At 46.3% G+C, this 143,477-nt stretch overlaps 1 protein-coding gene across 2 annotated transcripts; it reads right to left on the reverse strand.

Annotated features, from left to right (window-relative positions):
* Window positions 1–5,709: 5,709 nt before the first annotated feature.
* GLRA1 (glycine receptor alpha 1) lies at window positions 5,710–87,234 on the reverse strand. Of its 2 annotated transcripts, none has more exons than XM_066277413.1 (9): window positions 86,945–87,234; window positions 53,514–53,641; window positions 47,610–47,677; window positions 22,977–23,200; window positions 20,414–20,496; window positions 18,744–18,881; window positions 17,230–17,444; window positions 12,063–12,209; window positions 5,710–6,072 (listed from the first exon to the last, which is right to left on the reverse strand). In XM_066277413.1, the coding sequence occupies exons 1-9, from the start codon at window positions 86,998–87,000 to the stop codon at window positions 5,782–5,784; spliced, it is 1,350 nt and encodes a 449-aa protein (XP_066133510.1). In that variant the 5' UTR covers window positions 87,001–87,234; the 3' UTR covers window positions 5,710–5,781. The 2 variants fall into 2 exon arrangements, with proteins under 2 accessions (XP_066133510.1, XP_066133509.1); XM_066277412.1 differs by having other exon boundaries at window positions 5,710–6,096.
* Window positions 87,235–143,477: the final 56,243 nt, after the last annotated feature.

Genomic DNA, 143,477 nt, shown 5'->3' on the forward strand with positions numbered 1-143,477 from the left:
ACCTGAGATAGTGCCAGAACAGGGCCCAGCTTCCCACCGACCTCCATCCACTTCGGGAGGCAGGTGTGTGTGTTTCTGAGGTTGCGTGAGAAACACCGTTGAATCTGAAGAAAGCTGGGCCAGAAACGAGGCAAGGCAGGTAACGGGGAGCAGGGTAAGCGTGAGCATGGGAGAGCCTTCTGCTTGGAGTCTGTGCAGCCCACCGGTCCTCTTCCCCCCAGGCTCCTTAGCCGGCACTGCTCTGGAGCTGGAGCTGGTTCATAGCCTGATGTAAAACAGCCGGGCTCTCCAAAGGGTGCATTTTTGGCTTGCCTTTCTCTCTACTCTGACTTCCTGACCCAGTGTTCCAACGGCAATTTCCCAGAGCAGTGAAATGTCAGAACGCACAGGTGAGAGGAGGAATAGACCTCACAGCCTTAAATGAGACAGGAGCTCCCGGGCCCATTCTGGTCCCCTCATCTCTCGCGCCCCCTCAGAAATAAACCAGCATCTCCTGGCAGAGTTTAGCTTTAAAAAAAAAAAAAGGCACAAAAAGATGAAACAGGAAATGCAGGCTGAGGGGGGAGGGAGTGGGAGGAGTGAGCAAAGGAGGAAGAAGTAATGCCTTAATGATCCTAAAAATTATTGGGCAATAATTTCTACTTTGGAACTCATTTTGCTGTTCCAAAAAATGATAAAGCACCTTAATTATTGCTTTAAATAACCACGCAGCGCCATCAAAACAGCACGAAATAGCACCCACGTATGAGCAGACTTATCTCCCGCTGTTGCTGTCTTTGCTGCCTGAGAAATCCTTAAGGAAGCAACAGGGTAAAAAGCCAATGGAAGCATCATCTAGCCTGGGCCCTCCACAGTGTCGAGTACTTGGGCCTGGGAGAGATGTTTGCAGGACATCCTTGCTCTCCGTGGTAGCCTGAGATCTTCAGCTGAGACTGTCAGAAAAAAGTCACTGCTTTCATTCAGTTTATATAGGGCTGGGGTGGGGAGGGCAGCATGTCAGGATTTCTACAAGTTCTTTATAACCACAGGGATTGCAACCTATCCAAGGGCGTTCTTTCTTCCCGTGGGAACCTCAGGATACTGTGAGCCTTTCCAACATATGCTCCACCTTATACTGACTGATACGGGTAGTTACAAGCAAGCCAGCTCAGTCAGAACAAGGCATAGTTCCTTCATTCCCTCCTGTGGCCGGGATCAGCTCCTGTTTCTGGCTTCATAAGCTGCAGGAAAATGGAGCCCTGAATTCAAGTTTCTGGAGTGGGTTTCTGAGAGAAGGGGCTAAGTGGAGAGAAAAAGCTAAGCTATTTTAAAGGCATGTTTCCTGCTTGTCTGTTCAGGGAATATTTGGTCTGGTTGGCTCATGAATTAAAGATGTTTTATATCAGGGGTAGAGATTCACTCACTCTTTCTCAACAGACCTTACCAGCCCCAGAGTGCGAGCTCTCTAGTTAACCTGAGAAACAGCCCACGGAGAAAACCCGATCTTGCCGCCTCTTCAGAGTTGGGGTGGAGGGTGGGCAGAATGCACAAGGTGCACCTCGAATAAATCAGGTAGCTTCCAGCGAACGAGCTCTTGGCTTCCAGTCAGACTGGGGAATGGCTGCAAATCCCAGATTTCGACCCCAGTCCTAAAGCTGATCTACTACCAAGCCCTCTGCTCGCCAGCTTTTTCTACTAAGGCGACAGTTACTGCAGACACTGCCCACTCAATTCCCTCCAATTTCAGTGTGTTGAAATTAACTAAGGAATCAAGTTTCACAAAAGACTGCCCTTACCAGTCAGTGATGGAACCAGCTAAGCCGGGGCACCACTCTGCATCTAACATCACAGAGCCTCACAGAACCATCTCTTTTTAATGATGCTTGTAAAAATGGGTACTCCCCAGGATGAAAAATAATCTAGCCTACAAGAAATAGTGGTGAGCTTTTTAGAGGGATACAATTTTTATTTATTGATAGCTTAGAAGAAGAAATAATTTGGATCAAATGACCTTTGGTCTTTCTAGACTTGAATTAAGAATAGAGTTATGTTCCAGGTATCTCTCATGCATGCGTACATGCTGAATTTTTTTGTTTATCCACGGTTGTCCTTTGTCACTCCCTATAGCCTTGGCGAAGAGTAGACTTTGGAATGTCTGAAAGGATCACAGGGTGGCAGAGCTGAGCCATTTATTTTGGCTGCTCTTGAAATGAATGAGGTACATTATCAACCAGTAGGTGGGAAGTTATTGGTATTATCTGTCTGCTTAATTGCTATCTCCTGAATTTGGAATAGCCGCAGTTTTGGAGGTGGGTGAAATCTCCAGCTCCTCTATGCCAGTAGAAATTCTGCCTCTGTGCAGAAATACTGGTCTCTATTGGTTTGAAAACCAGTAAACAACTCATTACACCTAAATTATCCCCCCCCCACCACCAGAAGTGCTTGGCGTGTGTATTCCTAAGGCATGGTGTCCTCTGTGCACAAACTAAACAGGAGATTCAGAAAGTATTGTTCTATTTTCTGGAGCCACTTAAAAATTATTTGGCCTAAATTAGCTAGTTTGATTTTCTGTAATGATGAAGTTCATGTAAGTTATTGCTAAATTCGTAACGACATTATGCGTTGGTGATAATGTCTCCTTTCCTAATTCATGCTGGTGGTTTTTGGCTATGACGATGAATGTTTGCCCCTAGCACCCTCCCCCTCTGGTAAAGCAGAAGAGGAGGAGAAACGGATCTGCACGTGTTCCAAAGAAGAGCCACGAGAATTGTGTGAGCATGTGTCTCTATGTGCATGTCCACCTGGAAGGTTCAGAAATCAAAGTGACATTCAACTTTTTGTTGTGTGGACTCCCCCTAGACAAGTTCAAGCACACAGATCAGTGAGAGCTAGGAGGGCGTTGGAGGCCACCTCTTCCATTCTCCCCATTGCGTACTTCGGGAAATGAACGCGTGTCAGGGTCAGCCAGCATATCAGAGGCAGGACTGGTATTCAGACCCATTCACTGCGGTAGAGTCTCTGCTCATACTTGTTTTCCTTGAAGGACACCGAATTGGGGATAGTCCGAGAGAAGAGTTCAGTGACAGTCCCCCTCTGTGTCTTAAGAGATGATTCTAGTTTCTGTTGGACACTGTCAACTCGATGTGGCAGCTCCCAGGGGGCCCCCAAGTTGGGGATGATGGCAGAAGCCCAAGGGCCCAGCAGAGGCTGGGCAAGTGGCCCAGCGATCTCTCTGTCTCGGAGAGGTTCCAGACACCTCATTCGAGGAGCCCAGTTTGAAATCTGCAGATTCTGCTGCTGGAGTGCAGGCAGAATATTTAGAAACAACTGACACTGTCTCTGGTCCCCCGAGGCCTGGAGCCCTGGTGCCGGCTTCACCTGGACCTCGGACTTTCTGAGTTCAGACCAGTAATGAGTCAAGTAGAGAGAAGGGCTTTTTAAATTTTGTTTCATTAAAAATGAGTTTTCTTTTTAAATAAAGTGAATAAAGTGCTAGTGAAAGCGGCTAATAGCCTGTCCAAAGACTCATGCACCACTTCGGAATTGAGGGCTCCTTCCTCCCTTAAATAAAGTGACTATCGTGCTAATGAGAGGTGCTAATAGCAGCTCAAAGACTGATATTCTGGTCTTGAATGCGGAGTAGTTCAAATCCCTCCATTTAACTCTTTCTCCTTGGGACACACGTGTGGTGTGAGGAAAAGCATGGTCTTAGATGAGAGACGCCTTCCCACGTGGCTCCCACCCGTAAATGCTTCTTAGGAAAAGAGTCTCCAGGTCCTGCCCCACCTCATCCAGGGCCAGAAGACTGCAGCCTTCCGGTCTGCACAGGCCAAGGGCAGGGAAAGCGGTGACTCCCCGGCCTTGGAGGCTGAGTTAAACCGCTCTGGCCTTCAGGCCCCAGGCCAGCTCCTGTTTTGGCTGCACAGTGCATTTCCTTAACCTAACCCTCCCCGATCTTTGTCTTGGCCTGCTCTTTCAGGGCTCTGTAGGCATCGGCTGTCTCCCTTAGGGAATGGGAGAAACTGCCCTGTAGGAAGGAGCTTTAGGCTGGACTCAGGCTCCTAGTGTCTCATCTCTGTCCTGCCCCATGTTGGGGACATTCTAAAGACACAAGTGAACCCCCAGCTGCAGTACGAACTTATGGTCAGCTCTGTCGCACTACCTACCTGCTCTGACCCAAAGCCAAGATACTAAAGTGCAAAGAAAGAAGTGTGACCCCGGCTTACTGGTTACTGACCAGGGCCGAGGGATGCCACAGACGATGGTGCCAGGATTGCGGGCACAATGGTGTTGGCAGAGAATGGGCCGGGGCTGCTGGAGACAGCCCCTCCTGACTTCCAGGCCCACCGCGTAGACCTCCCATCTGTGGCCGGCTGGGTCCTCCAGCAGGACTTTCCTTATAACCCACTTCCTAGTCTCTCTCCTTTCTTCCTGGGTGCCCTCCATCCGGGGGTAAAGCTGGCACTTCAGAGATAGAAGGAAAGAGCAATAGTCGTCTAACTTTCCTAAGCGTTAAAGCCAAACAAAGCACCAAAAAGGAGGAAAAAAAAAAAGACAAAACTATAATGGGGTCATACCCACAAGTTTCCCACATTATATGCGGCACATGAAATGTCAAAATACAACGGACAGACTGTCGGCACATCCCCGTTCCTCTCCACCCGTATAGATCTAAGCTGCAGGCTCAGTACGACCCTTGGACCTGAAACACTTCCCTCGGCGGAACCGTGCTATAATAATAAGTGCATTTCCTCCCACAGACCCCACCTTCCCAAACACACAGCCACTTCCAAGTCCAAAGAGACTTTCCAGAAAAATAGACATTTGAAAAAAGTGCATCTGTTTACCCTTCAGTCTATGCATATTATTTCTTGAGATTATTATTATTATTTTTAACCGTAAAAAAGATTGCATATTGGCAATAGGATGAGAAAACCATGGTGGCCGTTTCTGGGTGGCGGCGATGGGCCGGGTGGGGGTGTCGCAGCAGAAGAGAGAGGAGGCTCAGAGGGGGGGTGTGATCCTTGGCCACCAGACATGAAGGCTGAGGTGGGTTGAGCTTGAGCCTCAATCCTCAAGCCTCTGAAATGTCCCATCTCTTTAGTCACTCCCTTCTCTCTCCTCCGCTGCCCACGCCTGGCCCGCAACCCTCTTGTAGCAGAGGCGGAGTAGCTTCTTTTTGGCATGTGTCCACCCAGGCCAGGTTTGGAGACAGGCATGACGTTTGGAGGGGCAGATGTGGGACACACACCAGAGCAAGCTTATTTGTGACTGTTTCCACTCTGGGAAAAATTGTCCATCACGTCTGTGACTTTAAACATTTAAGCAGTTACTAGGCTGATAGGTTAAGAAAAAATTGTTCTGGTGGTTTTGCATTAATATTAAGCATGAAGATATGTCATATATTACATTGCTTTCCTGCTGCTCTGGGGCAGACTGCACTCTCCTTCCAAACAGGAAATCTGCACAGCTCACGGACTCAAAATTTTTAGAAGGTGTTATCCCCACCCCACCCCCGCTCCCCGCCCCCACCCTTCACCCTTTCGGCCCTCCTGGGCCCTCCCCCCTCCCACCGCTCACCCGTGGTTAAATAGATAGTGCCACATTCTAAGACTCATGCATCGCCGCCTTCTGCTATTGCACGCAGTGCAGAGAGAGAGAGAGAGAGAGAGAGAGAGAGAGCGCGCGCGCGAGAGAGAGCTGTGTGTGCGTGCCCCTCCTCCTCCCTTCTCTTCCTCCGGCTCCCGGTCCCTGTGCTCGTCCGGCGCTGCCCTCTCCCAGCCAACCCCGGTCCCAAACCCGTCACTGGTTGTGGACGTCCTCCCTGCGGACAATCTTGTAGATGATCCAGTAGAACATGTTGAAGATGAGGAAGGCCATGGGGAAGCCGATGCGCGATATTTTGTCGATCTTCTTGGCCCTCTGGATGAAGAGTTTGCGCATCTCCTCCGGGGACTTGGATGGCGCGGGAGGCGGGTTGGTGGTGTTGTTGTTGTTGGCGCCTTTGACAGAGATGCCATCCTTGGCCTGCAGACAGGCTGGGCCCATCCCATAGGCAGAGAAGTTGAAGCGGCCCTCTCCGGCCTCATCCTCCTGGAATAGATTCAACATGGGGCTCTACTTAAAATAAGACAGGGGCTGGGCACCCTCCCTGCAAGGCGCTCCCCTGGGGGCCAGGCCACGCCCATCCGGCTCTCCTTGCCTCCCTCACCATTCCAGGTTTCTGAAGGCTTTCTGGCTGGCTGGGAGTCACGCCTTATAGAGGGGCGCCAGGTGTGCCCAAACAGATGCAAACCAGGGGATAGAGATGCGGGGAGTCTGAGACCTGTGCCCAAGGGTCGGTAGGCTCTGCTATCTTCTGGCCGCACACTCTTAGGCCAGTCAGTTTCTTCTGTGAGTCTCATTTTTATCTGTCAGTGGGGGTAAGAGTCATCCCACTACCTCAAAAGACTTGACCACCAGAGGTTAGAGGTAAGCACATGCTCTGAATGCTGCTCTGTGAGAAGCTCAGGGGTCAATTTGGAGGGATCCCCTGCTTTGCTTCTGTCGCCTCCTTGCCCTCCTCCCCTGCCCCTTCCCCAGTGAGCATCCTCCTGTGTGAGGGGTGGAGGGAGGGGGCCGATGGTCCGGGAGGGGGCAGGGGCCATGGGAGGCCACAGCTTCTTCCTACCTTCGTGTTCCCCTGTCCTTGGTGGTTGTGACCCGGGACACGTCTCTGGACTTGTGTCACATTATCATTCAAGGCCCTTCCTCATGGGGCTCCAACTTACCTTCACAGGCTTCTCTCTCTCCTGCACCGTAGGCTTTGCACACCTGCCGGTATGGTTGCCGGTCCCTGTGTCGCCCCGCCCCACCTCCCTGCCCTATGCCTGCTCCTGAGATACTGCGCCCTCATCCTACTCGTTTCTCCCTCCTCAGCCGTGGCTGTGCTGCCTTGCTCAGAGCCAGGGAGGCCCTACTGCCTGCTCTCTCCGTATGAGCGCCCAGGTGGCACGGGACTCTTGGCTGAGTTCTGGCTCCGTGTGGCTCTGGGGCTGTCTCAGCTCACGTTCCCCTTCCAGACAGCGGGAGCTTCCTGCGGCCACCATCTGGGCTTGTGCTGACTTCCAGCCTGGTCTCCCTACTGCCCCCAGCAGGCGCCTACCCCCAACCCATCTGGGCTCGTATAACACAGACCTTATTGGTCATCTTTTGCCTGGAACTTTTCAATAAGCTGGCACTGGCTTCAGGATAACTAAAAGCCTCACGTGGTGGACGAGGCCTTACAGAATCCTGTCTTCTCCAGTCTCACCCTGTGCTACTCCCGACCCGGCATTCTCTGCTCCAGTCACCCTGGGACATTGCCATGTATTTGAGAGTGCCGTGGTCCCTCTCTGTAACTCCGGGCCCCTGTTCCAGTTCCCGGTTGTCCTCTCTGCCTGAGCACACTCCTCACTCCAGCCCTGCTCCCCACGCCTCTGCCACTGAACTAGTGCTTCCTCAGAAGCCTTCCCTGAGCCCAAAGACAGGCTAGGTGCCCTGCTATGTGCTTCATAGGTCCCTGGACATCCCTGCTGCAACTTTATTTTTTTTAAATTAATATTTATTTTTATTTTTCTGAAGTGAGAAGCAGGGAGGCAGAGAGACAGACTCCCACATGAGCCCAACCGGATCCACCTAGCAAGCCCACCAGGGGGCGATGCTCTGCTCATCTGGGGCATTGCTCCATTGTAGCTGGAGCCATTCTAGAGCCTGAGGCAGAGGCCTGGAGCCATTATCAGCGCTTGGGCCAACTTGGCTCCAACGGAGCCTTGGCTGTGGGAAGGGAAGAGGGAGATAGAAAGAAAGGAGAGGGGGAGGGGTGGAGAAACAGATGGGCGCTTCTCCTGTGTGCCCTGACCGGGAATCAAACCTGGGACTTCCACACACCTGGCAATGCTCTACCACTGAGCTAACCGGTCAGGGCTTCCCACTGCAACTTTAAAGCTCTTATCACTTTGTATTTCTTGATTGATGTCTGCCTGTCTCATTAGACTGTAAGCTCCGTGAACACAGAGGTAAAAGTCTGTCCTGTCCTTTGACCTCTCAACACTGAGTGGACGTGTGAAGGGTGAGGGTGGCAGGCATTTTGGTAGCGAGCTTACGCAGGGGGGCAGGGCTGCACAGTGTGACAGAGAAAGGTCAACAGAAGTGGCAAGTGTGCCCAGCACATGGTGGGCGGAGGGAGCATGAGCATAGTCCTGGGCATAAGCTCAAACTTAGTGAACGTTTGGTGTTTACTTGTATATCTTTTTAAAATTTTTTTAAATTTATTTTTATTTATTCATTTTAGAGATAAGAGAGAGAGAGAGAGAGAGAGAGAGAGAGAAAGAGAGAGAAGAGGGAAGGAGCAGGAAGCATCAATTCCCATATGTGCCTCTGACCAGGCAAGCCAGGGTTTTGAACCAGCAATGTCAGCGTTCCAGGTTGATGCTTGATCCACTGCGCCACCACCAGTCAGGCTACTTGTATATCTTCACTAGTCCTAGCCTTTTTATTTATTTTTTAATAAATGGGTTGTAATCTTAGCACCAGCACCAGAAGGATTGGGACATACAAATAAATGCTCAAGAAATCTTTGGCAGGAGGTAGTAAGGTCAGAGGGGATAGAAGGCGACGGAAGGCGATGGGACTTGTCATGGTGAACACAGGACAAGATACAGAGGATGCATTATAGAATTGTACCCTGAAACCTATATAATTTTATTCACCAATGCCACCCCAATAAATTCAATTGAAAAAAAAGAAAGAAATCTTTGGCAAATGAATGAATGAATGAATGAATGAATGAATGAATGAATCCAGTCCTACGTCCTCATTGCAGAAGTGGGGGAAGAGGCTTGCGATAGTGACTGGCACACTAGTGCTCAATAAATGTTTGTCAACGAGTGCGGCAACAGTAGAGAGTTTGTGCCAGGGCCAAGGGCAGGAGTTGGAGAAGCTGGCCAAGTTGCTGGACCCTGTACCTGGAAGAAGGGCTGGGTCCGACTCTGTTACTTGTCATTGTAAACCTGCCCTTGCTGTATGTGGGGTGGGGTGTTGGAAGAGGTTTTCCCTGGCCTCTAGTTATGTAGGGGGAAGCACCTAATTAACTTCCTAGGCAATTTTGGGTGAATTACTCTCTGCCTCATCTGCTAAAGGTGGGAGTGGAAGGGGTGAAGGCCCCATCTGTTAGATGACTTATCAATTTTACCTTGTTTCGGGGAGAAGGGAAATTCTCTGGACACTGCTGAACTAAGGCTTGTTATTCCTGTTCTGCCCAGCAGATGGCAGGAAATGAATGCCGAGCTGTATTGGAGCCAGCTGGGCCCTCAGAAACTCAGGTGTAGTTAGTTAATTCCACTGGGTAGGGGCTGTAAAATCCCCTCTGCAAATTTCATGCTCAAGGGAGGTTTCTGCAGCCCCACCAAACGGGCTAACTCCAAAGGAGGCTCTTTATGGTAAGTCCAATCCTGCGTCCTTGGCGTTTCTGACCTTTGCGCCAAGTTCAGAACTCTTAGAAACAAGGTCAAACTAATCGAAACGCACGCAAGGGTCTGGGCAGGAGAAGTGTGAGTAATGACATGAGCTGGGCTGAAAAATCTCCCAAGTTAGAAGTGACTGTGGTAAACTGGAGAATGCTTTCTCTACCCCAAGGCATCCCCAGCGCACCATACTCGTGGGATGTGTGTGCAGTGGGCCTAGAGGCTGTGATTTTTTTGAGTGATGTTAGAAGTATGATTTTTTAAAAAATGCTGGCCCATTATTCCAGATTTTTAAGACAATGCTGGTGAAATTAAAGATATTTACATGTTGAATTTGACCTCTGGTTACTAGTTGTTGATCTCCGCCTTAGGGTAAATCTTAGTTCTTGTTTAAGAACCAGTAAATGCAGGACTATTTTTATCTGTGTCTAATGCTGTATGGCTGGTGTACGGCTGGCGTTGTGAGAAGAGCCCGAGCGCCTCCTCGCTGGGGAGGAGTGGACGGTGCTTTCTGAGAGCGTTTCCAGCACTCACATGCCGTGAGGGAGCACGCGGGAACCGCGCAGGTGAAGCTGATGGACTCTGGGTAGTAGCCTTAGCCACGCTCCAGCTGGCCAGACAGCGCGTCTGTTTTCCTCCAGTGTGTAAAACTGGCAGGGACTTGGCGAGGGTGGCGGCAGCCTTTGGATGGACTATAGGCCCACCATGTTACACATCTGCAGGGGGCTCCGTTCCTATTTTAGTCTATGCAAATAGCGCCCCCTGGAGTTGTGCAGTGCATACTCTAGTAGTCTTACCCAATAAGTGTCTGTCTCTTCAAAAAAAAAAAATGTAGTAACCACCTTTTAGCAGAAAGCCACTAGCCCACAGGGAAAGAAGCAAAAATAAAAAGTAAATCCCAGAGATAGTTGTATTTGGTCAGTTTCTTACTTGGATTATTTTAAGAGTCAGAGGCTGGGTATCCAATGGACTGTAATGAAGGACTAAAACCACAGGGCTTTGAACAAGCCTGTTCTGGCTTGCTGCACCCAAGATAGTTTTTTCTTTCAGTGCGGGTTATATCTTAACTCCCATGGACATCTTGTCTTGGAATATCTGCCTCCTGCCGATGGTAACGTGTGAGAAGTTGATCGAATCAGATGGCTCATGTTTAAGAAACGTACAGATGGAAATGTATGCCTATGCAATCACTCTCATCCCTGGCACTTAAGGGCGAAACTTAAAGCTATTTGGCACCTGATTTAATCCTCACCCCTACCCCGTGCCCCACCCCATTCCCGTTTTAGTCCGTGTTACAGAGGGAAACACTGGGCCCAGCGAGAGGCCACCTTGAAGTCCCACACCAAAGACAGCGAAAGGGGCAGAGTCCTTTGTCATAGCGCGCCCTTTGGCACAGCTCAGTTTTTAGCTATTTTTAATAGGTCGGTCGAACGCTTGTGGAGCCTTGGTGCGCAGCCGGTGTGTGGAGGGGCCTGATAGGTCACAGTGTTTGCGCTCTTGGTTGTCCTAATCTGTATCTGCAAAAACTTCCAGGCAGGCTCTCTGTCTTTGTTCGTTAGTGTGTTTCTTCCTTTGTCTATTTGCTCGACAAATGCCTATTACATGTTCACTATGTATCAGGCATTGTGTTAGGTACTAGGAATACACCGTTGGACAGGAGCAGGCATGGTCTCTGCCCTTACGGAGCTTATAATTCAGTGGAAGAGATGAGCATTAAACAGCCACGTCATTGACTGCGATTACAAACCATACAGAAGGAAAGAAACTGGGTTTAACCAGAACATGGCCTTTGCTAGCACACACAGCGTCCTTGTGCAGATCTGAGAAAGGCAAGACTCTCCCGGGTATGTGGACTGGAATCCTTTCCTCTGGCTGATTCAGTCCACACTGCGGCGTGACTTAGAGAAGAATGCCTCTTTGGGGAGGGCCCCTTGTGGCTACAACCCGCCCACCCGTACTGGAGAGCCTTGTGAAAGAGCTAGTTACAGACCAGGTGTGCGGCCAGTTTGCTCCCGCAGGCTGCACGCTCCCCAGTGGCATTGGCTGGTTGGAACACAGCCTCTGAGTTTGCTGTGGTTGGTGACTTTTCAGTGAGGTTCCTGCCAAATACTCCTTTTTGATCCCTCTGTGAGAGAATCACTCTGGGGAGGATTTTGTTTGATGCTGCTTTCTTGGAATGTGGACATTTTACTCTGAGATCTCAGCCCTGGTGGTGCAGTGCCCTCCGGAACCAACCCGTTGACGTCATGCAGCCTTGCAGACAACCCCAACAGCATCTCTCCGCCTGCTATGTGTTGGGAGTTTAGCTAGTTATGACCTTGGGCCTTTCAGCATTTGCTCTCCATTAGTTCTGTCTTCTCTTGTAACCTGATGATTTCGGCAGCCTTATTACGGTCGAAAGAGTGACCACCCACAGACCCGGTCCATGGACTATTTATGGGAGAGGGAGCTAGGGTGTCTACGACTTTAGTTCTTATGTCATGCCTGCCTTACCCACTGAGAAGGATGGTCCAGTGAAACAAGCGTTACAGGACAAGGCCGCCTGGGGCTCTCCCGTATCCCCCCAGCTGTCCCTCCTTAGGCAGGGACCCAGAGGCCTACCTTGTGATGTCTCCGCTTCCTCCTGAATCGGAGCAGCTCTTTGTGCTGCCGAGACACGAAGTTGACAGCGGCGTACTCGAGCAAGGCGGAGAACACGAAGAGCAGGCACACGGCCATCCAAATGTCGATGGCTTTCACATAGGACACCTGCGGGGGCGGGGGGAGGACACAGGGACGTGAGGGCCAAGGAGAGTGAAGTACCAGGTGTGGGGGAAGGTTCTCTGCTTCTCAGTCGCTCCCCTCGTCCCCCACTGCTGTCCCCTCCACCCAGGGATGTGAGGGGGGAGGGTGCAGAGGAAAACAGGAGAAATGCACGAAGAGGACTGGACAGAAGATTGGGGAAAACAGAATATGGGGCCCAGAGAGGAGGGCGGGGGACCCACACTGTCATTTGTGGGACAGAGGTTGTGTTTTGTCTAAAGGTGATCAGAACAGGATGCTGAGCCTAATGTCAAAGTGGAGCATGTCAGTGAAATCATGGCGTAAGATCTTCAGAAACACTCTCCATAAAAGCAGCAGGAGAACCAGCAAAAATGGTCAGGATCAACTTTTTTTTTTCAGAACTCTGGTAATTAGCCAAAGACCACCAGCAATCCTGTGAGCATTTATTTATGTAAGAAAGACAGCTGGATCTCAGTAAGAAGAGCAAGCTTTGTAGTATGTTAAAAAAACAGCTAATTGAGATGTGACTCACCTATCATACAATTCACATAGGGTGTACAACTCAGTGATTTTGTGCATTCACAGGAAGCGTGCAACCATCACCACAGTCAATACCACCTCAAAAAATCCTAGTAACTTTTAGCTGTCAGCCCCTTATGGCCCCAGTTTCCCTACCCCCAGTACTGAGCAACTAGTAATCTACTTCCCGTCTCTCTAGATGTCCCTGTTCTGGACATTTTATATAAATGGAATAATAAATATGTGGACATTTGTGAATGGTTTCTTTCACTTAGCACAGTATTTGCAAGGTTCATCCATACTGTAGCTTGCATCAGTATTTCATTTTCATTCTTTATTTTTTTAAGTACTTATTTTGTTGATTTGAGAGAGCGAGAGACAGGAACATCAATCTGTTTCTGTATGTTCCCTGACTGGGAATTGAACCAGCAACCTCTGTGCTTTCGGACAATGCTCTAACCAACCGAGCTATCCGGCCAGGGCAGAATTTTGGTTTTTTAATGGTCGAATACTATTTCGTTGTAGGGATATACCACATTTTGTTGATCCATTCATTGGTTGATGGGCATTTGGGTTGTTTCTACCTTTTTGCTTATATGCATAATACTGCTGTAAACATCTGTGTGCAAGTTTTTGCCTGAACATATGCTTTAACTTCCCTTGGGGCTTTGTGGTATTTTAAATCACCCTATTTCTGTCCACCCTCCCTGAGCTCGGCCTTGAAAACCAGTGGCTTGCAAGTACAGTGACAATCAGTCCCTTGGCAGCCACTGATGGGGCAGAAAAGAGCTGGAGCTTCAAAGCCCCCTTCCCAGAGAATTGTCATTATTTGACTGAACTTGCGATTCACCGAAAGACCCCACTCACAAGGCTGTCTTCACTTTATCTGACTTGTGGCTGGCACGGTGTCAACAGCCTTTTCCCAGGGGGCATTTTCTGAGAACAAAACAGTTGTTGCACATCAGGTCAGCCTGAGGCAGTTGGTAACAGTAGAGGCAAACAATACCTTGATCAAAAAACATAAAAGAAAAAGCTGGGGGGAGTGTCCATAGGGGGTTGACATATTTCTGGAGATCTGTGTGCATGTGTAGGCCTGTGCAGGCCCAGGGAAGACTGAGAAGGCCCTCAGCGCCCAGCTCTGGCTACCTTGATGTGCTCAGCAAGCAGGACGTGAAGGCCGAGGAAAGTTATAAACTGCCCAGCCGAGGGTTGAAGTTGTATCCTAACACAGCCTCTAAGCCAAGGCTGGGAGATTTATAGGTTCAAGACATTTAAGAAAACTTCTGTTTAATTTTTAACTAAGTGGCAAACGAACTGAGCAAAGACTTCAAGTGTCTCTGCTCACACAGCTAGCAATACAAATGTCCTGACACAACAAAGGATACACAGACATTCCAGAATGAGTTTAGAAAAGTTACTGGACAGACAAGAACAGCAACGACAAATCACAAGGGAAGAGAATCTGATTTGCAGAGATGCCACGTTAAGTTTTGTAAATTGTGCAATTTCATAAAAAAAAAAAATTTAGATATGCAAAGAAACAAGAAATTAATGGGCCTGTGATGGGTTGAATGTTTGTGCCTGCCTCCCATTCATATATTGAAATCCCAATTCCAATATGATGGTATTTGGAGGTGAGGCTTTCGGAGGTAATTTTGTCATGGAAATTGGAGCCCTCTTGAATGGAAGTTGTGCCCTTTGTAAGAATAGGCTGTAATGCTAGCTAGGTTTTTTCCCACATGTCAGGACACAATAATAAGTCAGCAGTTTGCAACTGGAGGAGGGTCCTCACTAGAACCTGCCCATGCTGGCTCCTGATCTCAGACTCCCGGCCTTCAGAACTGTGAGAAAGAACTTAGGACGTTTATGAGCCGCCTGGTCTGTGTCACTTTGTTATAGCAGCATGGACTCACTAAGACTGGCCCACTCATAGGAAGAAAATCAGTCCAAAGAAGCTGCCCCTGAGGAAACCCACATTTTCGGACTTAATAAAGACTTTAAATCAGTTATTTGAAATATATTTAAAGAACTAAAGGAAACCATGTCTAAACAACTAAAGAAAACATTGATTTGTTGCTCCACTTATTTATGCATTCATTGGTTAGTTCTTGTCTGTGCCCTGACCGGGATCAGGCCTGCAACCTTGGGGTATTGGAATGATGCTCTAACCACCTGAGCTACTGGGTCAGGGCTTCATTGTAATCCTTATTCTCTCTCTCTTTTTTTTTTAGTGACAGAGAAAGAGACAGGAGAGACAAAGAGAGGGACAGACAGAAAGGAAGAAAGATGAGAAACATCAATTCTTCATTGTGGCACCTTAGTTGTTCATTGACTGCTTTTTCATATGTACCTTGACTGGGGGGCTACAGCAGACTGAATGACACCTTGCTCAAGCCAGCGACCTTGGGCCCAAGCTAGTGGCCTTGGGCTTCAAGCCAGCAACCATAGGGTCATGTCTATGATCCCACGCTCAAGCCAGCGACCCCACGCTCAAACTGATGAGCCCGTGCTCAAGCCGGATGAACCCACACTCAAGCTGCTGACCTCAAAGTTTTAAACCTGGGTCCTCTGCCTCCCAGTCCGATGCTCTATCCACTGCGCCACCGCCTGGTCAGGCTGTAATCCTTATTCTTTATCGGCATTATGTCTTAGCTTTTAAATGCTTGAGCAAAAATTGCATCTCTATACCTACTTACTCACCTACTTGTCTGTCTATATAGAGAGAAAGTAAATGAGGCAAAATGATAACAACTGGAATTCACGTGAAGGGTATTATGATGTTCATTTTGTATTATTTCATTTTTTTAATTAGAATGTTAAATGTGGCATTAATTGGACATCGTGCAACATGTTGCATTTAGCAAAAAGGCTGGAGGGAACAGAGCATGGTGTCTGGCATTAATGGCAGAGTGGAAGGATGCATCCAGTGTTGAGTGGTTTAAATAGTGTGTCTCCAGGGACACAGGGGATGTAGGAGACAGCAGTGCCTAGCATTATTAGAAGAGAGCATGGCCGAAGGAGGCATTCAGCATTCACAGAGAAGGGAGCAGAATGATGGATCTTAAGTATGGTGAACGGAGGAGTACATGGTGTCTGGCATTCATAGTAAATGATGCAGAATGTTCTGTTTGACGTTGGAAGTGAATTGAGCAGAAGGTGAGGTCTTGTGCTAACCGTGAAAGGAGCAGAATGGTGCACTTATGGTGAGGGTGACTGGAGGAGGAGAGTCTGCTGTCAGTAAGGAGTGAAGTGGAAGGCTGTGACTGGTATTAGAAGAGTGGAACAGAATGTTGTGTCTAGCGTGGAATGAATGAAGCAGAATGTGTATCTGTTGTTACCAGTAAGCAGAGTGCAATGTGTCTGGGGTTCATAGTGAATGGAGCAGCATATGGTTCAGGAGTTAGTAGGGAGTGTAGCAGAATGTGGTGTTTAACTTTAGAAATATAAGAATCGGATTGCATCTGTGCAGAAAAGGGTTAACATAACAGGCACCAGGTCGCTATCTCATAAAGAACCTGCTTGCAAGGCTGGCCCTTGGAGGACATCTGGGCACTTGGATTTGGGGGGGGTGTTCCCACTTTCCCTAACTAATAAGGGTGTCTAGAGTGCTTGTACAAACAATATAGTTTATGCTAAACATCCGCTTTCCTTCTAGGAGTCTGGAATTTTGGTATTTGCTTAGCACCCAGTGCCCAGTGAAACCTTCGATACTGAGTCTCAAATGAACCGCAGAAAAATGTCTCTTCTTGTCTCTCTGGGCAGAGACATCTCACACTTGTGCTGCCTTCTGTGGCTGGGGTAAGAGGGCTCTATGTGATCCCTCATGGGAGAGAGGGAGAGAGGGAGAGAAAGAGGGAGGGAGGGAGAAACAGAGGGAGGGAGGGAGAGAGGGAGAAAAGGAGGGAGGGAGGGAGGGAGAGAGTAAGGGAGGCTGCCCCTGCGTTCCTGCAGACTCTCCATGTGTCTTTTCCCCTCACCATCTTGCTGTGTATCCTGACTACGTCACTGTAAGAAGCCTCAGCCTTGAGTACAACTGGATGCTGAGTCTGTGAGTCCTAGCAAATCTCTGAACACAGGGGTGGTCTTGGAGATCCCCAACAGCAAGTATCAACCATGAATGGTGAATGGAGTGCCGTGTACTCAGCACCAAAAGTGAATGAAGAAGTTGAATGTTAGTAGCATACGGAGCAGAGTGAATGTCTCATGTTGGTAGAGAATGGAGCAAACATGTCTGGCGACTGTGTTAAGCATAATGTTGCTTTCTCTTCTCTCTTTTTTATTTCTTTTTCTTTTTTTGTGCATTTGTATTGAACATAATGTTAAATCTGGAGGAAAGGTTTTGGCAGATCAGAATGCGGGCCCCGCCAAGCACGGTAGATGAGATAGTGACTAATTCCTTGCGCTCCCCTGGTCTCAGGCAGGGAGGGGAGGTGTGTGTCCCCCGTACCCGTCCGGGCACTCCGCACTCTTGGGCAGCAGGACTCACCTTGGGCAGGGATGCTCGGGAGCCAGAGCTCTGGGTGGTCATGGTGAGCACGGTGGTGATGCCCAGGCCCACGCGGGCCGGCGCGGCGTCCATGTTGATCCAGAAGGAGATCCACGAGAGGATGACGATGAGCAGGCTGGGGATGTACATCTGGATCAGGTAGTAGCCCATCTGTCGCTCCAGGTGGAACCGGGCCTCGATGCAGGTGAATTTACCTGCCGGGAGTTAGAGTGAGAAGGCAAAGTAGCCTTGTGGATGAGATCAAGACTTTGAGGTCCGAACAGTTCCGTCTACGGTAATTCGGGGACAGTGATGATGATGATGGTGATGAGGATGAGGATGGTGAGGATGGTACCCACCTCGCGTGTTTACTCATGGGGACGTGATGAGAGAATGAGATGGTGCCTACGAGGAACTTAGCGCAGTCCTCACGCATCATTATGAGCTCAGCAATGTCTGCTGCATCCTCCTCATCCTCACTATTTTGTTGCCAAGAGTGGGCCTAAGTGGACCCTTCTCTTTCCTGCTGCCAGTTTTCTTCCCAAAACATGGGACTTGATCCTGTTACTTCCCTCTGTAAAACCTCCGTTTCCTTCCTTCTCTGCTCATACAAGAAGGTCCCCATTACCTGCAGGGAAAGTTCACACTCTTTAGTCCGCCTGTTTTCCTACCCCACTTCCCTCCTTCCTTCACCTTAATCGTGACTGTGACTGTGACCGGATGCCCACACGCATCCCCTGCCTCAAGCATGTTTGCACAGCGGGTCCTGCTAATCCCTCTGCCGGGAGCATCCTTATTCCTCCTCGCAACCAGCCAAACCGACCCCCTGCTCCTCCACGGAGTCTCAGTGGGAGGTCTCCCCCAGCAGAACGCCTCTTTCTTCTGCATTCCTTCAGCCCTGCGGTAGAGCGCGAGCTCAGTCGTGGTGGTTCCCTACTCCTCTCTCGGAGCCATGGTGGTTCCCTACTCCTCTCTCGGAGCCATGGTGGTTCCCTACTCCTCTCTCGGAGCCATGGTGGTTCCCTACTCCTCTCTCGGAGCCATGGTGGTTCCCTACTCCTCTCTCGGAGCCGGCAGTCCAGTGGACCTTTTCCGACTTCGTTCTACACTGATCTCGGGTTCCGCCAGTCAGCTCCCTCCTGCTGAGGTCTGACGTGAGCATTCTCTGTGCCTTGGCTCTGGCAGGAATGCCAGGTCCCTCTGTGACAGAGACAGCTAGCTGTTCCCCCTTAGCAGCTCTTCCTTCTGCCTGGAATGAAGACTGTACCCCCAGCTTTCTTTGTGATGACATGTGGCCCAAGCTTAGTTATTTGCTCCGGGACTCACAGGAAGGAGGTGTTGGAGCCACTTCTTGGTATCAAAGGATATTCTCTTAAGCACTAGCAGTAAGTACAGAGCTATGTCCGTAGTGAGTACCTCAGCAGATCCGTTGAGGCGATGATGGAATGAATGGCTGGAATGACCGCTGGCCCTGCTCGAGGGCTGGGGTCGGAGGCTGTGGCCCGGGCTCCTACCTGTGTTGTAATGCTTGGTGCAGTATCTCAAATCCTTCTCCTCCTTCAGGATAAACTGGGGCAGCGTGAGCCCATCGGCCACCTGCACGGCTCCCTGCTCCTGCCACTCAAAGATGAGGTCATTCATGGTATATCCAACTGGGATGGGATCAGAAGAAGGGGCAGTCACCACCCAGAGACACGTATAACGAGGCATGTCAGGGTTGGTTAGGGTTAGAGACAGAGAGGCATCAGACACGTGAGGGAACTCGTGAGACCGTGTTGCTCCCCCTCCACCACAGAGGAGGTTAAAACTGGTTTCTTTGTTTACATGTACCTCACAGCCCTCTCCCTCTCTTCCTCCCGCTCCCAGCATCCTGCCCGAGCTCGTCCTGTGCCCCCTTCCCCTCACCTCCATGGTCAAGCTCAGCTGCCTCTGCTCTTCGTGCCCCTACCGGCCTGGCAGGCTCACTCTTTTGTTCTCAGCAGACTTGCCTTGTGGGCACGACTCTAGGGTAGGCTGTCGTGGTGGGCTACCACGTGGGGGCCAAAGTGGGATGTGGTGACTCAATAGACCAGTCAGATTCTCTGAGCAGGACTCTGACTCCTGAGGGAAGTCCCAAAGGTGCAGCCGAGTTGGCTGGTTTCCCGCAGACGAGGTGCGCCAAGGGGAAGGCCCATTGCTTCTTGCTGCCTGCATGCTCCACCCTGGGTTCTGTAGTTCAGATTTCTCCTGCTAGTCCACGAGGGACCTCCACATCCTTCCATTTGGTTATATTTTTAAAATTAGTCAGTTGGCTCAGTGGTAGAGTATCAACTGGAGTCCCAGGTTTGATTCCCGGTCAGGAGAAATGACCACCTGCTTCTCCTCCCCTCTCCCTCCCCCTTCTCTCCTCTCCTTTCTTCCCCTCCTACAGCCATGGCTCGATTGATTTGAGTGCATTGGCCCTGGGCACTAAGGATGGCTCTGTGGAGCCTTCACCCTAGGCGCTAAAAATAGTTCAGTTGTGAGCATCATCCCTAGATGGGTAGAGCATCAGCCCCAGATAGGTGTTGCAAGGAGGTTCCCAGTTGAGGCACATGCAGGAGTCTGTCTCTAACTCCCCTTCTCTCATTTAAATAAAAAAAAATTAAAAACATTTAAAAAAAATTAGATTGCTTGCTGGCTTTACAATCAAAGGATCCAGCTACCTACCCGATCTGTTAAAATCCTGGTTCTCTTGATCTCCATAAAGCCTTCTCCCAATATTGTCTCTCCTTCTCAATCAGAGAAAAGCCCTCATTCTGCCATGGGACCACCCTGTCTTGTGCTTCTAGTAGCACACTTACCACTTGTTTCCCTGTGTTAGCCAGGTCTCCACCTCCTCTGCGGGAGCAAGCCTTCCTGCAAGCTCAGGACCAGGACTTATTCAAGCTATCCTCCCTCATTGCTGGCGAGCATGCTCACAAGGGACACAGAACAGTGCCTGTCGGAGAAGGCTGCTGGCTCCAGAGCTGGGCTTCTGTCAGATAGCCCGAGGGAGTTGTGGTTCTAAGGCGCTTTCTAAGAGCCACGCCCTTCATCTGGTCTTTTGAGCTATTACAGAAATCTCCGGGTCCAGCAGTTGGGAGCAGCCCTGTGGGAATTTCTGCCCGTCCCATGGGGATAGGGGAGTCTGGTTCTTTCTAGAGGCCTCATGTAAGGAACTCACAGCTTTCCAGTTGCATGATACATGTCTGGACGTCCATGGGGAAATTCTTCAAGTCCATGGGGCAGGCCAATGTCAGGGTGATTCTGGGAAGAGAAGGGAGTTAAATGAGGCTGGGTCCACAGACCCGGGAAGCTGCCCCTTCATTCTAGTTACTATTGGTGAACAAGGAGAGGTCAAAGGGCCAAGGAGGTCAGGGAACTAGTGTTTTTTGAATAACACATGTATATTTCCACACTTCAGATATGTGAATGGAGGTTCAGAGGGATAAAGAAGGTCGCTGAAGGTCACACAGAGTCTGGTGTGCATCTTTGGAGTCTGGCTGGCTTTTTAGCAAGGTGCCTAAAGACCTGGAAGCCAGCGGCTGCCCGCTATGCCGGCCATGCCCGCTCATCTGCAGAGAACCCAGGTAGGGGCAGAGCCTGGGTTTTCCGCTGAGCAGCACCGGACTTGGGCATGCCCAGGTGCACTGGCAGCAGGTGCTGTGGACGTGGTTCTGGGCTGCCTCCCTTCATACCCTAGGCTCATCAAAAGTTATTTCAAAAGGTCTCCCGCCTTCTGGGTGTCCAAACACAGCTGTCTCACATCTGTGGGCTCCCGCTGGCGTCAGCTGGGAGGCAGTAAGCACCCCAGGCTCCTGGGCTGGTTGTTTATTTTGGGTAGTCCCACTCCTGCGGGGGGCTGCAACCTCAGATCCAGAGCAAGTGCCCTTAACAGAACCCGAGGTCTGCAGCGCTGGCTGGGACACAAGGCTTCAGCTTGAAAGGCTTTGCCAACATCTGAGCACCTGCTGCAGGGAGAGGAGAGGAAAGGCCCCAGAGCCTTAGATCATCAGGCCAACTCCCTCACAGGACAGGTGAGAAAACTGAGGTGCAGAGAAGGCTGGTGGGGACTCGGGTAAGGTGACACAGTGAGAGGATGGCTCAGGCAGGGTGGAAACCCCGTCTCCCAGCCTTGGGGTGCTGGGCTCATGTGTTGGCCGACGGGCTGTCCAGCACTGCTGTCCTGCAAGGCACCCACTTGGTGGTGATCTGGTGGCACTGAGTGCGGGCACCTTGGCTGCACACGGTGAGGCACCAAGTTCTGTGTGAACCTCCACCGTTCACCTCACTCCCACAGCTCTGGACGTGGGTCCCTTTACACACAAAGTAGAAGCAAGAGTGGGGAGAAAGGGAAGAGAAAGGGCAAGGTAGGGAAGATGAGGGAGAAGAAGGGTAGGGGAGACGGAGGGAGAGAGTGAAGGCAGTTGATTTCTGACAATAAAAGATCCAAATGGAGCAGCTGTCACTCTGGGTTAATTTCCTGAAGTTTGAATGACCTTGGGAATATCACTTTCTGCTGATCTGTCGTTCTGCCAGGGTGCACTGGGGCTTAGCATCCCAGAGATAGGAAACTAGTCTGGCAGCAGCAAAATCCAAGCAGGGCAAGCTCGCCCCCAGCGCCAGGCAGCCACGGCCTGGGCGGCATTCCCTGAGCCCACTACCCTTCCGGTTTGGATGTGCACGGAGCGGGGAGAATTCCCAGGTGAGGCAGGGGCACCGGCCTCGGGCTCCTCCCAGCCTGCCTCTCTGTGGTGCCTCCTTTCCCTGCTGAGACTTCTGCGCCCCCTCTGCCACCCCGTCTGCTCTTCAGCCACCTCTGAGGCTTAGGACCTGCCACGGGAACTTTGGTTAAGTTACTTAAACTTTCAGATCCCCACTTGTCTAATCTGTAAAATAGGCATAATAAAACCTACTTCATGGGGTTGTTAGGAGGAGTAGAGATCGTCTGTGTAAAGTACACCGCCTGCCAAGTACATTCTCAGTGAGCAGCACATGTGTAAGAACCACATGGACATTGGTCACTTTCTTTGTGCCTCAGGGAAGAAGACTGGGAGTTAGGTGGGCAGGGGCAGCCACAATGTGGATCTGCGGGAGCTGGGGAAGGGGGGCCCAGCTTCCTAGACTCAGTGCAAGGTCTGGGCGGTGGGGAGCGTTTCCAGAAGGGATGGCTGATACTTGTGAGCAGTATCATTCATGACAGGCCCATTTATGGCGAAGTTGCTAGACTTTCTCAGGTTTTGTGCCTTTGCTTCTACTGGTTTTTTTAAAAAAAATTGTGGTAAGAGCATCTAAGGTGAGATGAGCCCTCTTGGCGGATATCGGCGTGTGCAGTGCAGTGCTGCCCCCTGCAGGCAGCGTCTGTGCACAGCTCTCTAGAACGCACTCGTCCTGCGACGCTGCGTGCTCCTGCTAGTGCTCATTGTCTCTGACTCCCCTTTCCCTCTTGTTCTACTGAAATTCTAGGTGAGCTTAGGGGCCTGACTTTAACCCTCCTTCTCCCAGATGTGTCCTGATCTCCTGGTTAGGACAAGCCACTTGCCCCTAGGACTTCCCATAGTATTTTATCCTCACTTTCTGGGTGTAAGTTACAGAGCTGTGTCTGCCTATCTGGCAAAGGTGTCAGGCTACCAGGGCCCATTCACCTCTGTTTGACGCCCCCCACCCTTCCTTAATGCCTGCTCCCAGAAGGCAATGGGGCAAAGCACTCTCTAAGGATAGAGGGGACAGGTCTCTGTGGGACTCACCTGATGCTGTAGAGGACATTCCCGTTCCGGGAGATCCTCAGCAGTTTGTTGTCCGTGGTGATCTCATGGAAGTGGGCCCCCTTCTCGTTGGCGAAGAACAGGTCGGGTTTCCAGATGGAGTCCAACATGGACGGGTCCAGGTCCAGAGAGTCATCTGGGTATTCGTTGTAGGCCAGCCGGGGGTCGTTCCACTGCTGCCGCAGGAAGATGTTGACCCTGTAGTCCTGTGGCCAGGAGATAAGAGGTGGGGTCGGGGTTAGGCCCTGGGCTGTCAACCCTCGGGGGCCCAGGGGCTTTCTGCCAGGGCCCCCCAAAGCCCCCCTGGGGGATATTATTGAAGTGTGGTCGCAGCTTATGTGGGACTCAGACGTAAAGATCTGTGGATTGAGTAAAAGCCATTGGAGTCATAACTGCCCCAGAACATTCTCTAGCTGCCCCACTGAGTATATTCCACTCTGAACTGAGTGTTTAAATGTTATTCTTTCCTTTGAGAAGTTAAAGGAATGAAAAGTTCAGGCTGATGTAATAAACACCTGTTTTCATACTGTTAATATTTTTTTTTGTATTTTTCCGAAGTTAGAAGCAGGGAAGTAGTCAGACAGACTCCTGCATGTGCCTGACTGGGATCTACCTGGCATGACCACTAGGGAGCAATGCTCTGCCCATCTGGGGCATTGCTCCATTGCAACCGGAGCCATTCTAGCACCTGAGGCTGAGGCCATGGAGCTGTCCTCAGCGCCCAGGCCAACTCTGCTCCAATGGAGCCTTGGCTGCAGGAGGGGAAGAGAGAGACAGAGAGGAAGGAGAGGGCGAAGGGTGGAGAAGCAGATGGGCACTTCTCCTGTGTACCTGACTGGGAATTGAACCCAGGACTTCCACACGCTGGACTGACACTCTACAGCTGAACCAACTGGCCAGGATTAACATTGTTTTCTTTTTAATTTTCTAAAAATTTATTTATTCACTTTAGAGAGAAGAGAGAGAGAGAGAGAGAGAGAGAGAGAGAGAAAGGTGGGAGGAGCAGGAAGCATCATCTCCCATATGTGCCTTGACCAGACAAATGCAGGGTTTCGAACCGGCGACCTCAGCATTCCAGGTCGACACTTTATCCACTGCGCCACCACAGGTCAGCACATTGTTTTTTAATGAAAGATAATGCATTCCAGATAAAGTTGAAGCTCCTCTTTAATCATCAACTCCATCCGTGTGGTAATTCTCACCTGTACTCTGTTTGGAGAGCCCCTGTTCTAGACAGATTGAAGGGACAAAAGGAATGACTAAAAGCTGTTGTCTGGGCATTCAGACTATTTTGCCTAAAGAGGACAATTCCCAAGCACTGAAGGAAGGGAGAGTGAAAGAATTTTATAGTGTTCCTGCTGGTCCTAGGGTTTCCACCAGTCTGGGTTTTTTATTTTTTTAAAATTTATTCATTTTAGAGAGAGGAGAGAGAGAAAGAGGTGGGGGAGAGGAGCGGGAAGCATCAACTCGTAGTTGCTTCTCCCATGTACCTTGACTGGGCAAGCCCAGGGTTTCGAACCGGCAACCTCAGCATTGTAGGTTGATGCTTTATCCATGGCACCACCACAGGTTAGGCAACTCACCACTTTGGTTTTTTTAAAAATTATTTTTATTTATTTATTCCTTTTAGAGATGAGAGAGAGAGAGAGAGAGAAGAGGGGGAGGAGCAGGAAGCATCAACTCTCATATGTGCCTTGACCAGGCAAGCCCAGAGTTTTGAACCAGCGACCTCAGCGTTCCAGGTCGATGCTTGATCCACTGCGCCACCACCAGTCAGACTCACCACTCTGTTTTAACACCGGCCTTCTGTAACCTTATGTATTGTGCATTGATTTGTTTGGGGGGGATTATAGATGTCGTGGATTCACTTCTTACTGGGTTTGAACTCGTTGCTAAGTGTGGTGTTTCTCTTATAGGACCTGCAGGGTAGTTACTCCACTAGATAAAAAAATTTCACAGATCAAACTAATTGAGGGAAATGCTTGACTTAAAGCAAATGCAACAGATTTCTTTATCGTAAGATTCCTCAGAAGTTGGACCTGGCCGGTTGGCTTAGTGGTAGAGCATCAGCCCAGAGTGTGGAAGTCCCTGGTTTGATTCCTGGCCAGGGCACACAGGAGAAGCGCCCATCTGCTTCTCCACCCCTCCCCCTCTCCTTCCTCTCTGTCTCTGTCTTCCCCTCCTGCAGCCAAGGCTTCATTGGAGCAAAGTTGACCTGGGGCACTGAGGACAGCTCCAGGGCCTCTGCCTCAGGTGGTAGAATGGCTCTGCCCACAACAGAGCAGAGCACCAGATGGGCAGAGCATCGCCACTCGGTGGACATGCCAGGTAGATTCCAGTCGGGCGCATGCAGGAGTCTGTCTCTCTGCCTCCCTGCTTCTAACTTCGGTAAAAAAAAAAAAAAAAAAAGATTTCTCAGAAGTCAATTCAATATGCTGATGAGTGGAGAGTATCTCCAAGAGAGGGCTACAATATGCAGTACTTCCCGATCTATTTTGGCCACAGAACCCTCATTTTGTGTGTAATGCGTGTCTTCTACAGATCGTAGGTTAGGAACAGCTGTCTTAGTCAAATCTCCTCTTCTCTCCTTTTTCCCTAGTCAGAGAAACTCAAGTTCAGAGAGAAGTGAGATTGGCCCAGCATCGGCCTGAGCAGAGCAGAGATCATTCTGGAACCCAAAGTCCTGACTTCTAGTGATGAGTTGTTCAGCTAGTTCCAGAGGAACCGAAAGAGACCCTTTAATTCCCATAAAACCTGAGAAACCCAGAAACTGGGCAATGAAATGAAGAAATGGTTGCACAGAAAAGTTTTAAATTTTGTTAGGTAGTCGTTATAAATCCGGGTTCCACGAATATTATAATACCGCAAGTAGAATTTAGGGAGTGTCTGTGTTTTCCCAGGAAGGAGAGTGAGCGTCGTTCTCCCTGTTGGATTCCCTAAAGGGTTTCAAGTCCTGGAAGATGAATGATCGCCCTGCAAATCCAACTTAACCGTATTCTTCTTTAAGAAACAAGCTTCACTCCTCAGCACCTGCTGCTGTGCTTTCCCAGAGGTGCCAGGTAAATGAGCTCATGCTGTACTGTCTTTGGGGCGCGGCTTCTGAATGCTCATCACTCTGGAGGGGTCATCCGCAGGGGTGAAGCAATGCAAACGACCCTCCCCACCCTCAGCCTCACCCCCACCCCGCAAGTCCCTCCCCCAGCACACGCCTTGTTCTGTTTGCCAACAGAAAATCAATAGCTTCATAAACGTTCCAAGGTATTTTATAGAATTGTCCTATAATTTAATTGAAGTCTCTCCCTCGAGCCCAGTAGGAAATGACATTTGGTTTCATAATCTTAATGTCTTGTAAATCCCACGGTGGAGGGAGAACTTCCGGCCAGACCCTGGTGTTGACTCTGCCTTTTGGCGATGGTCATAGACAGCTCCCAATTTGGCCCCATCTGACCGGGGGGTGGTGGTGGTTTAGAAACCGCTTTCTCCCTTCGATTTCATATGAAGTGTGTGTGTAAGTGTGTGCATGCATGTGCGTGTGTGAGACGAAGCCCTGGGTAAGTCCTGTCGGAGTAAACAGGCTATGAATGGTTGGGCAGAAAAAGCCTTCAGTCCCCACACCCCAGCTGCACTGTTGACGTTCTTGCCAGTGACATGTCAAGCCTGTTTATGTGGCTGGGAGGAAGAAAAGAAAGTGGCATTTCTTAAAACGGTCTGTTAGGCAGCAGGCGCTGTTCTAGACCCTGTCACATACATTTAATCGTCAGGAAACCCCTGCAGGTTAGACGTTCAGGCTCCCATGGTGAGTAAGGAAGCAGAGGTTGAGACGGGCAGGGAAACTTGTCCAAGGCCGGGAAGCTTGGGTCTGAACCCACGGCGAGCACCTGAACGTGAGGTCCCGCGGGTGCGGAGACCAGCTCAGCGCGGAGGAAGCTCGCCTCTGGTCCGCACAGCCCGGTAAATTCTGCCTGCTCAGCTGAGCAGTACTTCCTGCAGGAGCCTGGATGCCCTCAGGCTTCCCTGATCTCTTCCTTTTCTGATCTCCTAGCAAAATGGAATCACCAGGAACATTTAATTTTGCACTTCCTCACTGTGTGTGTCTCATCTCCTCAACTTGATTGGCAACAATTTGAGAGGATGAACTTGAGTTTATATTTCTCCTGCAACATCCCACCTACTCACCCACTCGGTGCGCCCAGGATCCACCTCGTACCCCAGTGGGGGCGCAGGGTGGGGAGAGCTCTCCTCGTTTCACAGCTGGAGAGAATGAGATTCAGAGAGGAAAGGCATTTTCTTTTTTTTTTTTTTTTTTTTTTTTATAATTTTATTTTTTTAATGGGGTGACATCAATAAATCAGGATACATATATTCAAAGATAACAAGTCCAGGTTATCTTGTCGTTCAATTATGTTGCATACCCACCACCCAAAGTCAGATTGTCCTCTGTCACCTTCTATCTTGTTTTCTTTGTGCCCCTCCCACCCCCTATCCCTCTCCCATTCCCCCCTCCCCCCCCCGTAACCACCACACTCTTGTCAATGTCTCTTAGTTTCAGTATTATGTCCCACCTACGTATGGAATAATACAGTTCCTGTTTTTTTCTGATTTACTTATTTCACTTCGTATCATGTTATCAAGATCCCACCATTTTGCTGTAAATGTTCCGATGTCATCATTTCTTATGGCTGAGTAGTATTCCATAGTGTATATGTGCCACATCTTCTTTATCCAGTCATCTATTGATGGGCTTTTTGGTTGTTTCCATGTCCTGGCCACTGTGAACAATGCTGCAATAAACATGGGGCTGCATGTGTCTTTACGTATCAATGTTTCTGAGTTTTGGGGATATATACCCAGTAGAGGGATTGCTGGGTCATAAGGTAGTTCTATTTGCAGTTTTTTGAGGAACCACCATACTTTCTTCCATAATGGTTGTACTACTTTACATTCCCACCAACAGTGTATGAGGGTTCCTTTTTCTCCACAGCCTCTCCAACATTTGCTATTACCTGACTTGCTAATAACAGCTAATCGAACAGGTGTGAGGTGGTATCTCATTGCCGTTTTGATTTGCATTTCTCTAATAGCTAAAGAAGATGAGCATCTTTTCATATATATGTTGGCCATTTGTATTTCTTCCTGGGAGAAGTGTCTATTCATATCCTCTTCCCATTTTTTTATTGGATTGTTTGTTTGTTTGTTGTTGAGTTTTATGAGTTCTTTGTATATTTTGGATATTAGGCCCTTATCTGAGCTGTTGTTTGAAAATATCATTTCCCATTTAGTTGGCTTTCTGTTTATTTTGTTATCAGTTTCTCTTGCTGAGCAAAAACTTCTTAGTCTGATGTAGTCCCATTCATTAATTTTTGCCTTCACTTCTCTTGCCATTGGAGTCAAATTCATAAAATGCTCTTTAAAACCCAGGTCCATGAGTTGAGTACCTATGTCTTCTTCTATGTACTTAATTGTTTCAGGTCTTATGTTTAGATCTTTGATCCATTTTGAGTTAATTTTTATACAGGGAGAGAGACTGTAGTCCAGTTTCATTCTTTTGCATGTGGCTTTCCAGTTTTCCCAGCACCATTTATTGAAGAGGCTTTCTTTTCTCCATTGTGTGTTGTTGGCCCCTTTATCAAAAATTATTTGACTATATATATGTGGCTTTATTTCTGGACTTTCTATTCTGTTCCATTGGTCTGAGTGTCTATTTTTCTGCCAATACCATGCTGTTTTGATTATCGTGGCCCTATAATAGAGTTTGAAGTCAGGTATTGTTATGCCCCCAGCTTCATTCTTTTTCTTTAGGATTGCTTTGGCTATTCGGGGTTTTTTATAGTTCCATATAAATCTGATGATTTTTTGCTCTATTTCTTTAAAAAACGTCATTGGAAGTTTGATGGGAATTGCATTAAATTTGTATATTGCTTTGGGTAATATAGCCATCTTGATTATATTTATTCTTCCTAGCCAAGAACAAGGTATATTCTTCCATCTCATTATATCTTTTTCGATTTCCCTTAACAATGGTTTATAGTTTTCATTATATAAGTCCTTTACATTCTTTGTTATGTTTATTCCTAAGTATTTTATTTTTTTTGTTGCAATCGTGAAGGGGATTATTCTTTTGAGTTCCTTCTCAGTTGTTTCATTGTTGGCATATAGAAAGGCTATTGACTTCTGTATGTTAATTTTGTATCCTGCGACCTTACTGTATTGGCTTATTGTTTCTAGTAGTCTTTTTGTGGATTCTTTGGGGTTTTCGATGTATAGGATCATATCATCTGCAAAAAGTGATACCTTTACTCCTTCTTTTCCGATATGGATGCCTTTTATTTCTTTGTCTTGTCTGATTGCTCTGGCTAGAACCTCTAGTACCACATTAAATAAGAGTGGAGACAGTGGACAACCCTGTCTTGTTCCTGATTTAAGGGGGAAAGCCTTCAGTTTAGTGCCATTTAATATGATGTTAGCTGATGGTTTATCATATATGGCCTTTATCATGTTGAGATATTTTCCTTCTATACCCATTTTGTTGAGAGTCTTAAACATAAAATTGTGTTGTATTTTATCGAAAGCCTTTTCTGCGTCTATTGATAAGATCATGTGGTTTTTGTTCTTTGTTTTGTTGATATGGTGTATTACATTAACCGTTTGTTTTTTTTTTTTTTGTTTTTTTTTTACAGAGGCAGAGATAGACAGGGACAGACAGACAGGAACGGAGAGAGATGAGAAGCATCAATCATCAGTTTCTCGTTGCGCGTTGCGACTTCTTAGATGTTCATTGATTGCCTTCTCACATGTGCCTTGACCGTGGGCCTTCAGCAGACCAAGTAACCCCCTGCTGGAGCCAGCGACCTTGGGTCTAAGCTGGTGAGCTCTTTGCTCAAGCCAGATGAGCCCGCGTTCAAGCTGGCGACCTCGGGGTCTCGAACCTGGGTCCTTCCGCATCCCAGTCCGACGCTCCATCCACTGCGCCACCACCTGGTCAGGCTACATTAACCGTTTTATGTATGTTGAACCATCCTTGAGATTCTGGGATGAATCCCACTTGATCATGATGTATTATTTTTTTAATATGTTGTTGTATTCGATTTGCTAGTATTTTGTTTAGTATTTTAGCATCTGTATTCATTAGAGATATTGGTCTGTAGTTTTCTTTTTTTGTGCCATCCTTGCCTGGTTTTGGGATGAGGGTTATGATGGCCTCATAAAATGTGTTTGGAAGTATTGCTTCTTCTTCAATTTTTTGGAAGACTTTGAGTAGAATAGGAACCAAGTCTTCTTTGAATGTTTGATAAAATTCGCTGGTATAGCCGTCAGGGCCTGGACTTTTATTTTTGGGGAGGTTTTTAATGGTTTTTTCTATTTCTTCTCTACTGATAGGTCTGTTTAGGCTTTCTGCTTCTTCTTGACTCAGTCTAGGAAGGTTGTATTTTTCTAGGAATTTATCCATTTCTTCTAGGTTGTTGAATTTAGTGGCATAAAGTTTTTCATAGTATTCTACAATAATTCTTTGTATATCTACAGTGTCCGTGGTGATTTCTCCTCTTTCATTTTGGATTTTGTTTATATGAGTTCTTTCTCTTTTTTCCTTGGTAAGTCTTGCCAAGGGTTTGTCAATTTTGTTGATCTTTTCAAAGAACCAGCTCCTTGTTCTATTAATTTTTTCTATAGTTTTTCTGTTCTCTAATTCATTTATTTCTGCTCTGATTTTTATTATTTCCTTTCTTCGGCTGGTTTTGGGTTGTCTTTGTTCTTCTTTTTCTAGTTCCTTAAGGTGGGAAGTTAAGTGGTTCACTTGGGCTCTCTCTTGTTTGTTCATATATGCCTGAAGCGATATGAACTTCCCTCTTATCACTGCTTTTGCTGCATCCCATAGATTCTGATATGTCGTATTGTCGTTTTCATTAGTCTGTATATATCTTTTGATCTCTGCACTTATTTCTTCTTTGACCCATTCATTTTTTAAAAGTATGTTGTTTAGTTTCCACATTTTTGTGGGATTTTTTTCCTCTTTTTTGCAGTTGAATTCTAGTTTCAAGGCTTTATGATCAGAAAATATGCTTGGTACAACTTCAATTTTTCTGAATTTGCTGATGTTGTTTTTGTGGCCCAACATATGGTCAATTCTTGAGAATGATCCATGTACACTGGAGAAAAATGTATACTCAGTCACTTTGGGATGAAATGTCCTGTAGATGTCTATCATATCCAGGTACTCTAGTGTTTTGTTTAAGGCCACTATGTCTTTGTTGATTCTCTGTTTGGATGACCGATCTAGAGCCGTCAGCGGTGTATTGAGGTCTCCAAGTATGATTGTATTTTTGTCAGTTTTTTTTTTTTTTTTTTTTTTTTTTTGCATTTTCTTTTGCATTTTTCTGAAGCTGGAAACAGGAAGAGACAGTCAGACAGACTCCCGCATGCGCCCGACCGGGATCCACCCGGCACGCCCACCATGGGGCGACGCTCTGCCCACCAGGGGGCGATGCTCTGCCCATCCTGGGCGTCGCCACGTTGCGACCAGAGCCACTCTAGCGCCTGAGGCAGAGGCCACAGAGCCATCCCCAGCGCCCGGGCCATTTTTGCTCCAATGGAGCCTTGGCTGCGGGAGGGGAAGAGAGAGACAGAGAGGAAGGTGCGGCGGAGGGGTGGAGAAGCAAATGAGCGCTTCTCCTGTGTGCCCTGGCCAGGAATCGAACCCGGGTCCTCCGCACGCTAGGCCGACGCTCTACCGCTGAGCCAACCGGCCAGGGCAATTATTTTTGTCAGTTTTTGTTTTAAGATCAATAAGTAGCTGTCTTATATATTTTGGTGCTCCTTGGTTTGGTGCATATATATTAAGAATTGTTATGTCTTCTTGATTCAGTGTCCCCTTAGCCATTATGAAATGGCCATTTTTGTCTCTGAGTACTTTTCCTGTCTTGTAGTCAGCATTATCCGATATGAGTATTGCTACACCCGCTTTTTTTGGATGTTATTTGCTTGGAGTATTGTTTTCCAGCCTTTCACTTTGAATTTGTTTTTATCCTTGTTACTTAGATGAGTTTCCTGTAGGCAGCATACAGTTGGATTTTCTTTTTTAATCCATTCTGCTACTCTGTGCCTTTTTATTGGTGAGTTTAATCCGTTTACATTTAGTGTAATTATTGATACTTGTGAGTTCCCTATTGCCATTTTATATCTTGCTTTCTGTTAGTTTTGTGTCTTGTTTGATCCTTCTCTTTCGTTTTTCTATCTTTTGTTTTTATTTGGTTGTATTCCATACATCTTTCCTCTGTTGCTATCTTTTTTATCTCATGTGCTTCTGTGGTGGTTTTTTCAATGGTGGTTACCTTTGAGTAATGAAAAGGGTCCCTACCCTGTTCATTGTAGCGAACTATTTTGTGAGTACTTTTGCACTCCATCGTCCTTTGCTACTGTTAATCTCCATCTTCTCCCCCTCTTTCTTTTTGTTGTTGTCACAGTTTAAATTTGGTTTTATTGTGTTCTTCTTGGAGCTTTTACTTGTGGCTCTGTTTTTTTTTGTTCTTTGTATCTGATTGGAGAACCCCCTTTAGTAATTCCTGGAGTGGGGGTTTTCTGATGATAAATTCCCTCATCTTTTCTGTATCTGTGAATGTTTTTATTTCTCCTTCGTATTTGAAGGATAGCTTTGATGGGTATAGTATTCGTGGCTGAAAGTTCCTCTCTTTCAGGACTTTAAATATTGGGGTCCACTCTCTTCTAGCTTGTAGAGTTTCTGCTGAGAAATCTGATGATAATCTAATGGGCCTTCCTTTATATGTTGTATTCTTCTTTTCCCTGGCTGCCTTGAGAATTTTTTCTTTGCTGTTTGTTTGTGTCAATTTCATTATGATATGCCTTGGAGTAGGTTTGTTGGGGTTAAGAAAACTCGGAGTTCTGTTTGCTTCTTGAACTTGAGGCTTTAGTTCTTTCCACAGGCTTGGGAAGTTCTCATCTATTATTTGTTTGAGTATGTTCTCCATTCCATTTTCTCTCTCTTCTCCCTCTGATATACCTATTATTCTTATGTTATTCTTTTTGATGGAGTCAGATAATTCTTGTAGGGCTATCTCATTTTTTTTAATTTTTGAGTCTCTTTCTTCTTCTCTCTGTTGTGCCTCAAGTTGCTTGTCTTCTAATTCACTAATCCTCTCTTCTATCTGACCTGTTCTATTAGCTAAGCTTGTTATTTCATTTTTCAGCTCGTGAATTGAGTTTTTCATCTCTGTTTGATTTGTTTTTATAGTTTCAATTTCCTTGGACATATATTCTTTGTGTTCATTGAGTTGTTTTCTGAGCTCCCTAAATTGCCTTTCTGTGTTTTCTTGTATATCTCGGAGGATTTTTAGTATTTCTATCTTGAATTCTCTGTCATTTAGCTCCAAGGTTTCCAATATATTAAATTTTTTCTCCATAGATTTTTCCTCATCTAGCTGTGTTACCTCTCTTTCTTTTGTATCCATGATATTCGATTTTCTCTTCCTTAATGGCATCTGAGGGTGGTTTTGTTGATAGTATTAATGAGATTTAATAAAGAATAAAAAGTTAAAGAAAATAAAAAAAAATGAAAAATCGAAAAGAGTTGTTTTTTTTTAAAAAAAATTAATAATGAAATAAAGAAAAATAAAATAAAATAAAAATTTTTTAAAAAAGGAAATTATTCCCCCCCTCTTTTTTTCCTCTCCTCTCCTCTCCCCTCTTTCTTGAGAAAATCTTGTGGTGGACTGTGAGTTATAACAAACAATGCCTGTGATGGAGGGCCTGAATTGGGGAAATGTAATAAAGGGGCAAAAAAGAAAAAAAGAAAAAAAAAAAAAAAAAAAAGGAAAAAAAAAAAAAAAAAGAAAAAAGAAAAAAAAAAAGATTGTATGGACCCACAAAAAGCAAATAAGGAAAAAATTTGGGTCAAGAATAAAATGATTTGCTTTTAGGTGTTGGTTGTCTAAGAGTTATGATGAGAGGAATAAGAGGAAAACGGAAAAATGGGGGGACAAATTAAAAACTTACTATTGTATTTAGTGGAATAAGAACTAGATAATATGGAGAGCTAGGGATGGGAGCACTGCTAGTGAGTTAAAAAGGTGAAGTAAAAACCCCCCAAAATGCCACAAACATAGGTTTGAGTCCCAGATAAGATAATTTGTTTGTTATTGAGGTTTGAATGAGAGGAGATGTAAAGGAGAAAGGAAGAAACTAATATAGAGGGAGAAAAGAAAGAGAGAGAGAGAAAAAAAAGAGGGAACCACTAAAAGAAGAAAAAAGAAAGGAGAGAGAGAGAGAGTTAAGGGTTTTGGAGTGCAACCCTCATAGAGAGAAAGGAAGAGAAGAGAAAAGATAATGGGAGATGTAACACTTATGGGTAGTGTAGTTCAAGGAGAGGAGAGAGTAAGACCAGTAGAGAGTTAATCGGCCAAATTGGAGGAGGAAAAAAAAGTATCAAGAATGAAGATAAGAGAAACAAACGAACAAATATAATAAAATGTGATAGGTTATAAAGTCTGCAGATTATTCTTGATTTTGAGAGGTTATCTTCTTGCCTTTTCTTTTCTCTCCCTCTTCCTGGTCGGTGACTCTGTACCCCGGGTTCTGCCCCTTTGGCACGCTCAGGTAGAGGCTTGCAGTTGATAAGTCTCTATGGCAATGTCATGTATTGTGCTTTAGTCTCGTGGGAGTCGAGGCTCATTAGCATTTATAGGCTCTGACAGTGAGAGAGTCCGTGTTCCTGGAGCCTTTCTCCTAGTCTTTCCTTCCTCAATTAGTAGCCTGATAATCCAGCTATGGGGTTGCTGCTGCCTCTGCCTGGATAGTAAGAGGCTCAAAGAGCTGGCAACTCCCCACTCTTTTCCACTCAGCACAAGGCTCTGGGTAAGGCTCAGTCAGTCAGAGCTGCTAGCATAATCAGGCGGGCTTTCCGCCCACTCAAAGACCACTGGCTCTGCCACTCTGTCCGGTAACACAAGCGGGCGCCCACTTCTGGGGGGCGCTTGGAGGAAACTCTCACTCACTGTCTGCGACCAGGATATCCAGCCAGCAGTCTCACGCTCTGAGTGAAACCCCCAACCGCAGGGAAAAGTTGCAGCGTTGGAATTGAGTCTCGCTCCGTCCCCGTGCGCAGCTTTTGCAAGGCGCTGGGGCAGCTCGAGATTCCGCTTTGGCCCACACAAAGGCCCCTGACTCTGCCCCTCTCTGCGATAACACGGGCGCGCACTGCCGAGGCACTCGGAGGAATCACTCACTCCTTATCTGCGCGCGCAAACCAGGATATGAGGCCGGCCGCGGTTCCCTCTGAGTGAAACCCTCACCAGCACGGAAAATCTCCACCGTTGGAATTAGTTCTCACTCCCTCCCGTGCGTGGCTTTCCCAGGGCGCTGGGGCTGCCCAGAGACTCTGTCCTTGGCCCACAGAAAGGCCTCTGACCCTGCCTCTCCGTGGGGCAACACAGGCACCCACTCTCGGGGCCTAGGAAGAAATTCTCGCCCACTAACTGCGCACCGACCAGGAGACCGGGTAAAATGGCCGCTCCGCTTGTCTTTCTTTGTTTGGGTTTGGCACGAGTGTTAGCTTGTATTGCCCGGGTTGCCACAGGATCAGACTTTCCTCGGCTTGGATCTGTGTGCCACAGCCTGGTTCGGCCGTTTGTGCCGCGGCGGCCTGGATCTATTCACCCCCTTTGCCCGCCTCAGTTTCTATATTCACAGTTACCAGAGAAAGCCGCCCTGTTTAGGTTAGTGAGGAAGGTGGAGCATTTCTTACTCCCTATTTCCTTCGGGGTTTGGTTATATATTTAGCCAATTTTTCACTCAATCATACCTTTGGGTGTATTGCGAAGCATCTGGAAGCTCCAAGTATAGGTTTTTCTGTTTCTGGTTGAAGATCTTGTTGAGTTTTGGGGGAGATTTATTGGTATCGCTTCCTACCCCGCCATTACTCTCGGAAAGGCATTTTCTAAGGTCACATAGCAAGTTGGCAAAGGACTGGGGATTAAAACCTTGAGTCGCTTCTCTGGGCCTCACTGTGAAAAGAAGGAGTTAGGCTAGATGGTCTCTAGGAACCCTTCCAAATCTAATAGCTAATTGTTATAACAGTTTTGCTTTTCCAAGAACATGTCACTGAGTATCTATTAAGTGCCAGGCACTGTCCTAGGCACCAGAGAATATACTGAGAACAAGAAAGACATATTTATATAGTCACAGAGCCTACAGTGTAATGTCTACACCACCCTGAGGAAGGGCTCTGGTAGGGATTGATACAGGGTGCTAGGGAGTTAAGACAGCCTCCCCATCTAGATTTGGGGGTGGTGTTGGGGGTGGTGGTCAGGGAAGGTTCCAGGAAGACATGATATTTAAGGTGACACCAACTACAGTTGAGTCAAAGAGGAAAAGCATTTTGGGCTGTTGGAGCTGCATATAAGAAAGTCTGACACAAAGCAAGAGTGCAGGACTTTGGAGAGAAGGGCAGGTACAGGAGCCAGGGAGGAGAAGTAGGCGGGGCCTCACAAGCTGTCCTGAGCAGTTTGGACTTTGTCCTGGGAGCATGGCAGAGCCTTCGAAGAACTTTAGGGAAGGGCATTATTTACATTTGTATTTTATTACCAATATTTTATTTTACTTTTATTTTTTAATAGGAAAAGTGCTGTATGTATTGATTGTATACATCTATTAATCTGGTACATAGTGGATACTTTAGCATACCACACATCATTTAATACTCACAAGACCACTGAAAACTAGCTTATTATTCCCATTTTACAGATGAAGGCATTCAGGCTCAGGATGATGGAGTCATTTTTGTAAATTCACGGAGGAAGTGGCGGCTCCTAGTTGCGGTGCTTGGTGCCACACCAGGCTGCCACTTCCAGCGCGTGTCATGAAGATGAATTTCATGCTAAGCATATGTACACGAAACCTAGTACTCTCTCATAGGCACACATGGTCTCTCTTTTGTTATTAATGATATTTAAAAAATATTTTATTCTTATTACAGAAGTCATGCATGTGGCCTGTCAAAACACCAACATACATCGCCTAAAAGAAGAAAGAAACCCAAAGCATCTTCTTGTGAAATGAGTCAGAAAAGGTGAGCGCAGAGGCCTGGAGAAGGCATCTCCCTGACCTCGCGGCATGACCCCTCCTCCGCAGCCCACCTGCCCCTCAGCAGCTGCTGCCGCCCACACACGTTGCTGCCATTGACTCCTCTCCTCGCTGGTAACCAGCAGCCGGGAATGCAGCTGGAAGGGATGAATGTAATTGGTGTAATAGCCTGAAAGCTGAGGGCCGTTTTGCTTACTTAGCCCTGTACTCACATGGGTTGGTGTTTGACATAGTGGGGGGTGGTCTTTGTTCAGGTTCACCAGGGAGTAACCTTTGAATTCTCCACCCGAGAATCTCAGGCTCTCCCCGAACCACCCCCTCGGTAATTGGTTTCTGAGTCTTAAACTCTCAAAGGTGGCCCATCTAAGTCTGAGGTGGGAGGGATTTCCAGAGTTTTAGCTCAGAAGTCGTGAGTATTAGCTCACCTGTCTTGCCTCTGAGATTCCCTCATGGTCTGATTTCTGGAAACTGGGCAGTTGCTATGCTTGTGAGACCAAGGTGGAGCATGACCTCATTCATTCTGTCATTCAGCAAATACTCACTGAGGGCTTTCTGCGTGCCTCCCCCCAGCCCCCAATCTTGTCTAATTTCAGCTGGGTTTGTGCCTCCCTATGGAGTCTTAACTTCAGATTAGCAAACTCCTCGAAACCCGGCACCGTCGTGAAGTAGCAGGAGGCGCTTTAGCAAGAAAGCACTAAGAGCCTGGCGTGGGTGCTGGTGGGAAGAGGATGAGGCAGGCCAGATGTGTGCCCACTGCAGCCAGGAGCAAGAGACGCCACCCAAGAGGTGGACGAAGAATGAGATTCTTACACCTTCCTAAGTCTCAGCGCTCCAGCCCTCAAATGGAGGTCTCTTCTCTAAACTCAACTCAGCTCTATGAACGCTGGGCCCAGAGGGAGCACAGCAAGGCTGGAGGCACATGGTCTTTTTTTTTTTTTTCATTTTTCTGAAGCTGGAAACAGGGAGAGACAGTCAGACAGACTCCCTCATGCGCCCGACCGGGATCCACCCAGCACGCCCACCATGGGGCGACGCTCTGCCCACCAGGGGGCGATGCTCTGCCCCTCTGGGGCATTGCCATGTTGCGACCAGAGCCATTCTAGCGCCTGGGGCAGAGGCCACAGAGCCATCCCCAGCGCCCGGGCCATCTTTGCTCCAATGGAGCCTTAGCTGCGGGAGGGGAAGAGAGAGATAGAGAGGAAAGCGCGGCGGAGGGGTGGAGAAGCAAATGGGCGCTTCTCCTGTGTGCCCTGGCCGGGAATCGAACCCGGGTCCTCCGCATGCTAGGCTGACGCTCTACCGCTGAGCCAACCGGCCAGGGCCACATGGTCTTGCTTTCCACCCTCACAGAGCTCCAAGGATCCAGCAGGCAAGGCAGGATATGGACACAAACACCTGTCACCCAAAACTGAAACTGGTAAGCGTCCTAAGAGGGCCTAACGAGTGGCTGGTAGGTATTGCTCTCAAGTCATCAAAATTACTTCCAGCCAGGGTGGGTGAGCCCAGAAAAGCTTTTGGAGAGAATGTGGTGATTATAACACTGCAGATTATATGAACAGACTGAGACTTTACCCCGTGCAAGGAATGATGCTAAGAGCTTTATGTGTGTTATTTCATCTTTACAATAATCTTGTGACATAAGATCAATGATCATTTCCACTTTACAGTTAGGTGCATCAAGTTACACAGAGGTTATGAAACTATTTCTGACATCACACAGCTATAAGTGATAAAGCTGGGATTTGAACCCAAGAAGTTAATGCCAGAGCCCAAGCACTTAATGCTAGACTGCACTACCCAGAATCTCCCAGAATTGCACTGAGAGTTTTATGACACTTCATTGCCATCAGACACCACCTATGGCTGCTGCTGGGTATTTGTGTATTTGCAGAGACCCCACAATGAGCAGGATGTATTGTAAAGAACAAAGGACAAAAAACCTCTGCCCAGGCCTAGCAGTCCACTGTTGCTCCTACTCAGCCCAGCTTTGGCCCTCAGATCTGACCCACTGTCTGCTCTCCACTCAAGTCCAGAGCTGGCAGACTCCCTGGTCCTGACTCATTGTCTCCTTGGCTGCAGATGCCTGCTCTGCGCCGGGAACCTCTCCTCAGTCATCACCCTGCCTGGTGCATCTCACTGGCTCTCCCACCATCAGAGCTACATTTGCTGTGAAGAACTGGAGATGGTTTGGACCACAGGAGCTGAGCATCCTTGTTTGTTTCCAGGGGGTCACTAAAGCCCAGTGTGAATTTAATAATTACATAAACATGCTAATGGCAGCTACTTTTATTGGGTGTCTAACACTTGCTGGAGCTTTATATGCCTTGTACCTCTAAACCTGTCATCAGCCCAGCACACTGGGTGTTACAGAACTCATTGTACAGGGCAGGAAACTGAAATTCAGAGGCTAGACAGAGGCAAGTTTCCCTCCTCAGAGTTCCATAACTGGTTGGTGCTACAGCAGGGATATGAATCCAGGACAGGCTGGTGCCCAAGTTCACATTCTTGTGATAATTGCATAGGACCCCTCTATCCTTCCTCCCCTTCCAAACCAAGTTCCTAGTGAGGGGGCTAAGGAAATGGAGTAGCGATAGTGTCTGGGCATCTCACTGAGCCCCTGTGAGAGGTTCGCTCATACATATATATATTTTTTAACATAGACAGAGAGAGAGTCAGAGAGAGGGATTGATAGGGACAGACAGACAGGAACGGAGAGAGATGAGAAGCATTAATCATTAGTTTTTCGTTGCGACACCTTAGTTGTTCATTGATTGCCTTCTCATATGTGCCTTGACCTTGGGGCTACAGCAGACCGAGTAACCCCTTGCTCAAGCCAGGGACCTTGGGTCCAAGCTGGTGAGCTTTGCTCAAACCAGATGAGCCCGCGCTCAAGCTGGCAACCTCCGGGTCTCGAACCTGGGTCCTCTGCATCCCAGTCTGATGCTCTATCCACTGCGCCACCGCCTGGTCAGGCCATACATATTCTTATAGTCAGTATCTGGAGGAGGACTTCGGGCTGGCACATTAAACGGGGCAGTGGATTCATAACTGGTTGCCCAAGGTAACAAACTGCAGGGTGGGTGTTCACCCGGAAAGTGGAGAGAGGATGGTGTTGGCAGTGCAGGGCAGGGGAGTGAGACACGAACAAACTTGGAAACGTGGACAGCGGGGCTGCTGCCCGAGAGCTACACGAACAGCAGAGGTGACCACGCCATGGAGGAGTGGCGAGGCCCGGATCCATCACAGTGACCCGAGTGCCATCTCAATGGTTTAGGACTGGCACGTGCTGGTAGTTTAATAAGTAGAACCTTAATTCATTTTAGTATGTCTTGTTTAGAGAGCTATTTTATAAACAGGTGGGAGACATTCATTTAGTCGTGTAAGAAAGGACAGTTTGAAGAGCAGGAATTTGGCCATTGGTCACCTAGCATTATCTAGGGTTTAGGGTCCCTCTGTCTGGGGGACAGCAGCGTTTTTGTCACTGGGAAGAAGGTGTCTGTGTGGTGAGGCAAGGATGGTTTCTTAGGCCTCCCTCTAACAAGGCCTGGATGAGTCTCCTTCCAGACTGCCCTTCTCTCCAGTTCCAGGTATATTAAAAGCAACTTTGATCAGCTTCCCTGCTAGTCAGGGAGTGGCAAGGGAACACTTTCACGGGGACAGGAGCATCCCTCTTACTGGAACGGAAAGACCTGTCATAAAGTAACTTGGCAGTCTCATTTGCCCCCTTCGGTCTTTTGAGGGTCTGAGTGTCATGAGTCAGCCTTCCTGAGTCTGAGCTGATGGAGAGCCAAGTCTGGGCTGTCATCAAGCCACGGCGGTGACGGTGATGCCTCCCCTGGTGGCACATTGGGAGAGAGACGTCGACCACTGTGACTGAGACTGCCTGCATTCCGTTTTCTGCCTGGAACAGACTGTAATGGCATCCGCTCGCTCCTCGGCCTGCTCCTCGTTTTCAGTTTACCAAGCCTTTGTGGAGGCTACCGTGCCTATCTGCATGACATTTAACGGACTCTCCTTTGGGTTGCCCAACCCACGAGTATAAGGGGAGAGCTAGCATTAGCTGGTGTAGAAAGACCGACAGCGTAATGGAAAAAGCCACAAGGATCTCATTTCAGATAGCAACCACCCCACAAAGGATCTGAGAAGAGACCAGATGAGGAAGATGCGAGTTCTATATATTAAAAACAAAACAGTCTTGAAGCTTTACTGAGAAGTACAAAGGAGTACCTAGATAAATAGAGAGACATACCATGTTTACAAAATATAGTAAAGGTGTCTCTTCTTCCCAAATTAGTCTATGAACTCAATCTATAAAGTGGGAGGCAATTTTTATAGGCTTTAGCAAGCTCATTCTCAAGTTCACACAGAAGCAAAAATGGGCTGAAAAGGTCAAGAAAACCTTGTAAATGAAGAAAAACAGAGGACTCTCTGTACCAGACATAGGAATATGATGTTCAGCCATTGTGATTAAAATAGCGTGGTACTGGTGGAGAAACAGACAGAGCAATGGGACAGTAAACAGACTAGTCACAGGCTGGCTGTAGGTGGGGACTGAGTGTGAAAAAGATAGCATTTCAAGTAGGTGGAGAAATAATGGCTACTTAAGAATGATGTTGGAAAATAAATGACACTATCGTGGGTTGGCACGGATAAAGAGAAACGGGCACCGTTATAAAGACAGTCAATTATTGAAGCTTCTTTGGAAGTGAATTGGGCAATAATATTTGGCAAAATAATAAAACAAAGTGCATTGTTTTGGGATAAAGTAATTGTACTTCTGGAATATATTCTTTTTTTTTTTTTTTTTTTTTTTTTTTTTTTTTTTTTTTTTTGAGAGGAGAGGGAGAGACAGAGAGAGAGAGAGGAGAGACAGAGAGAGAGAAGGGGGGAGGAGCTGGAAGCATCAACTCCCATATGTGCCTTGACCAGGCAAGCCCAGGGTTTCGAACCGGCGACCTCAGCATTTCCAGGTCGACGCTTTATCCACTGCGCCACCACAGGTCAGGCTGGAATATATTCTTGAGGAAATGGGCAGAGTTATACACAAGAGCATTCATTTGCAATAGCGAAAAGCCACATAAGCCTTTATAAAGGTCTATCAGGAGAAAGGGTGGTTCAATGCCGTGAAGTGGTGTCCAGACCGTAGAATTTTACAGCTAGGCCATAACGTCTGGTAACACAGATTAAAATAATTTTGTTATATATTGAATATAATAATTATCGACACTGTTTCCAAATTTGGTGTGTGGCGAGTTAGGAGTGAGGCCGACCTATAGGGAGTAGTGTGGACAGATTCCGAGACACGGCGGAAGTGAGAAAAGCAAGCTGTACTGTGCAACCCTATTTCTCCCAAGAGGAGTGTCCCCACAAACGTGTGTGCCCTCAAAGAGCGGGCCTGGTCGGGTGTACACTAGGTTGTTTGTCTGCATTTCTACTTCTCTTGTTTTTTTTAAAAAAATTTTATTGATTGATTTTAGAGAGAAAGGAAGGGAGAGAGAGAGAGGGAGAGGCAGAAACATCGATCCGTTCCTGTCTGTGCTCTGACCAGGGATCTGACCTACAACCTTTGTGTGTCAGGACGTCATTTTAACCAACCGAGCTATCCAGCCAGGGCTCTTGTTTTTTCTTTTTATTGGATGTATTACAAAGCTTGTTTTCATCTATGATATATATACTGAAGAAAAAGTGCCAGAGTTTGGCTGTTCAGAAGCATACTGTGGATAAGCTGTCACTAATCCGCAGTGCGCCTGTCTCTGGGCCAGGCTAGCCTGACCCTCTGTGACAGAGGCTGGAGCTTATGGGCCTGATAATGGAAGCACTGGGGTTCACGCCTGGAGGATGCCAGTGCACGCACTCACACGCTCTCTCTCTCTCACTTGTTTACGTATAGTTCCCCGTGAGTTGCAGCGCTATCCGTGCCCTCATGAGTGCACACTCCATGTACACCTACACACATGTATAGACACCCTCACACTCACATATTCATATGTAAACACCCTTTCACTGGTTCACATGTATTGGTATATATACCAACATGCACATGCATACGTGCACATATAAATATGCTGACTCATGCTGATGCATGCCTAACTATGTGTTTGTGTAGTCCCAAATATCCACACAAAATTACTGAAGTGAAAATAGTACCCTTTATATACACTCGCTCTTAAATTCTTGCATATTTTTACATATATATATATATGTATATACACACATACACAAGTATGGGCACACCCACACTTATACATATTCATATATACACTCATAACCAGAAACACACAAACTTATACTTATGTATACCTACCTGTACATAGTCATACACATTTCCCTTTGAGGTTACACGTGCAAATATATTCAAACTAGCACACACATTTGCACAATCCCACAATATACACAAGTGCATACATACTACACAGACACATAGAAACTGCAGTGCACACTTATGCACACTCATGAGCATGTGTGTCCAGACAAGCTGAGCAAGACTCGAGCTCCACATCTGGCTCTTGCAGACTGCCAGAGGGGTGCTCTAGACCCCGCCTCTCCCTCGTTCATTCCTGTTCCAACCTCTCCCTCTGTCTTGGTTCCTAGACTGAAAGAGTGTCCCGGGAAGGTCAGAGGAAGGTCGGGCAGCCTCAGCCCTCCCTGGTCTGGAATGGAAAGAACCCCCACTGCTTTGCTGGCTGCCAGTCTCTGTGCTCAGGTCTGGCGAATGAGGCCAGGTCCTGGGAAGCAGACAGCCAACCTTGGGGACTCCCGCTGTTTATAGGGCTGCTATGCCCTCCTGCAGCTCCTGAAGAGCACAGACAGCCAGCACAGTCTCTGACACGGGGACCACGTCCACACTCCCATGGGCCCGGGGTGCACACCCAGCTCTTTGCGTGGTTGGAGAGGCAGAGCCCTGGCCTGGAAGTCTGGGGCCTAAATATCTGTTCAGTGAAGTTTCCTTACAGCGCTAACTCTCTATGACTAAACCTTTCTGACCCTCAGTTTCCTTATCTGTAAAGTGGGGACAACATTTCCTGCCTCTGGGGGTTGCTGTGAGGTCTAAACGAGATGGTGTATGCAGGAGGACTCTGCATGCTGCCCAGCCCACAGCAGGGCCTAATGTGTGCTTGTTGCCATTGTATGCTGAGTAACAGGAGAAGAGGCTTGCTGGGAAAGCGGTCCAAAGGTTTTGGCTGGTGGGCTCTAGGGCAGTAAGAGCTGGAGGGGAGCCCTTGGCTGCTGCTGCAGAGAGCACCCCTTCCTTGTCTGTGACCTTGCCCAAGTGATGTCACCACTCTAGTCATCAGTTTGCCTTTCTGTAAAACAAAGAACTGACTTAGGCTATTTCTTGTTTTTTTGCTAGCTTTGAGATTTTCAGGGTTATTTCCTCCCCTTAAATCATCTACAAAGCAAATTCAACACATACAGATAATTAAGAACCCAGTGGTGGTGGGGGATCACAGTACTGTGTGGTCCAGCCAGCTGGAGAGCAGCAACTCCTACTGGTGAACTCTGATGAGTAAGGAGGAGCCTGTGTCAGCTGTGGAGCACTCCCCGGAAAGCACAGCATTGCCAATCCTTCATTTCCTGTCTCAAGACAATTGATCTCTGCCCCCAAAGGCGGGGCCTTCTCCTCTGAGCTGTGCTTATTGGTTATCCCATTAGCACTATTTGCTATACTCCCCGCCCAGGTGTGCTGAGCCTGGCGTGATATGAAATTGGACTTCCGCATTTTTTTTCTTTTTTTAGAGAGAGAAGAGAGAGAGAGGGGGAGAGACAGAAAGGGAGAGAGATGAGAAGCATCAACTCATAGTTGCATCACTTTAGTTGTTTATTGATTGCTTCTCATAAGTGCCTTGAGGCGAGTGGGAGGGTGGGGCTGGCAGGTCTTAAGCAGAGTAGCAACTTTGGGCTCAAGCCAGTGACCTTGGGATCATGTTGATGATCCTGTGCTCAAGCTGGCGACTCTGCACTCAAGCTGGTGAGCGCGCGCTCATGCCAGATGAACCTGCATTCAAGCCAGTGACTTCAGGGTTTTGAACCTGGGACCTCCATTTGGAGATAAGGGGCCTGATTTTTAGGGAGTTTGAGCAATTGCCCTTTGGATGTGGGTCAGGTCTACTTGGTTATATCAAGACACAGATGACAGTACGGTGACTATCAGAGGGAAAGGGGGTTGGGGGGCAGAAGAAGGTACAGGGGGATAAATGGTGATGGAAGGAGACTTGACTTAGGGTGGTGAACACAACAGAATACACAGATGAGGTATTGTAGAATCGTACACCAGAAACCTATATTATTTTATTAACCAACGTCACCCCGATAAATTCAATTAAAAAAAGACCTCTTTGAAACAAGAGAAACTTTAGGTTATTTGCCCCATGACCTACAGAACTCAGTGATTTTTGTCAGTCTATGACTGAAAGGTTTGATGTAGTCTAATGTTTAGGGACAAATGACAGTTTGAATTGACAGACACTATATCTGATTTGGTTTATTTATTTAAAAATGTTACCAGGTACCTGTTATTAAATCACCGTGCTAGCCGCCGAGGTTACCACAGGGAATGAGGACGGATAAACAGACTGTGATGGAGGTCAGTGTAAGGTAAGCCATTGTGGGGATTGTACACCGTGTCATGAGAATGGGAGAAGGGGCGCATCCTCGTCTCGGGCCCAGCCCATGTAGGAACTCATACATACGTGTGCACACGTGTTAGAGTGTGAAGGCTTCCTGTGGAGGTGATTCTGTGCAGACACTAAAGGAGGGGACGTGATGGCAAGGGAAAGGAGGCTGGCATGGGGGCTCTGGGCAGAGTCTTCAACCGCATCAGCAGAACTGGGAGCTGTTGAGAACGTCACCTGTGTGAGCTCGAAACAGTTCCCTTTGTCCCGAACAGGGCTTGGGAGAGAAGAGGGGCGCAGTGCACAGTCACGAGGGGCCTTCTCAGCTCTGTGGGGGAATCTGGGTGCAGTGCTGAAGGGGAGGGGGCTCGCTGGGGGAGGCAGCAGAGCAAGGGCGTGGCGTGGTGAATTTTTGTTTATTTTTAACAGAGACAGAGAGAGTCAGAGAGAGGGACAGATAGGGACAGACAGACAGGAAGGGAGAAAGATGAGAAGCATCAATCATCAGTTTTTCATTGCGACTCCTTATTAGTTTATTGATTGCTTTCTCATATGTGCCTTGACCATGGGCCCTCAGCAGATGGAGTAACCCCTTGCTCGAGCCAACGACCTTGGTCCAAGCTGGTGAGCTTTTGCTCAAACCAGTTGAGCCCGTGCTCAAGCTGGTGACCTTGGGGTCTCGAACCTGGGTCCTTCTGTATCCCGGTCTAATGCTCTATCCACTGCGCCATCGCCTGGTCAGGCTGAATTTGTATTTTTGAAAGACCTCTGTGTGAGAAAGAATGGGTGGGAGGGAGGGCGAGATGAAGGCTGAGAACCCTTTGCAGTTGTGTGAATAAGCCACGTTGGAAGCCTGACCTAGACTAGGGGCAGGCGGGTGTCCAGAAATGGATGGTTAGGGAACTTGAAGGAGGTAACAGAGGACTGGCTGACTGGCTGCTTCTCACCATTCTCCTAAAGAGAGGACTTTTAGTGGCCTTGATGATTTTCTCATAGGCTAGGTCACTCATTTGAAACAAGTACAATCGACTATTTTTGTTTTCAAGAACTGAGAAAGAAATTGAAAAGTATCATTGTATTTATTTACAATTACTAATGTAATAGTTACTCCTTGTAGAAATTTGAAATATATAGAAGAAAAGAAAAAGAAACAGAAGAAAATAAAAATTATCATTCAGTCTATGATACAGGGATAATTGTTATTAATGCTTTAGTATTTTTTCTTCTAGCCTTTTTTTTTTTGCTAGTGTAATTGATTTATTTTAAGCTTTTTACTATAGGAATTTTAAAAAATTGATTTGAGATAGAAAGGGAGAGAGGGGGAGAGTGAGAGAGAGAAAGAGAGAGAGAGAGAGAGAGAGAGAGAGAGAGAGAAATATTTGTTATTCCACTTAGTTGTGCATTCCTCTGTTGCTTCTTTTATGTTCCCTAACCGGAGATTGAACCCACAACCTTGGTGTATCAGGACGACGCTCTAACCAACTGAACTACCCAGCCAGGGTGTGGGACTTTTAAAATACACACAAAAGTAGAGAGTAGAGTAAAAGCTACCTAATCTACTCATTTCAGCTTCTATAACCAGTCTTCACCTATTCTGCAGTTGAATTGGAAACTTATAAGGAGGTCTTTACATTTTCTTTTAATCTAAAACTTTAGCCTATTGATATGATTTTGTTTCTGTAATCCTGGGTGTTTGGCATGTTCAGGCCCTGCTCGCTCTTTGGCCATTTTCAGATGTATGTCCTTACCTGAAACATTGACTAGAACAGTGAAGGTGTTCCATTGATATACCACTGGAGACCTAAAAACACACCAGATTCTCCACCTCCTTGGGAAAGACCGGTGCAGAGGGTACATATTTCAGGGAGAGAGAAATCCACTGCAGGAAATACAGGGTGTGTTTAGATTCACTCACCATAGTTGTCTCAGCAATGGAACCAAAGCTGTTGATGAAAATGTTGCAGCTCACATTCACCGGGGGACCTGCCAATCAAGAGAGATTCCTGCTTAGCTCCATATTCATGAAGAAACCCATGGGATAGAACCAGTTCCTGGAACCCTGACTTCAGGGATGGACACCCCTTGGTGAGGAGGCCCTTACTTGCTCTCCACCTTACCTCTGAGTATCTGGGACTCCCAGTCACATCGCTATGACAGATTTCCTGGTCCCCAAGTGAGCACCAGGTACAGAGCACCAGAGTCTGAGCCGACATGTACTTTCATTAACACAGGATGATTCATCATTCCGCCATATGGTTAAAATCCCTTCTCCAAACCCCATCGGCCGCCTTCTAATTTGTGGCTGAAATGTATTTAGGGCTACAGCATTTGGAGGCCATCTTGGGAATCACAAGGAACAGCAAGCTCCTTGCCTTGAACTTATGAACCAAGAATGATTGCCTGAAAGGGCGTTGATGGGAACTTCCAGCTGAGGAATCCAGAGGGAACCTCAAAGGAAGTCCTTAAGCCTTTGTTAAATACTTTCCAGGCAGTCTTTTTGAATGCTACTGCAAAGGACATGAAAAAAGAGGAGGAATATTTGTTCTTTGGAATCACATTGCTAGAGGGGCCTCTGTCCAATGGAAGCTCAATATCTTCATTTTATACTATTATAGCAGCTGGCATTTGCTGAGCATTACAGGGTTTGCTGCTGGGCTGAGAGTTTTAGTAACAGGGTCCTGTTCTACCCTCCCTCTTTCAACAGCTCTGTGAGAAGACGTGATTATTACCCCACTTTACAGATGAGGAAACAGGGGCTCAGAGAGGTTATTTGTCCTCAGCCACACAGCTAGTAAATAGGCAAGCCAGAGTTTGAATTCAGATTTACCTAAATCCTAAGCTGGTGATGTTAATGGCCATACTTGTGAAAAAGAGATTCAGAGACAGGGAGTGGCATGCTCAAGGTCACACAGGGGCAGAATCCAGGGCTGCCACATGAACTGGCGAGAGTGCCAGCCTAAAATACCCAGAGAGGAGTGCGAGACCCCAGGTGAGAGTGAGACAGGCAGTAGGAACCCAGGTACAAGAGAAGGTCTGGAGAGTGAGGTATTAGGGGAGACCTCATGAAGGTGATGACCATGAGCTGACTTGGAAGGTGGGTGAGACTTGATAATAGGTCAGAATCCTGCACATGAAGATTGCAATGTGCAATTTATGAACATTTCAGCTCCACTTTATTGTTGATCCTCATGAGGTCGTGAGGTAGGCAAGGCAAAATGGCTGTCCCTGGTGTCCAGGTGAAGCACAGTCTTAGCCGCTCACCTGGGTTTTTTAGCTGGCACATGGTAGAGCCAGGACTCAGAAAACCCAAGTTTTCTGATTGTGGGAAGAAGGAAGCAGATATTCTTGTGTCCTGTTACCAAATCCTCTGTGTCCCTCTTGACAAAGTATCCCAAGCATTTCATTCAGTCTCAGTTGAGATTTCCTTCATTTCGGAAATCTTGGTGTACAAAAATGGGACTCAGCCTTGCGGGCATCCAGGTTTTTCTTCGAGGGAAGTGTCGGGATCCCTTGGTTTTAGACACAGCTCCAGTGCTCATTGGCTGTTTCACCTCAGACACGCCCCTTCCTTGTTCTGGACCTAGTAATGCTCATTGGCTGTTTCACCTCAGGCACGCCCCTTCCTTGTTCTGGACCTAGTAATGCTCATTGGCTGTTTCACCTCAGGCATGCCCCTTCATCCGGGGTTGCAATTTCCCCATCAGTCTGGGAGAATAGCTCTGGACCTGGCAGTCACTCTGAGCTCCAGTGGTTTGGAATTCCCTTATGGAAGCTATTCATTTAAATTGCAAGGTTATAGGATTTTAGGGCTAGGAGGGTTCTTAGAGGTCATCCAAAGTGAATGTGCAGATAGAGCTTTCTGCAGTAGAATCCCCTCAGAGGGACTAGTTAAACCACAGAATCCTCGGCCCCACCCCCAGACCCAGTGAACCCAAATCTCTGGAGATTAGCCTAGAATCTATATTTTAATGAGCTACCTGGGTAAGTCCCATGCACAGCCAGGTTTAGGAACCACTGCAGAGACCAGTTACCCATTCACAGCTCAGTGCTTGACCACTTCCAGTAGTGGGCAGTTCACTTCATTATGAGCAGTCCTGTCCATAGTTGAGAGGTCTGTCTGCTGAAAATATTTTCTTATGCCGAATGGAGCTCTGCCTCCTTGTCACTTCCACCTAAACAAGGCTCATTAGGTGTTTGTTTTCCTCATTTATCCTCAGACCCAGGTTTTTCTCTTTATTTAGCCTCATACCATTAAAATGCCCCGAAGGGTTACTGTCTGAGCCTTGAATATCACGCAGAGTTCCCACTCAGCCCCTGCAAGTGTCTAGGCTGTGACTCCCCTATAAATTAGGTCCTGATTTATGTGTGCGGGAGGGTGCTAGTCAAGAGGACCCCATGGGGAGGTGAGATCCATTGACATAAATCTGAAATTAAATTATCCTCGAGAAAATGACAATCCGGATACCTTTTGGTAGCAGGCTAATGTATATATCTCATTAAATATTAAAGCTTAATTTTGCTTTTGTGTATGTGTTTGCATTCGGCTGTGCCCCTGATGCTGGGAACACTATCCTACAGAGAGTCTCAGAGACGATGCAGAATATCAGAGCTGGAAGGGCCTCGTCCTGCTGGACCATTTTACAGACGCAGAAACAGAGGCCCAGCTACATCAAGTGACTTGCTTTGTGTCACACGTTTCAGATAAGTAGCGGGAGTTCGCCATCTGATTCTGGCGCTCTTTTACTGCCCCATTAAGATGCGCATCGCCCCTGCATTCTGCATACAGAGACTGCTGTTTCCGGCCACCCCTATTTTCAGGGGAGTCAGGAACAGGCAACATTTCTGGTGCTTGAAGAAAACCACTAAGTGGTTCATCACTCTGGAGTTTTTAAACAATGCAGGTCTCTTCCTATTGTGTTGGGGTCATAGGGCCCTTATCAGGAGCTCTGTGGTTTGTGTGGAGCTTTGGGGAGTCTTGTTTGTGTCTGGGTGGAAGTGGAAAGGGACCATGGGGCTCAGGGGAAGGAGGTCTCCTCCTCATGCTGGTATTTCAGCCCTTTAACACCAGGGAGAGTAGAGAATCCTTGCTTCCCAGCTACAGGGCAGGGCTCCAGGGAGCTGAACTTTGCTCAGAGCCTGACTGGGAGGGGACTGAAGGGGCTAGAGACAGTGCAGGGTTGGGAGATGACTAAGATGATCTAATTCTGTAGATATTGGGGCTCAAGTGTTTGTTTTGTAGTATGGTTTTCAGAGTAGGGAGAGGAAAGGCCTTGATTCAACAGTTTTATAGTCTGGGTTAAATTTTATTTATTTATTTATTTATTTTTCTGAAGCTGGAAACGGGGAGAGACATCAGACAGACTCCCGCATGCGCCCGACCAGGATCCACCCGGCACGCCCACCAGGGGGCGATGCTCTGCCCCTCTGGGGCATCGCTCTGTTGCGACCAGAGCCACTCTAGCGCCTGGGGCAGAGGCCAAGGAGCCATCCCCAGCGCCCGGGCCATCTTTTGCTCCAATGGAGCCTCGCTGCGGGAGGGGAAGAGAGAGACAGAGAGGCAGGAGAGGGGGAGGGGTGGAGAAGCAAATGGGCGCTTCTTCTGTGTGCCCTGGCCGGGAATCGATCCCGGGACTTCTGCACGCCAGGCCGATGCTCTACCACTGAGCCAACCAGCCAGGGCCAAATTTTATTTCTTAAAGATGTTGACTGGGAAGTAATTTAGTCAACAAATAAAAGGATAAACAAGTAAACCAATAAATAAATGATTAGCATTAGATAAAGAGTTGAGTCTAAATAGCTAGCTAGCTTGGGTTAAAAGCAACCTTGACGGCATGAGTTGGGAGTCACTTAACTGCTCTAAGGCCTTAGCGTATTTGTTGGTTCATTTGCTCATTCATTCATTTATGAAAGGCTTATTGAGGGCATTTTATGTGTCATGTACAATGTTATGCACAAAGGACAGCTATCACATGCACATTCAACAAATGAGTCCCTCTCTCAGGAGAGCAAGATCATGGGCCTCAGGATGAGTTCTGACAGAGCCCACCAGGGGGCGCAATGGGCTGGAATTCCTAAAAATGGGAAGCAACCTGGTGGTCAGTTCTCAATGTGTTTGATTTGGCCAAGGATGTTCTAAAGGATGTGATTTAGCTGCCAACTTGGACGATTTCACAAAACCCCAGACTCAAGTCTTGTCTTGGAAGGCCTGCTGCCCAGGGCCTGTGATCCCACTGGGCAGCTACCGCCTGAGCTAAGTGGCTGCCCTTCCACCAGCCCTGTGTTTTCTAGATTTCTTTTCTCCTCTTCATCCTGCCTCACTTGTGTGCCGAATCTGCCTGGTCCACCTGTGTTTTTGCGACTGTGACCCTGGTGAAGGGCTTGGGCCCAGTTTGCTAGGAAAGTAGCCTTGGTCCTGACTTACCTGCCCAAGGTTATGCTAACAGTGCTTGAAGGTGTGGCCTCACGAGCATGGTGCTTGGGAAGGGAAAAAGGCTCACAGCAAACAGGGTGGGAGGTGGGCTCAATCAAACCTCAGTGCATCTCCCAGACGGTTTTCTGTTTGCAGAGCACTCCGAGAAGGGGAGTAACATGAGCAAATATTAGAAAGCCGTCACCAGCTGTCACATTCCTTGTTGGGTTTTGGACTTGAGCCAAAAGGAACAGTGAGGAAGGGCATCGGGAATCAGAACTGATTAGGAGGCTGACAGCAGGTCACTGAAGAAAGATTTTTGCAGGGGTGCTGGGAGGAAGGTCGGGGTGCGCAGGCTCCCAGGGAGGTCCTAATGACTGCGCCTGGAGAATTCTGCTCAGCAGCTTGAGATGGTTACCGCCTCTTAAGGCATCAGTACACAAAGAGAACTGGCCCCCTCTTGGTACAGATGTTGAGATCTCAGAGGACTGTAAGAGCTAAAAGAAACTGCTGGGCTGACTTTGGGGAGGGTTTGTTAATTGGCTACCCACAAGGCGTATTTGGCTCACAAACATGTTCTGTTTGAATATACATATTTTAGGAATCAGAAAAGTTTGCATCAATCTTGTTTTCTTTCCTGGAATATGGGAGGATCTGGTAACAGGGGACCCACATTCCTTTTAGTTGGCCTGCACCCCTATTTCTCCATAGTCTCTACCACTCCCTATTGCCTTACTCCTGGCTCCTCTCACTCACTGGAGTTACCTGATTCCTGTAGGCATTTAAAATTGTGACTCTGATTTAGATTGGAAAGTTTTCAGGATTATATGTTAATCCCTGGAAATCTTTCAAGAGTTGCATTTTATTTGGAAGCCTCTTACATAAAACCCATAAAAGTGGAGCTTTTTTGGGGGGAAGCCGACGTGGGTTAGCTTATTGTGCTCTCTGCTTCTCCCTTTCAGGGTACACGGTGGAAGCCCTAGAGCCCCCATGAATTTTAAAGACCACAGATATGGCCAATGCCATCACTGCACAGATGAGGAAACTGAGGCCCAGAGAAAGGAAGAGGGTTAGCAAAGTTCAGAGCGTAAGTCTGTGCCTGAACCAAAACTTGAACCCATTCCTTTACATTCCATGTTTCATCTGTCCATCATACCAGAGACAGCAAATAGGTTTTAGTTTACATATTGACTCCTGGCAACCAGAGGCGCTGTCAGGTTCGATGCTGAGGCTTTGATTGGTTGGGCTTGCTCGGGAGTAAACTGAGTTGATTAACAATGTCTGCCTTGGGCAGAGGCAAGAATCATGGGATTCGTGCCATGCATTTACCATCGGCAGCCAATACCTCCTGCTTGCTTCTTAATCTAGGAAAGCAAGTCCCTGGGGGTCTGGAAGGAAAGTTTTTCCTACCTTTAAAATTGGGCCTGATCCTGGCGTCATATCCAGAGGTTCTCCCCATTAGCTTATCCAGGAAGTCCGAGGGGGACATAGGCTTGGGCGCGGAGCGGGCGGCTTCAGCCTCCTTAGAAGCAGCAAGGCTAAGGAGGGAGGGAGGAAAGCAGAGGGTTAATGGTGGCCCCTTCTTGTGCTGTGGTCCATCCCAGTCTTGCCCAGCCCTTGTACAACCACTCGAGTGTTCTTAGCCTAAGAAATAGGGAATATGGGTCCTTAATGAGGTAAGGCCTAGGCTAAATTGTTTATCCAGCCCAAACATCAGCCACCGTGGGCTCCTGGCAGGCGGCCGAGTGTCTGATTGCTGCCGAGAAGTTGCTGACTCTTCCCAGGCTGCAGCTCTGGGGATGAGCAGCCGCACTTGGCCGCTGGTCTCCCTGGGAGAGGAGATGGAGGCGTCCACCCCCCCGCTAGGCCCAGCCCTGTGCTCGGGGCGCCTGCATGCTCATAGGTCCACGGAGCAGCACAGCCAGAAAAGGGCTCAGAGATCAAGTAGTCCGGCTTTCCTCAAACTTTCTCTTCAGAATCAGTCACTCAAGAGAAGAAAGAAAAGTTGCCCGAGTCAAATGTATTCAGGAACACAAACTTAATCAGAGCTTCACCCGAGGGCTTCTCAGATACTTGCACAAGCTTGGGTGCTCTACTTCTGGTCTTACTATCTCATGAAACGCACCCTTTAATGCTCAGTTGGGAGAATTGAGGCACAGCTGGCGGAAGGGACCAGCCTTCTCACCCCCACTCGACAAAGTGGTTTCCGGTTCTTACTCACACCACAGCATGAAGTACTGATGCCGACGCCCCCCTCCCCCACCCCGTCACTCTCAATCAAAGACACACAGATTCCTAGAAGAGTTGAAATTGGAACCTGAAGGGTTAAAGAGCAATCATTTGGGTTGCTTTGTGTGACCCAGCTTTTCTGGTCCTGAAATAATACCCAGGAGCCAGCGGGAGCGAGTGCACCTTGTCGCGTGTGCCGAGGGGCTGGTACATTGCAGGAAGTGCTGGTACGCAGAGAGACATGCGCCCGTGTGCTGCCAAGTAGGGCACCGTGTTCCCGGAGGACTTGCTCTGCACCTCCCTTGTTCGTCCCCTGGCTCCTTCTCTGATCTCATCAGTTGTAACTGTGTAAGCGATTGCCTCTAATGGATGACGCTCAACTCTCTGTCTCCGTGCTGGCTTCTCTCCCGAGCCCCCTTTCCTTGTTGGCAAACACTTGCAGGGTGTGTCCATCTGGATGTCCTGCCTGTGTGTGCCTCTGGTCCCTCTCCCAAGCTGAGTGCTACAGCTCCCTTCCCAAGCTTGCCTCTGCAGAGCACAGCTTCCCAGACTCACCGACACCTTCCCATTCTCTAGGGCTGGAGGCCATCATGTCTCCTTGCCCCCTCTCCTCTCCCACCCCTCACTCAGCAGGGCCTGGCCATGTTGCCTCCTGATATGGTTACTTGTGTTTGTGTTTTAAGACCAGGAGCCAAGGTGCTTTTGTTTATTGTCTGTTTGTTCTTTTAATCTCCTACTGTGTCTACCAGGGTGTTTCAAACATAATTGGTGCTCAGTAATAGCACAGTGAATGAATGAATGAATCATATGCTACTCTAATTAATCAAATACCCTGGTGACTAGGGTATTCGTAAATATGCATATGTGGATCAACAATTTAAAAATAATTAGACTGTAATACCCACTAATAAAAAATACTGAAAGCAACCTGGTATTCCTTGGAAGACTCAGAAGGTATTCCAAGATTATTTAGAAACACTCATGCTTAATAACCTGAAGGTACCTTAATCATAGACTGAAGAGCTAGTTTTGATTGACAGGATGAGGGACACATGCATTTGACTGTTTTTATGTGTGTGACTGTGGGTGTTGGTGAGTTTGAAGTGGGTAGGTGTCTAGGTGTGATGTGAATACGTGTTATGTGTACAGGTGAGTGGGTGTTCAGATGTGTAGGGATTAGAGTGTGCAGGAGAGTGTGAATGGATAGTGGATGCTGTTACATAGGTTTGTATATGCAGTGTGACTATCTGAGTTTATGGGCAGGTGTGTTGTTAAGTGTGACATTTAGTATGGGCATTTTCGTGTGTATATGTGGGGTGCATGTATACATGGTTTATAGGGTGTGAATGTGTAAGGTGCCTGTGTGGATGTATGTACTGTATGTGGTGTGTATATTGCATGTGTGTGTTTCTGAAATGTGTTGTAAGATGTAAATAGAATAGTGCAAAGGAGGAAAAAACTGGATGCTTTGGAACCAATGCAGTCTCATACTAGCTGTATGGCCTTGGGGAAGTTACTTAACCTCTCTGAACTTTAGTTGCTTCATATATCAAGTTAGTTTTACACAAGGAATAACTGACATAGCACAGGTTAAAAAATCCCCAACTATCTGGGACGGTTCTTGGAACAGAGCCAACATTCAATATATTGTCTTGCTCTTGCCTTGGTGTGTGTGTGTGTGTGTGTGTGTTTGAGGTAGTTCAAAACCAGTCTGAGGACTTACTGTGCTTTCAAATGCACCATGGGCCCCGCATGGCTGGGAAGTCCAGCCAATGCCTTCCATGGCCCAGAGGTAGGAAGTAGCACAATCCCAGCCTTTTCTCCATTCAGCACCAGACTCCTGGCTGCTCTGCGGCTCTGGTGTGAGCAGAGGGGACCACAGGCATGTGGCCAGTGATTTACGACTTTTCTGCTGTTGTGATTCACTCTAGATCTAGAACCTCTCCAGGAGTGGCAGCTACGAAGCGTTCATAACTCCTTTTCTCTGCCCAGCCCCTCCTCTCAGGTAATAAGATTTGGGAACTTAGTACTCCCTCCCAGCAGTTACTGTGCACAAGCAATCTCTTGGCCCTTAGGCCTCTTTCATAAGCCTGAATCCTATTAAGTGGTACAGTGAGAGAATGAATTCGCTTCAAATTATCCCTTACCATTTGCTATTAGCAAAATGTGCCATTTAATACCTGAATCCTCCCCACAGCTGAAGAGTCCCCTGGTTATCTGAGGTCACATGTCTGCAGCAAGGCATTTGCAGTCTGGTCACCTGACGATTGATTCACTAACAACCCTGGCAGGGTGAGCTGACCCGGAGGGGATGGAGACTCTGAGAGGTTAAGTAACTGGCCGCAGGCTGCCCAGCACTTTAATGAAAGAAGCAATTAGAACACAAATTTTCAGATGTTGACTCACCCAATGCTACCACAGACGGGATCACTTTTTTATGAATGGTGAAGAGCTGCTCTTACTATCATTTGTTTTTGAAGCTTGTTATTTTCTGTTACACTCAAGAAAATCAACACGTGCCTGAATTTTAGCAATCCCCAATTATACACAGCTCTGCACTTATCATGCCTAAAAATGGAGAAGAAATAGTTGTGAATTACCAAATCATCCCCTGCTTTGTTGCGTGACTGACAGTGGAATTCTTTGAAACTTAGAGAGTCTCTAAGTCCAGAGAGAATCTCCCATGTAATCATGTGCCAGTGGTCTCTAGCTGCCTTGTTTCTTTTAAACTTGCCCTGTTTAACAAGGGAGCTTGATGCTACGGTACTCGCAAATGAAAAACCAGCATTCCTTGTCATAGTAGAAACAACCATGATGTGAATACAGTGAGAATAAAGAAAAAAGGGGAGCTTAAAATTCTATGTGAATACAGCTGATTACCAGCAGGACTGCCTTCATTCAGTTCCAGAGGCCCATCAGGTGTCGAATAGGGTAGAGACTTTCTACTGGAGGTCATGAGAAGGACTGAGAGAATTGATTTGATGACGACTTTCACTGTGATTGTGTGTGAACCACCTGAAATTGTTCCCCATCTCTTACTGCCCTCGTCTGAAACTGCCCTGATTCTTTGTGAAATAGAGGCTCCTTTTTTTTTTTTTTTTGGATAGAGGCAGAGAGAGACAGATAGGGACAGACAGACAGGAAGGGAAGGAGATGAGAAGCATCAGTTCTTCGTTGGAGCACCTTAGTTGTTCATTGACTGCTTTCTCATAGGTGCCTTGACTGAGGGGGCTACAGCAAAGTGAGTGACCCCTTGCTCAAGCCAGTGATCTTAGGCTCAAGCCAGTGACCTTAGGCTCAAGCCAGTGAGCTTGGGTTTTAAGCAGTGACCTTTGGACACAAGCCAGCGACCATGGGGTCATGTCTATGATCCCACGTTCAAGCCAGCAACCCCTCACTCAAGCTGGTGAGCCTGCACTCAAGTTGAATGAGCCCATGCTCAAGCCAGCAACCTTGGAGTTTCGAACAGGTGTCCTCTGCATCCTAGTCCAATGTTCTATCTACTGCGCCACCTTCTGGTCAGGCCAGATGCTCCCTTTTAACGTCAGCATTGCCATGCCTCTCCGCTGGACAGACACTGTGCAATTCTGTCCATATTTCGATGCTTTGCACAGAATTAGTTCAAGGCCCCCCTCTAGTAAACCCGTGCCTATGCAGGGCCCTTAATGTGCAGGCAGAACAGCTACCTCCGGTCAACATAACGTCTGCTGATAGACCCGGAGCTGCTGGACGGAGACGTGGGGAGTGGATCTGCGCCATGAGACCTTCGTTTGTTAGGATTTGCTGAGCCTACCTGAGTGTTTGGAAACGATGCAGATTGTTTCAGGGATTACAGCAATGGAATGTAGTGAATCAGACTTGGTATATAAACGGATTTGGTTCGTAGTAATTTCCAGAAAGACAGTGAGGTCCTCTGGGACCAAGTTGTCTGCCCCTTGCAGAGAAGGCTTATGATGATAGCTGACCGGGGAGGGGGGTAAGTGTCTACCACATTTTGGTGAGGGGATTTGTCACACTGGAGGATTTAGGGACTTAAAGGGCCTCAGCGTTGACTCCTTGTGACAGAGACCTCGGGCCGATCCAGAAACGAGGTTCCAGGGTGGGGGCGGAGGCAGGGTGACTGAGTGTAGTGGATGCCGTGTGACCTTCTGTGAGCCACTCCCCTTTCTGCTTTCAGTTTCCCAAGCTATAAAATGAGGGGATTAGAATAATCCCTGAGAGTCCTTCTGGCTCTACATCATCATTTTATTAGTCAGTGATATTCTTTCTTTTTCACACATCTGGTGCTGGGGTTTGAATTTGTCCGGACTCCTTTGGGGGCGTGGGAGTGTGCTTGTGTCTTGTTTTCCCCCGGCCAGTCTCGGATTTCTCCCCAGTGGGACGGCTCATCCCGCCGGGGTTTGTTGGAAGCAAGGCCAGATCAATGCTCAGATTCTCATTCTCCAGTTGTAACATCAGTTGGAAATAGGGAGTCAGGATGAAGCTGTCAGTCTGAATTTCAAACGAGCTGGAGTTGGCAATGGTACCGGGGAGAAGCAGGGTCAATCTCGTGCTGTGTGGAGCCACACCACCAGGAACCACCCTGGGTTAGCAGAGAGGGCCCCCCATCAAATTCCATCTCCCCAGTCCAACATGGGCAGAGAAGTCAGGAGGTCAGGGGGTGGGGAAAGGGGGGGAAAGGCAAAGTGAGGGGAAAAGACAGAGTAAGAGGCTGAGCACACCAAGGGAGGGACACATCGGGCCGGGGAGGATGCTGGAGGTGCAGGCTGAGGAGGGAAGGAGTGGGGTGTGGGGAGAGGAGGAGGCAAGTGCAAAGTGGAGGTGTTTGAGGTATGAGCTGTGCTATAATCCGGGAGTTCAGAGAGCACAGAGCAGGGACACCCAGATGTGCTTGGTGTAAGAGTGGGGGTTTCCAAGAGGCTTTGTGGAGAAAGTGGCTTTTTACAGTACAACTTGAAGGTTGGGTAGGGAGGGGGCTTGGAGGAAATAGGGAGGAAGCCGGCCTGACCAGTGGGGGCACCGTGGATAGAGTGCTGACCTAGAATGATGAGGTCTCCTGGTTTGAAACCCCAAAGTCACCGTTTGAGCATGGGCTGGCCAACTTGAGCACAGGGTCATTGGCTTGAGTGTGGGATCACAGACATGACCCCATGGTCACTGGCTTGAGCCCAAGGTTGCTGGCTTGAGCACGGGGTCACTGGCTCAGCTGGAGCCTGCTGGTCAAGGCACATATGAGAAGCAATCAGCGAACAACTAAAAGTGAAGCAACTACGAGCTGATGCTCCTCACTCTCCCCTCCCTCCCTCCCTCCCTCCCTCCCTCCCTCCCTCCCTCCCTCCCTCCTTCCCTCCCTCCCTCCCTCCCTCCTTCCCTCCCTCCCTCCTTCCCTTCCTCCCTCCCTCCCTTCCTCCCTCCCTCCCTTCCTTCCTTCCTCCCTCTCTCCCTCTCTCCCTCTCTCCCTCCCTTCCTCCTTCCCTCCCTCCCTCCCTCCCTCCCTCCTTGTCTCTCACTGTCTCTCTTTAAAAAAAATAGAGAGGAGAAATGTTTTGGGTAGAAGGAACAGCACTTGTAAAGTCTAGAGATGAGAGAGGACTTGTAGAACTGAAAGTTTATTGTGTGTATGAGGGAGGGAAGTGGGGAAAGAAGAAAAGAATGAGAGAGAGAACAATGGTAAGAGGTTGGGATGGAACACTTAATCTGTGGGTTTGGAAGTAGTAATGGCCGGACCCCAGGTCTCTGTTCTTAGAGTGGGTCTTAAAGTTAAGGGAAGATTATCTCCCCCTAATCCCTTTGCAGTAAAATAATCCATTGGATTGCTCCGTTGTCCCTGGTTAAACTGAATTGTGGCCTGGCCAAGCTCGGGAAATGAGCCCTGCAGACACCTTCAAATGGTGGGTGTCCAAGGTGGCTTCCAGGCAACCCGTTTCCTGACTTTGGCTAGAATATCTGTTCCCTGTGCTTTGGCAGAGAGGTAGTCCAATGAGCTGCTGTTTATTCTGTGCAGAGAGTACCTGGTCAACTAGTCAAGGTCATGTGAAGGTCAGCTCTGTGTTTCCAGGGGCATTTACTTAATACACAATTATGAAGGTCACTGCAGAATAGAGGAAAAAAACATTAAGGTGGGGGCTGAGAAACCTAGGGGTAGTCTTGGCCCTATTTCTAACGTTCTGTGTGGTTTTGGGCTATTTCTTTTTTCTAGACAGTCCTCAGTTTCCCCTCCTGTGAAATGGCAGTTTTAGGTTAGATAGGGCACAGTGAACAGTTCGACCTCAAGTGCCCTCTCTGTTCTGGTAGTAGCTGCTCAGAGAAGGGTTCTGGGGTTCAGCCCAGCGGGGCAGGATCACTGGTCTCTGCCAAGGGACTAGACTGTGGAGTGTGGCTTTGCCTCATTTCTGTGGGCCCTCTCGCTCTAAAAGCCGCTGGTCCTTCTGATTTATTAAGCACCCCCTACGGAGGAGACACAGATAAATGTCTCTGCTCCGTGTGGGCAGAGTTTGGGTCTGTCTTGTTCAGTGCCTGGCATGTAGCAGCAATCAATAATCATTTGTTGATGAATAGCCTTTGCCCTCTAATTGTTTATCGTTCAGCAGATAGAATAGATTAGGTACATAAACAATTATAACAGGTTGCCATCCAGCTTGGGTGGCATAATTGGACTGCGCTGGTGGTTCAGAGGAGGAAGGCAGTATTTGTGAGGAGGTGGGGATACATAAACCCGGTAATCTTTCTGAGTTTTATTCATTAAGCCTGTGTGCACGTTTAGAAAGACCCAGCACTGGCCATTGTTCACGTTGTGTATTTGGGAGAGGAAGCTTTCTTCTGCCTGAGGGCTGTCCTTGGGAAGGGAACAGAGAGGTGGTGGGGAGGGAGGGCTCTGTGCCCCGGGCTCCTGGGAGGCGGTGGGGCCGAGTGAGGTTGGCACTCTTGGCTTTATGGACCAAACCAGTTCCTCGTCCCTGGCTCTGACACCCAGGGCCTTGTGTGTTGTCGTGCAGCCTGGGCCCTGCTGGTCACCCTCGGCTTTGCTTGTGGGGTTGGAAGGAGTTGCATCCTTAAGTTAACATCTGGCTTTCCCTGGCCAGCTGTGCAATTTGGATTTCATCTGATTGCAGCAAGGGGCTTAGGCTGACCGAGGAGTGCCTGACATTTTATTACTCTCACTCCATGATCTGCTAAGCACCCCTGGGAGCAGAATGTCACAGTCATCATGCTCTGAACCCAATTCTCCCAGGGAACAAGATACCCTCCTGTTTCCTGTCCCACCTCCCACAGCTATAGCTGCTTCCTGTAAGGAACTTTTATCTGGATAGAAAGCACATGGATTTGAATGTGATTCTCCTCTGCAGTAAGAGAAAATCTTGGATCCCAGCATCTGGTGCTTCCCCTACCCCTAGGGAAGTTTGTTCTCTGGGGAACCCTCCCCCTTATACTCCTTAGCGCTGCTTCTGGTCTATTCTTCTGATTGGGTTTCCATCCCCTAACTCTCCTGCTTTGTTTCTATCTCCCCACACAGCAGGACCAGCAGGAGGGTGAGGACAAGGAGGTACCTAGCAAAATTTAAGGAGGCATTTAATCTCAGGGTTGTGTAAGTGGCAACCCTGCACTTGCAGCCCCCTGAGAATGAACGCCTCCTTAAATTTTGTGCCCCAGTTCACCTGGCTCACTTGCCTTGCCTAGCCCTGGCCCTGCTACAGCACCTTAGACCCTCAAATGCAGTCTGCCTAGGGTAAAATTTCCTGTAGGTGATCACATGAATTCACCCAAAGAGGGAGTCTCTACTCCTTAGTCTCTCATTTTATGGCCAAAAAGCTTTGTTTTTATTTTCTTGTTTTGTGGTAAAAACAACAACACCATTATGTATCTTATTTTGTCCTGCCAACAGCCTGAGAGGTCTGTCCCCGTTTTACAAATAAAATGAAGACTTAAGATGCATGTGCCTTGCCCGACCAGGTGGTGGCACAGTGGATAGAGCACTGCCCTGGGATACTGAGAATCCAGGTTTAAAACCCTGAGGTAGCTGCCTTGAGCATGGGCTCATCGGCTTGAGCAAGGGGTTGCCGGCTTGAGCTCAAGGTCGCTGGCTTGAGCAAGGGGTCACTGGCTCAGCTGGAGCCCCCTGGTCAAGGCTCACATGAGAAAGCAATCAATGAACAACTAAAGTGATGCAACTACAAGTTGATCCTTCTCATCTCTCTCCCTTCCTGTCTGTCTGTTCCATTCCCCCCCCCATCCCCCCACCCCCCGCCATCTCTCTCTCGCTAAAAAAAAAAGATGCCCGTGTCTTGATCAGACTCTGGCACATCACGCTGTATTTGGTTAAACTGTGTTGGTTCTCTTTTTTCTCCCTTCTCTTCTCTGTATGCCATGTGTGTTTTCCAAGGCCGGGATCATGGTGGCCCTTGGTTTTTCCAGTTCAAGCCCAGCCTTCAGCTCTCTACCCTTGCTTTCCCTGGGAATTGGGACAATCGGAGGCTATGGGGACAAGACCACTAAAGGATGACTTTTGCAAGCTTCTTCCCAGGCTCTTCATAACTGCAGTTCTCATGAAGCACAGAGCCTGGCACGTGCTCAGGGATCAATAAAGATTTGTTAAATGGGTGATGTACACCTTGCATTCTGGATGAAGTTGAATTTAGCTGTGCGGTATTTGGCATCGGTGATGTGGTTTGACTAGAGGAAAAAGCCCCAAATTCTGGCCCCAATACCTTTGGTCGGTCCCTGGGGAAGATACCTGATGTCCTCTGGGAAAATCCAAGGCAGGAAAAGAGGAGAAAAGCCATCCCTTCCAGGGAAAGACTCAGACTAGCAGGCTAGCTCAATCCTGCTTGTTCATAAAACTTAACATTTCTCCCCACGTCGGTCACTAATTATAATTCTGCAATGACCATCTCACCTGCCCTGACCATCTCTATATGTCACACTTGGGGACATTTTCTTGTGTCTCTGACTTTCTTGGTTTAAGCCTAGGGACATCAAGAAGGCTCCAGATGAGCTATGATGTGTGGACTCCAGGGGCATTCTTCAGAACCTGGAGTATGGGAAAATAGGCCTGTGGGTTCACTTCGCCCGCGTCCACGCTCCTAGCGGGCCCTGCATAATCAGCATGCAGCTCACGAGTTGGACAGGAGAGCAAATGGCTCTCATTACCTTCAGTGCAGCTTTCTTTTTAATCAGATAAATCTCACTGGAAAAGTACATCTTTACAGAGAATGGAGCTCAGGGCTTCTGGACAAAAAGTTTTGGGAAAAAAAGATTGCATTAATCAGCAGGGATTGGGCATTTGAGGTTGCCAAGACCTGGGCATATAAATATTGAGGAGGAATAATAATAGGATGAAAACAGATAGAGACGTGATATTAGCTAGTGATAGTAAGAGCGACTGCTGTTCACTTAATATTTACTGCGTGCTGGGTACTTTAGATATATTATTGTATTCAGTCTTGCTGGCACTCCTATGAAGATGACATTGTTACCTCCACTTTACAGAGGAAGGTGACGCCTGGGGTTTCAGAGATTTAGCTGAGGCCAGAAAGTTCGCAAGTGGCCGCCCCCCCCCCCCCCCCCCCCCCGGTCCACTGGTCTCTAAAGCCCACACTGTTAACCACCATACTCTATCGACTTCCAGGTGATAGTGACTTGTGGAGTCCCTGTGCGGAGCTGCTCTGGCTCAAGGTGTATCATCCAGGTTCGCGTGACTCTGGAGCTACGCCTGAGAGTTCTCGGAGCTCTGGGAACTGGACCGTATGGGCTGAGAACAATGTCACGATCACGCTCATACCAATAGCCCTTTCAGTTTATAGGACACTTCTAAACCCATCATTGCATTTGATCCTCACACCTTCCCCGTGACAGCATCTCCATGTGCCGGCGATGTCACTGAGGCTCACCTGAAAGGTTAAGAGACCGCTCAGGGTCTCAGGTGGCAGAGCCATGTGACCCAGGGTCTCCAGATCTGCCCTGGGGCATCTTCTAATGATGACCTTCAAGTCATTCCTCAAAGATGGGAAGGGGGAGGGGTCAACCGTTCTTCATTGTTTATTAAATCATCTCTCAGAATTTCCCTGTGGTCAGTTTGCCTTTCGTTTTACTTTTCTCCATCTCAGTTCACTCATCTGTAAACCACGCCCTCACCAATGGTGGGCGTGGTCTGCACGCCAGGAGCTCCCGGTGACTTTACAGATGCGGTGGAAACGAACTCCTGCCTTTCTCAGGCCTGCCAACCTCTTCCATTCACTAGGCATTTTGAGATGATCATCATTTCATTAGAGGTAGCATTCATATATTACTTTATTTATTTACTTATGTATCCAAAATAATCAGGGTGCCTACTGTGTGTCAGAGATTGTACTTAGGTGACTGAGCAGGATAAAAATAACAAAATAATAACAGCTAGCTCTCGCTGAGTGGTTATATGGTATCAGGCATTGCACTATAAGCTTTATCTGTAATGTTTAATCCTGAACATGGGTTGGGTATCATAACCCCCATTTTACTGGTGAAGAAACTGAGGTTCATAGAAGTTAACTAACTAACCCAGGTACCTGGGCCCCACAGACTTCTCTCCTCCCTGTATCACTGAAGATAACCTTTGCTTACCAAGAGCTCCCAAGCAAATAGAGGGAAACCTATGTGAAGGCAAGTCAGTGTTTGACTATCTGGGCCCTATTAGAAAAAAAAAAATCACTTTCCCCTCCCAAGTCTATGCTAGTTGAAACCTATAGTGCTAGGTGGCAATGAACCCGTAGGAAACGCATCAGCAAAATGGGCTCTTTATCCCAGAGAAAACACGCTCTCATGAGAGTGAAGACCATGCGTGTGGTCCTCAAGCATCCAAGAGACTGATTCAAAGGAGCATGTTGAGAAAATAAACCATCCTCACAGGGTGCCGAAGAAGGAATGAGTTTAAATTGTAGGCAGAGCAACTTGGATTAAAATCTGAAGCTGCCTTTAATTAAACTGAGTGACTAGTCTTCAGAAAGAGGACACTTAACTGTGAATTGAGAGGGTTTAGCTGAAGTGGGTATTTGTATGTAAATGCAGAATTTAAGGAAGCGTGGGGCTCTAATCATGCTGTAAATAGCCCTTCGCTGATTCCCTGAATCCTCTATGACAAGGAGCTGCAGCGGGCTCTGCTCGGTGGGGCGGAACTTCTTTGTCTCTCTCAGCAGGCTCCCAAATCTTGGGGAAGAAGAGGATAGAAGAGCCATAAAATTCTGGGACCTGTTTATCCTTTTTTAAAAATTTTTAATTAAAATTTTTATTTTAAATTAATTGTGTTGACATGGTTTCAAGTGTCCCACTCAGTATAGGGACCTGTTTCATCTTAAAATAAAAAGAGAGACACATATTGAGCACCTGCTATAAATGAACGACTCTATTATGATTCTACAATGTTAGTTGGGATGGTCATCTTCACTTATAGATGAGGAAACAGACCTCGAGATGAATGAACAGTAACAGCAGTTGCTACCAATGGCCCAACAGAGCCGCATACAGAGCTTTGCCACACGTGCTGACTAATCCACCCAACAGCTCTATGAGCCGGGGACTGTTCTCTTTTCTACTTTCGGATGAGGAAACTGAGGTCCTGGAGAGGTGTGATGACTTAATCAAGGTGCTTGGATGGCAGAGCTGATCCGTGAATCTAAATGAGGTAGAATTTGGCATAAGTTTTGGAGCAGCTGTTTCAAAGTACTAAAACTGCGCACTCAACTTGAATATGCATTGTTTTAAGTTCCTGCTGCTCTGAGTTTAGTCTAAGCTTCTCTCAGGAATACTTAACAGAGGAGAGTGTAGGCGATGAGCTGGTGAGACCTGTGGGGCTTAATGAGATGGAAGGGAGACAGATGGATGACGGACGATGGGAGGACAGGGTGCCCTGTGTGGCTAGTGCCCTTCCTGGTTTTCGGAAGGAGGAGAGCTAATGGTGAAAGGTCGCGGGGTTACTGCTGAGTCTTTCTTTCCTGGGGGTTTCTTTCCTTCCTACCCTGCACCGCAGGCTCCTCCAGCAGGCTCGCCTCTTTGTAGCTCATGGGGGGACCAAACAGGGGCCCCTTAATTCCATTGCCTCCTGCTTCTTGTTGTGTATTACAGAGGCAGAGAGAAGCCGCCCAGGGGATGGGACAAGCTGTGGATGTAGAGTCAGAAATCCCGGGTTTGACCCTGCCTATTCTGATCCTTTCTGGTGTGATCTCGAGCAAGTCCTGTACTATATTTAAGCATCAGAGTCTCCATCCACTGACTGTGCATACCACCTGTCCTAATTTATAAATTACTATTTGAAATCATGTTGAAGAAAGCATAAGACACTGCACAACTCAGGACCCATTTCTGGACTGAAACAGGGGCATGCTCCAGGGTGAAGCCCATGGACTCTCATCCAATCCAGGCTGTGCTGTTTATCAGCTGTGTGGCCTTGGGCAGGTTACTCACCCTGCCTGTCTTTGTTTCTGCACTGTGAAATGTGGTACCTTCTGCTCAGAGGGTTGCCGTAAAGACTAAACCATTCTTTCCAGTGCTTGCTTTGGTGGCTGGCAATTTGTAAACGTTCAATATAATTTTTGCCGATTGAAAGAGAATTGGTTAATCGAGGCTCTATGATGGGGGAGGAGTATATGGGTTTTGTGCTTGACTCGTCAAGGACCACCCCCTCTCACAGCTGGAGGAGTAGCCAGCACTCTCAGGTAATCGTTCTGCTGGGCTCTCAGTAAGCAGTAAATGAAGAGCATTACTTTGGCATTTCAATCAATAGGATTAAGGTGATCTCATGGTAACAGAGTAGTAATTGCCGTTGCACAGATAGGAACTGTCCAGTGGCGAAAACCTTTCTTCACAAGCTGGCTGGCTACTTTCAGATCAGATTCTTTTGACCCTTAAAAAAATAACATTTTTGGCCCTGGCCTGTTGGCTAAGTGGATAGAGCATTGGCCCTGTGTGCGGACGCCCCCAGGTTTGATTTCTGGTCAAGGCACACAAGAGAAACAACCATCTGCTTCTCTTCCCCTCCTTCTCCTCCATCTCTCCCTCCTCTCCTCCTGCAGCCAGTGGCTTGATTGGTTGGAGCATCGGCCCCAGATGGGGGTTGCCAGGTGGATCCCCGTCGAGGCGCATGTGGGAGTCTGTCTCACTATCTCCCCTCCTCTCACTTAAAAAAATATGTTCTCTGATGATTAAAGCAATAAATGCACACTGGCAAATACAATAAGGTTCAAGGGAAAATATAAAACCCACCTGGAAATTTCATTATCTAGATACCTACTGTTAACACAGTAGTAAATCCCTTCCAGTTTTTTTTTCTCTAAAGATTATAATCAATTTTTTCCCTGCTTTGTTACTAAAAATTCTAAATGAGCATTATCTCTTGTTATTACACCTTTAGAAACACGATTATAAATGGCTGCCTCTGCCACTGTGTGGTTGTATTAGCATTCATTTACTTATCCCTCCCTTGATGAACATTTATATTGTTTTCAATTTTTAGCTATTATAAATTAGGCTGTAAAAAACCCTCCTTGGTCTCAAACCTCTGCTCATGTCCTAGAAGCAAAATTTTGCTGAGTCAAAGGGTATGAATATTTCTAAGGCAGAACAGCTGTATCTGTGTAAAGCTGGTCCTCCCCTCTGCAGGACCAGCATGGGGCTGCTCATTGCCAATGAATTCTTTATAGGGCGGGGTTGGCCTTATGAAGAATTGTTCATATTCTACATGGTGCAGTTGTTAAATTCCTTGCCCATGTCTTCTGTTTGTGTCATATACAATATTTTCTTTTTTAGCGAGAGAGACAGAGACAGAGAGACGGACAGCTAGGGACAGGCAGGAAGGGAGAGAGATGAGAAGCATCAGCTCATAGTTGCAGCACCTTAGTTGTTCATTGATTGCTTTCTCATATGTGCCTTGACCAGAGGCTCCAGCTGAGCCAGTGACCCCTTGCTCAAGCCAGCGACCTTGGGCTCAAGCCAGCGACCATGGGGTCATGTCTATGATTCCATGCTCAAGCCTGTGACCCCATACTGAAGTTGGTGAGCCCATGCACAAGCCAGATGAGCCCACGCTCAAGCCAGTGACCTCGGGGTTTTGATGGGTCCTCTGCATCCCAGGCCAATGCCCTATCCACTGCACCACTGCCTGGTCAGGCTATTTTATTTCTGAAAGTCTTTATATATTATAAACATCCATATATGAGAGGTAGGGTAGTATGGTAGCCTCTAATCTGATTCTGCCCTACTGCTGTGAGATCTTGGGCAAATCACTTAACCTCTTCAGATCCGTTTATGGGTAGAGCGAGGGAATAACAGAGTTCCTAGGATTGTTGGGGTAAACAGAGAAAATATGCAAAAGTGCTGATATAGTGCTGTGCGCACAGAAACCACGTAGTGTATTGGCCGTTCTTACAAACAAAAATGAAAGTTTCTGTTCATAAAATTCAAATATTCTTCTCTAAAATTTTATGCCAGTCTAGGTTACACCCAGTCATTCTGAACAACTTCAGAAAAATCCAGGAATCAGGTATGGCTGGAAATACTGGATGTGGGCTGTACTTCAAATCTTGCCCAATTATTTCCATTATATCGTAGGTCCTGCATTTTAAGAGGGACATTAACAGGTTGGAGCAGGTCCAGAAAGGAACAACCGGGCTGGTAAACAAACTTGAAATTGACCTGTAAAGAATAATTAAAGACTCTGTGGCTGTTTGGCTCAGGGAAGACTTAGACAGAGAGATCATTTTTTTAGAAATCCCTGTTTGGCTGCCGTGGGGAAGAGGGACTCAACTTAATAAAATAATGTTCTTGAGTATTTACCGTTTGCCAGACACTGAGCTAAGCCCTTTGCAAATATGACTTCTTTTTTTCTCCAAAACACTTCAGGAGGTACATATTTGTGTTCATAAGTGTATGGATAAGGTGACCGGGGCACATAGGTCAGAGTGGCTTGGCTGAAAGTTAGATGGCTGTTGGTGTTAGGGTCGGGATAGAACCAGATATTTCTGATTCTGTGGTTTAGATAGCTTCTGCAGCCCCCTGACTTGTTCTAGGTGACCAGGGAAGGTGGATGAGACTTTCAAGAGGGAGGTGGCTGCCTAGTGCATGGGAGGCAAGACTATTTTGACCATTGAACAGACCCAGTAATAGAAAAGGCTGCCTTATGGAGATGGCGGGTTTCTTGTCGCTGAAGAGTCCAGGCTGAACTCTTAGTAGCATGATATACGGATGAAGCAGCTGGGGGGGGGGGGAGGTTTAGAATTACGACCTTACTACTTACTTGTATGACCTTGAAAGTTGCTTAACTCCTCTTAGCCTCAGTTTCCTCACCTGTAAACTAGGAATACTTAATTCTAGTTTTAGATTGTTGGGAAGGGTAAAAAATTCAGATAAATTGCTTAGGCAAGAACCTGGCAATTTATGTTTGCAGTTTCAGAAGCTGCTCATTATGTTTTTTTTTTTTTTTTTTTTTTTAGTGAAGGAGAGAGATAGAAAGAAGGACAGACAGGGACAGACAGACAGACAGGAAGGGAGAGAGATGAGAAGCATCAACTCGTAGTTGTGTCACTTTAGTTGTTCATTGATTGCTTCTCATACGTGCCTTGACCAGAGAGCACCAGCCAAGCCAGTGACCCCTTGCTCAAACCAGCAACCTTTGGGTTTAAGCAAGGGATCATGGGGTCTTGTCTATGATCTCATACTCAAGCTGGTGAGCCAGTGCTCAAGCTGGCGACCTCAGGGTTTCGAACCTGGGTCCTCAGCATCCCAGGTTGAGGCTCTATCTATTGTACTCTCATTAGATGTTAAGTGAACAATTACCTATGATCTTGTATTTGCACCTGTGGTTTTCATTTATATAGTGACACTGTCTATTCACTTCTTCATTGGGGTCAATTACAGATTTGGAGATGTCAGCTGTAGAGTTGGTATTCTGCCTCACTTCTGCAGAGGCAAGTGTCTGCCAGGTTCTGTCCCCTTAGGCAAATGACAGGTTGGACTTTGAAACAGGGGCAGTAGAGTATGAACAAAAGGATGTTTAAACTGAAATGTTAAGCAACAGAATAGTTATTATTGGGAGAGAGATTAGAAACATTTCACCCTATTGATTGGTTCTTAGATGGGTTAGAGTCCACTGAGTGCCCAGCACTGTGCCATGTGGATTAAAGGTACAATCAATCAGTTGGAGGCACTGTTTTTGTTAGCAAAGGCCTCAAGGTCTGGGGATGGTTCCGACAATGATGAAAAGATTAGAGAACAGGGCTGAATGTCATTCTCCGCTAAATCCTTTGGGACTGGGTGGTTAGGGAAGGGAGGCTTAGAGGCAGGAGGCTGGGGAAGAAGATGACCTTGGAAGATTCTTTCTGTCCTGGGATTTTCTGTCTGGTGGTTCCCCGGAATGAGTCCTCCTAGGCACAATGTGGTAATATTGCCATGGTAGCTCCCTTGGGCACCTTGCTCTAGTCTTTCCCCCAGGACATCTCCCTGAGCCTGGGAATATGCTAATCATTGTTGTCAGGCCAGGGGGGGAGGAGCCGCTCCTCTCCTTCCTAGACCTGGAGAACAGGCAGCACCCTTTCCCCTCCCAGGCCCCAGCTCTTCAGACATTAGCCTGGCTCCTGCCAGCAGGATATGTAGAGTCGGCTGCCTGAGGATAAAGCTTTGATTGTTGTTATTTTTTTTGAAATTAAATTGAATGGGGTGACACTGATCAATAAGAGTACCTAGGTTTCAGGTGAACATCTCTATATCTCTATAGCATTCAGACTGTTGATTGTGTTGTGTGCTCATTACCCCAAATCAAATAATTTTCCATCACCGTATATTTGTCCCTCTCTACTACCCTCCCCAACCCCCTACCCCTGGTAACTACTTCACTTTTATCTATGTCCATGATTCTCTGCTTTATAGCCCATCTATGTGGAATATAGTGAGGAGGGGAGTAAAGAGAGACAAATATATATTATTATTAATTTTTTTTTTTAAGAGAGAAGAGAGAAAGACATATAGGGACAGACAGACAAGAAGGGAGAGAGAGAGATGAGAAGCATCAGGTTTTTGATGCGGCACCTTAGTTGTTCATTGATTGCTTTCTCATATGTCCCTTGACCAAAGGGCTTCAGCCAAGCCAGTAACCCCTTGCTCAAGCCAGCGACCTTGGCCTCAAGCCAGCAACCACAGGATCATGTCTATGATCCCATGCTCAGGCTGGTGACTCCAAGCTCAAGCTGGTGAGCCCACGCTCAAGACAGATGAGCCCATGCTCAAGTCAGCAATCTCATGGTTTTGAACCTGGGTCCCAGGCCGACACTCTACCCACTGCGCCAGTGCCTGGTCAGGCTATTATTCTTGATGAGAGCATCCTTTCATCTCCACTTTCACAAGATTAGCAGAGTCTGACTGCTTTGAGGAATGCCTTCCTTTCTTTCTCCTCCTGTTTCCTCCTCTCACCATTCCTACTTAGCATTTGCTTCTTCCCACCTACCTTCCTCTTCCCTCTGGTCCTCTCCCTTCTTCCTTTTGCTTCATTTGAGTCTAAATCCTAGAATGATGGAGCTAAGAGAGCTTTTAAAAGTTATTTCGTCCACTTTACAGGTGAGAATACTGTGCTTCAGAGAGGCAAAGAGAAACACACAGAGAATTCCTGGCAGAGCCCACAGAAGGCCTGAGTTGATTGCTCTTCCCTCTTTATTTCTCTGCTTGTTTCCCTCTTTTTCTCCCTTTTTGTTCCCCCCTTTTTATTTCATTTTCTCTTTTGGAAATATGTCCTATTCATCACTTGTTCTAAACACCCAACTCTAGCATAACTGGCCTTTCATTTCCCAATGACATTTCTCTTCCAGCACAATGACTTCAGTGGGAAAGCAACTTCCATTTGTTTAGAAAATTCTTCCCAACCACCTGTCTCAGCCTCTAGGCTTGTTCTGGCTTATTTCAATCAACCGGGCATTGGTTCCGATCACTCCAAATGCCTGTTTTTCTCTCCTTGCAGGCTGTCTTGGATGAAGGTGGCCTCCAGGTTTGATTGTGTGCCCATGTGCTCTAACATCCTTTTAAAAAAAGATCTATTTTTCAGCTTTCAAAAGTAATATATATATTATTGTAAAACATTCAAGCATTACTGAAATATTTAATGTAGAAAATAAAAGTCCCCCATAGCCTCATTCTCAAGAGATAATAACAACTATAAACAGTTTTGGGTCCATTTCTCAGGACTTATTTTCCCCATAGGAGAACAATGAAACATTTAAAAAATTAAAATGGGATCTCGCTATACATTCTGTTTTGCTACTTGCGCCCCCCCTCGCCCCCTTTAGTCTTTGTCTTGGGTATTTTTGACGCTAATGAATGGAATGAGGCCACCTGCCTTTGGCACATGGCCGTGAGGCTTTGTGTGAATCACTGCTCCTCTCAGGGTTCCTGTTTCCTCATCTGTAAAGAAGAGCGGCCCTCTCCCACTGGCCCATAGCCCATCGCCTGTGATTAAGGCTCCAGTGAGAGCAGGTCCCCTGGGGCAGACTCCGGGGGACCATTCTCGGTCCCACTATCTGTTTTACTGGGCTCATAGCACTGACCATGGCCCGAAATTCTATCGTTTCCCAAGTTGTTTATTTGTTTGCACCCCCTCTAGACGTTAAGTTGGGTGGGATCAGGGACTGTGTCTCCTCTGCTCATTCCTGTTCTGTTCTGGAACTTAGAACAACTGCTGGCATATAGTAAAGATTCAATACGTATTCTTTGGATAATGAACAAGTTATTCACTTGCAGCGAGGCTTCCAGTTGGTGGAAGACCCATTGGAGGAGAACAGAGCAGAGCAGGACTGGGCTGAGCTCGGGTGGCAGAGGAGCTGGCCGGTCTGGTGCCCTTGAGCTCTGCCTCACCAGCTCGCTGGTTCTGCAGGCCTTGTTCCTCTGCCTGCATCATCCTCTCTTGGTGCTCTTGGCCACCTGGTGAATTACTTATTCTTTATGGCCCAGTTTAAGTGTCCTGACTCCTATGAAACTATCTTCAACTTTGTATTGCTGCCCCATCTCCAGGCAGAGTGAGTCAAACTCTTCTTTATGCTCTCACCATGCTTTACGCCAAGCCCTTCTTTAATCAGTGCTCATGGCTTTTCAGCTTTGCACAATTGCTGTGTGTCACCTGCAGTGCTAACACTCTCCCTGAGTTCTTTCATTTTATCCTTAGGGTGAGCTGTCAGGGAGGAATAATGATCACTGCCATTCTACAGATGAGGACAACTGAGGTTTAGGAATCTTCAAAACAATCTTGCTCCAAGGCATACAGCTAGCAAGTTGTATAACCAGGGCTCTAGAACCTGCCTGGCTGATTCCCAAGCTGTTTTTGCTGTTGGGTCTTTTGTGAGCCTATTTAATTTAAGAATTATGCAATGACAGCTGAAAAGTCCCATCATCTTTACATAGTTCAATCTTACTATGTTAGGGATGGAGAAACAGATTCAGTTAGAAAGAGCAAGGCTTGCAGAGGCCAAGGGAATTTTGCTCTAACTTATGGGCTGTCTGATTTGAGGCAGCTTAGAGATTGCATCTTTTACTGAAACTTGTCTCCCTCTTTTTCAGGAAGTGTAGCTTTATATACATAAATATTATAAATATAAATATATCTGTGTATATATTTAGAGAGAGAGAGAAAGAGAGAGACAGACAGACAGGAAGGGAGAGAGATGAGAAGCATCAATTCTTCATTGCGGCACCTTAGTTGTTCAATGATTGCCTTCTCATATGTGCCTCTACTGGGGGGCTCCAGCTGAGCCAGTAACCCCTTGCTCAAGCCAGTGATCTTGGGCTCAAGCCAGTGACCATTGGGTCATATGTATGATCCCTTGTTCAAGCTGGTGACCCCACACTCAAGCTGGTAAGCCTACGCTTGAGCCGGCAGCCTCAGGGTTTCGAACCTGGGTCCTCTGCGTCCCAGGCCAACACTCTATCCACTGCACCACCACTTGGAAAAGCAGCTTTTTTATATTTTAAGGCATATTCAATGGATTTCTCTAAGCCCTTTCTGTCTGGACCTGGTGCAGCCTTTCCTTGGCTCCTGGAAAGGGTTTTTCTTTTCTACTTGATGGTTTAAGTACAATCAAGAAAACTGCTCCCAATAAAACTCATGCTTTCTGTACAATTAAAAACCATTTTGGAAAGTTTGCCTTGTCCTATGGAAGGGGCCTCTCTATAGCCCCAGGTAATAGTGGGAAGCAACTTTGTCTGTCATGGCTAAGATGTTTTGAGAGGCCCGGAAGCTGGACAAGCTTGGCCAGACAGCAAGGAGAGGGCCGAACGACTCACTTCAACAGCTCCTGAGCCAGGGCCGAGCTGCTGTCCTCGCTCCCTCGCACCGTGACTCATTTCTTGGAGCAGAAAGGGGTCACGGTGAGACACAGTCATGCTTTGGGGTTGGCTGGTTGGAAGCCTTCAGATCCTGGGCTTCTGCAGAGCCAATGAGAGGAGGACAGGAGCAGGCATGTGGGGACAAAGCAATTCCAGTGAACAAACACTGAATATCCAATGTACGTGAACCGTGGGGTGATACTTGCTGTGAGGGGTATTGGAACAAGTTAAAAAAGCTGGGTTGCACCAGAGGTTGTGTCCCTTGTCTTCTTGCTGGTCTGTCACATGCTCCAAGGAACTCATTAAGTTCCTAGCCATAGAAGGGCTCACTGTCCTGCAGGAGAGTTAGAAGGGCACCTACATGCATGAGAGGCCACTTAGAGCAAATTGAGTGATGGGGAAAGCCTACATTTCCGAAGGGACTTAGGGAGGAGAGCCCAAGCCCAGTTAGGGGCAAGCACGGTGGCAATCCGGGGGTTCCTTATGGAGGAAGTGGTGCCAGGGCTGCATCTGGAGGCTAGGATAGAGAGAGGTGGGGAGGGAGCTACCATGTCTTAAGAGCTTGTGCTCCGCTCAGAAAAGCGCTCGAAAGGTAACTTCATCTATCAGTGAGGTTGTTCTTTTCATTTTTTAAGAGAAGGAACTTGAGGCTCAGAAAGGTTAAGCAAATAGCTAAGATTCAAAATTAAATGAGCCCGAATCCAGAGCTTGTGGGACTTTAGAGCTTGTGGTGTCTTTTAGGACAGAATGGAGGAAAGGTTTTTTTTTTGGGGGGGCTATATGGAGGGATAGACAACAGTGTGAGAACAGTACAGAGAGGAGAATAATGGGCGTGCTGCAGAGACCACCGAGAAAGTCCGTTAGGGCTGGAGTTGGGCAGAGGTGGGGGCTGGACTGCGGCCACCGAGAGCTGTGTCTCACTAAAACCTGGTGCTCTCAGTGAAAGGTAGCCCCAGTGCAAAAATGAACAAGATAGATCTGTGGGTGCAGTGGCAAGGCATTGACGAGCGGAAGGGGGGAAGTTACAGAACGTGGTGTTTAGTAAAATCTCATTTTTTTTTTTTTTTTGTAAAACAGAAATAGTTTGCTATGGCAGCAAAGCAGTTTAAAGTCCTCTGAAGCCAGGGTGCTTGGATTTCAGTCTGACACGACTTTCAAGCTAGGCAGCCCTAGGACAATTATCTCCGCTTTCTGTTTCCTCATCTGTAACCTCAGCCATACAGCGTGGTGAATAATAGTATATGTTTTAAAGCAGGGGTAGTCAACCTTTTTATACCTACCGCCCACTTTTGTATCTCTGTTAGTAGTAAAATTTTCTAACCGCCCACCGGTTCCACAGTAATTGTGATTTATAAAGTAGGGAAGTAATTTTACTTTATAAAATTTATAAAGCAGAGTTATAGCAAGTTAAAGCATGTAATAATAATTACTTGCCAAGTACTTTATGTCGGATTTTCGCTAAGTTTGGCAGAATAAATCTTTATAAAACAACTTACTATAGTTCAATCTATCTTTTTATTTATACTTTAGTTGCTCCGCTACTGCCCACCATGAAAGCTGGAACACCCACTAGTGGGCGGTAGGAACCAGGTTGACTACCACTGTTTTAAAGGGTTGTTCTGGGGATTAGAGGGGTTAATACATACTCAACTTTTAGGAAGATATCAGGCACATAGTAAGCAGTCACGTTTTTGTCATTATTATGGTATTCAAATCATTTGCAAAGATGAGTATCCAACTGTTTAAATGCTTTACCCCAGGGAGTAAGATTTCTCTGTATCTTAGTTCCAAATATATCTCCCTATGTGGTTGAAATATTTTATAACAAACATGTGTAATATTTATTTTGTAAACAAACAAACCGGCAAGTTGATTTCAAGAGCTGACATTAGGAGACATGTACGTCTGCTGTATTTTTTCTTCTGAGGGCAACAGGCCTGCCAGGTATACGTGCAGAGACGTCTCCGGTGTCACTCAGAGAACTTTGGAAACAGGTGTTGGAGGGAGTGTTGTTTGGGCTGCGCAGAGGCCACATCTGGAGGGACACTCACGTTCACAAAGGAGCGCTAGCCCAGTTCTCGCTGCCTCTCCCCATTTTGCCCCCCCCACCTTGGTCTGGATTGGATGTGGTTTCCTGGCCTGGAGGTGTTCTGAGAAGCCCGCTGGGTCTGCTGTGGGGGTGGGGTGGGTCTGGAGCTTGGGCCGAGACCTGTGATGCTGGGGGTGAGGCGGCCTCTCCAGCCTCCAGTGCTGAACAGAAAGGGGAACTCAGCACACTCAGTGCTGCATGTTTGGGAGTCAGAGCAGGAGGCTTGAAAGAAAAGGTCTTTGGTCAAGTAGTAGGGATCAGCAATTAAAAAAAAATTTTTTTTTTTAAACAGGCAAGAGATTGTGCTGTCCTTTTTCCTGACCTCCCAACTCATTCAGAAATTCTCTCCCATAGTCCTCAACAGCTTTCTCAGTTGAGTGATTTTGGTCCCAAGGCAGGTGGGACAAAAAAGAGAGGACAGGCTGCAGTAACCTGTCTCTACCCTCAGAGCTCTAACCACGCACCTCTGGGACAGGGGTGAAAGGTAGTGCTGTTTCCCTCCTAAGTGAAGGGTAGAGATTGAAAACCCCAATATCTGTTTATAGATGCATGTTAACTTCATTATTATCCAGAACCACCTGCAAGTGATTAGCCTTTGATGATCTGGAGAGGCAAATTCTGCCTCTGTCTTCGTCAACCAGTTCCGTCTCTGCCTTCCTTCTCCCTGGTTCGTTGTTGGAGTAACAATGGCAGTGCAGTGGTTAAAAAAAGGCTTCCTGGGACTCAAACCTGTTTTTGAACCTGGCTCTGCCTCTTCCTAGTTGTCTTGCCTTGGATAAACTACCGAACCTCTTTAGGCCTCATTTTTTGTCATCTGTAAAATGGGAATATAATAGTACTTGCATCTAAGGGCTTTTGTGGGATTATGAGACGAGCCATATGGTTGTTAGCACTGACCTAGCATTCCATAAACACTCAATAAATAGTAATGGGATTACTAGTGAGTCATTGCATTGTGAGGGAAGGAGGAAAATGAGGTTCAGGGAGGAAGGAATATTTGCCTGAGGTATTTATTCACATCGAAGACGCACCTGCTCTGTGTCCCAGCAATGCCATCTTTTGTTCTTGTTACCTGCCTGCAAAAATGTCATATGTGTTTACAAAGATGCTGGTAGCTTGTGATTCCTGTAACACTGATTGCAGTAGAAAAATCAGAAAGAGCCCTGGCCAGATGGCTCAAATGGTTAGAGCATCATCCAGAAGCACAGAGGTTGCCAGTTCGATCCCTGGTCAGGGCACATACAGGAATAGAGCAATGTTCTTGTCTCCCTCTCTCTCTTTCTTCCTTTCTCTAAAATCAATAAAATAAACATTTAAAGAAATTAGAAAGAATGTAAATGCCCATCAATAGGGCGGTGGCTGGAGAGCAATAAGAGATCATAACAAAATGCTCCACAGTAGTTAGAAGGATGAGGTGGAGCTTCCCAAGACATGCTGCCACGTGAATAATACAAACTGCAGAATGATATGGGTGATACGATTTTATGAAATGATAGTATATGTATTTCAATAGATAGTATAGGTAGTTCAGTAAATTTCAATTTATTTCAACGTGTGTGTAACTCCTGAAATATATATACTATTTTATGTGTGTATAAAAATAAAATGAAAATGGTTAAGTAGGACACTCCTTACAGAAATACATATATAAAAGCCGGGATGGACCTGGAGATAGTTATCAAAGGGAATTTTAGGCTTACATGCAGTTTTAGAACTAAGAAAAAAAGGATGTATGCACACATTGTACAATTAAGAATGATTGAGACAGAGAATGAAATATCCGTTTGGCTAAGAATTGAAAGGAAATGACTCTGTCAAACCAAAGCTGTTGGGAAATTCCCAGCTCCCTTCTCCCTGGTGAGGGTGAGGGCCGCTAGCCTGACATCTGTACCCATCTGTACCCGCTCACAGGTTCTTTTTCCCATTGATTTGAGAGAGAGAGAGAGAGAAATAGAGAGCGAGAGAGAGAGAAGGAGGGAGGGGAAGGGGGAAAGAGAGAGAGGGAGAAAGAGAGACAGAGAAGCATAAATTCGTTGTTTCACTTAGTTGTTCCATTTAGTTGTGTACTCACTCACTGATTGCTTGTTCATACCCTGACTGGGGATGGACCCTGTGACCTTGGTGCGCCCGGATGACGCTTTCCCCACTAAGCTCCTGGCCAGGGCGGGGGCCGCAGCTTTAAGGAGAATTTATAAAGAGGAGTGGATATGAAGCATAAAGGGTTAGGGATATAGAAGCATTCCAGTGTTAAAGGGAAAGAGGCAGTGCTGTCGGCTAGGAGGAAGGAGGCCTGTGTTTGAATCCTGGCTTTACCCTGAAGAACAGTTAGGCAAGTCATTTTTCTTCTCCAAGCCTCGGTTTTTTCAGCTCTAAAATGGGGACAGTAACCACTGCTTTGTATCTGTTTTTTAAGGTGATTGGAAAACCCCCATGGGGTCGTGGATGGGAAACACTCCCTACACTGTAAAGTGCGCTTGTGGGAGCGAGGGCAGGTGTGCCTGGCAGCCGGGGCTGCAGATCTTGCCGCATTCCTCTGGAGCAGGGGGAGCAGTGCAGAGCCGAGCACGCAGCCGTAAACACGCAGCTCGCAGAGGCCGGAGACCGCAGCAGTTTATCTGATGTGCAGGACACTAACGTGTTCTTGTGGGGAGGATGACAGGTCAGAGGTGAAGAAGAAGGAAGGGCCTGGGTCTGAGGTCAGACAGGCGGTAGAATGGGCAGCAGTCCCTGACTCATGTCGGGCAGGCTCAGCAAGCCTCCGACTCTGCAGGGTTGATAGGACAACGTGCACGGGCAGGCTGGCCATGCTGGGAGCAGGAGTCCACAGACGCCCTCCTGACTCCCTTCTCTTCTCTCCCATCAGGCCCGGCAGACTCATCGCTGTGTCCCAGGATTCAAGGCCCATTCATTCTGTAGGTGCCCCTCTCCTTAGCCAGTGTCACACAGTGGGAGTCCCCAGCCATGGGAATAGAGCTTTTGGGACACTAGGACTTCCGGGATGCGGACAACTCTCTGTGGAGCCCTCTGCAGGGTGCGTGTTGGTGACTCTGAGGGAGGACAGTGTGTGTGAGGGCGGAAGGAAGTGCAGTGGCAGAGGTCAGGGCACAGGGACTTGACAGGTGACAAATGGGAACAAGCTTAGGGGATGTGCACAGTTGGGTAGGGCATTGGAAGCTCTGCCTTTCCCTCTATAACCCTTGAGGAAGTTTCTTTTCCTCTCCTTATCTGCAGCATAAAAGGGTTGATAATTGTCAGGGGCCCCCAGTCAGAATGACTGGAAACCTTGCTACTCAGACCTGTGGTCCATGGGAGCATGGGCATCTCATGGGGGCTGGTAGAAATGCAGATTCCCAGGCCCCACCCCAGACCTCCTGGGTCTGACTCAGCATCTTAATGACATCCCCCAGTGATTCACACACAACTACAGTTGGAAATCACTCACTTAGAGACTTTGATAGCATTCCAGGTCTGGGGGTCCCGATCCTGGGAGATTCTGTTTCAGTTGTCCAGTGTGATGGTGGGAAACGGTTACACTCCCTGTCACAGCTGGATTAGAGAACTGTGCTCCGTCTCCATGATTGTGTGGGTACGTAAGACACTGAAAGGAGCCTGATCCTCTGGGCTGAGTGAGTGGGAGGTTCTGGAGGGACCTTGCAAAGAAGGGAGCAGAGGCTGTTCTCTGGGTGCCTGGGGGCTGCCCAGTCTGGGAGGCAGGAGAGGATGCTGCCCATTTCACAGCTGAGATTAATGACTGTCAGCGGCTCCCTGTTAAGATGGTAAACTCATTTAGCAACGGACACCAAGAAACAGCCGAATTCAAAGGCAGAGAGTGGTAATCTAATTGCACTGAATTAGCCTCGGAAGACTCAGACAATATCAACTTCAGAAAGCCACAAAGGGATCCTTTATAAGGAGTTTGAAAAGCTTTGGGCCTCAGCACCCCTCATGAGAGCTTGCATTACAAAGCATAGGCAGGGTGTGGATAAGCCCCTCTCTCAGCATCTCTGGGCATTGTTCCCTTCCAGTGTGCTTTCTGAATGAATTTGCTGGCCAGCTGGATGGTGTTTTCAGCTGGCTTAACAGGGAGTTGGTTCAGGAGAGACAGTGGGAGTTCAGGGCCAAGAGGTCTTCAGCCACATGCGTTATCAGTCCTGTGAACACCATCCGTCCCTGAGGGCTTGTCTGTCAACCAGGGCGTTTTCTGGTGGTCCCTCAGGCTCTGATATTCTCTCATTCGGAGGTCATTCTCATTGCATAAAACAAGGCTCTTACGTAACAAAGGTGATTTCCTTTTAATAATCCTTTGTCATATTGTATGTGTGTGTGTGTGGTCATTGCCCCATTTACTCATTATACAATTCATTTTAAAGGAGAAAAAGGTACGGGTGAGTGTGGGTTATGGCATGACTCAGAGCTTACAAAGATCAGCTGGTCATTTGGGGATCAGGAAAGAAGGGAACTTCAGGATTGTGAGGATTTGCCTCTGACCTGCATTGACATTTACTCTTCTGTAGCAAATTATACATCTTAATTCACAAAAGTAGTTTAAATGTCTCCTATGTCCTTCCTGCAAGGTGGTTATTCAGTCTCTGCTTGCATACCTCCACTGACAGGGACCCTCACTACCATGGAGGCAGCCCATTTCACCACTTGACAGATGTTCCAGAAAGTTGGAAATTGCATTGACTCAGAATCTGCATATGTACATTAAAAAGCCAGTCTATGAATTTACTCCAATTCTTCTCTTGGAGCGATATGGAATAAATCAAATCTCATGTTTTCTAAATGGGGTCCCTAGATACCTAGGGGGCTCATGGAATAGTAATGAGGACTCAAAATCCATTTTAAACATTTCAAAGAGTCGAACAAATTGCATGTTTACTTCTGACAAGGCTCTATGGACTAACAAAACATATCACGTGTCTTTACTTTTTTTTCTTAGGTCAACCCAGTGTGGCGATGATCCTTATCTTATGCTGTTCATATTCCTGGAAGTTATGTATGCCTTTGACTGATAAAGATAAGGAAAATAAATTAATTATGAGTGGGGTTGGGTAAAGCAAAAATTTAAAACATGGTCTTTATTTGGGCGGAAAAGCCAAACAGAATTACTGACAAAAGTCCAGAAAGACGTTGGTCTCTGTCTCAGGCCATCCTTGACATCTGTGAGGGGAGTGAGCAGGTGTCATGCTTTCTCATCATGTGAACCGTTTTCTGGGGAAACTGACATATTTATGGGACCTGTCAATGACTGTTTCTAGGTTGGGATAACTCTCCAGAGCATGAAGTTGTTAGTGAGGTCCTCCATTTGTTCAGACCTTTGTGCCAGAATGTAATCCAGTGTTGCTCTTTCTTGTAAAAAGCTGACCCCAAACTGTTCTATTATGGAGGAGATTGGGAGACTATAATCTTTGGCTGGCATGACTAAAAATGATCTTAGACAAAGTGATTTGTCAGTTCCCTTCACCTTACAGCTAGGGAAACTGAGGCCAGAAAGGTCATGGAACCCTCTCAAGGTCATGCTACTAGCTAACTTCTGGATCCAAGATCCCCTGCCCTTTGGGCCAAGGCTGCTTTTCTTAAAGCAGCAGAAAACCTGCAGAATAGCATCGAGATGGCCAGGCGGGAGACAGAGCCATCCATCTTAGAAACCATTTTGGCTTCTGTCAGCTGATGAGGGAAATAAAGTTAACGACACCCATGTAGATGTGGCGCTGTCGCAGGACGCACACAGACTGTCTGGAGGGTGGCTCTGCGGGCCCTCTGAAGGAGGAGAAAGGTTTTTGATGTATCTTTAAACAGAGCAGTGCCTCCCCTTTCTGTAAGCAGAGGGACGATGGCAGCTGTTACCTCTGTCTCCCCTGCAGAGGACCTACTTCTGGACCGGACGCATGCACACATGGTAACTAAATGCCGGATCAAGCACTGAAGTCTGTGTCAGCAGTGAAGCAAGTTCAGCCTGAGCCCTTGTGGGTACGGCCTCTGGCTCTCATAAATACCTTATACAAGGCTGCAGGGAACTCAGAGGTGCTGGAACCAGTCATTTGAGTTGATTGGTAAGAAAACTGAGTCCCCACAGGGGAAAGAGACTTGTCAAAGCCATGCTACAGGATGAGGACAGAGCTGACTCCCGTGGGGGGGGGGGGCTTTCAAAGCACAGCCGATTGCTCTTTCCACGGCATCACATGTTCCAACCTCTTTCATAAGGTGGTCTCAGAAACATATTTCCTAATTGTCTCCCCTCCTCAGAAAGTCCATTATCAGTTTTGCAAATAAATATGCAGAAGGTATATGCCAATCCATAACTCCATTTACCAGCCTAGGACCCTTGTCCAAGCTATCCTATGGGAACAAAAGACATGATGAGTTCTCCGTTTCAAGGTTCCTAAGTCCCCCCCCCCAAAGAGGGTAGGGTGACATTTTGGTTGGCCCAATGCAAACTTGCCCAAGGGGTTTCATTCCTTTGGAAAAAGTCCTTGACCCATTTCAGTAGCTCCTAGACATTCTCCGCAGTGCCCAAAATGCAGTGGGTGAGATTTCAGGAGAATACAGCTATGCTACGAGGAGGAAAAGATACAGATGGTCATCTGCCCCTCTTAGCAAGTTTGAAGCCCAGGAAGCCAGAGGGCTACTACAAGGGGAAACTCATTTATCATTCAACAGGGTGGATTTTCAGGACTGAGACATGAAAAACCTATTTGCCATGTTCCTTTTGACCCTAGTGTGCATAGAAACATCTTCCCTTCAAAGTTTTGGTGACCTTTTTTAAGCAAGTGAGCACCATATTCAGCCAAAACCCTGTACAAGAAAACATTTATTTGGATAGCAGATGGAATTGGCATATAAGGAAAAGCTGTCATCTTTGGGGAAAACGACTCATGGCTTAGACCTGGTTTATCTCCTCTGCCTTTACTTCCTTCTCAGGCACAAGCTAGATCTCTATTGGCTTCACTAGGATACTTTATGTGTTTTATGAGGGACATTTTCTCAAGGAAACTGAACTTTCTTTCTTATTATAATTTGTACATCAGAGCACCAGATTAAATAGTTGTCACGTTATACCAGTCGTTCTCTACTGAGGGTAATTTCCCAACCCCCCCCTCCAACCCCAGATTTTTGGCAGTATCTGGAGAGAGTTTAGATGGTTAAGACTGGGCAGGGGGTGTTATGGTGCCAAGGATGCTGCTAAACATCTTGGAATGCTCAGGAAAGCCCTTATAACAAAGAATTACCCAATTCTAAAGGTCAATACTGCTGAGATTGAGAAAATGGTTATTTACTATGAATCTGTTCAAGTTACTGAGAAGATGAGGAAATTGTGGGGTTACCCTGGTCCTTCTCACCCATAGGCCACTGCAAGGGCTTTGGGAATCAAAGCAAGTTCCCTTTGGCTTGAAAGGAATACATTTCTACTATACAACAACAACAACATATCTTTAGGTTATCGAACCCTAGAACGTCACTCCTGGAATTCTAGACCCATAGGCTTTTCAAATATCAGAGCAAGAATTTCAGCCAAATCACCTCATTTTACTTATGGGACACAGGTAATGAGCACCACAATGCTGTCTGTCTCCCAGGACCCTAGTCTCTCTCCCCCTTGCCTCTTTCTAAGGCCTCGATTGTTCTCTGTGTTGGCACAGGACAAGGTTTCCGCCTCACACACGCTGATGGTTGTTCTGTTTGTTCTGTCATTATTGCCATTCGCTGCTTACATGCTGATGCAGCAGCACTTCTGTTATTGAGTTTCCCTATTCTAGCCCCCAGATCTCCCCAACAAGGTGAGCAGCTGGTATCATTTAATCTAAGGAGTACCTGGGTGCCTGAGATGATTGGATCGGCTCATTCCACCACAGTGCCTGTCTCTTGGGGGAGAAGGGGTTATTCGCATGGAAACTTCTAGGGAGCTGCCAGTCTCCATTTACCCCACATGCATTCTATTGAGCCCCGAGACTTTAGCACTTCCTTATTTTCACCTAAAATTTAGAACACGAGAGCATTAAGAAATAAAAATGCAAATTAGACAAAGATAATGCTTTTCCTTCCTGTAATCTCTTTCCCCTCCCATCTCTCTAAAAAATTGCTGAGTGTATTTCCCTTCTTCAGTTCTCATTTTGATTATTTTATGTTTCAGGACATTTCTGAAACAATGTCGCCTCCTCAAATGATGTAGCCATTGCTGTATTTTGAAAGTGCAGTCATCCCAATCCCTCTCCAGCTCCCCACAGTCATGACTCTTCTTCCCTTACAAATACACGGAATTATATCCTGTATCTGTTGTAGCTCATGTATGTCTTAACACACACAGGGGAGGAAGATGTTGAGTGATGCTTCCTGATAGGCCACCATGAGTTTATATTTAAAGTATTAACTTGGATTTATAACCTTATCAAAATGATTACAATGAAAATCTTTTGGATTGTGTTTTCCTCTTGTGAAAAACAATAGCTAGAAGAATAAAATCAAGCAATACATACTTTTTATCAAGAAAAACGTTTCTTTTTTTGGGGAGGGAATGATGTACTGTGCTTCATTTTATTAATTTGCTCTTTAATCTCTCTGGTTCAATTCTGTCTCCATAAGCCAAATAGAGAATCAATTTGCATACAAATGTTACCAAGTACTCCACCTCCATAGCTTTTAAAGTTCTATTGGGTATGTAGGGAAGAAAGGATTTGATATTGTTAAATTAAGAGGATGCTTTCTGCCCTTTTCCCCCTAAAGTACCTAGATTTCACAAGGCCCTGAACTGTTGCACTTTTTTCATTCTGTCTGACTCCCTGACTATTTGCATTCTGAGCTGTGGCAGTACTGTGGCCTATCAAAGAATTATTTGAACTGGAGATTAGAAGCGTTAGCATTGGGTAGTTCAGAGGAGGAGAGGGGTCTTTTCTTAATCTCAAGAGAAAGACAAGTAGAAAGGCTTACATACAGACCCTTACAATCTAGGGGGCAGGTGTCATTCATTAAATAAACACCAACAGATTAGTCAAACAACAATTCATATGCAGAGCTCTCTACAATGTAATAAACAAAACAAAACAAAACAAAAAAACTCCAAGAATTATTTGCTGGTTTATGATCGGAGGGAATAACATTTGATGGTTACTTATTTGAAAAAGCAAGCTAGAGTAGGTTTTTCAAATGACTGTTAATCCAATGCCATGGTAAAACATGAGAGTCAGGCATCTAAAATGAGGAAGATTAATGATCCCTGCAGGTCATGGAAGAAGAATAATTTTTTTCAATTCATGTAAATGAACTTATCATAACCACCTCTGAAGATGGCATGATTCACCCGCTTTCAAAAGGGCTATTTATTTCAATGCTTCCTGAAGAGGTGGGTTTTTTTTTTTTTTACTTTTTGCTAGTACTAACATAGGAATGCTAAGCCTGTAGGCAGACAATTTAAACCTGGGAACTTAGCTGTTGAGTCAGGGATAGACATAAGTTAAGGAGTAAAACACAAACAGGAATTGTCCATCAGATTAGGATCTCCAGCTGACAAAGTAGAGTTTGGAAAGGTGGGTAGGGGAGAGGAAAGAGGTGAAGTTTCAAAAAAGGGAATGTTTCCCAGATTGTGTTTCTAAATAGATCCACTGTGCTCCCAAATTTAGGGCTTTACAACCTGAGGTCATAACACTATTGTTTCCAAACCATAGCCTCAGCAACACTCTCCCACACTCCGCAGAAAAAGAAAAACAACAAAACGAGAGAAAATGAAATGTTCTGTGTCCAGTGAGTTCGAGTGCAACCTTCCCCGTCACCGCTAGTTGTCACTTGGCTCCCCCAGACGGGAGAGCTGAGGTTTTCGGCACTGCGGTTAGAGAGAATGCAGTCCTAATTAAACTGAGTAACTCCTAAAGCTTCCCCTTAAAGTCCCCAGCTGAGTGAGAGCCAATATGCAGGGGGGCCAGGGGGCTCGTGATGGGGCGGGGGTGTAGCAGGCCGAAGGACAAACAAATCACAAGAAACCGGCAAACAGCTGCCAGAGCTACGACTGTCTCAGACCTCCACGCACAAGCCAGACACCCTGCGGGCGGGGTTGGGGGGAGGGTGGAACGAGGGGAGAGAAGGACCCGATTGCAGTGGTATATGGCACCCCTCCCCCCCAAATGAGGGGGATCACGGACAGAGTCAGCCTCCGTGCTCCTTTCCCCCATTTTCATCAGAGCGATGTGGTCAGTAGAAAATTGCATACCTGAAGAATACAATGGTCTCCCAAAGGTAGAGTCGAAGAGTATTGAAGCTGTACATTTTCAGGTCCTTGTGCTTTGTAGTCCACGAGTTACGGGGCCAAAAAAATGTTTCAGATTGGCACTTATAAAACCAGCGAGCGCTATTGAAAAAAATAATCCAGATGCTAAGGGGAGGTGGGAAGCAGGGGCGCGGAGGGAAAGCCCCAGGGGAAACTGCAGCGAAGGGGCTGTAGGGACCACGACAGCAGCCGCCGCGAAGCGTTTCAGCACCACGGAGAGCGTCCAGCCCAGCTTTTCGAGAGCGCGAAGAGTATTGCTGTTTTGTTAAACTCCAGCGTGTCTGTTGGCTCCCTGCGGCGCTGGGGAGGCACGTTTGGGGGTGGGTATATTTTCTTTTTTACCCGTTTTTTCTGTTTAAACGGCCAGCTCCATGCAAGGAAAAAAAAATCTGTAGAAATCAAAGCGCTGGCTGTGGACCATTAGATTGGGTGAGCATCTTGGGTAGAATAGAGTAGGGCTTAATGCCCCTGGGCTGGCCTGAGGGGGTTAGGGGCGAGGGGAAGCGACTGATCGTGCTGCCTTTAGTTAAATCCCGGAGAAGGTGTCAGGCTGGCGCATCGCGACCGAGTCCCGGAATCTCGTTCCCCTGTTTGCGTGTCGGTCTGCTGTCGCCTTGCGATTCCTGTTCTCTGGTCTCCACCGAATAAGTTATGATCGCTGCAGGAAAGGTGTCCCATTGCTCGGGGCTGCAGACGTGAGAGAGCTCAGGGCAAGTTTCAGGGGCTGCCAGGGTCCATGGCGACTCCTCTGGGGCTCAGGAGCCCAAGGCTTCAGATGCATCTCGGTTTTCTGAGTTCGCCCATTTTCCTTTGGCCAGGACCCTTCAGCTCTTCAGACTTTCTTACTGCATTAATTTAACAAACTGGCGGCGCTGGGAATTGAAGGGGGGGGGCAGGGATGGCCGATGGGAGGGGGTGGAGAGAGAAAAAAAGGGGGGAAAACTCCTTAGTATCTTCAAACCCTCCCACTCGAGGTACTCATTGGCCAACAGCTGCAAAAACCACATCTTGTCCCGGTGTTTGGCCAATTGCGTGTTAGACTCTGGGTTGAGTTTAACGCTTAGAGTGCTGGATGAGATCCAGGTCTGCCCTCTCCTTTGCATAGGGGCGGTGGGGTAGAGGAGGTTATGGAGTTAATCTCTCCAGGTCCTTCAAAACAATGACCCCCCTCTTTATTTTTAAATAAAAGAATGAAGTTGTATGTGAATAAAACAAACCTACCAGCCCCAGTTCAGACATGCTTCTGGGCTCACGTTATCATCTTAAATGGGAAGAATTGAACTAGATCCCCAACTTTCTCTAGAGTTCTGAAATTGGCCCCAGAAAAAAAAAGAGAGGTTTCAAAAAGAAGCCTAGTCAATAAAGGAAGACCCCCCCCCCCCGCCTAGACCCACTGCAGCATGAAAATACAGGGGAAATTCCTTGAGCAATTTCCAGGATTAAGAGGGAGCAGTCTTTTGGGGGATAAGGAAGATATGCTATCTTCCAACTAGACAGGAGACAGTTTTATTTACATCACATAAGCTGGGGAACACAGCCACAGACAGCTGTGGCTTGCTCCAAAATAATGACAGAGCCAACCTGGACATACAAGTATTCAGTACTTACCACTCCTGCTTCTCTGTTTCCTGACCTTACTTGAGTCCAGAAACCAACTATACATTTCACTCTAGAGCTCAGTCGGGGAGGTGGAGTTAATCAGATTTTCTCCAAGCTACCGGACTTTAGTAGATTAATGGCCTCTGCTGGATTTTCTGGCTGATTTGGACTGGCTGGGACTTGGGGGTGTCTCCCCCCACACCAGCCTCCCTGTTACCCAGTAGCTTTAGGAATTCCTTCTTTTGAGTTTTTGGCAGCTGGTTCTCGCAAGAATAATTGTTAACAGTTCAGCTTCCTCCAAGCCCAGGCCTTCTCCCTAGCAAAAAAAGAAACTTTTGTTCACCAGCTTCCTTATAACCCCTAGGGTTACAGCGCACCCGACATGACTCCTTTCTTATTGGTATACACAGCAGAACTGTGATGGGCTACTTAGAATTTCCATGAGGTTCTGAGTAGTGACTGGCAAGAAAATTTTTCTTTGAAGGTGGGTATTCACATAAGTCTGATACAAATTTATATTATGTATCTATTGATCGCTAACCTTTATTAGCATGTCTTCTATCTACCAAGCACTACTGTGCACTCTCCATAATCACATTTACTTGTTACAGTTATACCTTGAGGTAAACATTATCTTTGCAAATGTTTGTTTCTGTGTGCGTGCATTTGTGAGTATGCTTGGGCCAGACGAGCATGTATATTTTTGTGTGTATTATTTGATTTGTGATTCGTATTCTGCCTATTTCTGAAGTGGATGTTAGTTGCATATATGTATTTGTATTTGTTCATTTGTGTTTGAAAATGGGTCTCTGTCCAGGTAGGCATACAGGGTGGGGCAAAAGTAGGTTTACAATGGTCTGTATGGGAAATAATACAAGAATAAACCATGTGTTTCCCATATTCATAACTGTAAACCTACTTTTGCCCCACCCTGTATATATGTACATCTATGTGTGTCATTGTGCCCCCAGAGGTACCGAAACCAACTGTGAGCTGGCAACTTTGTTCTTGCTTCTTACTTGGCTAGGAAGCAACTATGCAGGCTGGTGTGAATACGGCATTTAGAAAGTATCTTACTTTTTCTTCTGCCAGGGAGTGTGTGTGTGTGTGTGTGTGTGTGTGTGTGAGAGAGAGAGAGAGAGAGAGAGAGAGAGAGAGAGAGAGAGAATGCCTCCAAGGCTGTGGCCTGTGCAGGAGATAAGAGTAATTATTACTGGAGAGTAATTATTGTCTAGTGAGCTTCTGTTCAATATGAGGCTGCTACTTTTATTTAATCAGCACACACAAATTTGCCTCGCGTTGGGGATATGATAATATGTAAAATAAATAGTACTTTGAACTCCTGGAACACGCAATCACTTCAGAGATTGAGTGGGAAAAGTTTCTCATGGTTGGGAATGTACCCCCTCCCTTTTTTTAAATCCGATACCTCACATATTTCTTATGCCTATAAATAGTACACCCAGATCTGTCTTGTGTAGAAAATAAACAACTGCAGGCTTGGAGGTCAGGGATTTATGTTCTTATTGTATCTCTGCCTCACAGCCTTTGTGGGGTAAATGACCCAACTTTCTGGGCCTAAGTCAAATGGGGGCAGTTATGCCTACTCTCCTCACCACATGAAGCTGCACAAAGTAATGGCAATCAGATCTAATCTTATTGTGAAACTACCATGCTATGAAATAGACATCTGAATGAAGGGAAGGGCTTGGCTTCAGCTAATGGTCCAGATCTATTAGTAAGTATTTTGTGTAGCTTAAGTTTAATACTTGATTGGACCCTTACAGGTCCCAGTAGCCAGATTGAAATACTCCTAAGAATGAATCAGTTTTGACACACACTGAGACTTCTTCTTTTAGTGGAGGAAATTTGTTCTTTCATTGACTCAAAAAACATTTATTAAGCATTTACTATGTGTCAGACACTATAGTAATAGTATAGTAATGTACTATAGTAATATTAGTATATACTATATACTATACTATACTATAGCAATAATAGTATAGTAATATACTATAGTAATAGTGTCTGACACATATTAAGAATGAACCAGTTTTGACACACACTGAGACTTATTCTTTTATTGGAGGAAATTTGTTCTTTTATTGACTCAAGAAACATTTATTGAGCATTTACTATGTGTCAGACACTATTCTAAGCACTGGGGATATAGCAGAGAACAAAGTAAGTAAAGATACCAATTCTAATAGAGTGTTTTCTAGTGGAGGGAGACAGAAGGTAGACAAGTGAACTGTGATGTGTTTGGCAACCCTAAGGATCAAAAAGAAAGAAGCACGGGAAAGGGACAGAGACCAACTTGAAGAGGCTATGTTCTATGGGGTGGTCAGAACAGGGAAAGCCTTCTGAAAAGGAGACATCTGAACACATGACTGAAGGCAGTCAGGGAATGAGTCGTGTGAATCCCAGGGAGGGGAAGGAGAGCTTTTCAGGCAGCGAAACAGCAGTGCAAAGGCCCTGAGGTGGAAGTGTGCTTGGAGCGTGCAGGGCACATCAAGGAGGCCAGTGTACCTGGGTGGAGTGAGTAAAGGCTGCATCCCAGGTCAGAGAAGTAGTTGAGGGCTAGATCATGTACTCCTGGACATAGGAAGGACTTTGGGTTTTATTTTGAGTGAACCCCACTGAGGGGATTGTGAGTAGAGGAGTAATGAGATCTGCCTTAACATTTTAATATTTGTCTGGCTGCTGTGTTTAAAATAAAATCAGTGGGGAGAAAAGGGAAAAATGAGAGCAGGGAGATTAGTTAGGCACTACTGGGAAAAATCCATTTGAGATAGCCTTAGACACTGCTCTGTTCAACACTTTTATTTACAGAAGAGGAAAATTATATCTAGACAAGTTAAGTGACTTACCTCTTAGACTAGTAGCAGAGTTGGGACCAGAATATAGGTACCCTAATTGGGGCTAACGGGCCTTTCCACTATTTTTTTTGCTCCAACTAAGATGGCATGTGAAGGAAGGCCAAGGAAATCTCCATAAGAAGGGACACTACCTGGCTTGTTATTTATATATATCTAGCATCTGGCACAGGGCCTGGCACATAGGAGATGCTCAGTAAATACTTCTTGCAAGGATGAATGAGTGAACAAGTGAAAGAAGAAAGATCTATGGAGAGGGCCTGAAAAGAGGAAAAGAAGGGAAAGGACTAGTGTTAACCAGGTGAGATTATGTGTCCCAAACCAGCTAATGTAATTAGCTCAATCCCAAGCCTCTGATCATAATGACATTCACAGAGGAGAGTGCTGGATGCTTCAACACTACTTTGACAGGCTTCAATGATACTTTGTAAAGAGAGATGTATATTTGGAGCAACTCAGTAGCTTGCCTAATTGTGCTAAAGTATTATGATGAATATGGGTCTGAAAATGGGACTATGGAAGAGGCTTACTGCCAGCCTTACCTAACCCAACTTAGAGATGCACTTTCTACCTTATTTATTTATTTATTTTTAGCAAGCAAGGAAGTGAGAGAGAGAGAGAGAGAGAGAGAGAGAAAGAGAGAGAGAGTCAAGAAGAGAGAGAGAGAGATGAGAAGCATTAACTTGTAGTTACATCACTTTTAGTTGTTCATTGATTGCTTCTCATATGTGTCTTGACTGAGGGGCTCAAGCTGAGCCAGTAACCCCTGGCTCAAGCCAGTGACCTTGGGCTTCAAGCCAGCCACCATGGGGTCATGTTGATAATCCCACACTCATGCCGGCGACCTGCCACTCAAGCTGGATGAGCCCGCTTGGGGTTTCGAACCTGGATCCTTAGTGTCCCAGGTCGATACTCTATCCACTGAGCCACCATTAGGCATTTTTTTTTCTTTTTTGCAAAGTAACAGTCTTTTCTTTGTGTTTTAAAGAAGGGACCTCAGAACTACTTGGCAAATCTCAGTGGCACCAGTAGAGTTTTCCGTCATAAGAAATAGATTCATAAAATACTGATAAACCTTCCCTCCTATTTTACTGATTAGTCACCCAGAAGCCAAGAAAATGGCTCAACTGGCTTACGGTATCATCGCTAAGCTTAGTCTAGAACCCAGGATTCCTGTCTTTCAAGTCATGGCTCCCAACCCTTTGCTCAGACACCTGAAATAAAAGAAGAGGAGGAGGGATCCGTGAGGAAGAAAAGCGTCACATCAAGCTGATTGGACCCTGGTTTTCTGCCGGGAGACTCTCCGACTTTTTGCAGCCAAGTCTGCACTTGTCCTCTGGGCTCTAGCTGCTCGACATCTCTGTGAGACTTTCCATTATCTCCACGTGCTTCATTCCCATCTTTCCTTCAGACCGTCTGTGCCGCTTTCCCCTGTGTTCCTCCCAGTCTGTCCTCGACTCTAATCTCACGTCTATGCCATGGGATCCTCTTACCGGGGCTCTCACCTTCTTCCTCCACAAGCACTTTGACATGGAGAAGGTCTGGGCAGAGGACTCACTTTTTTTTTCTTCTTCTAAGTTTTCATTCAGCGGTTCATTCATTTGCTTGAAAAGTACATATAAATTAAATTTGGATGCATCTCTGACCCAGGGCTGAGGTTTCACATGTTTAAGCAAGAGTTGTTCATTCAGTTTTTAACAAATGTTTATTAGAAGCCTTCTCTGTAGCACATGAAAGACAAGAAGAGTATCATCAGTTTTGCTAGAAGAGAGGGGATGATGAAAAGAGGTTCCTGTACCACATAGTTAAAACACTTAAAATAGAAACGCACATTTATAAAGTGCACACATTTTGACCAATTATTTATAAAATGGATGGTATCTATATCACAATATAGAATATTACCAGCACTCTAGCAGCCTGCCTTATATTTCCCTCCCCGTCGTTATCTGCCAAAGGTCTCTACTATTTCATATCAATTCCTTCTATTTTGCTGGGTTTTGATGAAATGAAATTATTTTTGTTCGTGAGTGGGACTGACCTGTAACTTTCCTTTTTAAGAAAACTCAGATTTTGGTATAAAGATTGAGGTGGCTTCATCAACACATTGTGAATATTTTCTCTTCTATTTTTTAGAAGTGTCTATATAAGATTGTAGTTATTTCTTTCTTAAATGTTTGAAAGTGTTCATTGGGAAAGCCATCTGGTCCTGGAGGTTTTTTAGTGAAAGGTATTTTATTTATAAATTCAATTGATTTAACAGATATAGGACTATTATGAGTGTATATTCTTGTGCTGGTTTTAATAAGTTTTTCTAGGTATTTGTCCATGTAATATAGATTTTCACATGAATTTGCAGAAGATTGCTATAATTCTCTTATCTTGTTACTCTATAGATTCTGTAGTGACATCTTTATTTTTCATATTGGTAATTTGTGCTTCCTTTTTTCTTGATTATTCTTTCTAGGGGATTAGCCATTTTATTGGTTACTTCAAATAACTGGTTTAAATTTTTTTTCTATGTTATAAATTTGTTTTCTATTTTTTTTCTATCAACTTATGCATTTTTTTGGGGGGGGTGGTTGATTTGCTTGTCTATCCTCTGGCTTCTTGTAATGGATGCTCAGATAATTGATTTTAACCTTTAATATATATATGGCTTTGTATCAATATTTTCTCCTGAGCTTTATTATAGATACATCCCATAATTTGTTATATTTTCAATATAATTCACTTCAAAATATTTCTTAGTTAAAATATGAGATCCTTAGGTATTTGGAAGTATACTGTTTAATAGTGTCATTCCAAGGTTTCTGGTCAAGATAGTGGTGTAAATGTGGTACTAGGAACCTCCCACAATCGCATCAAAATTCTAACTAAACTATAAAACAACCATCATTCAAACTGCCTGTAACCTAGCTAAATGGAAGTCCTGCAACTAATGACATAAAGAAGAAGCCATATTGAGAGTAGTAGGAGGGGAAGAGACACAGGATGGGCCGGTTCTAAACCCACATGTGGTGGATAAAAATTGGAAGGGCTATTTTGGCTGAGGAGGTGCCCCCTTGAGGAATGAGGGTCCCATTACCACCCTAGGCCTCTCAGCCCAGGGTCCTAGTGCCAGGACGAGAAGTCTCCATAACTTCTGGTTGTAAAAACCAGTGGGGATTTTGGCTGAGTGAGGCAGAAGGCTGCTGGAGTCCCAGGAATGGTCTTACTTGGACTCTTCTTCTGAGCTCCAGCTCTGGGGGGAGGAACTGAATTGTCTGGCATCAGGACAAGAGCTGGAAGGGCAGCTTTCTCCCAGACTAAAGTGCGTGCAAAGGCCATTATTTCTTTTCGGAGCCCTTCCCCACTAGCCAGCAGGTGGACACCAGATATGAGTCTCCATCAACCTGGCTATCACTATTCTTTCCGCCCTGGTGATTCCCTGAAGCCCTGCTTCACCAACTTGTGAGTCCACTCAAGCTGTTTTCAGTGGCTTTTCCATACAAATGATTTGTCTTGGCTCATGCTTCAGACTTTTCTAAAATCTCTCAAACAAGCATCTGGCCTCAGCATGCCCTGTACCTCTTGCTAAGTGGCCCCAGCACTAGTGACAGCTGGCCTTGGTTTGCAGCTTGGCTTGCCTGTGCACCTCCAAGCCCAGCATCTATAGCAGCCATCTTCAGATCACTCTGAAGCTCATGCCAGGATGCCCCAGGTATAACACAGGTAACAGTGACTTTGGTCTGTATCTTCCTGGAGGGCCCAGAGTCAGAGAACCCAGTGGACAACTTTAGACCATGTTGAAACACCACCCCATCTACTTCCACAAGCGACACACTTAAGGGATGGACTCAGTGGACACCAGAGCCTTGTTGAAGTAAGTCCTGCTCAGCTGATCCTCCATGGTGGACCCAGCCAGTTATCACAGCTGGTAGGTCTGCGGGTGAATTCCTTCTATTGATTTGCCAGCAGCAACCAAGGCTCAACTACAACAGGAGAGTGTACACATGAAGGGTATACCTGACTGCTTAGGTGAATGGGGAGACTGTGCTACTGGATTGGATTCTATAGGACACCTATTACAATTGGCTACCCTACCAAGCCCTGGAGACATAGCAGCTCTATATAACACATAGAAACAAACACAGGAAACAAAGAAACAGGTCCCAAGTGAAAGAACAAGAAAAAAACCTAAATGAAATGGAGGCAAGCAGACTAACAGTTCAAAATACTGGTTATAAGAACTTCAATAGCATAAAAAAGGACATGGAAGTCATAAAAAAGAACCAACTAGAACTGAAGGAAACACTAACTGAAATAAAAAATTATTTACAGGGAATCAATAGTGGAGAAGATGAAACCGAGAATCAAATCAGTGATTTGGAATATAGGGGAGCAAAAAGCACCCAATCAGAACAGCAAAAAGAAAAAAGAATCCGAAAAACAATGAGGACAGTGTAAGAAGCCTCTGGAACAACTTCAAGTGTACCAACATTCACCATTCACATGATGGTGGTGCTGGAAGGAGAAGAGAGAGAGCAAGAAATTGAAAACCTATTCGAATCAATAATGACAGAAAATTCCCCTAACCTGGTGAAAGAAATAGACACACAGTCCAGGAAGTGCAGAGAGTCCCGAACAGGATGAACCCAAAGAGGTCCACACCAAGACAATGTCAGACGTTTATGAGATTTATTAGGATGATAGCTTAGTAAGTTATACAATATCTAATCACTGAGGTATATACCTGAAACTAATATAATACTGTATGCCAACTGTACATGAAAAATAAAGAAAAAATGATTTAAAAAACATAGTGTAAGTTTATAAAGTTAGGACCAATCTGTCATATTATGGAACTATAATTGGGGTAGGCAAATAAATTAAAATATATATTGTATTAAACATGAATATAGTTTTAAGAAACAGTGGATTTGAAATGCATCATTTTTTAAGCTATGCCTTTCTTCCTGCTGTATTTTCATCAGAAAATATAAGACTATATGCTGTATTGTGACATATTACAATGATATGCAGGATTACTAGATTTTGTTTATTTAAGGACATCACAACACATAGAGATAAATATCTATTATTATTCGGGTTTCAGCTTCTTCAGCTAGTAGCAGCTAACACAGAAATGTCTCAATTGACCTTCTCTTTCATGCCAATCTATGATGCTTTATATTTTTGAAAAAGATTCTTCCAAAGCAGAAAATAATCCTGATTATAAGTTAAGCCCCTTTCAAAGCTGCATGAATTTTTTCAGACTGAGATAGTTCTATTTAAGAAACAAACAGCAGTTTGGATTTGTGACTAAGAGTGTAACACTCATTTTTGTGAGATAGATACAATATAATGTTTTCTTATGTATTCGTCAACTGTTAGTGTTTATCAATTCTTAAAATACTTGTTTTTTTGCAAGTAAAAGGTTCAATGTATATAGATTTATACACAATAAAAAGTTTGGTGCTAAAAAAAATAGTGTCATTCTATTATTTTTTGCCTTATCATATCTTTTAAAAGTCAGTTATAAGTCTTATTTATTTATTTTTAAATTTATTTTTATTGGTTTTAGAGAGAAAGGAAGGGGGAGGAAAGAGAGAGAGAGAGAGAGAGAGAGAGAGAGAGAAGGAGAGAGACTGATTTGTTGTTCCACTTGTGCATTCATTGGTTGACTTTTGTATGTGCCCTGACTGGGGATCGAACCTGCAATCTCAGCGTATTAGGATGATGCTCTAACCAGCAAGGCTAACTGAACAGGGCTTTTCTTTTTTAAAATAGTTTTATTTTTGATACTTTAAAGGCAATGCATCTTTTTTTTTCCCCTGCTGTTTTTTTTTTTTTTTAACATTTTACTCTCTTGTTTTTCATCAGTTTTATATGATGGGCCTGGGTTTGGTTTTCTTTTTCTCCTAAGGAATCTAACACAAGTTATTTCAGAACTAAATAGGACAGACTGAATCACAGGAAATTTTATCCAAAAGTTTCTCAACAGACCTTTTCTCACCAGGCTGCCTGTCATTGATTGTATCAGTCCCATCAGCGGCCTTCATGATATATTCACAAAGGATGTACAAATTGTGTTATTTTGGTTTAAGAGTCAAGTTTTAAAATACTAATTAAAAAAATTTTTTTGGTGCTTTATAACAATTCCCAGAACACATTTATTATGCTCCCCACCCCAAATCGGTCAATTAAAATTTTCTCCTAAAAATAATTTAGAACAAGGGAATCATTTATTTTGTATATATTAAAAAACAGAACTCAGCCCTGGCCGGTTGGCTCAGTGGTAGAGCGTTGGCCTGGCGTGCAGAAGTCCCGGGTTTGATTCCCGGCCAGGGCTCACAGGAGAAGAGCCCATCTGCTTCTCCACCCCCTCTCCTTCCTCTCTGTCTCTCTCTTCCCCTCCCGCAGCCGAGGCTCCATTGGAGCAAAAAGATGGCCCAGGCGCTGGGGATGGCTCCTTGTCCTCTGCCCCAGGCGCTAGAGTGGCTCTGGTCACAACAGAGCGACGCGCTGGAGGGGCAGAGCATCGCCCCCTGGTGGGCAGAGCGTCGCCCCCTGGTGGGCGTGCCGGGTGGATCCCGGGTGGATCCCGGTCGGACGCATGTGGGAGTCTGTCTGACTGTCTCTCCCCGTGTCCAGCTTCAGAAAAACACAAAAACAAAACAAAACAAAAAACAGAACTCATCCATTTTCTCCAGTGTGCCATGGAGAGAAAAACTGGTCCAACCAAACACACAGAGAAAAAACGGTTCTGTTTTCTATTCTGGCTTCTCTGTTTTAATGACTGGAGAAAATCCTTTGCTGTTTTCGTCTTGTTTCCAACAAGGGTATCAATATCCTTTTCTTCTTCTAAACCTTGATCTGGCATTTAACATTGATCTTTTTACATTAAAAAAACACACACACATCCAAACAAATATTTCAAAGCTCTTGGTTTTCTTTCTTCTAACACCGCCGAGGGGCCTTTGCTTCTAGGAGCACCATCTCGTTGAAGCAGACACATGCCCACGTGTCCGTCCCTCCACCCCCCTGTTTGACCTTGACCTGTTGCATCCTCACTGCTTGCCCAGGTTTGGTTTTCTTTATGAATATCCTGCTTGGGGCTCATAGAACCTTTTAATTGTGTCTTGATAAATTTAATCAATGGTATTTCTTTTATTATTGCTTCTTTACTGTCTCCTCTCCTAGAACCCCACTTTCATGTATGTTAGACCTTTTATTATGTTCCTCAGGCTACATGTGCTTGTTTCTGCCTTTTCTAGTCTTTTCCCCGCCCCCTCTTTGCATCAGTCTGGGTCGTTCCTTCTCTTTTGACTAATTTTCTCTTCTGCTGTGTTCAATCTGGTTTTATGCTGACCTATTGAATTAATTTCAGTTAATTTAACTTTCAGGCTAGCATTTCCACTTGCTCCTTTTTTTTCTTTTTAAGAAACAGATTCTCTGAAGAAATTCTCCATCTTCTCATCTATGTTCTGGAACATATTAATTGTAAGTATTTTATAATTCCTGTCTGATGAGTCTAGCACCTGGGTTCTCTATTGGTGTGGTTCCATTGCCTGATAATTTACTTTATTGGATTTAGGTCATCGTGTCTGTTTCCTGGCATGCCTGGTAGTTTTTGCGGTGAATACCTTAAATCAAATATAAAATATTATCGCAGCTCTGAATCATGTTATCTTCTAGAAAGGATTAAGTTTCTGTGTGGCTGGCTGACTATGGACAGACCACCTTAATCCCACCATGAGCTGAGATGATTTGAGGCTGCGTGTCAGGCTCTGGGAGGGGTGTCTCTTTGGGCACAGCCCACTGGGGTCACAATTAAAAGCTGGTACCTCCTCTTTGGTGGGCCCTAAACTCCAACTTTTGTTTCACCAACTCTATGAGACTGCTAAAATCATTTCTTAGCTTTTTCACCTCTTAGCAGTGGCCTTTTCAAAATTAATCTCATTTTATTTTTTAAAATATTTTTTATTTATTCATTTTAGAGAGAGAGAGAGAGACAGACAGACAGACAGACAGAAAGGAGGAGCAGGAAGCATCAACTCCCATATGTGCCTTGACCAGGCAAGCCCAGGGTTTCGAGCTGGCAACCTCAGTGTTTCCAGGTCGACACTTTATCCACTGCGCCACCACAGGTCAGGCTCATTTTATTTTTGTAATGAAGTCTTCTCTGATTATCCTTCCTGAAGTATCTCCCCCTCATTGACTATTTATTTAGTTTTATTTTTAGATATGCAAAGAACTCCCCATATACCCTTCACCCAGTTTTCCCTAATAGAAACATCTTATATAACATGGTATATTTATCAAAACTAAAGAAGCAGTATTGGTATATTACCTTTAACTATAGACTTTATTTTGATTACTTCTGTTTTTTTTCTCTCACTGTTCTCTTACAGTTCCAGGACCCCATCCAGGATACCACATTACATTTAGGTGTCAGTCTCTTTAGTCTCTGAATCTTGAAAGATTCTGAGTTCTTGTTTTTCATGACCTTAACAGTTTTGAAGAGTGCTAGTCTGGTATTTTGCAGAACATCACTCAACTTGGGTTTATATGATTTTTTCCCCTCATGATTAAACAGAGGTTATGGATGTTGGGAAAAGTATCACAACAAAGAAGGGCCCTTCTTGTCACATGATACCCACGGGTACATTCTAGCACCATGATTCATCACTGTGGATGTGACCGTAACCTTGGTCATTTGGTTATGACCGTAACCTTGATCATTCGGTTACGGTTGTTGGGTGGGTTTCTCCACTGCAGAGTCACTATTTTTTCCATTCCTACACTCTGGTTCTATGGAAATGAGTCATTAAGTCCTGGTCTCATTCAAAGAGAGAAAAATCAGTCCCACCTCCTGGAGGAGGTTATCCACATTTGCTTGGCTTCCCGGACTCTCACCACAAATGCCTGCATCTGAGAATTTGGCGAATGACCCCAGGAGAAACTGCATAGAGAATGTTGGGCTCACTTTTCGGGGTTTCTTTTTCTCTAAGATGTTGGCTCCTCAGCGTCTGGCTGCCTGTAACTTTTTATTTTTCTATTTGTCCTTCTAGCCTAGTGAACTTGCTGCAAGCTCTAGGTGCCTGCTTTCTGTTTCGACTTTTTGTTCTGTAATGACAATCTGAAAATTCCCCAAGTGAGAAAGTGCTGATTCAGCACCCACTTCAATGTTTTCCTGCCCTCTGGCCCTTGAAGTCATGGCTGCCTTGTTGTTCCCCATTGCCTTTCTTTCTTTCTTTTTTTTAAAATTAATTTTAATGGGGTGACATTGATAAATCAGGGTACATATGTTCAGAGAAAACATCTCTAGGTTATTTTGACATTTGATTATGCTGCATTCCCATCATCCAAAGTCCAATTGTCTTCCGTCACCTTCTAACTGGTTTTCTTTGTGCCCCTTCCCTCCCCCGATCCCTCCCTCTCTTCCCCCCCACCCCGTAACCCCCACACTCTTGTCCATGTCTCTGAGTCTCATTATTATGTCCCACCTATGTATGGAATCATATAGTTCTTAGTTTTTTCTGATTTACTTATTTTGCTCAGTATGATGTTATCAAGGTCCGTCCATGTTGTTGTAAATGATCCGATGTCATCATTTCTTATGGCTGAGTAGTATTCCATAGTATATATATACCAAAGCTTTTTAATCCACTCGTCCACTGACAGACACTTGAGCTGTTTCTAGATCTTTGCTACTGTGAACAATGCTGCCATAAACACCGGGGTGCATTTCTTCTTTTCTTTTTTTTTTTTTGTATTTTTCTGAAGCTGGAAACAGGGAGAGACAGTCAGACAGACTCCCGCATGCGCCCGACCGAGATCCACCCGGCACGCCCACCATGGGGTGACGCTCTGCCCACCAGGGGGCGATGCTCTGCCCATCCTGGGGGTCGCCATGTTGCGACCAGAGCCACTCTAGCGCCTGAGGCAGAGGCCACAGAGCCATCCCCAGCGCCCGGGCCATGTTTGCTCCAATGGAGCCTCGGCTGCGGGAGGGGAAGAGAGAGACAGAGAGGAAAGCGCGGCGGAGGGGTGGAGAAGCAAATGGGCGCTTCTCCTGTGTGCCCTGGCCGGGAATCGAACCCGGGTCCTCCGCACGCTAGGCCGACGCTCTACCGCTGAGCCAACCAGCCAGGGCGCATTTCTTCTTTTCAAACAGCACTATGGTGTTCTTGGGGTATATTCCTAGAAGTGGGATAGCTGGGTCAAAAGGCAGTTTGATTTTTAATTTTTTGAGGAATCTCCATACTGTTTTCCACAGTGGCTGCACCAGTCTGCATTCCCTCCAGCAGTGCATGAGGGCTCCCTTTTCTCCACATCCTCGCCAGCACTTATTCTGTGTTGTTTTGTTGATGAGCGCCATTCTGACTGGTGTGAGGTGATATCTCATTGTGGTTTTAATTTGCATTTCTCTAAAGATTAGTGATGTTGAGCATTTTTTTTATATGCCTATTGGCCATCTGTATGTCCTCTTTGGAGAAGTGTCTATTCATTACTTTTGCCTGTTTTTTGATTGGATTGTCTTCGTGGGTTGAGTTTTACAAGTTCTTTATAAATTTTGGTTATTAACCCCTTATCAGACGTATTGTCAAATATATGCTCCCATTGTGTAGTTTGTCTTTTTATTCTGTTCTTATTGTCTTTAGCTGTGCAGAAGCTTTTTAGTTTGATATAGTCCCATTTGTTTATCCTGTCTTTAATTTCACTTTGCCGATAAATTGGCAAATATATTGCTGCGAGAGATGTCAGAGAGCTTACTGCCTATGTTTTCTTCTAAGATGCTTATGGTTTTATGGTTTACATTTAAGTCTTTCATCCATTTTGAGTTTATTTTTGTGGATGTTGTAAGTTGGTGGTCTAGTTTCATTTTTTTGCAGGTAGCTGTCCAATTTTCCCAACACCATTTGTTGAAGAGGCTGTCTTTACTCCAATGTATGCTCTTACCTCCTTTGTCAAATATCAGTTGTCCATAAAAGTGTGGATTTATTTCTAGGTTCTCAGTTTTGTTCCATTGATCTATCTGCCTGTTCTTATGCCAGTACCAGGCTGTTTTGAGTACAATGGCCTTGTAATATAACTTGATATCCGGAACTGTGATACCTCTCACTTTATTCTTCCTTTTCAAGATTGCTGAGGCTATTCGTGTTCTCTTTTGGTTCCATATAAATTTTTGGAATATGTGTTCTATATCTTTGAAGTAAGTCATTGGTATTTTAATCGATATTGCATTGAATTTATAAATTGCTTTGGGTAATATAGACATTTTAATGATGTTTATTATTCCTAACCATGAGCATGGTATATGCTTCCACTTGTTTGTATCTTCCCTGATTTCTTTTATCAATGTTTTATAATTTTTTGAGTATAAGTCTTTAATCTCCCTGGTTAAATTTATTCCTAGGGACTTTATTTTTTTGGTTGCAATGGTGAAAGGGATTGTTTCCTTAATTTCTCTTTCTGACAGTTCATTGTTAGTGTATAAAAATGCCTTTGATTTTTGAGTATTAATTTTATATCCTGCCACCTTGCTGAATTCATTTATCAGGTCCAGTAGTTTTTTGACTGAGACTTTAGGGTTTTTTATATACAATATCATATCACCTGCAAATAATGATAGTTTTACTTCTTTTCCAATTTGGATGCCTTTTATTTCTTTTTCTTGTCTGCTTGCTATGGCTAGGACTTCCAGGACTATGTTGAATAAGAGTGGTGAAAGGGGGCACCCCTGCCTTGTTCCTGATCTTAAGGAGATTTCTTTTAATTTTTGACCATTGAGTATGATGTTGGCTGTGGGTTTGTCATAGATGGCCTTTATCATGTTGAGGTATATTCCCTGTATTCCCACTTTGCTGAGAGTTTTGATCATGAATGGGTGCTGGATTTTATCAAATGCTTTTTCTGCATCTATTGAAATTAACATGTGGTTTTTCTCCTTCCATTTGTTTATGTGATAAATTGCATTGATTGATTTGCAAATATTGTATCAGTTTTGCCTCCCAAGAATAAATCCCACTTGATCATGGTGTATGATTTTTTTTTCATATATTGCTGGATTTGGTTTGCTAATATTTTGTTGAGGATTTTAGCATCTAAATTCATCAGGGATATTGGCCTATAATTTTCTTTCTTTGTGTTGTCTTTGCCTGGTTTTGGAATCAGAATTATACTCACCTCATAAAGGAGCTTGGAAGTCTTCCTTCCTCTTGAATTTTTTGAAACAGCTTGAGAAGGATAGCAGTTAGTTCTTTGAATATTTGGTTTAATTCACTTGTGAAGCCACCAGGGCCAGGACTTTTCTTTTTTGGGAGTTTTTTGATAACTGTTTCAATCTCATTTCTTGTAATTGATCTGTTTAGGTTTTTGATTCTTCCAGGTTAATTTTTGGAAGATTATATGTTTCAAGGGATTTGTCCATTTCATCTAGGTTGTCTAGTTTTTTAGCAAACAGGTCTTCATAGTATTTTCTTACAATATTTTTTATTTCTGTTGTGTCAGTTATTATTTCTCCACTCTCATTTCTAATTTTATTTATTTGAATCCTCTCTCTTTTTTCTTGGTGAGTCTGGTTAAAGATTCATTGATCTTGTTTACCTTTTCATAGAACCAGCTCCTGGTTTCATCGATGCTCTGTATTGTTTCTTTAGCCTCTATGTCATTTATTTCTGCTCTGATCTTTATTATTTCCTTCCTTCTACTAGCTCTGGGCTTTACTTGCTGTTCTTTTTCTAGTTCTTTTAGATGCAGGCTCAAGTTGTTTATTTGAGCTTTTTCTGGCTTCTTAAGGTATGCCTGTGATGCTATGAACTTCCCTCTCAGGACTGCTTTTGCTGTGTCCCATAAATTTTGAGTTGATGTATGCTCATTATCGTCCGTTTCTAGGAATATTTTTATTTCTTCTTTGATCTCATTGTTAACCCATTTGTTATTTAATAACATGCTATTTAGTTTCCAAGTGTTTGAGTATTTTTCAGTTGTGATTGATTTCTAGTTTTATGCCATTGTGATCAGAGAAAGTGCTCGATATGATTTCAATCTTCTTAAATTTGTTGAGACTGCTTTTGTGCCCTAACATGTGGTCTATTCTAGAGAATGTACCATGAACACTTGAAAAGAATGTATATTTTGCTGCTTTAGGGTGAAAGGTTCTAAAAATATCTATTAAATTGAATTGATCTAGTATGTCCTTTAAGTCTGCTGTTTCTTTGTTAATTTTCTTTCTTGAGGATCTATCTAGTGATATTAGTGGGGTACTGAAATCCCCTACTATTATAGTATTGCTGTTGATCTCACCCTTTAAATCCATCAAAGTCTGCTTTATATATTTAGGTGCTCTTATATTAGGTGCGTAGATATTTATAATGGTTATATCTTCCTGTTGGATTGCTCCCTTTATCATTATGTAGTGACTTTCTTTATCTCTTACTATAGCTTTTGTTTTAAAGTCCATTTTGTCTGATATAAGTATTGCTACCCCAGCTTTTTTTTCATTTCCATTTGCGTGAAATATTTTTTTCCATCCTTTTATCTTCAGCCTATGTGCATCTTTGGTTTTAAGGTGTGTCTCTTGTAGATAGCATTGTATGGGTCCTGTTTTCTTATCCATGCAGCTACCCTATGTCTTTTGATCAAATCATTTAATCCATTTACATTTAAGGTTATTATTGATATGTAGTTGTTTATTGCCATTTTATTCTTTAAAACTGTATTCCTCTTTTGCTATATTTTTTCCTTTGATCTGTTTACAACAGGCCCCTTAGCATTTCTTGCAGCATTGGTTTGGTTGTAGTGAATTTGTTGAATTTTTTTTTTTTTTGTCTGGAAAGCCTTTTATTTCTCCTTCAATTTTAAATGATAGCCTTGCTGGATAAAGTAGTCTTGGTTGTAGGCTCTTGTTCTGCATTACTTTGAATATTTCTTGCCATTCCCTTCTGGCCTCAAGTGTTTCTGTTGAGAAGTCAGAAGTCATCCTTATGGGGGCTCCTTTGTAGGTGATAGTCTTTTTTTCTCTAGCAGCTTTTAATATTTTCTCTTTATCACTTAGTTTTGGTATTTTAATTATGATGTGTCTTAGTGTAGATTTCTTTGGGTTTCTCTTTAATGGAGTTCTCTGTGCTTCTTGAACTTGTGAGATGTTTTCCTGCCTTAATTTAGGGAAGTTTTCAGCTATGATATGATTGAACAAAGTCTCTATCCCTTGTTCTTTCTCTTCTTCTTCAGGAACTGCTATGATGCGGATGTTATTTCTCTTCATGTTATCACAGAGCTCTCTCAGAGTTTCTTCAGGCTTTTTGAGTCTCTTTTCTTTTTTCTGCTCTGCTTCTGTGCCTTCATTTATCTTGTCCTCTAACTCGCTGATTCGATTCTCAGCTTCATCCATCCTGCTTTTAATTCCTTCCATTGTGTTCTTCATTTCTGATATTGTATTTGTCATTTCTGACTGATTCTTTTTTATTATTTCAATGTCCTTTTTTATACTTGCTATCTATTTAGGTGTTTGTAATGACCATCTATTGTTATTCTAATATCTTTGAGCATCCTAAAAATTGTTATTTTAAAGCCTGCATCTGGTAATTTTGTTATATCTGACTCATTCAGGTCCTTTTCTGGGGATTTCTCTTGATTCATTGTGTTGCATTTCTCTGCCTTCTCATTTTGTCTGTGTAAAAGAAGGTTTTGGCCACTGGAATCCACTGGGTGTGGCCTCTGTGTTCCCTAGGTGTGGTCTGTTTGCAGGCCCACCACCCCCTTTGCTGTTGCTGCCTAGGGCATTCGGGTATGGGCATTTCCGGTGCCTGCCCACTGGAGCTGTTGCTGTGGTTTCTGCCTCTCCTTTACAGGAGTGGCTGTGATCACGTGCTTGGCTGTACAAGCCTTGGTTACCTTGGCCTTTGCCCTGCCCTTGCGGGTGGCCTTATGCTCAGCCTTGAGGGCAGGGGTGAGCACCTTTGCTCAGCTGCAGGTCTCTGCCTGATTCCAGGCTTTTGCCCCGCCCCTGCAGGAGGAGCCCACTCGTGGGACGGCTGCAAGCCTTGGCTCCCCAGGCTGGGTGGGACTGTGTGCCCACACTCAGTAACAGGACTCCATCTGTTCTGAGGTTTTGACTCCACCCCTGTGGGAGGAGCCGGCTCCCAAGTCAGGCCACAAGCTCAGTTCCACAGGCAGGGCAAGGCTGTGCTCCTGTGCCCTTGCTCAAGGGCAGGTCTCCACCTCTTCCGAGGTCCCCCCCCACCCCTGCAGCCGGATTGCAGGTGGCCCGCAGCTGGGCTTGACCACTTTTGCACTTCCCTTCCTCCCCAGCTGGGCAAGACTGAGTTCACACCTGGGCCTCAGTGGTGACCAGCCGGCTTCCGCCCTTGTCGACAGTACCGCACTTCCACGTCCCGCTGAGGGTGCTGCAGCTCAGACCCTACCACTCACTACTGTAGTCCTGAAAGCTCCCTCCTTCTAAGCGACTCTGCTCTGAGTGCTGCAGGAGAGCTTGTTTGGCTGGTGTTGTGCTTCCCTTTGTTGATATTGCTGTTTCTAGGGGGAAATATTCACTTCAGATTTGGGGAGGACTCGTTCCAGGGGTTAGGGTGGCTGTCTCTCAAAGTGTTTCTCCCTGTGCCTCCTAGATTACACTCTCTTTCTGCTACTCTGGTCCTCTCCTCCCTCCCTGTCCCCCTGGACAGGCCCCGGGTGAGTGGTTGTGAGAGAAGTTTTCTGTGTGGTCCCTTTAAGAAGAATCCTGGGTCTGAGAAATCAGTCTCTTTCTTACAAACAGTATCCTGTCTTGTTTCCAGCTAAATACTGTCCATACGCCTCTTCTAGGCTCTGGGGCTGCAGGCTGGGGCTTTGTTCCTGGGACTCAGGACCCTCCCCTCTCTGCTAAACTCACTTCCCACCACATGAGTCACTCTGGCTGCCATTCGCTCTGGGAAGCTGGGCAGCCCTCTCCGCATTTCCACTTTTCCTACCAGTCACAGTGTGGCTTCTTCAGTGTTACTTGGTTGAAGAGTCCTCTTAGTTTAGTCCAAAGTTGTTTTTTTTAGATGATGGTTCTTAAAATTAGTTTGTAATCCACTTTGGTTCTGGGAGATGAAAGTTGGTACGTCTGCCTACTCCATTGCCATCTTGTCTTCCTCTCCCCATTGCCTTTCAACACCTGATTTCATTGTGGCTCCCATTTTTACAGTTGTTCCCAATAGTAGGGTTTGTCAGAGGCAGATTACTTCTTTATTGCTAGGAGGTACCAGGGAGCCACTGAGGGTCCCGGCCACTGCTCTGTATGAACTATACTCATGGCTGTCCTCACCTGGCTCATGTTAGCCTGGCATTCTCTCTCTCTCACCTTATACTTTCCTTAGGGACCACCTGTTCATTTTCCTCTTCGTCTCTTTCCTATGTGTTTTTTTTTCTTTTCTAGCTCTTCTACTTTTATACCCTACCCATAGTCCACCCAGAGTAACCTTTAAAATATCAAGTCTTTGCACTGAATTCCCTTTGGCCTTAGAACAAAACACAGTTCCTCCCCACACACTGACTTCCAGGATCAGCCCTGACCTTCCCCTATGACCATACCTCTTGCCACTCTTCCCTAATTTCATCAAACTACAGATTTTATTTTTACTTGTCATTGAGCTCTGATTTTCCCATAATCAGCTCCTGTCTTTCATGTCTCAGTTAAGATGTCACTTCCTCAAGAAAGCCTTCCCTGACCATCCTCTCTGAATTATCATATTTCCCCATGTATAAGACACTCCCGCCTGACCTGTGGTGGCGCAGTGGATAAAGCATCAACCTGGAACGCTGAGGTTGCCGGTTCAAAACCCTGGGCTTGCCTGGTCAAGGCACATATGGGAGTTGATGCTTCTTGCTTCTCCCTTCCCCTTCTCTCTCTCTCTCCTCTCTAAAAAAAAATTAATAAAAGAAAAAATTAAATATTAAAAACAAAACAAAACAAAACAAAGACACTCCCATGTATAAGACGTACCTTACTTTGGGGGCCAAAAAAAAATGTATTACATAAAGTTATTGAACTTAAGTTTCATTCATCATAAATTTCATACAACTCCTCATCACTGTCGAAACTCCCATCCATTAGCTTGTCTTCATCTATGTCTGATGACAAATCACTGTCTTTATATATTGCTTCATCCTCAGTTCAATGTATGGCATTTCAAATGCCACACTTCTTAAATGAAAATCTACAACCACTGTATAAGACGCACCCAGTTTTTAGACCCAAAATTTTTCGGAAAAGGGTGCGTCTTATACATGGGGAAATACAGTGCTTCTGCCCCGTTGCTACCATTCATTTTGTTGTATTTTTCTTCGCAGCCATTGTCCTTATCTAAAAATATCTTGCTCCTTTACATAGTCACTTGTCCCCCTTTAGCATGTATGCGGCACGGTAATGGGAACTCTCTTCTCCACTATATCGCCAGTGTCTGTAGTAGCTCTTGGCACAGAGTAAATCTGAAACGAATGAGTGAAATCCTACCAGATATTTTTACTGTGTCACAAGCCCCGTGCTCCGTTTTTCTGATACACTCTCTCGTGAAATGATCACACTGGCCCTGTGGGGAGAGTCTGTATTGTCTCCGGGTTACAGGGAATAACGTTTAAGGCACGGGGCGATCACGTGTCTTGTCGGTCCTACCAGGTGATGGGTGGTACTGGAATTGAGCCCCATGCCTGCACTTTTAGCTGCTGGTGTCATTTTTTTAGACGTATGCTGTGTAGTGTACACGTTAGGTTATTTCTTACGACCCATTTGGTTTTCTGTTAATTTTCCATGTGGTAACTTCCTCTCAACTAAAGAATAGTTTCCTTGATGACAAAAATAGGGCCTTATGGTAGATTTCCTTTTTGGGTTTCCATCGGCAAAGTTTTAAGAATAAGACATATGTTGTGGTTGCTCAACCGGCATCCATTCGTTGTTGTTCTGGTCTCAGCACCCGGGTCTTCCTCGAGGAACCCCCTCACCTCACCCACTGTTAGTCTAGATGTTCTGGGAGGGCTTCGCTCAAGATCCAAAGGTGGGAGGGGTTGACAGAGGGCTGCTTAATCTACACACCCAGCCCTGGAACAAGGGCTTGCTCAGGAGTAAGCATATCACCCAGATCCGTCTAATCACAGTTTCATAGACTTAGAGCTTTGAGGGTGGACATACAACCCCTCCCCCACCAAAATGAGACCAAAGGGATGAAGCCAGTACTGAGGATATCAGCACGAGAGCTGGAGAGAGCTGAGGGCCCGATTCCCAATGATATTGTTTGAGCCCCAGCTTCCAGCCAGCCTCAAACCATGATCTCCTCCGCCTTTTTCAGTTAAATGGACCAATTCATTTATTTATTTTGTGCTTAAGCCAGTAGGAGCTCTCTTCCCTTCACACCTGTAAGAGCCCTGATTCATATGGTGCTCCACAAATGCCTCTTGATGGTTGATAAACTTGGTGGACATGGCACTCGTATCTAACCCAAGAGTGTATGTGTAAATTGATTAGAGGCCAAAGGGTGTCTCACGTGACCTTGTCGCAAATCTCCCGCGGCTCCCTGCTTTGGGCTCATGGCAGCGTGAGTGCGGGCTCGCCTATCTCAGGTGGTGGTGATAATGAGCCAGATGGAGTGGTTGCTGAGGCTTGGATATCAATTAGTGAGGCTCTACCTGCAGGAAATCCTCTCAGACATGTCCTAAGTGTCTTAATCTCTCAATAGGCCTTCTTCTCTAAAGGCTTGCGTGGCTGATAATATGTTTGAGCTGCTGATCCTTTCTTTGATCACGTCTTACAGGATTACTCTGTAATGAGATGGTGCTGAGGGACTGGAGGTGTTGTTTGGTTGCCCTGGCTCACACGTGGGCCACGTGGCTGCGCTCTGGTATTTCAGTCCCCTTTCTTCTCCCTCAGCTTGTGCCAGAAGGGTCTGTGGGCTCTTCCAGAGCAGGTGTCTCCTGATTCCTGTAGCTCTCAACAAACTGGGGATGTGTCAGAGTAATCGTCAGGCAGGGAAACGGGGCTTAAGCATTCCTTGCACACCTGGGGCATTACCCTCTCATTATCGCCTTATTTCCACACCCTTGTACCTGATCCGTGTGGAAACGCGAGATGGTCAGAACAGGTGTAGCTTGTTCTAGTTTAAAGAGGAGGGAGGTCAGGTGGAAGGAGAGACAGCCACAGTGCTGCAGCTCCATTCTAAGTCCGGCACGGTCATCATTACACCACCCCGTGACCCTCTGACCTCCGCCCCCCAGTAAAGAGGAGGGAGGTCAGGAGGAAGGAGAGACAGCCACAGTGCTGCAGCTTCATTCTAAGTCCAGCACGGTCATCATTACACCACCCCATGACCTTCTGACCTCCACCCCAGTTCTTTGCAACAGCAGATGGTCAGTGACACTTCTTCTTTAAGACCAGGCTCGGAGACCTCTCCTCTTGTTGTCTTTGCACATGACCCCGCTGGAAAAGATCTGTTTTCTGAACCTGCACGGCACTCTTCCAGGTATTTATACAGTTTCACAATATTCTGTCTGGTAATAGAATCATGTGTGTGTATTTTTGTCTTCTGTCCTAGAACTTTAGCTCCCGAGTCCCCTCGGCACATAGATTGCAAAGTGTTTGCACTGTGGCAGGTATTCAGGCAGTGTTTACGAGAGTGTGAACAAGAAAATAAATGCCTTAATTTTGGTGTGTGTGTGTGTGTGTGTGTGTGTTTGGGGGGGGTGTAGGGGTGTGGCATGGGGGAGGTAGAGGTGGTATATCTGAAGGGAATATCATTGTTGTTTCCAAAGTTCCCAAGAGGACTGTTAGGTGGAAGAAGGGTTGGATTCGTTCTGAGCCATCCCAAAGGGCAGAAATAACCAGTGCGTGGACAAAGCTCTTAAAAGATGAAGGGGCTGCCTTACAAGACGGCTAGGGTCTGTGTTGTCGAGGGTGTGAAAGCAGGTGCTATTGGGTGATCACGTGGCAAGGGCAGTGCAGAAGAAGAGCCAAGCGTCTTAGGAGGAATTTTGGGCTTCTAGGCTTCCTTCCTGTGCACACAGTAGTCTTCAAGAGATTTTTGGTGTAGTTGACTTTTGGGAGCAAACCTTATACTCAAGAGATAAATCCTCATTTACTTGTTATACACATAAGGCAGTGGTCGCAATGATTAGGAATGTGGGCTCTGGGGTTCAAATTCTAGCCCCCATTCTTACTAACGTGTGACCTTGGCGAAGTTACTTAACATCTCTGAACCTCAATGTCCTTATCTGTGGAATGGTAATGGCATTGGCATGTTGAGTAGTTACGCACAACGACCACTCAGCCCATAGCCCGACACAGAGTAAGTGCCCAATTATTACTGTTGCTGTTATGACCACCACTTCCCCTCTCTCACCCTGATCCCTAGTCTGTGTCTGTGACCTGCAGGGCTGTCTCAGTCCCGCCCTCTTGCTAGCATCTCAGGCCTCAGGTAGAAGAGGTGCGGACAGGTCCCTCAGAGACCCCAGGGCTTGTGTTTCTGGGTGGTCAGTTGATGGCTGACTGGGAGACTAAAGACCAGAATCCTTTGAGACATCTGGCCGCTTTTCAAAGCCAACAATGCAAGATGAAAACACGGTATCATTCCTCCAATCTCTTCTGGGATCATGGCTACCCACACTCATTAAAGGCAATTTCCTCCTGAATTTCAGAAGCAAGGGGCTCTTTTTGTTTTGTTTTGTTTTAAAAGCTTACGTCTAACATTGGGTTCCCAAAGGGCTGACAGCCGTTTCTTCAGTTTCCCCACAAATCCCTGACTTGAATTTCCACTGCCTGGGTTATTAGTGTGTCAACACAACATGTGCCCCGGGAATAGAGAATCTGTTGTCCTTTGTTCAGAGAACGGCGAGAGGAGAGCTCAAGTCCCCAGCCGACCCTTTGGTTGAGAGGACTGTTGCTCCCAGAGTTATTCTCTGTCCTGCAGAGTTTGAGATTTAATAAGGGTGGAACAAAATTGACTCAAAGACTCTCTTATATAAATCCTTCTTTTATATAAGCTCCCTGATAAGAAATTATTATCTACTTAATAGCATCTCCACTTTAAAGAAGAGAAATGAGAAAGTATTATCACTTCTGCTTTAAAGATAAATGGGGAGGTGCAGTAGCTCACCCTATCCAGCTAGGAAGGGAGACAGTGGAGTCTCTAAGGCAGATCTGTCTGACCCCTAAGCTTGGGTGTTTATGGTGAATCATGCTGTCTTCTGTTAGGAGGGCCACAGAAAAGGACGTACTATTAATATAGAATAAATTTAAGAAATTAAAAAAAACACAGTTGTGGAAATCTCAGACACAATAACATAGATGGGTAATGAGCTAATGTGTATAAATTCACATTTAACACTCATGCCAACCATGAGAGGTCAGTGTTCACACCCCTGATTTACAGATAGGAAGAGCAGACTCCCGGACGTTAAGGGGTTTGCCGTAGGTGGCGAACTAGCCCAGGGAAGCCAAGCCAGGACGCAAACCCTGCTTCTTAAACAACTGGGTGATGCGCTGTCTAGCGCGTATCACAGCAGGAGCTCTACAAGAAAGAAGTTTTAAAAATCACCCTCAAACTAGAACTTCTTTAATTTTTTTTTTTACAAAGCACTGTAAGGAATCCTCCTGGAGTCTCTCAGTGGCCCAACAAGCTTGGCAGGCGGGTTTGGCACCCTGTTTTGGTAATGATGGGCCTGAAGCTCGGAGGTTTGCCGAAGGTCAAAACAAGGAGGTCCGTGAGCAGCTGGGTCAGGCAGGGCCAGCTGTGCTCACTAACGTCAGCCTCAGCTTTGGTTCGCCTCTATTTTACCTTTCATCTCGCCCATCTTCCCAGTCCCTCAGTTGTTAGGTTTCTTCGGAGCCCTCAGGCCTCCCATCTGGTGCTTTCCAGGTGTGCAGTCCACACTCGCATGCCAGGGAAGAGTTTCCCGGAGGACTGGTTACCCTGCTCTACCCCACTCCTTCGTTAGGCCATGGAAAAATCCCAGGAACTGTCACTTTTTTTTTTCCTTTTGTATTTTTCTGAAGCTGGAAACCGGGAGAGACAGTCAGACAGACTCCCGCATGCGCCCGACCGGGATCCACCCGGCACGCCCACCAGGGGCAACGCTCTGCCCACCAGGGGGCGATGCTCTGCCCCTCCGGGGCATCGCTCTGTTGCGACCAGAGCCACTCTAGCGCCTGGGGCAGAGGCCAAGGAGCCATCCCCAGCGCCCGGGCCATCTTTGCTCCAGTGGAGCCTCGGCTGCGGGAGGGGAAGAGAGAGACAGAGAGGAAGGAGAGGAGGAGGGGTGGAGAAGCAGATGGGCGCTTCTCCTGTGTGCCCTGGCCGGGAATTGAACCCGGGACCTCTGCACGCCAGGCCGACGCTCTACCACTGAGCCAGCCGGCCAGGGCCATTTTTTTTTTAAGACAGTCTTCTATACCACAGGAGGAAGCTGGGAATTTCAGTCGGTGGGCAGGGTCAGGAGAGATCATTTTAGGCTGTGGGAGTTTTAGAGTTGTCTCACATCGGATACTGGGTCTCAGCTGTCTAGTCTTCCTTCTCTCCCAGGAGGGGGTGAACTTGGAATGAGATAAGGGGAGCCTTCTGTTCCCTGAAAGTGACTGTCACTGAGGAGGTGCAAGGTGGGCCTTGTTTCTCTGCCAATTCTGCAATTCTTCCAGTTCTGTGTGTGCGTGGGGGGCCATCTCCCAGGCTGTGGAGCTCCTCGGAGAGGCCCCACTGGGCATTCCTGCAGCTGGATCGCAGCCACATTGCCTTACACTGTTACTCTGCCATCCAATCGCGAGGTTATCGAGTTACTGAACACTCTGGGAGCTCTGCAGGTGGGAGGCAGCTCTGCAAACTGCATTTGCTTCTCTGTGATTACATTGCAGCCTATAAAGGAGGAACATTTCCCATCTTTATGTCCGGGTTTCCAAATGAAGGCAAAAGCAAGCACTTGAGCCTATGATGCTCTGTTCTTTCTTTTCAAAATTTACCATCAAGGCTGTGCCAATCACGTTCCTGTTCCCTTTCCCTTTCCCCTTTCCTTTCCCCTTTCCTTTCCCCTTTCCTTTCCCCTTTCCTTTCCCCTTTCCTTTCCCTTTCCCTTTTCCCTTTCCTTTCCTTTCCCCTTTCCTTTCCCCTTTCCTTTCCCCTTTCCCCTTTCCCCTTCCCTTTCCCCTTTCCCTTTCCCCTTTCCCCTTTCCCCTTTCCCCTTCCCTTTCCCCTTTCCCCTTCCCTTTCCCCTTTCCCCTTCCCTTTCCCCTTTCCCCTTCCCTTTCCCCTTCCCTTTCCCCTTCCCTTTCCCCTTTCCCCTTTCCCTTTTCCCTTTCCCATCCCCATCCCCATCCCTTCCCATTCCCATTCCTATTCCTATTTCCAATCCCTTTCCCATTCCCCTTCCCCTTCCCTTTCTGTTCCCATCCCCCTTCCCCTTCCCCGTCCTTTTCCCTTTCCCATTCCTTTTCCTGTTACCCTTCCATTTCCAATTCCCATTCCCTTTCCCATCCCCATCCCCTTTCCCATTCCCATTCCCTTTCCAATTCCCATTCCCTTTCCCCTTCCCTTTCCTCTTCTCCCTCCCTTCCCCTTCCCGTTCCCTTTTCTGTTCCCTTTCCCTCTCTCATTCCCTTGGATGTTCTGTGGGGTACCGTCTAATGCAGCTGGAGGCCCTGGAGAGCTGGCCCTGGATTTATATTCTGTGTGTGGGGTCTGAGCAGGGCAGTGGGGTCCAGCATTAGGAGCACTTGATTTGGAACCAAAGTTCTTCACTACAGTCACTGGAGTGAGACTACCCCAATATTCTCTTGGAATTAGGACAACGGAGTGTGGTCAATGTTAGTCTTTCCTGGTGAGTGGGGAGAATGCATATCGATGGTTAAGAAACAGAAAGACAATCATCGAGGCTTATATCGGCAGTTGCGCATTTGCCATATTTGGAAGCCAGGCATGCATATGAGTCCTCATGGGTACAAAAGTCAAGAGCTGCCAGTCCTAACTCTTCTGTCTGCTCCACAGACCTGCTCTAGACACCGTGCTCCACTTCTCCTTAGCTCCCTCCCATAGAAGAGCTTGCATATAACCGTGAGCACCCACTGGCGTGGGGAACACTTGAGGAAACAGAAGGGCTGCGTCCAACACCTGTTCACAGCATCCCAGGCCTCGGCAGTTTACACGCCACATCCCTTTCCAGTCTCACCTCCATTCACTCTTTCATTTAGTGGGCTGGAAAGGCTCTGCCTGACTTTTATGTCTAATGAAACCCTAGACATTATCCAAAGTCCTGCTGAAAGGTCGCGCCCTTCCTTCAGTTTTTTTTCCTGAGCTCAGTCCACATGTTTTCCTCCCGCATGTCCAAACCTGTGGAGCTTTGCTCATGCTGGTCCCAGAGTGTGGGCCGCGTGCGCCCCATGGCCGGGAAGATGGTTTCACATCAGCAAAGACAGGGACTTGAAGCTCGTGCTGAGAAAGTTCTTTCTTCTTCAGTATTTGCGGCTACACCCAGACGCAGGTCTCCTGTTGGTGCCGCTACGACTTTAACACCTTTTTGCTGCTTGACAGTTTAATATTTTCCCAAATAGAGGGCAGAGCAGACCTCAGGCCCTGAGTTTTAGGCAGGTGGTTGTACGTAACGAGAATTTAATAGCACTCAATAAATTATATTTTTATTTATGTTCATCATTTTTGACAAGTCACATGGGATTTTTATTTATGTGAATTCACTGGGGTGACAGTGGTTAACATAATTAATTATACAGGTTCCAGGTGCCCAATTCTACAACACATCTCTGTCCACCATATTCTGCATTCACCTCCTTAGATGGAGTTTTCATTTATAAAGGTATTATAATATTAAAGAGGAATCTTATTGAAGTCACAAAGTGAGTTGGAAGGGAAAAAAAATGAAATAATAGAAGTTTCCTGCAGTTATGGCAAGTGTGTGGAAGTTGTAACACAGAGATTGAAATTAAGCTGAAATGAATTCTCTAGGAGTGAAATTGGTTATGCCCCCTTTCTCTGGGCCTGGGGGAGGGGCAAGAGCTATGCCTTGTTTGTCTCTGTGGTATGATAGTATGGGGGTTGGTGAACTTCCATTCGTAGGCCAGATCTGACCTGCTGTCTGTTTTTGAATGGCTCACCAGCTAGGAATCGTTCTTACATTTTTGAAAAGGTTGTAACACATCAAAAGAACAATATTGTATGACACAGGAAAATTACATGAAGTTCAAATGTCAGTCCTACTGTAAACACGGTGGCCCCCTTCTGTTTGTGTATCACCGCTGGCTGCTCCCCTGCCCCCGTGGCAGGGCTGAGCAGTTGTGACAGAGACTGCACAGCCCATGAGCCTGAAGTGGTCGCTCTCTGGCCTTGGCAGGGAACATTCTCTAACCCCTGTTCCCGAGGGTCACCGGACCTGGAGTCAGGGGGCCTGGGGTCGGCCCCTGACACTCCCACTCTGCCACCGGGTGACCTTGGGCAAGTCACGTCCTCTCTCTAGGCTTCTGTGTTTCTGTTTATAAAGGGGAGCTAATAATAGTACTTACTGCACAGGGCCGCCGTGAGATGGGTCGCGTGCGAATTCACTTCCTAAATGTGAACACCTTACAAAAGTATGAGATATTTTTATTTCCCTCAGTAGCTCTGGCTTTTGTGAATGCAGCGTACACTCCTAAGTACCAGTGCCAGTTCTGCACCTTTTCGGTGCAATGTGGAGGTCTATTTTTAAGCTGAGGAGAGATTAGGTGATCCATTTTTCTGCCTCTAGTATTTATTATTTTGCTGTATGCCACTGTTTTATTTTTTCCTCACTGGTAATTTAGAAGTACTCCCTCCCTCCTTTTTCTTTTGACCTTCTTCATCTTGGCCATTGTAATCAACTGTACCCCAGCCCAGGATTCCACCTTCAAAACTTTAGGACGTATTATCAGATCAGATGCAAGAAAGTATTTTTATTCAGTACCGTCCCGATATGCTGTGTGTTCTAAGAACATACTTCTCTTTGCCTTTTAAAAAATTTTTATTTATAAATAATTTTTATTAATTTTAATGGGTGACATCAATAAATCAGGGTACATATATTCAAAGAAAACATGTCCAGGTTATCTTGTCCTTCAATTATGTTGCGTACCCATCACTCAAAGTCAGATTGTCCTCCGACACCTTCTATCTAGTTTTCTTTGTCCCCCTCCCCCTTTCCCTCTCCCTCCTCTCCCCCCCACCCCCCGTAACCACCTTCTCTTCACCTTTTAAAATAATATTTCCATGAAAGTGTGTGTGTGTGAGTGATAGTATTCGGATGAAAGCTGCTGAAAGAAATTATTTGGCATTAATTGAGCATTTACTATGTGCTGGGCACTGGGCTAAAGCACTTTACACTCATCGTCTTGTTTAATCCTCTCAATAATATTAAGAGGGAGATCAAGTTATTATGCCTACTTCACAGACAAAGGGGTCTCCTAGCAGGAAAGGGCTGTTGCTGGGGTCATCTCTATGTCCAGCTATGCTAGAGTTGGTTGGTTCAGTAGGCATACTGCCACCCATGCCCAACAAGCTCTCTCTGACTCCCTCTCTATGCTCCCTGTGTCCTGGTGTCCTCCTGCCCCGGTCCTTGTGACACTACATTGTGGTTGCCAGTGTAGCCCTCTGTCTCCCGGACTAGCCTGTAATCCCAGGGAAGGCAGAGACTGGATCTTCTCTCCTGTTCATTGAGGCATTGTGGCAGCTGGTACAGAACTGCTATAGGGTGGATGCTCGCACATGCTTACTTAGATGGCTGAATGAATAAGTGAGAACAGTGAGCATTTATGTTACTCAAAGTAGTCACCTAAGGGAATGAAAAGGGGTATAGTTATACTTCTTGTCAGCTGAAGCTTTCTCTTCTCCTAAGGAAGTCTTGGGAAAAGAAAGGAAAAAGGAAGCAGAAGAGCCCTAGTTTTCATGTCAGTTGGGGAAACAAGGCAACAAACTATATTATTTTATTTGAGAAAGTAAGGAAAATGTTACACGCCATGTATTTCTTTCCCAACAATTCCAGCGCTTCTTCCATTTTAGTCTTTTGGATTCTCTCTTTATGATTGTTGCCATGTTTGTGAACCAGCTAGGATATTGTTAATTAAAAAAATCCCACTTTATAAAACATGTGTATATTTATTTAAAAAGAATTTTAATAACACTTTAATAAATGGGAAGCCATTACCACTTGCCTTAACACATAAGTGATGTGAAAAATAAATATAACAAAAATAAACAGTAATTACCTCCTAGCAGATACTGTCACCTGCTAAGAGGAGGGAATTGGGACTTGCGTTTTTAGTTAAAAAGGCTGATTAAGAAGTGGTAGGCCAGGGGTAAGGACATACTAATACTTAACCGAGGCTTTCATATTTTTTTATAATGAGAAGAATTGAAAGAGATGGAGAGGAAATAACTTCCTCACTCAGTGAGTCAGGGTGATTGAATGTTGCGTCCGCGTCCTGCCGAAAATCCTCTCCTGCCCCATGGAAATTCAGTGTGAACACTGATTGGAAAATGCTGACTCAGCCAACCTAGGCCTTCTCTCTGCTCTTGTGTTGTCTTAGACAATTCTGCTAAACGCTATCTTTCTCCTGAAAAGAAACAGGGTGGTTTCTTTCTTCCTGCCTCCATTGACCACTCTCTTCCTGCGGGAGGGAGGAGGGCAGAGGGGAAGCTGCCAATGGTCAGGGTCCCTCCACCCAGAGCTGTCTGTGCTCTGAGTCCTCTGAGCCCCACGAGCTGAGCCGCAGCCCGGCTGGAGTCCGGAAAGCGAGTGGGTGGGGGGACGTCTGCAAACAAAGCAGATCCACTCAAGCCACCTCTTCCGCCCAGAACATTTTATTCCAGTGAAATCTCTCTCCTGCTCCAGTTCACTCACTGCAAAACCAACATAATTTATCTTCTGGAGGGAAGGGTGCATGCCGACTTCTGCCTGGATTTTTATTTTTTATTTTTTTTGCTCATGGAACAACTCAACCTAAGTCACTTAAAGAAAATATAAAAAGCAAGGGGTGGAGGTGGAAGGCTAGAGAACACTGCCAAGTTACGAGTTGGAAAATAAAGATCACCACGGGCATGATCTTAGGGGCTGGGGAGAAGGCTGCCTGGTGTTCTGGAGAGGCCGCGGAGGAGGATTCCGTGTCCGCGTTTGGCTTGCCCTGTTTCTATCAGAATCACAGACCTGAAAAAATGTTAAAAGTCCGAGGATCAGGGGACCCTAGAACTCTGCGTGTTCCTAAAGAAGGAGGTGGGAACGACTGGTCACTGGGCACCTATGTGCCTGCGGGGTGCAGGACGCACCCCAGGTTAGCTCAGCCCCAGGGAACCCGCGGGTAGGGGAAAGGTCAGCCTCTTCTGCACATCAGGAATGCTCCGCCCCAGGTCATACAGCCTCCTGATTCTGAAACGCTTGCTGCTTATATCGCTGCCCTGGAAGGGTCACGGGGCTAGAACCCAAGATTTGGGAGGGCCTTCGAGGGCTCCATTTAATGTTTTGCCCACCCAGGATCTGCTGCTGGGCCCTCAGCAGATTCAGCGTCCGCTTGACTCTTTGTCCTACGGAGCCAACCCGTCCTGGTGACCATGGACTTTGTTAGTGGGCTTTCAACGAAGTGAGAACCACCTTCCTTCTCCGCTTCCCCAGAGGCCCCCTCCTTCTCCACTGACAACTCATCAGAGCACTCGAAGTGGGGTTAACATCCCTAGCTTCCGTAGCAAAGGGACTCCAGGGGATCGGGCATTTAAAAAACAAAAGTGTTATATAAAGGCAGACCAAGATATGATTTTTAAAAAATTGAATTTATTGGGGGTGACACGGGTTAACAAAATTATGCAGGCCTCAGGTGGACAATTGTATGTTGTTGTTGTTTTCAAATCAATGAACATTCCAGGTTTTATTCTATTCTTTTTTTTTTTTTTTTTTAATTTTTCTGAAGCTGGAAACGGGGAGAGACAGTCAGACAGACTCCTGCATGTGCCTGACCGGGATCCACCTGGCACGCCCACCAGGGGGCGATGCTCTGTCCCTCCGGGGCGTCGCTCTGTTGCGACCAGAGCCACTCTAGCGCCTGGGGCAGAGGCCAAGGAGCTATCCCCAGCGCCCGGGCCATCTTTGCTCCAATGGAGCCTCGGCTGTGGGAGGGGAAGAGAAAGACAGAGAGGAAGGAGAGGGAGAGGGGGAGGGATGGAGAAGCAGATGGGCACTTCTCCTGTGTGCCCTGGCCGGGAATCGAACCCGGGACTTCTGCACGCCAGGCTGACGCTCTACCACTGAGCCAACTGGCCAGGGCCATATTCTATTCTTTTTTGACTGCCAGTATTTTTCAAACTATTTCCCTGACCAAGGAAGCTATTTATTACAGAGTGGATGAGAGGAGTCCAAGGTGATTTATTTAGGCGGTGCAGGGGCTAAAGGCCTGTGTTAGGTTAGGCCAAAGGTGATCATTTGCTGGGACCAGCAAACAGCTTGGCCCCTCATTAAGGTTCTGTGCAGATGGTGGCACCCAGCCTTCCTGCATGTGGCCAGCGTGTCTGCAGAGGATGGGACTTGCTGGGACAGAGGCCAGGTGGCTGGGGTTTCCCAGGCTGCCTATCCAGTGAGTGATGGTCCCTGTCTGAGCCTGCTGGTCACTGTGTCATGAAGAAAGCTGGAGGGAGCAGTCCTGGGTTCGGTTCTTTGTGCTAATTGACTCTGCTGTGCTGTCTTGGTTAAGACCTTCCATTCTCTGGGCCTGAGTTTTATTTTCTCTATGAAGGTGATGAACAGTACTGGCTCTTCCAGATCATGCAGTCATTGAAAAAAGAGAAATGCACACACTAAGGCCCCATCCTTTATCGGATATTTAGCACATGTCTCCCTGGGCTAAGCACGGCAGCCTCGTGCCCAGCACTGGAGTGAATGGAACTGTTAACACGTGTTCTCCAGGACCCCCCCTCTTCTGCCACAGGGCTGTTGTAAGGATTAAATTTTACGTCTATTAAGCACTAAGAACAGCCTGACATCGACTTAGAAGTCAATAAAAACCATTATTGCTGTGACTATATTCATATTTTTATTACCATTAGTGTGGGTGACAGCTTCTGTAGAGAGGGAATTTCAAGTCGGGACAGAGAGGAATGAATCAGTGAGACTTCCTGGAGGAGGGAGGCTTTCACTGGTCCTTCGGAGCCTGGGACATTCCAGGCAAAGGGAAGGATGAAGGCAAAGGCTCAAAATGGAAATGTTAGGAAGAGTAAGATGCCCAAAGGAAATCTAACATGCTCAGCTGTTGAATGTGTCTTTCCTCTTGAGCCCACGCGTGTGGGGTGGGTGGGGGTGCTTATGTGTTTTGCTCCCTCAGGGATAGGCTCTCACTCACCCCATCTGGGGGGGGGATGTGGAGGAGGAAAAGAGGCAGGGCTTCTCAGGTGGATCTGGGTTTGAATCCTGGCTCTGCTTCTCACTGGCAGAGGAACTTTGAACTAAATTATTTTACCTCCTTGAGTCTCAGCTTTCTTACTTGTAGGGCTATTGAGAAATGAGGGAAATGAAGAGATCTCTTTTGCTTTCCCCCCCCTCTCCCCTCTCCCTTTCTCCTCCCTTTCTCCCTTTTCCCCTCTCCCTCCTCTCCCCCATCTCCTCTCTTTACCCTCTTTCTCCTCTCTCCCTCTCCTTCTTCCTCTTCTTCTTCCTCATCCTCTGCCTCATCCTCATCCTCACCTCTCCTTCTCCCTTGCCTCTCCCCCATCACTCTTAGGGAGAAGGCAGCCTGTTGGACTACTCCAATGCTGGCTCCTGTGGGCACATCTGGATGCCAGCCCTGGCAGGGTGCCCAGGAGATGGTGCCGTGGGAGAGAACTGTAGAGTTCACTGAAACAGGACAAGGGGGATGGACAGGATTGGAAAGATCATACGTGGCTCTTAAGTGTGGGTCCGCAAACAGGTAGAATAGAGTGTTTGTCTTGCTGTGGATTTTGTTCTGCCCTCCCAGAATTTCAGTCAGGTGACAGTATAAGAAGCTTTGTACTGTCACCATTGGCCTGCCCTTTTATACATGTGCATATGTATGTATGCAAGCTGCCCCCCCCATCATTTAAATTTGTGTGCCCTGATCAGGGTCATCCTTTCCTCCTTAAAGTTGAGGAAGCTGAGGTCAAGAGGGCAACGGTGATGTGCCCAAGGTCACAATGGCTGGGCTAGACCACCTGGGGTCTCAAAGCTGAGCACTGAGATGCCATTCCTGGGGCAAGAAACACTAGGACAGGGCTGGGACAGGAGGAGATACTTTGCAGGGAAAAGGGAATTTGTCCTGCAGGTGAGGTGGGTTTTTCTTTGATTGTTTGGATGTTCAGTTCAGAGTGAGTATTCCTCTTTGGATCATACTCACTGCATCCTGTGGATTGGATGCTCCTCACCATCCATTTAGGCTTGGTGAAAAAGCAGGAAAAGAAATGATCACAAGGCCTGAATTTCCCTGAGAACCTGCGGCTTTGGCTCCCCTGCCTCCTTTCCGGGCCCCTCCCACGGGCATGTTTTTAAACATGATGAATTGCCGTGGTCAGTGCAGCAGCGCGCTGTGCCCAGGGGAGCCAGCCCTCGGCTCCGTGGCCTGCCTGCATCTCTCTAGCAGGCCGCCTGCTGCATGCATCCCAGCACAGACCCTGTCGCTGCTGCTGCATTTCCTCTGTCCCAGCGGAGGCGTCACAAATCACCGAGAGGGACGTGTCCACTCTGTGGCTTGGCAGAGCAGAGAGAAGAGGTGGGTGTTGCAGAGTCGGGAGAAATTGCTTCTGGTGACCTGGGGCTTGAGTTAAGCCCCACAGAACTCCTTAGGTTTTTCAGTGTTTCTTGTAGGAATGGGTTCAACTGGGGGCTGTGCTGTGGGTATGCTGAGCGCCCTGGTCGCTGTCCCATAGGCACTGCCAATGCTTTGCTATTCATTAAGGTATTCCAGCAAGCCTTTGGTGAGCCTCCAATCTCATGCTGCATGAAATGGGGGATACAGCATTGAAAGATAGGGTCTGACCTTCTGTACTTACATTCTGTTTGAGGAGCATGTTCCAAAGTTATGTTATAAACCCGTGGGAGGGACATCACCAGGTAGCGTATTAACCCACAGAGAAAGGGCTCATTGGCTGCCTACTGTATGTAGTTTATTAGATCATTATGGTTGAAATTCAAGGGGTCTGGAAGAAGGAAAAAATCTCTCCAGGGTGCAAAGTTCTGTATAGTTGCTAATATTTATTCATCACTGGCATGGTGTTAAACCCATGTGGAAACCTGTGAAGGAGGAACAGTCATCATCCCACTTGACAGTGGACCCAAGGAGCAGAGAGGCTAAGAACCCCCCCTGCCTCCCCACAGGTCACTAGCTGGTAAGTGTCAGGACTGAGATTGAGCCCCATGTCTATCTGCCCTCAAGGCACCAATCCCTAAAGACTTGGCTTGTCTGTTGGAAATTGAAGACTAGGCAGGGCCAAGCAGGAAGGTTTCTCATAGGTTGAGCATCTTCGAAGGTCTGAACTTCCCTAAATGCTTCAAGCTTCCTGTCTTTTCCAAAGTTGGAAAGGAAACTGATACCAGTGTAATGTCCCTGATGCCCCTGGTAAGGACAGGAAATCCTCCGTCATTAAGCTTATTCCTGGAGAGGAACAGTCAAGGCATGATTCCATTTTTCAAGTACATTTCCTCCCTTTGTCCTGTGATGGCCCTTAGGCTGCCCGGCTCGCCCAGTTACTACCTGCCTAGGGGTAATAAAGCTGCCTTCAAAGGTGTTGTGAGGATTAAATGAGATAATATGCAGTGGACCATTTCTAGAGTAAGAGCTTAAACAAGTTAGCTTTCCTGAATTATTAGTCTGTACATTATATTTTGCTTTAATTTTGATTGCCTTATTAGACTCTCATCCCCGCCCCCCCCCCCCAAGGTACTTCTTACCTCCCACGACCTAATCTCAGGTGCAAACACACAGAATGAGGCAGGAATGAATGAATGTCTAAAGAGATGTCTCTGTGTTTATAGTGGGCAGGGCTGCTCAGAGGCTTAGTTAGCGCTTAGCCTCCTGTGCTTTAATCAGTTACATTTTTATTTGCTTGCTCATTTTTTCCCCCCGCTCTTACCCGCCCACTCACCAATCATTGACTCATTTCCTACTAGAGATGAGTAGTGGTGTGAGGAATTTAAAAAAAAATTCTTTTTTGTAATGGAGTACCAAAAAAGTACAAAAAAAATTAGAGAGAATGGTATAGTGGACTTGTTACCCAGTTTTAGCAAGTTATGACATTTTGCTAATCTTGTTTTAACTATTACTCTACTTTTTATTTTTTATATACACTGGAGCATTTTAAACACTAGAATTGAGTCATTTTAGCTGTAAATACTTCACATCAAGCTTTACCTGGTAAAGATAACAATTATTGTGCCTCACAACATGTATGATAATCCCTTAATAGCATCTACAACCAGTCATATTTAAATTTCCCAGTGTCTCAAACATGGCCTTTTAATAGTTGATCTGTTGAAATCAGGATTTAACCAAGGGTCTCACGTTATATTTGGTAATTATGTGTCTTTAGTCTCCTTTGTTTTCAAATAGTGTCCTGTTCTCCCCACTTTTTTTTTTTTTTAAGTTTATTCATTTTAGAGAGGAGAGAGAGAGGAGAGACAGAGAGAGAGAAGGGGGAGAGGAGCTGGAAGCATCAACTCCCATATGTGCCTTGACCAGGCAAGCCCAGGGTTTCGAACTGGCGACCTCAGCATTTCCAGGTCGACGCTTTACCCACTGCGCCACCACAGGTCAGGCCTCCCCACTTTTTAATACCATGGATGTGCTGGAGAAAGTGAGTCTTTTGTAGATTACCCTACATGGTGGATTTAGGTGATTACATCTTCCTGGTGGTAACTTGTTCTTTCATCCCGGGTATTTCCTGCAGAGGGGTATTAGTCTAGAATGTGATTATCTTCAGGCTCAATTTTTCAGGCTAGATGACCTTATCGTGAGTGTGTTCTTCCTTTCCTGGGACATCCCGGGCATGTCATGTCAGGCTGTCCCTGTTTCTGTGACGTCAGCCTGGTGCCACCCCGGAGAAGTCTCCATCGATGTTTTGCCTGATGGGTTCAGGGCTCACTGATCATCTTGTTTACATTCATCTTTTCATTAGTGGTTGCAGAACGGTGACTTGCTAATTCTTTCTTTCCTTCCAGGGCCTCTTTTCCTACCTTCATCTTTAAAAAAAAATAATATCCAGCAGCATCAATGGTTATGTAAACATTAGAATCATGGTTACATAAACATCAATGGGGATCTCTATAAAAATACAGATCGTGCAATTTTACTCCTGTGGTTTCTGACTCAGAAGGTCTGTAGAGGGGTCATGGAGTGTCATCAGGTTTTAAATCAAGTTGCCAAAATGCAGCCAGTCCAGGGAAGGGGCGGTTTTAAATCCATCACGACTCAGTAGTGCAGAGGATGACGTTTGCCTCCACATATGCATGCCATGCATGTCCTTGTTTGATGGGACACTGATTGGGGGCAGCAAGGGTGAGAAAAGCTGAAATAAGTTGGACATGGCAGCTTCCCCATGATGCCCTCACTTTCCTATGCTGATCCTGGTTGGCCACATTGCACGGACCTCGGAAACTTCCAATCGCATTAATATGTTACTCCTTTGTGCCTCTCCCCAGTCTAGATCTAATTACTCTGAGCTGTTGAGACTTGAGCATGATGACAGAGGATTTTCTAGGATTATGCTCAACATGTGACATTTAATTACCACTCCCCAGGAGGGCAGGGGTTAGCCAGGCAGGGAGCCGGTGGGGACGGATAGCATTTCCAGCTGAGAATGGCAGGGGACGTCAGTTCTGACGGGACGCTAGAGTAGCACTGCCCAAACTTTAGTACATGCTTGTTGACAAGGAAAGCCTGGGATCCCAGACTTGAGAGCAGGATTTTGTGGGTGTGGGGTGAAGCCCAGGAACGAGCATTTTAAACCAGCTCCCAGGTGATTTGGATGTGAGAGGGTCCTGGGCCTTGGAGAGTCACCATGACAGGACCTCAAAACCCTTGGGGACTGGAGATCCTACGGCATCTGGAAGAGCAGAGAGGGATGTGTGGGATTTGGGAGACCAGGTTCCAGCCTAGGTCTGGCGGGTATCCTGAGTGATCCCGGGTTAAGACTTCTCCTCCTCAGGCCTTATTTGCCCTTGTGTAAAATAAGGGCATTGTTTGGATCTGTGATTTAATTTTTAAAAGCACTAGACTCTGGCCCTGGCTGGTTGGCTCAGTGGTAGAGCGTCGGCCTGGCATGCAGAGGTCCCGGGTTCGATTCCCGGCCAGGGCACACAGGAGAAGAGCCCATCTGCTTCTCCACCCCCCCTCCTTCCTCTCTGTCTCTCTCTTCCCCTCCCGCAGCCGAGGCTCCATTGGAGCAAAGATGGCCCGGGCGCTGGGGATGGCTCCTTGGCCTCTGCCCCAGGCGCTAGAGCGGCTCTGGTCATGGCAGAGCAACGTCCCAGCGGGGCAGAGCGTCGCCCCCTGGTGGGCAGAACGTCGCCCCCTGGTGGGCGTGCCAGGTGGATCCTGGTCGGGCGCATGCGGGAGTCTGTCTGACTGTCTCTCCCCGTTTCTAGCTTCAGAAAAATACAAAAAAAAAAAAAAAAAGGCACTAGACTCTGTTTGTAGGGCTGCTCTGGTGGTAACAGGGCTATGGAGTTAACTCACTCAGCATAGCCATTCTGCTTCCTGACACCCACATGCAACCCTAGAGCTTTGCAGAAATCAGTTTGAAAACCACCAGACTGGGTGATGGCCAACATTTCTTCTCATGCTAACGTTCAGTGATTCCGGGATTGATCCTTCTATACGTGAGCATGGACCCAAACCTCAGGTGGTGCTCTTCACGTGAACTTGATGAGAGTGTGAGAATGCTGTAAGGCAACTTACCCAACCCCTCACCCCCAGTGAAACTCGAACCTAAATGCGTGTCTGCTGGTGATGGATGGTGGCCGTGAACTCAGCAGAGCTTTCTGAGTTCCTACTTTAAACAGTGCATGGTGCTGGGCGTCATGGAATACGGTAGTCATAGCTCCTTCTTCCAATGAACTTTCCTTTTGTGTGGGGGAGGTTCTGACATATGAAAAATGAGCTAATTAACAATACGTGGGAGTCTGGAGTACGAAATGGGTGCTATAAAGAGAGAGAAGTGAGCATTGAGGAATTCACTGGCAGCTTGGAAACAATTAGGTTTATTTACTGTTGTTCATAAAAAGAAGTGTACACGCAGAGATAGTTGTTTATTAGAAAACACATGTTGGAGTTATTCTAGACACCTAGTTCACATTGGTTTCAGAGGGGATCTGCTGACCACACAATTAGGAGTTAATTTAGGGGTGACTCCGGCTTTAGGTGTGATTGGATCCAGAGGCTCAAACAATGGCATTAGGGATCTTTCTCCACTGCCTGGCTTAATATTCCACTCTGTCTTGCCCTCATGCTAAGGCAGAATTCCTCTAAATGGTGGTAGCACGATGAGTCTCCCAACAATTCTTGGCTTATTGTGATCGTTCAGCTTGAGGCTCCAGAGGGAGACCAAGGTCCTCTCTTTGGCAGTGTTCAGATATTAAGTCTTAGAGGCTCAGACTGGGTATGAGCTCCCCTCCGCACCATCCACTGCGGCAGGGGAAGGGAGAGCTCAGCTTGGCCAGCCCGAGTCATGTGGCAGTCTCAGCGGGAGTGGAGGTGATGGGTGTGGGGACAGGAGACTGTGACTTCCCCGCCACCACTGTTGGGGCAGGGTGGGTTGTTCCCCAAAGGAACACAGTAGGCATACAGAAGTAATAGCCGTCCATCAAAACACAGAAATAAGAAAGAGCAAAATCATTGGTAATCTAACACCCAGGAGGTGCATGCCCGCACACGTACATGCGCAGAAACGTGTTTATTGTACTTCAGGTGAAAAGAAAACATGGTAGGAAACAGTTTATATAAAAACATTCCATTTTACATGTTAACAAGTATATATAGTCTGTTTGGATGTGCACAAAACTATATGCCCTGAAAATATTAAAAAAAGATGTGCTATTTTTGTTTCAGGGTTTTTCCACTTGACCGTTATGAGCACCATTCCTCGCCATGATCCCCTACACTGTCCTTCTCAGGACTGTATTGGTTGTGTGATTGTAGAATGGTTAACTGACACACGAGTTCCTTGGGGAGAGCTGGGCAACCCTGGGAGCCGCCATTGGGACCTGCCGGCCCAGCCGTTCCTGCTAACTTGTGTTTTGGGTCAGAGGATCTCTGCCTAGCATCTTCCTTTTGGCCTCTTTCCAATGAGACCCAGCCACTCAAGGTCCCACGTAAGCTTGGGGAGTTGAATGAGACCTTTAGACAGGGGTGTATTGACTGCTCCTGAAATAGGAACCTCAGGGCCCCAATGTTTATATATAGCCTTTGTCGCAGCGGCCTCCTGTGGAGCTGGCATTTTTGGGGTCAAGGCAGAAGAGATCAGGGACAAGTAAAAGCTGCAGGCACCAGCCGGTGGAAAGTAGGTTGTTCTAAAGCTGAGGGTTGGGTTTGGGCTAGACAGTGACAGTGTGACTGCAGCGAAGCCGTGTGCACACGAGGTTCGGTTGTCTCATCCTCCTTGTAGAACCGCTGCTGGTGAAGTGCTTCCGATGAAATGGGAGAGGGGAGGGACACACGGGGTGGCCTGAAATCACTGCCACTTGCTTTGGGCTCTGAGGTGCCCTGACCAGCCTCGGTGGTGCCAGGGTGACAGTAAAAGATACATCGGGTCTGTAGCTTGTGTCTGGCCGGAGGAAGGCACGGTTTTGGTGGGAACTTAATATGGCAGCCATGTAAATGGCCATCCCCTTCCTCTGGAGAGGACTGACGTGTTAGCAGAGCCATGGGAGATGCAGGCAAGAAGCTTGGGGAGGAGAAGCTGGCTGCTATTCCTCCATCTCAGAGTAGGGTCTTCCAAACTGGGGGAAAAAAACAGAAAAAAAATGATGAGTGGGTTGTGGGGCCCTTCCTTCAAAGGAACTTGCACTTGGCTGGGAGAGCCGGGGGATTGTCGCCGCCAGCTCTGTGCATTTGACTCTGGCCCTACTTCTTGCTGGCTGTATAGCTTTGAACAAGTTACTTAGTCTTTCTGACCTTCAGTTTCCTCATAGCTAAAATGGGAATAAAACTACCATCTACCTTACAGGCTCCTGGGGGTTATTAAATGGGGCAATGCACATAAAAATGCTTCACATAGTATCCGGCAGATAGTAAGTGCTCAGGAAATGTTGGGGATGCTATTAGCAGGCAGTAGAGAGAAATGCAGCCTCACCTTGATTGGAGCAGAGGGAAGAGTCCTGCCTCTGCCTGGGCTCTGGCCTGTCTCTCCACCTTTGCTGAACGGTCAGGCTCCAAGGAGCACTGTCTGAGATCCGCTTCCTATAACACCGCACTTCACATCATACACAGATAGTTGCATATAGGAAAAAGAATGGACAACCAGCCTGTTGTAGCAGGGCATGCACTCAGCCAGACCTTGTGAGTCCTGTGTTCTTGTCTTGATTCTGTCCTGAAGTTCACTTTGGGACTTTGAGTTACTTCACTTCCCCAGGCCTCAGTTTCCCCATTTGTAAAACAGGCTCTTAGATAGCTGGTCTTCAGACTATTCCCTGGAATACTCAGATTTCAGAGAGGTGCTGGTGATGGCTGGTGTGGGGGTGAGGGCTCCCAGCCCCAAACCCTATGCAAGCAGAGCAGTAGTTCCGACCTGATCACTTTGAGATGTTGAGGTTCTCCATAGAATTCCTTTTGAGAACAGGGTTATAGTTATAACATGCTCTGCTAGTTGCTTTCTAAGGGTTCCTGAAACTCTAGGACTGGATGAAATGGGATGAGAAACCCAAGAGGTAAATTCCAGGTAAATTCTTATCACGCATTGTTGTGACTGTGGCTCACACAACCTCATTTTAAAGATGAGCCAAATGAGGCTGAAAATGTTTAAGCCACAAGGTCCCAAGACCAGCAGCTGACTCCCAGGCTCAGTGTGTACACTGTGTTCCTGCCTTCTGGTGCTCACATCACTCCACTGCTCTGCCTTTGTTACTCCTGGACACTGCATGCTATAAAATGGGGCTGCCACGGGCTGGGTGAATTCACTGTTCCCGATAAGCTTCCCATCTTCAAATATTGCCATCTCCCCGTGCTCACATCTCAGACACATTTGTCATGAAAGAAGGGCAGAGAGACATCCAGCCTTCATTTGACCTTTAAATCACCTCCTACTTATCGGCTCTGGCTGGTCAGCTGCTCTTTTTGAGAGCAGGTTGGTCGACATGAGATTGATTGGTTTTCTCAGCAGAGGATGCGACTTGGCCCTCTGTATCCCTCTGACCTGCAGAGGTCCTCAGAGCTCAGAGAGCCTCGGCCAGAAACAAGAGCATGGATTGATACAGCAGGAAGAGGGTCCCTCTGTGTCCGGACCCAGGACAGGGAAAGAAGAGCTGATGAGGACTCAGAAGCCATGTTTTCAGGACCTCGGACAGCCCCATGGTCTCTGCCGTCCCAGGATCCTAGGATGAAATGAGAAGTTAGATCAGTAGACAGAGACCCAGCAGCCCAAGGTGGGCCAGTGCAGGATGTTTGGCTCTGAAACCACCGTGCTGTGGTGGAAACGTGTGCACTTTGGGTCCAGTGGACCTAGATTTGAATCTCAGACCTGCTGCTCACAGGAGTGTTAAGGTAGCTGTGAAACCTTGGGCAGGTCACTGCTCTGTGCCTCAGTGTTTTCATTTGGCAAAAGGAAATAATAATGCCAAACTTCCACGAGTATCATAAGGGTTATGCTAATCAACTTTCCTGCTGCTCATCTTATAGTATATAATCAAAATGGTACTTTCTGTTATTGATATGAAATTTTTTTTTAAAAGAAAGACCCAAGGGCTTATGAGGGGTGGTGATTATTTTACTGGTGAACAGGATGTCTAACCCGCCACTTCACAAAGAAAAAAGGACTGTGAATGGGACAGAACATAGGAGTTTTCTTGGTGGTTTATGTCTGGTGAGATCTGTTTGGTTGCATTCTTCTATGAGCTAACTAATTTTTTAACAGAGGAGCTGAGTCATGCACTGGCTAAAAAAAAGGGCTACTTTGAAAAGACTTAGAGAGGAGCAAGCCCATTATGTGCTGATATGTGACCTGCTTGCTGATATAGACAATGGACTCTTGGAGTGCATTAACAGAAGTAGTAATCCTAGAATGATGGAGGAGATGGTCCTTCTTCATTTTCTTCTGGCTTGGACACACTTAGAAACCTGGGTTCCATTCTCTAAGAGTCCCATGGTCAAACTTGAGTGTGTACCAAAGAAGGTGATTGAGATAGGAAGATTCTGGAGACCTTGCCAAATGGAGAACAGGAAAAGGAATAAGAGATTTTTATCCTGGAGAAGATAAGTGTTGGGCTGATCGGTAATTTTAAACCTCTGAAGGGCTGGGATGAGGAAAAGGGAGATGTTTGGTTCTGTGGGATACTTAGGTCACAGGGTTAGGGGTGGAGGAAGCCCAGAGCCACAAGGAGACATATTCAGCTGAATTTAGGAAGGTGCCTTGTAGCATGAGCCCTCTTTGATGGAACTGGGCTACCTCAGGAGGTAGTGTATACCTTGGAAATAGAAATATCTAAACAGAGGCCAAAGTGAAGCCATATAGTTTGGAGGTTCTGAGAACAAGATTAGCATTGACTCTGGTTCAAATCCTGGCTCTGACATTTACTAGCTGTGGGGACCAGGAAGTGAACTTCCCTGGATGTAGCTTTTCTAGCCATAAAATGGAGATAGACTTTATATTATATTTCCAGATGGGGAGGATTAAATGAGATAATAATGTGCAAAACCTTCTTGGTCGCTGGTACTGTGACTTGGGTGCTGTGCTCTGCAGAGCTTCCTGCCTGTTCTACATTTCTGGGCTTTTGTTTTCCTCCTTTTGTTTTCATGGTTCTCTGTTCTCCACTTTGAACCAATTGCTGTTTCATTGCGTTCTGTTAATAATATAATCCTGGAGAAAGCTGGCCTGATGTGATTGTGTTTAGTGTTTCTTCCTCATTAATGTAGATTTTCTTCCCCAGCTGATGAACATTTTTGCTTAGCAGAAGTTTGTTACTTCTCCCCTTCCCCATTCATTCCAGCAATGCAATTTAAGTGGCATGAATCCCGTATTTAGTGAGGAAATGGAGTTTTCTAACGGGAAACACTCACTGTGAGAGTTAGTCTTCTCTTTTTGTTTTTCAACAACATTTAAGAAAAAAATTCTAATTTAATGATGAATTACCATCACTTGTCCTGGAGTAACATGGGAGAGGGGATAACAGACGTAGGTTATGGAGTTGGAATCAGATGGACTCTTGTTTAAGCCCCTCGTCCTGTAGATGAGGAACTTGGGCTTTGGGGAGGTTGAGTTATGGGCTCTAGGCCACCAGAGTAGATGGCAGTGCTCCTGGGGTGTGACCCTCTTCTGACTGGTCCCTGCTGCGTCACATTTGCTGGGGTGGCAGCAGGAAAAACCCTGTTCCTCCACTGTCTAGCCAGCACTTGGGGAGTTTTAAACTCCATGGAAGCCTAGTGTTGTCTTCTATGAAGTGATTATGTGGTAGCAGGTTCTTCCTTGTCAGAATTAGGGATAGGGAAATATAAGTGAAGCTATTACAACATTACTGGCAACGAGAAGGTATAGAAAGAGTACTATTGAATGAAGGGATAATAAGGCTGTTACTATTTTTTAGAATTGATTTTTAGAGAGAGAGAGAAACATTGATCTGTTGTTCTACTTAATTTATGATTCATTGATTGACTCTTGTGTGTGGCCTGTCTGGGGGTTGCATCCCCTTGATGTATCAGGGGACACTCTTAGCAACTGAGCTATCTGGCCAGGGCCAGCCGTTCCTATGAGTAGATGTTATTACCTCCAGACCTCATCCATTTTCTATGGGAATGAAGTGAAGCCCTTGAAATGGAGGGTTCTTGGGGATCTGTTCTGGCAGCAGGGAGGTGGTTCCTGGGGAGATGTGTCTTATTCCACAGTCAGGGATGGAGGTCCCTCCCAAGACAGGGTGGCGCTTGGCAGCTGGGAGAAGCAGGGTAGGGGGAGTCACTGTGGGTCCATGAGGAGGAATTTGGCTAATCAGACCTTATACCAGTGCATCTCAACCAGGGGCAATTTTGTTCCCCTGCTTCCTCCCAGGAGACACTTGGCAATGTCTGAAGACATATTTGGTTGTCACAGCTGGCAGAGAGTGTGTGCATGTACTATTGGCATCCTGTGGATAGAGACAAGGGATGCTGCAAATATCCCAAAGAGCAATAGGCAGCTCCCACAGCAAAGGATGATCTGGCCCGAAATGTCAATAGTGCCAAAGGTGAGTTGTCCTGCCGGAGGCCCCTCCTCTGATCTGATCTTCATAGCAAATCGTGAAGTTGGAGGAAGAGAGCTAATATTTAATAAGGATAATGGGACTGGCCTCTTTTGTGCCAGGCATTGAATTAGGCTAAAGTTGAAAAAATAGATTTTAATCTGCATGCCAAACTTTGCTCAGTTTGTAGGGGCTTCTTGGACCATGCTCTTGACAAGGGTTCTGAGTCTCTATAGGAAGCAAGGTTGCCATCAGTTGGCCCCTGTCCTTACCTCTGTTTAGCTGTTAGCCCCGGGCAATTACTTAACCTTTCTGTGCATGAGTTTTCTTTCTTTTCTTTTTTTTTTTTCCACAGAGACAGAGAGAGAGTCAGAGAGAGGGACAGCCAGGGACAGACAGACAGGAACGGAGAGATGAGAAGCATCAATTATTAGTTTTTTGTTGCGACACCTTAGTTGTTCATTGATTGCTCTCTCATATGTGCCTTGACCACAGGCCTTCAGCAGACCAAGTAACCCTTTGCTTGAGCCAGCGACCTTGGGTCCAAGCTGGTGAGCTTTTGCTCAAACCAGATGAGCCCTCGCTCAAGCTGGTGACCTCAGGGTCTCGAACCTGGGTCTTCCGCATCCCAGTCTGATGCTCTATCCACTGTGCCACCACCTGGTCAGGCGAGTTTTCATATTTATAACATGCTAATAATAATAGCATCTACCTCATTTAGTTGAGAGGGTTAAATTAATGAATATACCTGATATACAACAGTACCTGGCTCCCTGTTAGTTATCATCCTTCTCCTTCTCACTGTTAGGGACCTAATCTTGCCACATAGTTACCATTCTTGTTCTTTTCAAATTGCACACTGTATCTTATTTCAGTAGGCAAGACATGCATAATTGGTCCCCTTATTAGGACGAGGACATGGCGTTTCAGGTTGGTTAGAGAGTTCAGAGAGAAGACCCAGAGTGTTCTAGTGCAGAAGAGAGCCAGTGCAGAGGGTGTCATCCTAATTCATGAACTATTTTGTCAACCAGCTTTTTCCTTTGCCCAACTCAGAAGTGTGTGTCCAGGTCCCCAGGGACTGCTCTTTACTGCACATTTGTTCTGTTCAGACTTGTCTGAACTGTGTTCCTGTCATCGGGCAATAAAGGGCACGTCAGCTCTGACCTGCCCACGGGGCTTCGAGAGAAAGAGAGAAGAGGAATCGGAGAGGCCAGAGGTTCACACGTAGGCAGCTCATGTGTGGTGTTAGTTTGCTTGCCTCTCACAATTTTTCAAGTTTGCAATTGTGGTTGACATTTAAAACCGTAAAGATAACACACACATGGCAAGTCTCAGTGTTTTTGCAAATGAGAATATCTGCTTATCCTAGGCTTACATTACTGAATAGCAAACATTGGCTGGGGGAGCCACCTCTCCTCCCTTTGGATGCCAGACTTGCTAATTTCCCCATTCCCCGCCATGCCTCAATGTCTTCTCAGCATTGGGACAGAGCGCCAGCTGCCGTCTGCTCACTCACACCTGGCCCACTTCACTTGTTCCCACCTCTCCCCCCCCCCCCCGGCTCAGGCGTTCATATCTGTTTGCACAGAGCTGATTATAACTGCCCCTTATATTCGAATCATTTTCACAGATGTTGACCTTCGCTACCGGTGAGGAAGTCAGGGCAGCAATTATTGTGCCCATTTTTCAGATGGGAGAATTGAGGCCCAAAGTTAAACCACTTGTCCAGGATCACAGAGCAGCTTCAGTGCTGAGTGGGAACAGTTTTATGTATGCTCAAGCTTTGGATTTGGTTTGTCATCACCTAGGATACCACAGAAACATCCCCCCCTAGGGTTCTCCGGTTCTACAGGTATAAACAAAAAGAAGGCTGTAGTTTCCGGATTTCATAGATTTGTAAAACTTGCCCAAAATTGGGATACCCAAGTTGACTTCGTTGTCAACTCTCATTTTGCTGGTAAGAATATTAAAACAATACCCCAAATCAAGTACCATCTATGACCACCAGCATTTAATAAAAGAAGGAAGAACATAGTCTCAGAATAGAGGGTGGTCTTCCTCAGGAAAGGCGTCTTTTCATACAGACATCACTAAGCATTGCATTATGTTTGCACTGCACCAGCAGATGTAGGGACTAGGTTCTGGGAAATCACTGGACTGGGAGAGATTGAAGCTTACTCATTCTAGATTGTCCCTTGTCTCAGTGCTATAGTTGGGAGCCTGCCCCCAAATATACATCAGAATGTCAGACAGTATCCTGAGTCGGCCATTTGGGCATATGCTCTCTGGTCTCTGTTCTGCTCCTATTTCCAGAGCCTCTGACCTCATTGAGAAGAAAAAAAATCATCTGGTCCTGTGAAAAGATTATTTGAGGCCCTGGCTGGTGGCTCAGTGGGTAGAGCATCAGCCCAGTGTATGAATGTTCCTCTTATCCCTCCTATCCTTCTTTCTCTCCTCCCCTCCCACAGCCAGTGGCTTGATTGCTTTCAGTGTGGCCCCAGGCACTAAGGATAGCTCCATTGAAGCTCATCAGCCTCAGGTGCTAAAAATAGCTTGATACTTGAGCACTGGCCCAAGATGGGGGTTGCTGGGTGGATCCCAGTCAAGGTACATGACAGAGTCTGTCTCACTATGTCCCCTCTCTCACCTAAAAAAGAAAAATTATTCCAGAGCTGGTCATAAATGGAGCTTCCATCAGGTAGGACTATGTTGAGGCTCTCCTTGGGGGTGACACAAGAAAAGCTGGGCACACAGGCCTGCCTGACCTCAGAAAGCACCAACTTGGAAAAAACAGTCTCAGTGAATTGGAGAAAGGTAATCTGTAAATGTGAGGTCAGGAGACAAGTAGTTGAGTTTTAGTTTTGCTACCAATTTACTGTGCAACTTTGGAGCATCCACCTCCCCCTCTGTGCCTGACTTTCTTTCTCTAAGGCAAAGGGAGTGGATTGGATGATTTACATTTTCTCCCAGTTCTGACAAGCTCTGATGCAATTTAATTCAATCCCTAAAATCAAACTCTCAGTGGGGAAGGCCCTTAAAGGTCATCTAGCAGACGTACCCTTCAGTCTGTGCCATTGAATGCTAAGGAATGTACTCAGCCACAGCCTCAGGATCCCAAGGTGTCCCCCTTGTCCTGCAGAACAGTGCTTTGTCCCGAGAGGCGGGGCAGTGGAGCAGAGGATTCGCCATGCATGGCTTTGGCGGGTGGTGAGAGGGCCACATTATTTCGTTTGAACAATGATGATGGTCTTTTTACTGAGCTGAGATCTCCTTTCTGTGATATTTTTTAACCGGTTGTTTCTGGCTTTGTCCTCTGTAGCTGCTCTGATAGAATCTGCATCCTCCTCAATTTTCAGATCGGCCTTCATCTCGCTCAGCTAAGTGTCCCCTTCATCTGCAGCCATTTCTGGGGATATAATTCTAGACTTCTCATCATTCCTTGGGTCCGACCCTAATTTACTGATTTAGTTACTCATTCCACAAGTGTTTATTAAGTGCCTACCATGTGCCAGGCCTCGTGCTGGGTGCTGGGGATGGAGCCCTGGTTCCTGGCTTCCGGAGTAAGGTGGGCAAAACACACCTGAGCCAATAATTCTGAAATTAGATTGGGTGAATTTAAATGCCAGCTCCACCACTTACCATTGGTGACATTCATAAAGTTGTTTGACCTTTCTGGTCCACAGTTTCCCCATCTGTTTAATGGGGGGAAATAATAATAACTTTCATTGGGGTTGTTATTAGGACTTAATAAATGAAAGTGCTTCGAGATAAGCGTGGCACATTGTGAACACTGAGAAAATGTTAGCTATTGTTCCTTCTACTACAGTGGAGCAGAAGAGATGCCCAGGTGTGTATCCTGAGGGATCTTGTAGTCACAGAAAGCTTCACTAAGGAAGTAATATACTATCTGAGGCTTGAAGGGTAAACAGGAGCTGGCTAGGTGAAGAGAGAGGAGAGCAATCTAGTCAGTAGAAACAGCACATGCAAAGGTCCTGAGGAAGGGAAGGTGCTTGGCATTTGGTGGGAGCTGAAAGCAAGTCAACATGGATGGCACTTAGGGGGAGAGCAGTGGGAGATATGGGGCTGGAGTGGTGACTAGGGCTATGTGGTGCAGGCTTCAAGGTCATTTGTAGGACATGGGTCTTCTGAGAGCAGTGGCCAGCCACAGAAGAGCTTCAAGTGGTGAAGAAGCATGACAAAGATTTGCCTTTTAAGATCTTTGGCTGCTCTGTGGATTCCGAGTACATGTTCTTCTTTGAGGGCAGCATCTGTTTTAATTTGTATCCTCTATTCTTATTAGTTTAATAAACCAAAAATCACATTTTCTTTTGGGAAGTTTTACAAAAACAGTGGCTCATATCCAGGGTCTCATTCCAGAAGGCCCTGCTTTCCCTTACTGGTTTTCAAACTCCCTAAAGACTTACATGATAAAATGTCACCAATTGTAAAGCTTAAAGTATTATCCTACACGGAAGACTGGAAATCCTTCAGGCTGGAAATCTTTTGATTACAGAAGCTCAAACTCTAATAGTGTGGGTCCAGGCATTGTGACAGGTGGTGTGGGGGGGATGGCATTGGATGGGGGAATCTTCATAGCAGAGGCAGTCCTAGCCCTCTGCCCTCCAGGCACGGACACCTGTGTTTATGTATCATTTGGGGATGCCCAAGGCATCCAGTGAGATCTCTGAACCAAGGCTTGCAGGGAGATGATTCTTTTATGAGGCCCCCCACCCTCATTCCTCTTCAAGAAGCTGAAGCCCCCCTCGGAGTATCTCTTGCTTCTTTTGTCAGTGGCACTAAAATAACAGGGCAAGAGTTGGGTGGATTGTAAGTGACCTGCTAACATCAGAGTGACAGATCAAATAATTTATTTTCTTCTAAATCCGGATTATGTTGCTGTAACTCCCAGAAACTATTTTTAGTGCCCATCAGTCTTGTTCCAGTCATGAGCATTTGTTGAGGTGTGCACACACACGCACGCATGCACGCACACACACACACACACAGACACTCTGCTCCAAATAACACACACACTCACACATACTCAGTTGGAAGCGGGTACTGGCGTGCATATGTGAACAACCTCGATAACTGTGCACACCCAGCCCCAAGCCCACAGTGTCTCAGCTCTACCCACAGACCCACACATGCACCGACAACACACCCTACACAGGCCTGTCTTCAGATCTGGGGGGTCCTTTGGCCATCCCGGCTTTCTCTTGGGTCTTGGTTGGCTGCCCCATGAGTGGTTAGGCTCTTGCTGCTCAACGTGATGTTGGTGGACTGGCAGGGTTGGCATCATCTATGGCCTTTTGGGGCCTCCTGGTCTGAATCTGTTTTTTTAACAAGATCCCAGGAGATTTGTGTGCAGGTTGGAATTTGAGATGCTCTGGGCTAAAACATTTGCCTTCCTTGGCAAACAGCAGCGGCTCCCACCACAGCAGTCCTTTTTTGTTTCAGGTTAACAGATCCCACAGGGAATTATACTGGGAGAAAGGGCTCCCCTGTTAGGTCACGTGTGACAGCAGCAGCAGCACCACACCTTGCTGGCTTCCAGGAGGATCTAGCCGCATTTTCCCATCTGGGACCTTTTCATGTATTCTTCCTGTTTCCTGGAACTTTCTCCGCCACCCATGTCCCCTACAGCTTTCCAATCTCTCTGCATTAACCACCTCTCCCCGAGGCTCTCTGGCCACAGTGAATGTCTTTTTGCAAACCCTGAGCGCACCTGGAGCCATGTGCTCAGTATCTACCTACCGTCTCCCAGAGGATGATCCTCCATCAGAGGAGGAGCCATGTCTGTCCTGTTTCCTGCACAGGCACCTTGTGAGTATGCATGGAAAGAAGAAATGATACAAGTAGCATACTCAGAGTATGAGTAAAGGTCATTCATTCATTCATGCATGCAGAAAACATTTCTTGAGCATCCACTAGGTACCAGGCAGTAAATAGAGTCCTGCGGACACACACAGGTCAGACCTGGGTCCTGACTGCAGTTGCTTGCTGGATATTAAACCCTTAGGTGCAGGTAGGAGCCCATGTAAGTTACCATGAGACACACAGGAAGCAGGGGTGACAGGGTACTTTGTCCCTGAGATGATTATTTTTAAGAGAAAGAGAAACATCAATTCACTGTTGCACTTAGTTGTGCCATTGATTGCTTCTCATATGTGCCCTGACCAGGTGGACATTGGAGATTCAGTCGGCACCCCTGGGATCAAGCCGGCGACCCAGGACAACACTGTCCATTGCGCCACTGGCCAGGGCTGATTTGTTAATATCACAGCCAGGGTTTTGGGCCCCTCTCTTTCTCTCTCTCTCGGAGGAATTGGCTGTGCCAAGGAGCTTTCTCAGAAGGAACTCTCGGCTCAGAGGATGTTGTGAATCTTGATTCTCAATTCTCCTTAATTTCCATGAGTAAATTTCTCAGGTACAGGTATTGATTTTTAAAGAAAAATTGTTACGCTTTAACTTCTCTTTTCAGTGCTCCTCTATTTCAATTTGTTGGGGGTGGCTTCCTATCCTTCATGTCCTCCCAGAGGTCAGACGAAGAAGAAACCCAAATATAAAGACAAAGCAAGGGCCCGAGGAAGGAAAAGCTTGGCTAGGTGAGGCAGTTTCTGCCTGCCTGCTTTCCCCGTCCTCCCTTCCTTTCCTCACTTCTGCTGGGTTCTCAGGATTCAGTACGGCCCATCTCCACACATCGCTGACCGTGTGATGGAGCAGACAGATAAATAAGCAATGGCAGCAACTGGTGACATGTGATCTTATGGGAAGCGCAAGTCTCTCTGGAAGTATCTGTCCTAGTCTAGAGTCAAGGAGGGCTCCTGAAGGAAGTGACATTTCAGTTGAGAGGTAGGGGATGAATAAATTTAGAGGAAGTGTCAAATGTTGGGGCCAGTTGGGGGGAGGGAGGAGGAACAGGGGACAGGGTGGTGCGAGAGTTCCAGGCAGGGCACAGCACGTGCAAAGGCCCAGAAGTAAGGGGAAGCACAGCATGCTGGGGGAGCCGAGAGAAGAGCAGCGTGGGCTCTGACACAGGGAGCTTGGAGAAAGGGCTTGGGGGTGGGGGAGAGACCCAGTGGCCTCCAGGACTCCATAAACCACTTTATGTTGTTTGGACTTGATCCTGGGCAAATAGGGGAGCCAATGAAGAATTTTTTTTTTCTGAAGCTGGAAATGGGGAGAGACAGTCAGACAGACTCCCGCATGCGCCCGACTGGGATCCACCCGGCATGCCCACCAGGGGCGACGCTCTGCCCACCAGGGGGCGATGCTCTGTCCCTCTGGGGTGTCGCTCTGCAGCGACCAGAGCCACTCTAGCGTCTGGGGCAAAGGCCAAGGAGCCATCCCTAGCGCCCGGGCCATCTTTGCTCCAATGGAGCCTTGGCTGCGGGAGGGGAAGAGAGAGACAGAGAGGAAGGAGGGGGGAGTGGAGAAGCAAATGGGCGCTTCTCCTATGTGCCATGGCCGGGAATCGAACCCAGGTCCCCCGCACGCCAGGCCGACGCTCTACCGCTGAGCCAACCGGCCAGGGCTCAATGAAGGATTTTAAACCGAGGAGTGGCATGATCAGACTTGAGTATTGGTAAGATTGCTGGTGTGGATAACGTATTCATGGGTTAAGTCTGAAGGTAGGGCAACTAGTTAGGGGGGCCGTTGTAGTTGATCAGTGGTGTTCTGGACAGAGAAAAATCGACGTGTGCTCCTGGAGACTGGCCTTGTCAGGGCTAAGGCCACCTTGACCCTGGCCATTACTCAGGGGGCCTTTCTCTTGTGCCACGCCTGTGCTCAGCGCGCCATCACTTGACTCCACTCACCCTTTGTACCACCTGCCAGGCTTTTTACCTCCACCTCTCAAAGGGGACACGGATCCATGCCTGTGTTTTTCTGTCAACTACAAAAATAAGATGCTGTTTAGGATAGGACTTTGAAAAATGTTAAGCCCTGCTCTAACGATGATTTAAACATTTTTTTCAATTACAGTCGACATATAATATTATACTAGTTTTTGACAGGAGGGTTTACTCTGAGAGTTTTTGTCATGTAAGGGAGTTGTTAAACTCACTTGTATTTACTTTTTAAATGTCTACATCCTCTTTTACTATTATATACTTCTTATTTTATTATGTTCTGTGTTTTATGAACTACATGTTGTTATTTTTTGCCTGGTGATGTTGAATACTTATATTCTATCTGTGGTTACTTTAAGTGTTTTGAGAGTAATATTTATCTCTAACTTTGTCAAGAGCAAAATTGCATTTACTTGCAAAGAGTCAGTATACTTTTAGTAACTTCTGGTCTCTTCCAACCACACCTCACTCTTTGTTCATGGAGTCTTGGCATTTAGGTCTAAATTATTAATGCTAAATGAGTAATTTGCATATTCTATTTCAATAATAATTTTCTCTTTTTTTCAATTACAGTTGACATACAATATTCACTGGCTTCAGGTGCACAACATAGTGATTAGACATTTATATACCTTATGAAGTGATCACCCCAATAAATCTCGCACCCACATGACCCATATGATACCATACAACAGTAACCGTGTTCACATTATTTTATCTAGAGTTATTATTATTGAGATTTATTTCTTGTTATCTTCAGTGTTTACTGTCAATCTTTTTATACCACAAATCCTCTATTTCTGAGGTCTTTCTATATTTCTCTCTGCATTTCTGTGCAGAGAGAATAGGAAACAGTTCTTTGACATTGAGTTCTATACCTTGCAGTAAATTACTTCTGGGGTCTTCAGTATAGTCTTCCTTTTCCTTTGTTCTGAATTGCTGTTTCTCCCCACTCACTCCCAAAGCCTGTAACATTTAATATTTTTTTATAGCAGTTATTTTTCTAAGCATCTCAAAACCTTCAATTTGTGGATATGCGAGGTGGTAGCCTTCCCCTGGCTACCAAGTGCATCTGCATGTTGATGGGCCAGCTTTCCAACCAGAGGGCAACATGATGGGGACAGCTCCCCATATGATTTCTACTTTTGTTATCATCCATCTGAGATGGTGGTTCTCAGCTGAGGGTGACTTTGTCCCCAAGGGACATTTGAAAATGTTGAGATACTTTGAGTTGGTACAAACTGGGGAGGTGTGTGCCACCATATGTAGTAGGCAGAGGCCAGGGAGGCGGCTGATTACCCTACAGTGTACAAGGCACTCCACACAGAAAAAAAGTATGTGGCTCTAAGTGTTAACGGGGCCCACCCTGAGAAACTCTGATCTCTGACACTGTTCTATGAAGGTGGCATTTTATCCAAGTCTCCCCACCTTCCTTTCTGATACTCTGAATCAGTGGAACACATGGTAAATCCAGTTTGCAGCATATGCAGCTGTGGGCAAAAGTGGGCTTACAGTTATGAGTATGCAAAACAGAATTTGTTCTTGTATTATTTATTAATTCTTGCATTATTTATTTGCGTTACAGTTGTAAACCTACTTTTGTTAACCCCTGTATTGGAACTGGAAATCCTTTTTTTTTCCAGATTGAGTTACTTTATATATAAGAATGACATGTCCCAGGATGCAGTTCACCTTCTCCAGCTCTTTCAGCATCATGTCCACAGAGATGCTGTCTCACAAAGGCTGGGGAATCAGGGCATGAGGAGTAGCCGTGTGAGAGTGAGT

This window comes from Saccopteryx bilineata, chromosome 4, assembly GCF_036850765.1.
Source record: "Saccopteryx bilineata isolate mSacBil1 chromosome 4, mSacBil1_pri_phased_curated, whole genome shotgun sequence".
Taxonomy (NCBI): Eukaryota; Metazoa; Chordata; class Mammalia; order Chiroptera; family Emballonuridae; genus Saccopteryx; species Saccopteryx bilineata.

Bases quoted from the DNA above. Each gene is read 5' to 3' on its own strand.
- GLRA1 (XM_066277412.1), bottom strand. From the start codon at position 87,000: ATGTACAGCTTCAATACTCTTCGACTCTACCTTTGGGAGACCATTGTA. The intron at 47,678-53,513 runs GTAGGAAAAACT...CTTGATTGGCAG, and splicing joins GATCAGGCCCAATTTTAAAG to GTCCCCCGGTGAATGTGAGC. The intron at 23,201-47,609 runs GTGAGTGAATCT...TCCTGGCCACAG, and splicing joins CCATTGCTGAGACAACTATG to GACTACAGGGTCAACATCTT.